Genomic DNA, 144,179 nt, shown 5'->3' on the forward strand with positions numbered 1-144,179 from the left:
TATTATTATTATTATTATTATTATTATTATTATTATTATTATTATTATTATTATTATTGCTGTTCTACATGTATTGATGATTTTCGATGGTATGATTTTATCCCGGAAGCTCCGCCTGGTGGCCATGAACATTAAGGCGTCAAGTTCTAAGGATCTGACACCGAGGTTAGCCGACTCCAGTCCCGTTGGTAAAAGAACTTTAGCCGGCAGGGTATCAAAAATGGTGGTATACAATTTCTAATAACTAGATTGCGTGCCAAAAACCTGGTTTTAAGTCCAAACCACTTTACAGTGTATGTGTTGAGTATGTGCATATGACACTGTTAATGGTGATTCGTCTGGCCAATGGAGACATTAAGCCCTGAGCAGAACCTTGCTGTTACTCGGCAGGAGTTGGCTACGTTCCGACACCGTTTTCACACTTTCCCAACCTCTTTATCGTTATTATCTCACTCCCAGAGGCGCAGGTTGCCCATGGATGTCAAATAGAAAGACCTTCACCAGTTGAGCCGAACATGTCCTCGGACACTTCCTGCACTGAAAACCTTATGACATATAAATACATATAATTAATTAGTTAAATAAATAATAAATAAGTAAGTAAATACGTACCTCGTAAATGTGCTGGAAAAAATTGAATGTGGTAAGTAGGTTATCGAAAAGCTCCACTTTCCTTGCTATTTTTAAGAAAGTAAACATATTTATAATCTCGACATAGTATGAAATCTATGCTTGATTGATTGATTGATTGATTGATTGATTGATTGATTCATTGATTGATTGATTGATTGATTGATTGATTGAGTAATTTAAAACTTTAAGTTCTTTGAAAACATTTAAGGAACGTCTAGGTAAACAATCGATAGGTAATCTGCCACCTGGGCGACAGTCCTAAATGCAGACCATTGATGATTAATACTGGTATTTTTAAAACTCTGATCTTCCGTAGATAATTAATTTATTGAATCTATAGCGCAGTTATCTAAGTGCTCGACTTATGTGTCCATGTAGTGTAATTGAGTTATGGTGCTGTTCACTGACTTATTTAATTAAGCGGTTTTTTAATTTAATTTTTACAATTTGCTTTACGAAGCACCGACACAGATAGGTCTTATAAGTAACGATGGGGTGCAAAAGGGCTTGGAGTGGGAAGGAAGTATCCGTAGCCTTAATTAAGGTACACATCGGGCAAGTTGGCCGTGCGGTTAGGGGCCCGCAGCTGTGATCTCACATCCGGGAGATAGTGGGTTCGAACCCCACTGTCGGCAGCCCTGAAGATGGTTTTCCATTTTCACACCAGGCAAATGCTGAGGCTGTACCTTAATTAAGGCCACGGCCGCTTCCTCCCCATTCCTAGGTCTTTCCTGTCCCATCGTCGCCATAATACCTATCTGTGTCGGTGCGACGTAAAGCAAAGATCAAGCAATAATTAAGGTACAGCCCTAGCAATTGTCTGGTGCAAAAATGGGTAACCATGGAAAACCATCATCAGGGCTGCTGAGAGTGGGGTTCGAACTCAGTATCTGCAAGCTAACAGTTGCGTGACCTAAACCGTGAAACCACTTGTTTGGTTTATTTAACAGTGCTTAAACGTTCCACTGAGGAAAAGTGGAGGTAGAACTCTGTATATGGTATATACATCACCGGTATGTATAGTCACTCAAAAAATGAATGAGTGCATTGTATTGTAAGTTCCTCGCATCTAGTATTTTTCACAATTAATTATGATCAACAAATAATTCACCTACCACTCTGATGGAAACCCTGTGGATTTCAAAATAAACATTATATCTACAGGTTCAACTGTTTTTGAGAAATGTGTATCTATGAGGAACTTACACAATACTGTGCATTTATTCCTTTCGTGAGCGATAGTACGGCAGGAGATGATTAGCGGCCAAGCTGCTGGTTTTCCACCCAAAGGGGCGTGGTTCGAATCCTAGTCATCCTGGATTTGAATTTTCGCCACAAATATTATGCATCAGGAAAATCATCCGACCTTAATATTCAAAAGGCGTAAACTATCTCCAACAACCCTGAAAGAACTGAATTATTTAAGTATGCCTTATACAATGAACTGTGTAGCCAGCAAAACTCACTAAGTTATTCATTCATCTTGTAACCTCTTTGGCAAGATTCACCGTCTGCTCTGTTACGACCTCTTCGCTTGAATTCGTCTGTAGTGGGGATACTTGTTGCTAGATATAGTTGTAGCATGTTGGGGGTCTTGAGGTTTAATTTGTAATTCCTGGGGTTATTTCGAGGATTTTGAACTTACAAAGTACAGTATATTGAATTCCAGTAGGGAGCTTGGAACACGATAAGTTGAAGTTCTAAACACACGTACTGTTAGACACGGAGATGTGTGGTAGCAACCAGCACTCATAGGAGGGAAGTAGCGAGGTAAACTTTGCTCTCACCCAGCTGCGGGAAGGGCCAATTCGTCTCTTTGGGCTGAAACTCTTTAAATATTAACCTCACTCTTATAGATGGCGTAGCAACAGAGGCGTCATGTGTCGCAATTTGTTTTAACAACTTTAAGGAGATAAATATTGTATTTGTTCTGCAGCTGCAGTAGGGGAGATCAGCAGTAAACTCTCGTCCCAGATATATTACCACATGGTTTGGTTTTTCGATGAGATTTTAAGTTCAGTATCTTGCAGGTGTTATTTATGAGTTTGAAGGAGCCCCGTATTACTACCCCCGGATGAACTTTACCTCACTTAAATCTCCAGCTTGTCTATGATTTGAAACTAGAATATCTTCTTAAGGCTGAGAGATAGTTCTGTGAGATTTCACAGTCAAAGAGCGTACAGTATATACAACTGAACTCTAAAAACGTGAACTTTTATAACATAAGGTATTCATTCAAATAATTGTACTGAATTATCACCAACGCCACGAAAATTATCTTAGTAAGGTTGTTAAAGTTTCGAGTGGTTTGTGAATAACAGGTAGATTTTAGTGTAATTAGATGACCCTTTGTATTGCGGTTTAACCGAATCTATGTGGCCGGTCTGGATGGGGAATATTTAAGTAAATATTATTCAGTTCAAGAATCCCCTGGAAGATATGTTAATAATTGACAATATGTAATGGTGTCTAATATTACTGAATGAGTGAATCAAAATAAACATCGTAAAACTAATAACACTTACTAATTAATGAGTGTAAACACACACAAACGTAATATTTTAATAACATCAAGTTTTATGGTAAACTCATAATATTACGTCAAGTGTCTTAAACAGAAACTAATTTAGTTAAGTGTCACATTAATTCATGTTAGCTACTTTCAATATTACTCGTAGATTATTATTATTATTATTATTATTATTATTATTATTATTATTATTATTATTATTATTATTATTATTATTATTATTATTATTATATGCCAGCGAGACCGTTACACTAAATGGGAAAGGTGAACTAGAAAACATTTTAAAAGAAGAAACATGAGGAAAATTCTAGGCCCCCGAAAAACAGAAGATGGATATAGACTGAGGTCACGCAAAGTGACAGAAGAGCTTTTCAACATTGCAGCAGACATCCGCAAAAGACGTATGAAATTTTATGGGCATGTCCGCAGACTGCCGGCAAGTAGACTGACACACAAGATTCTCACCTATATAGAACTTCTAAAAAATATTCCATGGGTACTGGAAGTGAAGAAGGATCTGGAAAAAGCCCAGATGAACGCAAATGACACCGTGGAGAGAAACCTTTATAGGAAAAAAAAATGGATGGAAAGTGCAACCAGAGAAAGAAATGAAAAAGAAGACTGGAGCAAAGTGAACAGAAGAACGAAAAAGGATCCACGGAGAAAGGATGAGAGGTGTTTGGCAACTCAGAAAACAGAACCGTTAGAGCTTATGCGTGGTCCATTGGGTCCATACGCACGTAATAATAATAATAATTGTACCGGGCGGTACACCTCCACGCCGCTAATTTAAAATTTGCGCCAGTTGAAACTCCTCTGCTGGAGGAAGTCTGAACTTTATATACGCTATTAATTCGCTACCTTCTCAAAAGATGTCACCACGTGGAAAATTTTGAGTTTTTGAATTGTGTCATTTTTGATGTGTTTTTGTTTTGCTTGAAGTAAGAAGTGTGAACTTTCTCTTCTAGAGGACACTACTGAAGATCAACAATAGTGCACCCTAGTGCGAAGTCAAAGAACTATTTTGTTGGAGAAATTTTTATTTCAAATGTTTGTCTTTGCTAATTTTTTTTTAGTTATTGTTTAAGTTGGCTGTATACCCCTCTCTTTCCCCTTGTTTTGCATTTAACCAATCCCGAATTTCTGTTATTAATTTCTGACCAATCGTAGGTATCTTCCCCCAACTTGAATATGTTGCTGTTTCCTACCCAATAAAAAGTTTGTGGGAGGGTGTTTTCATTCCCCTGACACCCAGAACCTTCCGCGAGAGGATATAAACTGCTGATTTTAGGGTCTCCGGGCCACTTCTGTTCCATCTTTCAGTGTATTAAGTACATAGCAGGAGGCGGGAAGCGCCTCTTTCCTCGGCAGCGGTCAACAACAAGGTAATGGCCGATTAATAACTTCTTTCTTTGCTTGCTCAGCAGTTTAACTCTCGGGGCGGGTTATAAGCGTTCCACCATGTAACCTTTTCCTAAATGTAACTACTCTCTTCATATATTCTCTTTTAAAGCTACATACTGGGATAGAGAGTGCTAACCCTCTCGAGCTGCCACTCATATTGTTTTGAGGTGAACTTATTTTTCTCAACCTATTCTCGTTAACGTTAAACAAATTGTTCTCTTCTTAAGTCACCTCTTTAGTATGGGATTAGCCCTGGTATTATCGGCCTTGTGCCAAGTAGGTCTTAATCAAAGTGTATTAGGAGTGCAAGTTCGCCTCCTCTCAAATTGTTACCTTAGAGGTCATTTAATTAACCTTCTTTTCATTTTATAGACCTCAGTAGATTGGGTATTTTACCCCTGTGTTTATGTCCGTTGAGGACAACTTGAAGGTGGAGTTTGGTGTGGCCTGGGAGAGGCTTAAATTTGAGAGCGAGTGCCTCTTTTGAAAATTGAGTGTTGTATGCCTCGTGGAGGCTTTTCAGTGTAATTTGGAGCTAGGGCTCCTAGGCATGAATGGGGTTTTCTGCCCCTCTGTTGAAACTTGTGTTTGGAGGTAAAACTGAGCTGATTGCCCAGGTATTGTGTTTTCAGGGCTCGAAGCCCAAATCCTGTAAATATTGTAACTACCCTTTGACTTGCTACTTTGTACCTGCCATGCTTGTTATTTCTTTGTTTTTGAAAAGAAAATATAACCTGGTTAAATTTTAAATTAATTTTACTTTAGTAGCTTGAGACCCGTTCACCACCCCGCACCTTCTTTCACGCATAACTACCACAAAAACACGGTAACAAGTGGTAGCAGAGCGTGGTTGAATGGGTCTCAATTTAGCCCCTTTTGACGGCTAAACATTGTTTTGTTCCGAACTCTAACTATTTTCCCAGTTGCTGGAATCTTTTGAGTTTTTCAAAATTGTTCTGTCACCATGCCCGGCCCTCGCGATGTTCTCCATCTTAACTATTTGCGCAAGGAGGAGTTGATCTATGAATTGACTATTAGAAATGTACAATCTGGAGGCACGGTTGCAGTAGACACAAACAAGCTTAGAGAGTCCCTAGATTTGCCCATTTCCATCCCCAATTTGGGAGAGAAAGAAATTGACGACTCTCTTTCCACGATCACGGAGAATATTACTGGGCTAGCTTCTGTAGTTAGTTTTTTTGATGAAAATGATCCTTCTCCTAATCAAATTAAGCGTGTGCAAGCTAGGCTGTTTCATTTTTCCAATAGAGTTAACGATCTGTTGTCTCTAAAGTTGAATGACGTTCAGAAGAAGGAAGCTAGTACGCTGCTTGAAAATATGTCTGAATTATCTAGCAAGGTCACTCAATTGTTAACAGGGGAGGTTCCTCCCAAAAGCGATCTACCCACCACAGTGAATGTAGGTAGCGAGGAAGAGCCTCATAAGGGAGAAGTTAATAGGAAAACCATCGCCGCTCAAACTATCTCTGCCCCATTGGACAACGAATCTGAACGCCGTGCATCGTTGAGTAACATCCGTTCTGAATTAACTTCCTTGCCATTGAAACCTTTACCTACTATGTCACCCGGGTTTAGCAGCTTGCCTCACCCATTGGCAATGTTGCTCAGAGGTATCTCTAAGTTTTCGGTTAATACCACCAGTGAAGTAATTTCATTTTTAAGATTTCTGGTTGAATTTCAGGATCATGCCCTTGTGTTTTCTCTTTCTCCATGTCAAATTTTGCAAATTATCTATCCTTATGCAATTGGTATTCTTTCTGACAAATTAATAAGAGCCATAGCCGAACAGTCATCTATTGAAGATTTTCATGCACACTTGCTTGCAAATTTTATTCCCGCCCGCGCGAGGTCTTCTCTGATTCAGAAGTACTATTATCGTGTACAGCGATTGGATGAGAACTTGGCTGATTTCATACAAGACATTAAGTTTTATACTAGGGTGTTTGCTCTTCACTTCCCTGAGGATCAAATTGTACAAGCTATTGTGGAAGGTATTTCACCATCTTATAGGTCATACTTGTGTTTCGCGGCGTGCCCGCAAACTTTCTCTGAACTTGAAGCGTTGGCCGTCTCAGCGGAAGGAGTTAGGTACGCCGATTCTTTGCGTGTGGCAAAAGAACCCCCTCCTTCGTTTAGTAATACTCGGCCTCCACCTCGCCGACCAGTCACACCCCGTAAATGTTATGCTTGCGGGTCGCCTGACCATCTTCGCAATAAATGTCCATTGGTCAAAACTAGTAGGGCAAATAATGGAGCTGGTTCAGCACAAGGCTGTTTTAAATGTGGGGCTTTCTCACATATCGCCAAGAATTGCCCAAACTCGAATAGCACCCCCTCCTGCTCAACTTCTGGTGCAAATTCTACCTATGCCAATAATAAAAAGTGACTAGTGGCTTCGGCTGAGTCGACTAATCCATCTTCCCGAGACTCAGCCCCTGGTAAACAGGTTGTAAATTCAGGGAACGAGCAATTTTCAAATTTATCTTTTGAAGGTCCCAAAGAGTGTCTTAGGAGTGCGGCGGATTTCCCCGCACCTGTTCCTTTTCTTAAGATTGAGTTAAATAACGAGCCTATTACAGCTCTCTTAGATTCAGGCAGTGTTTGTTCGATTATTTCGGCTGAATGGTATTCTAAATTGAAATCTGTTTGTAAACTACCTGACTATGTCTCATCTCCTGTTCAATATGTTTCGGCTAATTCATCCCCATTAGAAATTCTAGGTTCCTTATTGGTCAAAATTCGTATTTTTAAATTCACTTGGAAAGTTAAATTGTTTGTGGCCAAGCTCTTGTCTTGCCCCATTATATTGGGAGCGGACTTTATTTTTCACACTGGTCTTGTGCTCGATCTTCAGAGTAGGTCTTGCACTTTCAAATTTGCCTCTAATTGTAGCATCCCTTTATTAAAGTGTAATTCTGCATCATGTTCTTCTATTTCGCCTACCCAGGATGAGATGTTGTTAGACCTTAGACATCTACCTGAGGAGCAGGCTGATAGTATTCGTAAGCTGTGTCAGTGTGTAATAATAATAATAATTGTACCGGGCGGTACACCTCCACGCCGCTAATTTAAAATTTGCGCCAGTTGAAACTCCTCTGCTGGAGGAAGTCTGAACTTTATATACGCTATTAATTCGCTACCTTCTCAAAAGATGTCACCACGTGGAAAATTTTGAGTTTTTGAACTGTGTCATTTTTGATGTGTTTTTGTTTTGCTTGAAGTAAGAAGTGTGAACTTTCTCTTCTAGAGGACACTACTGAAGATCAACAATAGTGCACCCTAGTGCGAAGTCAAAGAACTATTTTGTTGGAGAAATTTTTATTTCAAATGTTTGTCTTTGCTAATTTTTTTTTCAGTTATTGTTTAAGTTGGCTGTATACCCCTCTCTTTCCCCTTGTTTTGCATTTAACCAATCCCGAATTTCTGTTATTAATTTCTGACCAATCGTAGGTATCTTCCCCCAACTTGAATATGTTGCTGTTTCCTACCCAATAAAAAGTTTGTGGGAGGGTGTTTTCATTCCCCTGACACCTAGAACCTTCCGCGAGAGGATATAAACTGCTGATTTTAGGGTCTCCGGGCCACTTCTGTTCCATCTTTCAGTGTATTAAGTACATAGCAGGAGGCGGGAAGCGCCTCTTTCCTCGGCAGCGGTCAACAACAAGGTAATGGCCGATTAATAACTTCTTTCTTTGCTTGCTCAGCAGTTTAACTCTCGGGGCGGGTTATAAGCGTTCCACCATGTAACCTTTTCCTAAATGTAACTACTCTTTTCATATATTCTCTTTTAAAGCTACATACTGGGATAGAGAGTGCTAACCCTCTCGAGCTGCCACTCATATTGTTTTGAGGTGAACTTATTTTTCTCAACCTATTCTCGTTAACGTTAAACAAATTGTTCTCTTCTTAAGTCACCTCTTTAGTATGGGATTAGCCCTGGTATTATCGGCCTTGTGCCAAGTAGGTCTTAATCAAAGTGTATTAGGAGTGCAAGTTCGCCTCCTCTCAAATTGTTACCTTAGAGGTCATTTAATTAACCTTCTTTTCATTTTATAGACCTCAGTAGATTGGGTATTTTACCCCTGTGTTTATGTCCGTTGAGGACAACTTGAAGGTGGAGTTTGGTGTGGCCTGGGAGAGGCTTAAATTTGAGAGCGAGTGCCTCTTTTGAAAATTGAGTGTTGTATGCCTCGTGGAGGCTTTTCAGTGTAATTTGGAGCTAGGGCTCCTAGGCATGAATGGGGTTTTCTGCCCCTCTGTTGAAACTTGTGTTTGGAGGTAAAACTGAGCTGATTGCCCAGGTATTGTGTTTTCAGGGCTCGAAGCCCAAATCCTGTAAATATTGTAACTACCCTTTGACTTGCTACTTTGTACCTTCCATGCTTGTTATTTCTTTGTTTTTGAAAAGAAAATATAACCTGGTTAAATTTTAAATTAATTTTACTTTAGTAGCTTGAGACCCGTTCACCACCCCTTACCTTCTTTCACGCATAACTACCACAAAAACACGGTAATAATAATAATAATAATAATAATAATAATAATAATAATAATAATAATAATAATAATAATAATAATTGTTCCGGGGATTCTGTGGAACGCAGAAGTGAAAGAAGGTGCGGGCTGAATGGGTGGATAGAGAAATGACCAAATTTTAATTTAAAACTCTAAAATTTAAAATTTTATTTCTTTGGATATTTTTTTCAGATTTGAAACTTTGTTAAACAATAACAAATAACAATAGGACCAAGGTTAGCACGTGAGCTCTAGAAACAATTTTAGAAAAGTCTACAACAATTTACAAAATTAGCTTGAAGCTCCCAAGTTACATATTATATATGACCACCACCGCTCCCTTCAATAAACCGTCAAGGAGACTGAGCTCCACAATTAACTACATTTACACGGAGCATCATTGATTCACATAATTAAGTGGGAGACTATTCTCCAAAATATACAAGTTTCAAGCCTCTCCAAGGTACAATCTAACTTTTACAAAACAAACCGTATTCACTGTCTTATCCGTCCAACAGTCTAAGTCAGAAATTAAATAAGAGAAGTTAACTTTAACAGAGGCAATAAGTGCCCATTCTACATGGCCTTAGTATAAGAAAAGGTTTCAGCTACTGGTCGAAAATCAAAACGTTAGGATGCGGACCCTTGCCCTCCTTTGAAATTCACAAGAACCTAACTAAAAACCCTATATGGGCTTGTGACCCGATATTACAGAGGCCAAGCCTATGCTACGGACGTGACTAGATGGAGAGAAAATTTCAAGTTACAAAATTAAGAGATAGAGTTTATTTACGAAATCATTGTCACCTCAAACCAAGTTGAAGGGGAATAAAGGAGGGTTCCCACTCTTTATTCCCTAAGTTAGATTAAGGTCTTTAGATTTGTTGAAAAGTTACATGTAAGGATCACATTAAAATTTGATTCAGAAACCTTCCCCTCCAGTTAGCTGTCTGAAACCATTACATAATTAAAAGATGTCTGCCATTACCTTGAGCTGCTGGACCTTCCGGAGATGGACGAGTCAGGCTCTCCCCTGACTCCTCTATGAACACAATCTAGTGCTGGACTGGAGCGATTAAAAACAACATGGCCCAAAAGGTCCCAGCTTTTATAGCAGAGAGGAAGGTCCCAGATTTCTCTGGGCTGAAGCCCTGGACGCACCCACAAATATCACTGGATAATCAAATAAATATAAAGAATTCCTGATTGGCCAAACATGTAGAAATAGAAGGAAGAGATAGCAGTATTAATAACGTAAGAACACAAAAAGGAATTTACAGCACTTCAGTGCTGAAAACCTCAAGATTACACATTTATTAGAAAATTAATTGCTCATCCTCTCACCAGAGAGAGCCCATCAATCGACACTAGAGTCATCTGAACATTAACGTACAAACTTTTTCCACTAGAAGTTCCATAGTTCATATCACAGATGGCCTTTTAAAAGGCGCTTGTTTTAAATGTACGGAGTTGGTGTACCTAAACCCCGTAAATTCTTTCCACATTTGACACAGTTTTGAAATTTTACATGTTTGAAAATTTTGAATTCCAGATAAGTAAGGCAGACAAATTTCACCAGCTATTTTGAGGAGAATAATTCTTGTAGTGAGTAATGTCCAAGTTTGACGGTAACAGCGGCCGCCAGTGCCGATGCCAGGGCGGGGTCCCTCGAACCCCGAAGTACCCTCAGGTATGTCTCTCCCGCTACCTTGAGAGGGGTAGCCATGGTGATGGTCGCCACGGACGAACTATTGAAGTTATGCCCGAACATGAATTGGGCGGTTGTGAACCGCACCGTAGTCCTTGTCACTAATGATGGTGCTCAAGTTTGCTGTCGTTAAGGAGACAGGACCAGAGCGGGGTGGGCCCTTACCCCGTGTCAGCATCTTTCGCCAGTTGTTGTGACACGGCCTCAGATGACAGTTAGGGCTCTGAAACAATAATATTCTGGGCGACAGTGACTGTTCATTTTATTTTTGTTTGGTGGTGCAGTTAAGCCGGGTGGCGTCTAGGACGGGTGTGTGGAATCCAGGCACAGGCTTGGAGGCAGGGGCAAGGTAATGGCAGACGGGAAACGGAAGAAAAAATAAAATCGTTCTAGAGGGGAAGGTTTGTATAAAAAATGCCACAGCAAAAAAAGAATACCTTAGGTATATTTTTACATATTTAACAGGGCAGAAAGCCTACTCCTTCAATTTACATACAAAAAGTTTAGATTTTAAGCTGTTAAGGAAATAAATATAATTGCATTCTCAATGCCATGACTTGGTGGCCTGCACTAAAACAACGGAGATATAAAACGGGTTTTACTTGGGACAACTGAACCCTAAAAATCCTCTCATTGTCTGGATTGCTCAACAAGAGGGCGACCGGCGTTAAGAAATCCAGAATAATGCACAGTCCATGAAATCTGAGGGCAAGCTTGCCTACAGGACAACATTTTTCACCATGACCTGATCCCCAACCTTTAAGTTGGTGGGTCTCCGTCCACGATCATATCTTTCTTTCACATTCTCATGAAAAGCTTTCAAGTTACGTTTGGTCTTCTTCCACAAGTCCCTTATATTATCGGGATCTATTGTCTCCGGCAATATCCCATTGATGGAACATAGATTAGACAACGGCGTGTTGGGAACAAACTTGAACATGAGAGGTGCAGAAGTATACTTGTGTGATTCGCGAACAGACGAGTTGAACACGAAATATAACCAATGCAGTGAAGTATCCGACCTAGAATGGTCTTCATGATGAAAAGCGATCAGAGCCGATCGAAGATTACGGTTAACACGCTCGGCAAGAGATTGTTGGGCGTAATAGGCCGATGTGGTTACGTGTGAGATAAATAAGTCAAAAAAAATTTGCGGAATAAATTAGAGGTGAATGCCTTGGCATTATCAAAGAATATATATTGACAAGGTCCAAAAGAAGAAAAGAATAGTATTAAGACAAGAAATGGTAGACTGAGTGGTGGCCAGTCTAGTCGGAAATAGCCATGAAAACTTAGAAAAATGATCTACACATGCAAGAATTAATTTGTTCCCTCCCCCCTTACAATGAGGGAAGTGTCCGACGTAATATATGTATAAGCGTTCCATAGAGCGAGATGCTTCGTGAGATGACAATAACCCTTGCTTAGTTGACAACGTGGGCTTGCTAAGCATACACGATTTACAAGCTTGAACCATTTCCCGAATTTCGCCATCCATACTCTTCCAGATGAACATATCTCTTATACTTTATCTAGTTTTGAAGATGTCTAAATGTCTCCCTAATGGGGTGTCATGATACTACTTGAAGAACATGGGCACAAGAACAGCTGTAACTACAACTTTCACCTTCTGATCACGCCTCGAAGGGAAACACAGAACTCCATTCCTCAGAACATAAGGGCCATTGTATTTCCAGAAGAAATGTTTCCATAATAGGAGCCAGCGTTATGTCCTCCCGTTGATATTTTTCAATGTCACGAAACAACATGGCGGCTTCAGTCAAAATAGCACCTAAGCACCCACACAAGAAGGTATGGAAATAGAAGGTGAAGTACTTTCCTCGTGCTCAATGGAATCAAAGTCACCAGAAAACATGCGGCTTAACCCACCTGCGACCACATTCTCTGACCCAGAATGTGTCGCACGTCAAATTGGAAAGCCGGAATACCGGTAGCCCAACTTAAGGTCTTCGAACGCAGCTTGCTGCGATGGCCCGCATTCGAACTTCACACCTTTTCCTACGAAGTAGGTTTAGGGGCGCCGCCCTATTAGCAAAGTTGGGAATAAATTTCCTGAAGAAATGCACCATGCCAACGAACCTAGCAATTCCTTTAATATCTTTAGGAGGCTTAAAGTTACGCATTGCCTGCGTTCTAGAAAGGTCGATTGAAACTCAATCGGGCGGCACAATATGTCCTAAGAAGTGCATAGATGGCTTAGCAAAAGCTGTATTAGATAATTTTACTGTCAATCCAGCCTGACGAAGGCGATTTAGGACTTCCTTAAGATGTTCTAAGTGTTCTTCAGAAATTTTAGAAAACACCACGACATCGTCAAGGTAATGGTAAACATATTCGAATTTGATGTCGCAGAAGACCCTATCCAGCAGTCTGGTAACAAATACCGCGCCCGTGGGGAGCACGAAAGGCACGCGATTGTGTCCGTACAAGTTCCAATCTGTACCGAAAGCCGTCAGATATTTTGATTCTTCCGCCTGAGGAATCTGATTATACGCTTGGTAATGATCTAGAATGGTGAAGAACTTAACCTTACGAAAGCATGAGAAACATGAATGAAGATCAGGAAGTGGCACTGATTGTAATACGACCTTACGGTTTAACGCCCTGTAATCAATAACAGGTATGAAACCACCTTGTTGTTTCGGTACAAGAAAAATAGGCGAGGAATACGCCGACTTTGAATGTCGAATAATGCCAGCCTTCAATGTTTGATCAATAATCTCCTTAAGAGCCTTCATCTTATGTGGTGATAGTATATATGGAGGAAACCTAACCGGGATCGAATCAGTTACCTCAATCTTGTATTCGATTAGGTCAGTAATACCGAGAGTTTCCGAAATTACACTGGAAAAGATTGACATAATTTACGAATACTATCAGCCTGGTCCTCATGTAGATGCCTAAGGTCTAACGACATCTCACTCTGGTTGGCGAAATTGACGAAGGTGAAGCAGAATTACATTTTAAAGAGGAATATGTAAATTACTCTCAAACTTGAATGTGCAAGACTTGCTCTGAAGGTCGAGCCCAAGACCAGAATGCGGTATAAAATCTTCCCCCAGTATCACAGGGCATGACAACTGTTTGGCAACATTCAACTTAGTTTTCTAGGTAAATTTAGAAATGTTATTTATTCCCTATAAACAATTATAACATTTGCATACAATCTTATTTTTGATGTTACATTGTTCCCTAAATAATTTGCATATATTAAGAACAGTAATGGGCCGATTTTACTACCGTGTGGAATTCCCTTTCAAACTTTCTCTTCCTGTGATACATGATTTCCTACTTTGAATGTTTGAACCCTTGAAAATAGAAATGTTCTTATCCAGCATATAACCCTTATGTCCAACCTATTTCCTCCAGTTTCTTTAATAATATTCTATGTTCCACTCTGTCAAATGCCTCGGAAAGGTCTATGGCTACGCAATCCAACTGGCCTCTTGAATCCAATTGATCTGATATGTCCTGCTGAAATCCCACCAGTTGTGCCTCACAAGAAAATTTCATTCTAAATCCATACTCGTTCCGCATGAACCAATTTTTATCTTCACATACCCTCTAATATATTTTGCTATTAAACTCTCCAGTATTTTACAAATTATACTGGTCATGTTGACTGGTCTGTAGTTCTCAGGTTTCCTTTTATCACCCTTTCCTTTATAAATTGGTATTATTATAGATTCCTTCCACCTGAGAATTCACGATATCCGTTCTAAGTTTAAGGGAGAAGGATTTTGATTTGTACATGCTTTTACATAGGTGGTAGGCGCTTTCCAATTTGATGCATCTGCTGTACGTGGCCTGATCTTCATTCACGTCTGGGGTTATCCATTATCCTAGGTATTTGGGGGATTTATCCCCTTGTACTGCTTTGTCCCCCAGTGGGGTTGATTTGGGTGCATATCTGATGTTGCTGAGACAGTGTTTTGTTGACGGCGATCTTCAACCCTACTTTAGCTGTTATATGGTCGAGAGAGGATAGTTGATGGATAGCTTCCTCCACACTGAATGCCAGGAGTGTATGGTCTTCTACGAAGGCTAGACAGTTGACTGTTAACTTGTTTTTCTTATAGCCTATTCTCAATCCAGAGTCAACCTTTAGCATTTTCGTCCACTCACGAATGACTTTTTTGAGTAGGTAGTTAAAGAGGATTGGAGATAGGCCATCCCCTTGTTTAACACCTGTTCTAATCTCAAAGCTCTGGGACAGATCCCCTCTGAATTTGATTCTAGCTGTAGTGTTGGTAATAACAATAATGGCGTATGGCCTCCGGGGAGGCCTGGTGCAGGTCTTTTTCTAGTAGACGGCGTATTAGGAGACCTGCATGTCTGTGAAGGTGAGGGCGCTACCTAGGATGATTTCTAATGTTGAATACGCCACACACGCCCAGCCCCTGAGCCACTGGAATTAACCAATTAAGGTTAAAAACACCGACCCGCCGAGAATCGAACCCAGGACCCTCTGAACCGAAGGCCAGTACGTTGACCATTCAGCCAACGAGTCGGACAGTATTGTTGGTAGGAGTTGCTTCCACAAGATTAAATACTCCCCTCTTCAACCCTTCTTAAAAATACGCCGCTTCTATTGAAATATGCAGGAAACCACACACACAAAAAAGGAATTCGCTGATTTTTTTGCAAGAAATCCGTAACGGCGACTACCAGATTCAAGGTTTTCTTATTTAGTCTCAATTCAGCAAGTGTCTGGAAGGGTGACTCACTATCTGCTGAATCGTAGGCCTTCTGGAAGTCGACAAATCTTGCCACATAGAGTGAGGCGCTAAGGTTCTTGTAAGTGATGATGGTTTTTAGGTTCAGGATCTGTTCGGTGCATTACCTTGACTTTCGAAATCCAGCCTGGTATTCTCCGATGCAGGAGTGTAGTTGAGCCTGTACTCTTGTGAGTAATACTTTGGAGAGTATCCTGTGCATCACTGATGCAAGGGAATTCCCTCTTTAGTTGTTGAGATCTGATTAGTAGCCTTTTCTGTGCACCGGGTGTATGATACCTAAGGACCGGTCGCTAGGTAATTCTTATGTAACCCAGATATTAGATATGATTTCATGGATACTTTGGATTGACTCCTCATCAGCATATATCCAGAGCTCTGCTATGATTCCATCCTCGTCCGCTACTTTGTTACATTTCAATTCTGAAATGATTTTCTGGATCTCCTCCTTTGTTGGGGTGAGAGAGTCCGGCTTAGTAACATTCTGAGGTTCGAAATGCAGTTCCTCCTTGGGTTCCTTGGAATTTAGAAGGTCGTTGAAATACTCTGCTCGATCTGTGGTTCAGTAATTGTTAGTTTGGTTCCTTAGAAATTTGAACGTATCCCAACGGCTCCTATACGGAACCAGATTAGGGCGCAATTGTTGAAATTCTGACAGAATTCCTCGCCTTGAGCAATAGAAGTTTTCTCGATCAGATAATTTTACTTGTAGAATCCTCCACAAAATGCATTGAAGCGTGATTTTTTGACTTTTTGAGTGTTCCTCTTGCTGCTTTAAGAGTATCGTAATCACTACGATCACGGATATTTTTTGTTTTGCGTTGATTATAATATGATAACACCTGTATACTGTACACTCCTACAAAGCCAAGAATAAGTTCTAACATTCCCGTAAAGGCACGTCTGCGTTAATTATGCAGTTGTTAGGAGCTTTTGGATAGGCTTCGACAACTTCCATACAACTTAGGCCTATTATACAACCACAGGTATAGAGGTAGCGTGCATGAGTTAGGGTGTGTACATCCTGGTGGATGATGATACCAATTTCATCATTGTTGTTCACACCCCTTCCTGATTTTTCACCATGCTCATGATGTCTAGTATATCCTCCATGTTGTTGTAGTAGAGGATAGCTAAGTCTAGGAGAATATGTCTATGAATACATGTTAACATGACTTACTTACTTCCTCTTCATGGATTAGGCTAATAGCCTGTTCCGACCTCAGATTTCATTCCATCTCTTCATAGGACGACCAATATCTCTTCTTCCTGTAGGATGGTATTCCAGGGCAAGTTTTGGGATTCTGTCGTTATCCATCCTCAGAACGTGGTTTTTCCAATTTATCCTGTTTTGGAATATTCTTTCATTCATTGAGAATATATTTAATTTTTGTCTTATCTCTTCATTTCGTATTTTATCTTTTAGGGAGTATCCTTTCACTGATCTTAGGAATCTCATTTCAGATGATTGTATTTTATTCCTGTAGCTTATTTTATCTTCCCATGTCTCACTTCCATATAGCAAAGTTGGTACAGCCATAGTTTTATAGAATTTAAGTTGAGTATCTTCTCTTACTTTTCCTTTCAGTGTTCGGCGAATTGTCCCACACATATATTGAAATCGATGAAGCTTCTTCTTCACCTCGTCATCATCATTAAAAGATATTTCACAACCAAGGTATTTAAAATTTGTGACTTGTTCTACTGGTTGATTGTCTATTACTATCTTCGCTCTGATAGGATATTTCCCTTGCCACGCCATAACTTTGGTTTTTGTTCTGGATAGCCGAAGATTGTAACTTTTACAAATGGTGTTTAACTGATGTATTGATTTCTGGAGTTTATCTTCATCATCCTGCAGGATAAATTGATAATCTGCAAAGAGCATAGTATTTATGTATGTGTTTGTGTTCAATTTTATTCCAGAGTGCACAATTCGTTTCCAATTTCTGATTACTTCATCTATATATATATTGAATAGTGTTAGAGAGAGGCTGAATCCCTGACGTACACCTTGATTAATTAATATTTCTTCCGTTAGTTTGTATCCTAAATCTAACACAATTCTCGTCCTTTTGTACAGACTTTGGATAACTTGAATAAGATGTTTAGGGTATCCATTTTTTACCATTATATTCCATAACTGTTCTCTATTTACCCTATCAAAAGCCTTTTCATAGTCGACAAAAGCGACATAAGTATTCAAGTTAAATTCTCTTCTCTTCTCCAGTATCTGTTTGAGGCTAAATATATTATCTGTACACGATCTGCCTTTCCTAAATCCACATTGTTCTTCCAATAAGAGATTGTGTGCAATGATTTTAAGTCTATTATTTATTATTTTAGCATATATTTTATAGCCAACATTTGATAAACTTATTCCTCGATAGTTACTGCAAAAACTTCGATTTCCTTTCTTGAAAAGTGATATTATTTTAGCTTTTCTCAATTCTTCGGGTATATTTCTTCTTTTCCAACAAAGATTAAATAAATGTAACATTCTAAATTTAAGAATGATCCCACCATATTTGAACAACTCCATATTTATGTTGTCTAACCCTGGTGCTTTTCTATTTTTGAAAGATTTCAGAACAGTATTAAGTTCTTCTATATCTATTAGGTCAATTCCTTCAATGTCGATATCTATATCTTGATCTTCCTGACTGTCTCCATACTCTCCGTTATACCACGATTCTTTGTAGTGCTGTATCCACGATTCTTCTTCGATTACATTTATATTAGCAGTTTCTCTTTCATCACTGTTGAGGTGATTCATTAACTGATATGCCATCTCTTGCCTACCATGGATATCATCCTCTATTGAGTTTATTAACCTATCCCATGATTCTTCTCATAAGCAAGTGACATGATTTATCGATGTACATGCTGTTTTATAGATGTGTTTTATATTGGGTTAAGGTGAAGTTTGTTAGCCACGTACGTTTGACGATCTAAATTAATGAGCTGATTGTGTTTGTTCAAAAACCGAAGGGTAGCTGAAGTAGGGGACTGCCTGTAGGGGTGAAGTATAGTGGGGAATTCGAGGGCACTGGGAGCGCTACGTTCTAAGCGTTGCCGGTGTGGTTTTGAGCCACCCTGTATACGTACTGGTACGCTGGATTAGTGAAAGCAATTGCTAGAACGAACAGCTGGGACCGGGAGAGTTGGCCGTGCGATTAGGGGAGTGGCTTTAAAACCCGCTGTCGGCAGACCTGAAGATGGACTTCGGTGGTTTCCCATTTTCACACCATGAAATTGCTGGGATGTACCTTAGTTAAGGCCACGGCCGCTTCCTTCCCGGTCCTAGGCATTTCCTATCCCATCGTCGCCATAAGACCTATCTGTGTCAGTGCGACGAAAAGAAAATTTAAAACAAACAATAAAAAGTTGGGAGCAATCGCAGAAGAGTGTCCTTAATGCGGAGATAATGGATAACATAGAAAATAAGTACATTGGATGACGGTGAACATCCAGTTTGTCGAAGACAATGAAGGAGAGTAGGACTCGTAGGAGGCTAATTAAGTGACGGTAGCTAAATTCGATCCCAGATGAGAGCCACGATAGAGTATTTTGGAGCCGATAAATGGGGCCTAACAATGTATAACAGAAAATGATGTATTGCGGTCATTGACTAGGGATCGTAAGAGATAAAGGGAGGGAGATTAGTTGCTTCTCACGAGAGTTAATCAGTCCAATTTTTCATGTTACTCACCTAAACGACCGGGCGAGTTGGCCGTGCGGTTAAGAGCGCGCGGCTCTGAGCTTGCATCCGGGAGATAGTGGGTTCGATTCCCACTGTTGGCAGCCTTGAAGATGGTTTTCCGTGGTTTCTCACTTTCACACCAGGCAATTGCTGCGGCTGTACCTTAATAGAGGCCACGGCCGCTTCCTTCCAACTCCTAGGCCTTTCCTATCTCATCGTCGCCATAAGACCTATCTGTGTCGATGCGACATAAAGCCACTAGCAAAAAAGTAAACCTCACGTAAACTACGGGAAATGATTATTTCTCCAATGTTAATAAAATTCATATGTGGACAATTATATTGAAATGCACACATTTAATAAGATGCGTTTGTTAAGAATATCGCATGGTCAACACCCGTTGGGGGTAACGCTAGAAGAGGAGAGAGTTCGCGAAACTTACCAGAATATAGCGCTTACCGTGAGTATAAAAATTTATCGGATTTTTTTTTTTTTTTGGCAAGACGTTCCTTCCCCAGTCATGAAACTGCCAACTGGTATTCAGTGAAAAGGAGTCGTGAGATCACCAAACCAAAAAACCGTGTTTATTATTCGTACTTGCCACCATTTAGCCTCGAGGATCTACATTTCACAACAGCAGTAATTATGCCTGCGTGTCGGTAGTAAAAAGCATAAGTACTTGCTGAAGCGTGAGGAAAGTGGCAGTCTTCTGGTCTGCAGAGAACAGGTCGAGGTTGCCCTGGACTTTGAATTCAGGAAATTGGACTTAGAATGCGCTTAGAGATGTGAGATGGAGAGTCAAAATGTTAGTCTTCCAAACGTGAGTGAAGTATTAGAAGAACTTAGAATAACTACAAGTTTTCACATTTCGACATCAGGACTTAAAACTTGTTCTGTATTAAAGCAAAGGCTTGATAGATCGTCGTTGGAAATTATGTTGAAGACATAACAGATGTTGCCATACTTGGTAATTCTTGGAGAATTAGTGATTGTTCTACCGGTATATCCTCTCGAGAATGAAATAATAATTAATCCCTCAGCATACAAGTGATATCCTTATTAGACGCATTAGATTCGCCTAGCTGTGAGCTTGCATTCGCGAGTTGGTGTGTTCGAATCCCACCGTCGGCAGTCCTGAAGATGTTTTTCTGTGATTTACCATTTTCGCACCGGATAAATGCTGGGATTATATCTTAATTAAAGCCAAGGTCGCAACCTTATCAATCCCAGCCCTTTCACATCCTTGCGTCGCCGAAAACCTTGGATGTCTTAGTGCAACGTTACACCACTAGCATCATCATCATCATCATCATCATCATCTGTTTACCCTCCAGGTTCGGTTTTTCCCTCGGACTTAGCGAGGGATCCCACCTCTACCGCCTCAAGGGCAGTGTCCTGGAGCTTCAGACTCTTGGTCGGGGGATACAACTGGGGAGTATGACCAGTACCTCGTCCAGGCGGCCTCACCTGCTATGCTGAACAGGGGCCTTGTGGAGGGATGGGAATATTGGAAGGGATAGGCAAGGAAGAGGGAAGGAAGCGGCCGTGGCCTTAAGTTAGGTACCATCCCGGCATTCGCCTGGAGGAGAAGTGGGAAACCACGGAAAACCACTTCCAGGATGGCTGAGGTGGGAATCGAACCCACCTCTACTCAGTTGACCTTCCGAGGCTGAGTGGACCCCGTTCCAGCCCTCGTACCACTTTTCAAATTTCGTGGCAGAGCCGGAAATCGAACCCGGGCCTCCGGGGGTGGCAGTTAATCACGCTAACCACTACACCACAGAGGCGGACTAAACCACTAGCAAACAAATTAAATCTGTTGTTTCAAACAAAATTTCACCTCACCCTTGCTGATAAAGCGGTGTTATTTTTTAATTGAACTGTTGTAAATATAGTAAAGGGAGGATGACTAAATGCTCTTAACTTCTAAATTTTGAATTTCGTTTTCGGCCTTACATGTTTACTTCCTTTTAGTCACCCTGTAGCATGTGATTAGCCCCTGTTTCTTTGGGCCTTAAGCCCACTTAGGTTTTTCTTCGTAGTACATTTCTTGGAGTGACAAGTTTCCGTCTATATTAACTTTTTTAAGACCGGCATTTTTTAACATTTCCATTCTTGTTTTTTGTGGCCGCGTAAGTATGGGTCATATGCCCCTGCACGCACTTGTCTGTTGAACGTAACCTTCACCTTAAATCATTTGTGATATTTTCCTATGAAAAATTTATATTGCCCAAGATGGGCGTACTTGGTGGTATGTGTCACCGGATGATGACTGTAATTAATAATGAACCGAGGAACTGTCCCTCCCTTTTCATCTAAAAATTCCATTTAAATAATGGTTAACCTATTTATAAATACGAATTTTTACTCCGCTGATTGTACAGGTAAATAGCTATGATGATCCTCTAGTATATTAGAGAAGAGATGGGAATTCCTTCCCTGATGTTGTACGTACCGGAAGCTATACGGTTATGATAGAACCTATTTGAAGCTATACACTAATTTGTGTACCTGTTCAGAGCTTACGAGTTCTTTTTCCACTTTCAGAGTCGAAGATCTCCAGTTGCATTGTTAGCTATCAGTTTGTTGAGCTCCTATGCTCTTTGTTGATTGTTGTTTATGGTTAAACAATTATTTTAAAATAAATCAGTACGAAACAAATAACATTACTCGAAACTTTTTAAGGTAACTTGCACTCTAACTTGCGCACTGTCCAGCCATTCACTCCACACGCTTCCGTACCTCTGGTGACCATGGATATCCCACGAAAAGAACTTAAAAATCAAGAGCAATTAGTGATGAAAATGCCCAATAATCACTTAAAACCCTGAATTTGAATACATTTTTTGTCTCTACATTACGCATATTTTTTCCAAGTTGAGCGTATTTCAGGTCATCATGGGTGATTTTGCATTATTTGCCTTTGCTGTTATCATGTTGGTCACCATGGAGATCTATTTAGTTTCTTGTAATGAAAATCCACGTTTGAGATTATTAATCATGCAAATGAGATATGATGTTTAAATATGAGGTAATGGAACAGTTATTCTATGACATAACTAGATTTAACAGGTTGTAAACAATTCCACACTTCATAGTGTATTATTGTTAGAAAATTTTCTTATATGAAAAATTCTATATTGTAAAATTCTTTATTTATCTCTCTTTCTTAATCTGTTTAACCTCCAGGGTCGGTTTTTCCCTCAGACTCAACGAGAGATCCACCTCTACCACCTAAAGTTCAGTGTCATGGAGGGTGAGACATTGGGTCGGGGAAAACTGGGGAGGAGGACTAGTACCTCGTCCAGGCGGCCTCACATGCTTTGCAGAATAGGGGCCTTAGTGGGTGATGGGAAGATTGGGCGGAATAGGCAAGGAAGAGTGAAGGAAGCGGCCGTGAAGTTAAGTTAGGTACCATCCCGGCAATTGGCTGGAGGAGAAGTGGAAAACCACGGAGAAACACTTCCAGGATGGCTGAGGTGGGAATCGAACCCGGGCCTCTGGGGGTGGCAGCTAATCACACTAACCACTACACTACAGGGACTTATTTACTATTCTTACTATTATTTACTATTCTTACTCATAAGTGGACTTCAAATATTCCGTACCATCTATTTCCTTGACCTCCTTTATTTAAAGGAGTGAAAAGTCATATTTTATCAATCTGTGCTATAAGCAAACATTCATGTCATTAATACAGTGTGATTCAGCAGCCCCATTCAATACCGTTTGCTGCAGCCCAACTAACGTGCACGTGGTTATATGCGTGCTATTCCCCTGCAGTTCAGTGAGCACATTTTGCACACGATTCTGGACCCTAGCGAAATGTTATATCATCAGTTTGCAAAACTTGACACTTTGAAATCATGTAGCAACGTCCTTTTACCATGTAACTATGTTAATAAGTCGTGCCTCGTGACCGGATGTAACTGCGTGGGGAATCAATGCATAAAACTAGGCAAAAGTGCAATAATTGATGTCTTAAACACCGAACTGGATGGCGTATGTATTCTGCTCTCGTCGTACTATCAGCATGCTTCCGGCAGTGTAGCGTAGCGTAGCGGATGTGGCAAGGCGTTCGCGTAACAATCGGCGGAATGTACCAGCGGGATTCGAATCCCGCATCGTTCAAATCTTTTTGCATCTGTATGATGTTTGAATAAGCCTCCGTGGCTCAAGCGGCAGTGCGCCAGCCTCTCACCGGTGGGTTCCGTGGTTCAAATCCCGGTCACTCCTTGTGCGATTTGTGCTGGACAAAGCGGAGGCGGGACAGGCTTTCCTCCATCTACTCCGGTTTTTCCAGTCAGATTTCATTCCAGCAACACTCTCCAATATCATTTCATTTCATCTGTCATTCAAAATCATTGCCCGAGAGGAGTGCGACAGGCTTTGGGCAGCTGGCAAAAATTCCTACCCTCGCCGCTAGATGGGGCTTCATTCATTCCATGTCTGACCCGGTCGAATGACTGGAAATACGCCGTGGATTTTCATGATGTTCGAATACGTAAACACAGGCCCACGTTTGCAACATTTAAACACTAGAACGACGCTCTTATTCATATTGTGCCCTGCGCATACTCTGCTGGTTAGGGCCTGTATGTACTGTAATCTCTGCTGTCATTCGGCATGTTTTCCACAGAAGAATACGTGGACGTGCTTCTCATTTATGGGGAGGCAAGACCAAACGCGTGCGAGGCACTACGTCTGTACCAGGAACGGTATTCCGACAGGCGACACCCGGCTGCTACGACATTCCGCAGTATTGAAAGACGCCTAAGAACAACAAGCGTGATATCGAACCAGCAACCAGTCCGTGATAGGCCCGTTATATCCGGTGAAACAGAAGAGGCCGTTATGGAGGCAGCTCGTAATAATCTACAGATCAATACAAGGGCGACTGCCCGACAGGTGAACACCAACCGGTCGTCCGTCTGGCAAATACTGCAGTAACATTTATTTCAACCACACCATCTTGAGCTACACCAAGAGCTCAATGGGCGGGATTTCGAAGTTCGAATAAAGTTTTGTCGGTGGCTATTAGGCAGGCTGGGCAATGATGCAGCATTCGCATCGCATATCCTGTTCTCGGACGAATAGCACTTCCACAATAATGGGAACGTCAATCGCCACAACATGCACTATTGGAGTCCAGACAATCCTCACTTGGTGCGACAGACGGCCATCAAGTTCGATGGGGAGTGAATGTTTGGTGTGGAATCATGGGGGATCGCCTGATTGGACCTTATTTCTTTGAAGGCCATTGGTTGGGCCCACGCTACCTGCACGTTCAGCGTCAAGAACTCCCACTACTGCTGGAGGATGTGTGCACTATCGTTTGACTATGTTGTTGCAATAGAATGGAGCACCACCACATTCGACTCTGCCGGTTCGTCACCATCTGAACGAGAACTACAAGGGAAATGGATAGTACGAGGAGGCCCCGTTCCTTGGGCCACCAGATCACCGGATTTAATGACGTTAGACTTTTTCTTGTGGGGACATTTGGTGAACGTCGTTTACACTCAAGAGCCGGAAAACTCGACCAGCTCCGGCAACTCATCACGGACGCTTGCAGAGCACCCGGAATGCTTCAGCGCGCAAGACGATCTATTGGACACCGGGCTCGAATGTGCATAAACCAAAACGGTCATCACATCGAGTATTTGCTGCGATAAAAAGTGTCAGGACAGTTGTGTTCCAGTCCGCCTCTGTTCTGTAGTGGTTATTGTAATTAGCTGCCGCCCCCGGAGGCCCGGGTTCGATTCCCGGCTCTGCCACGAAATTTTTAAAGTGGCACGAGGACTGGAACGGGGTCCATTCGGCCTCGGGAAGTCAAATGAGTTGAGGGGTGTTCGATTACCTGCTCAGCCATCCTCGAAGTGGTTTCCCACTTCTCTCCAAGCAAATGCCTAAGGCCACGGCCGATTCTTTCCCTCTTCCTTCTCTATCCCTTCCTATATTCCCATCCCCTGACAAGGCCCTTATTCAGCATAGCAAGTGAGGCCGCCTGAGCGAGGTACTGGTCATTCTCGCCAGTTGTATCTCCAGACCTAAAGTCCCTCGCTGAGTCCGAGGAAAAAACCAACCCTGGACGATAAGCAGATTAAGAAAGAAAGAAAGAAAGAAAGAAAGAAAGAAAGTTGTGTTTCTATTATTCCCGGTCTGTATGTGTCCGGCCTGCGAACTGATCGGCTCTTCTTAGGGTCACAAACACATTCATTCCCACACAATTTGAATGAAAGCGGGTATTGAACTTACATTGCGTGCGGTACGTTTTAAACAAATATTTAAAAAAGGATTATTCCTCGCCCCGTACTCGAACCTCCCACTTGGCATCCCAGCCCGCTCCGCCACGCCTTTACTAACTACGCTATGGCTTACTGAACAGGTTATAGCAAGTATTAGGTTTACTGCGGTCACAGTATCAATTTAGTGTTTCGCCGGACTGTCAGGTTCGTATATGATCTAGAAGGCACACGCATGCCTTTCAGTGTTTAATACGAGTATAACATTACGGCGTCCTATCATGGTGAGGTGGTAAATACCAAGCTATCCGGTTGTGTTGTCTGAGCATACCGGCAGGACAGATGTTTTCAGGATGAAATGAATATTGTGGGTTGCATAAAACTACATTGGAAGGGTGGCTGAATCACGCTGTATAATTCCTTGTACAAAGTTGCCCTCCAGGATTTATTTTAGTGTATTTGAATAAATTAGTTTTTCTTCAATGCATCGTTCTTCTTCTTCTTCTTAATCTGTTTACCCTCCAGGGTCGGTTTTTCCCTCGGACTCAGAGAGGGTTCCCACCTCTACCGCCTCAAGGGCAGTGTCCTGGATTTTCAGACTTTGGGTCGGGGATACAACTGGGGAGAATGACCAGTACCTCGCCCAGGCGGCCTCACCTGCTATGCTGAACAGGGGTCTTGTGGAGGGGTGGGAAGATTGGATGGGATAGGCAAGGAAGAGGGAAGGAAGCGGCCGTGGCCTTAAGTAAGGTGCCATCCCTTCATTTGCCTGGAGAAGTGGGAAACCACGGAAAACCACTTCCAGGATGGCTGAGGTGGGAATCGAACTCAACTCTACTCAGTTGACCTCCCGAGGCTGAGTGTATCCCGTTCCAGCCCTCATATCACTTTTCAAATTTCGTGGCAGAGCCGGAAATCGAACCCGGACCTCCAGGGGTGGCAGCTAATCACGCTAACCACTACACCACGGAGGCGGACCAATACATCGTTTTATTTCAAAACTTCGTTTTACATCATCGTACACCCTGACATAAAATTTTGAAGAAGTGGTCTTGTTCCTGAGGTAAGAAGATAATAGGTAGGCCTAAATAATTAGCTCTACTGACTGGAGAAGCCTACCTTCAAAATGTACTGTTTCTATACATCGAATTTTTAACAATGTAGGACTACTCTCTAATAATTCATTTATTCAGTCCTATTAATATTATGTGTAAAATTCTCTGATTACAAAGAATCTATTCAAGCGTAGCAGTTCCATTAACACCTCCGGTAACAAATTTTCCTATCCTTTGCTCTTCAGATCACTACCGGCAAGCGGCCAGGTTAGTTCTCTCAGAACAATAAGACTACCTTTTCAAAATCCAGTACATTATTGTCCTCATCTTATTCATTCATCTCCTTCACCTGCATAACCAATTTGTTACCCAGAATGATTCAATCCACCCTCATCTACCGATCCGACTTCTTTCTTCTTTTCGCTGCCGCTTCCAAACTTAAGTACTCCACAACCCCCACCTCGCATATGCTGTCTCGTTTATTCAATCCATTGCTATCGATTGCAATTCTCCCTCTCTCCAGACATCATTCTCTCTCACTTTCTCTTTTGTCCGGGCCGTCTGCCTTTGTTCCCCTTGTATTTCGTCAGCCGAATGAAGCAGCAACTGTCACGCAGAAAATGGCGTCTCTTTATCTAACCTCAAGAAAAGAAGAAAACTGTTATTTCCTGCTCTTCACTCTCACCCCCACCTCCTTCCCCTACCCATTCCTCTCGTTCCCGGAGGCTGGCAAAATGGGAAAGAGCGATTGTAACCACGTGTAAAGTGGTGTTGGACGACGAGAAGCAGGCCTGTCATGTCTTTTCTGTTCGGACAGGTTGTTAAACATTTCCGACAACATTGTCTGAGTGATTTCTGATTCATCTCGGCAAAAGGACGTTTCCTAGATGCACTGGTGGACTTGAAACCAACGATAAGCAACTTGCTTCTGTCAATGAGACCTGCTCCAACCTAAAACGTGTGAGGCTGCACATATTCTTACTCTCAAGTGGGCTTTAAATAATCCGTATTATCTATGATAAAAAGGAAGCCAAATGTATATCAGTACATTCCTGAAACTCCGCCTGCGGCTTTCTGTCACTTGTCACAGACCAGAGCAAAATATAACTTTCACTGACGTCTCAGTCTGTATGGAAGCTGCTAATATATGGGTGGTGTTGAGTAATGCTATTCAAAACACGATTATTGCGTCAGGGAGCTATAATAGGTGCTGATCGTAGGGCCAGTCATGCTGCAATAGCACTTCATGGTCACTGAGAAATTCAAGGGTAAACTACCTCACTCCCCATCTTGGCTAGTAAGCCTCATTATGGCGCCACCACTGATTTTTTGGTGGTGCAATTTGAGTATTAAACCAGCATCAAGGATGATGACTTTACGGGTTCTGAAACGTCCCTATCTACATCTTTGAAATTTATAGAATTTTTGGAATCTCTTTTAAGTTCATGGAACTAGAACTGAGTGACGTTTTTGGCTTGAATATGATTTATAATTTCGTTTTTCTTAAAGCCATTTTTGGAAGGAACACGTTTTGTGTAAATCTCTCTAATCTAGACAATGAAAAACATAATTTAATACTATTTTGATTCAGTAGATTTTTATAACTATTGTGTAAAGAAGTTGTAACAGAATTCGAACTGGGCTGTGTCGGGGTCACGGTCGAATACTTTGACGTAAGGAATCTGTCGCGTGATGGATACTATCGAAATAAAGTATCAAATCGGTATCGGTTTGCAATGTTTTAATATCATATGCAGAAAAGCACCTACTCGTATTCAAAGCCATGAATTCCAAATAATTTTCCAACAGTGGGGCAGCAGATGTGCTGGGTCTCCTGTAGCGCGATGCTCAGTAACCTTAAGCTTGAGACGCTCCTGATGGACCTAAGCCTTTTGACGCAAAACATTGAGGAGTTTGGATGTTTTGGATCTCTGAGAAGATACTTTATTCTTTCGAATGCGTTTTAGATCATTTCAGAACTATTTACTGTCCACATATCGCGCCATTTTACAAAAGAAGAAAACTAATCACACAACAATTTTCTCAAATGTTCACTCATTGATTTTATTTTTGACGTACACCAGTGGAGCCCAAACAACACCTCACATGACATGCTACCACACCCCCGAGTCCAGAACTACGCTAATTATTAACAGTGCGTCACAGCGATTTTAGCACCTAAAGATGACAACAGAATTACATCACCTGATGACGTCATACCGAAATAGGACTCCTTTTTACTAAATACTATGGTTATCTTTCCTTAAAATGAGATATTTACCACCGCCCAGAGATTGTTTTGATTTGACAATTTTCATGCTTTTGTAACGATCACTAGCCCGAGTACGTTTCCAAAATCATTCACCTATTGTACGTCAAAATGTAAATATTATCCGTTCAGTAGTTCATTCGATTGAATACGTATTGTACGGAAAACGTGAAATCCTATAAATTACGATCGTATTTCCTTATGAACCATTCATAAATTGAAGCACTTCAATTGCTGACGAATAATTTCAACGACAATAGTACCAACGTAAAGAATGAATTTTCTCTACAAATCTGTGGAAACCGAAACCTCTGTATCAATTGATTTCAAAAATGTTTTCAGTAAGAACCACGTGAAAATAATTATAATAACTTTTAACTACAATTTGATAAACGTTCGAAACTTGATTGTAGAAAGAATTTCTTACCTTTTGATAAACCAAACCCATCACAAAATTTCAAATTAAATTGTAGGGCGAAAATCTGTGTATACATACTCTATTTTCAGAATTCCATAGAATTATAACGTCAAATTTCCGTGGCCAAAGTGAGAGCTTTTTGTGAGATTTGTAAAAAATGCTTCTGGAATAATTTCATAGCTCGCCGGTTGTCTGGAAAATAATTATTGTATCAGTAGTCAAAGTTGCGTTGTAGAGCTCGATTTAAATCACGTTTGATATGGGATTCTTCAGGCATATTCCTACGGCGTAGTGCCATTTTATAATTTATTACGATATTTTTCATCTCTGGAATAGTAGCGGGTATGTAACCTTTTACCATATGCACGGTCATATGGGGACCAATTGACCTATCATTACTGAAATAGAACAAGATTGCACTGAACGTTATTTTCATAAAAGCTGAAGAGTATTTTGGCAGAAAGTTCATACGGGAGATCCAAACTCTAACGCAAATAATGCTACTATTATTGAAAAAATCATACTTCAGTAAATTCAGTTATTGGTTAGTCAGAAGAGTATATGTTTCTCGCCGGAAACCTGGGGACCGAACTACATGCCCAATTTACTAAATTTCTTTAAATTCAGTATACATCATGGCTTTATAATGGTGTCTCATGACACGCATCCGACTCGTTGGCTGAATGGTCAGCGTACTGGCCTTCGGTTCAGAGGGTCCCGGGTTCGATTCCCGGCCGGGTCGGGGATTTTAACCTTCATTGGTTAATTCTAATGGCCCGGGGGCTGGGTGTTTGTGTTGTCTCCAACATCCCTGCAACTCACACACCACACATAACACTATCCTCCACCACAATAACACGCAGTTACCTACACATGGCAGATGCCGCCCACCCTCATCGGAGGGTCTGCCTAACAAGTGCTGCACTCGGGTAGAAATAGCCACACGAAATTATTAATGACACGCATCTCATTAAATCTATAAAGAGGTACGTAGGACTAAAATATCAAAAATCATTGTTCTGCTTTTCATCATATATACCCAGAGAAGCGAGGATTAGAGATTTTGGGCATTTCATTTTGAATATTTCTGGTCTAGTTAGCCTATAGTTAGCTCCAGAATCGCAAAGGTCTGAAGTTATCGGCCGCGTTCTTAACAAAAGTACAGCCCCAACTTTTTCACAGTGTGAAAATGGGAAACCACGGAAAGCCATATTCACGGCTCCCGACAGTGGGATTCGAACCAACCATTTCCCGAATGCAAGATCACAGCTGCGCGGCCAACTCACTTGGTATGGTTAGCTCTCTGTTCCGGTAACTATATACATCCTTCATATTTATTTCATATTTTATTCTTCGGGATGATAGCTCTAGTGTGTAGTCGTGTGCAGTGTTGCCAACGTAGCGGATTTTCCGCTAAATTAGGCGGAATTAGGAGACTGTCAGCGGAGAAATATATTATTTAGCGGACAGCAGATTTTTGGCGGAATTCTAGATTTATTATAGCGGAATTTAGTGTTTTGTCCATTTTATGTTTTTTTAAAAATTTGTACTTCAGTCTATCTCCAAGCTATTCCGTATTTCTTATCAGGAGCTACCAGTCACATGATAAAAACATGTTATTTGATGTTATAAATCAAGGTATCATAAACTTGTATTGCGTGGGGAAAGGGTACTTTTCTCTTAGTTGACGAATGACGACAGATAATGAAACTGTGAGAGAGTAGCATTTATATTTATGCTATGAAGGAAGACCGTTTAATGAACTGGTCTGTTCTGTGTGTGGCCCTTGGGGTAGAGGATTCACCTAGTTTGCACCCGGCAGTAAAACGCCTACAAGTTTTAGCTTGCCGCCTCGCAGGCAAGGGGTTAATTCCAGTGAAAATCTCAGATCAGGTGAGTGCAGACATTTATTATTATTATTATTATTATTATTACTATTATTATTTCTCATTTTATTGCTCATTATTTGAGATCGGATTTCTTGGCGGAATTTTAGCGGATTTTTAGTAGTATTTAGCGGATCTTGAAAATATAAGTTGGCAACAATGGTCATGTGTGCCATGTGTGTATCAACTGGACACGCTTTTGTGAAACTATATCTCAAAGTATTCAAAATATTCTCTATCTATCCAACTAATTGTCGTGAGACACGTTCACCCTCCTTCTTATCCTCAAAAAACATTAAATACTCGCTTAATTTGCAGGACACAAAGGGTATGCCTATGAAGCAAGTGCAACGACAGCTGATACAGTTACAACGGAAACATTAACAAAGGACGTAACTGAAGAGAAGTAAAATGATAACTAAGACGTCGGGGAAATGCGGAGGAGTAGGAGAAGGAAGATGTAGAAGAATTGTTATATTTCGTTCAGAGTGAGTATCTGTAAGTTGTTGGAGTTGTGAATTTGTTCTAAGAGGACGATAGGCATGAAGTAGCAACGCGAATCTATTTTTTTTTTTTTTGCTAGTTGCTTTACGTCGCGCCGACACAGATAGGTCTTATGGCGACGATGGGACAGGAAAGGCCTAGGAATGGGAAGGAAGCGGCCGTGGCCTTAATTAAGGTACAGCCCCAGCATTTGCCTGGTGTGAAAACGGGAAACCGCGGAAAACCATCTTCAGGGCTGCCGACAGTGGGGTACGAACCAAATCTAATTATTAACCCACGAGTTAATTATTACTTTTAAGAATCTTTATCAAGAAAGCAGCTGAAAGCTAATGAAAGTGACTTAGTATTATGCATTAAATGATTAAATAACACCTAAATTTGTATGTTTACTCCGATAAACTGTAAATTTAGAGTCTACTTCATTTTCAAGTAGTGAGGGAGTGACGACTACACTATAATCATTGCCTAGCAACGTAAGCTACACACCTTAGTTATTATTCAACACTTGATTCATTAATGCATTAACCGAATTTTAATGTAATTATATCCATATGCACGGTTATTCGCTACCTAACAGTTCCACCATCAGCTACTGAGGAATCCAGGACATAAGGAGAAAGGTAAACTAGGGTAATGAAGAGTAAAGTACTTCCCTATTGTTTTCCTCATTGAGCCTGAATGTACTGTTACATATCAGTTTGACAAGCCCACTACAATATGTACACAAACAGATTCTGTAGGTGACAACATTCTCTACAGGCACTGGCTAAGTAAGACTACTAGCGTCGCTCAAATCATCACCACTCTACTACTACAACTACTAGTACTACACTTTTTACCACTACTATGTCTTCTAAGACATTAAGATAGTCGGACTGACCATCGGAGGATTTGGCACTAAAACATTAAGATTCCCTATCATATGCCGTGATTTCGCGATCCGCAACTGTCCTCACGGGATCAGCCGTCACCTCGTGTAGGCAATTCCTTAGAAAGTGGTATAATTTTAGAGTGATCATTTCCCCATACCCTTCTCAAAATATGTACATAGGTGTACGTATTACATAGCCTACGCGTTTTGGCAAGCTTTTACTCGCAAATAAATCTTGTGATCAAGGAAGCATTAAACTAATACAACGGTCAAGTTCAAGATGGGACACATTATTGCTATTGCAGCAGTTCCTACTCGTGGATTAATAATTGACCTTACTATTAGAACCGAGGCTTCTAGGACTAACCAGTGGGTGATATTTGTAGAAAAGCGTGACGCCTACGTATTCACAATTCCACGGTATCAAGAGAAGTATAACGTCTATAGAAGTAGTGGGTCTTGTGGCTGAAACTAAAGGCATAATTACAGCCTGATTTGCTCAGTTTCGTTTTATTTCCATTTTTTACAATTTTGGAATCTTCCGTGGCCTTGTTAAGGTACAGCCCCAGCATTTGCCTGGTGTGAAAATGGGAAAACACGGAGAACCATCTTTAGGTCTGCCGACAGTGTGGTTCGAACCCACTATCTCCCGAATACTGGATACTGGCCGCACTTAAGCGACTGCAGCTATCGAGCTCGGTGTGACCTCAATTAAAGCTGATGGGAAACCACGGTAAACCCTCATTAGGGCTGTCGATATTGGGGTTCGAACCCACTATCTCACAAACCGCTCAGCCATTTGCTTTGTTTGCACAGTTCTATAAACTGCTCAGACTGAATAGTGACCTTGGCGACTTCAAAGGGTTAAATTGCTGTTCTGAATCATTTGTATAAGAGTTATGAGTTGCATGCGGAACAGTTGACTGTTCTCGAACACATCTCTCCCACACAATCTCGGTTATAAGACGTATTTTATGTTTTGAATGCTTTGTCTACGGGACAGCCGTTGGTTAAATGAATCTGCGAGTGATTTCATATTGCAAGTTTAAATAAAAATGTTACAAGAAAAAGTGATTAAAGAATCTTGATCTGCTGTATTACACGATATGTAAAAGTTATATAGATGACTGAATAATTTTTTTACCCCATTACCCTATCCTAAGCTCGTGAGCGCCTTGACAGGATGCTTCAACAGGCTATATAAAATCCCATGTTAAAATTTGCAGAACATGTGCTATAGGCACATACTTATTTGGCCTGTCTCATGGATTATTTTTGAAAGTCTCTCTGTTTACTGTTAGGAGGTATTGCATGATGTAGAAGTTCCTCCCCATTTTACTGCTTTGATAAAAGGCTTATATGAAAACAACAGCACCTAAATCAAGCTGGACTGTGGCTTATAAGAGGCCTTCAGAGTGTCGAAAGGAATGAGAAAAGGTAGTATCCTGTCCTCCTTGTTGTTCAACATATACGGGGAATATATAATGCGAAATGCTCTGGACAGCTGGCTTGGTGCAGTGTCAGTTGGAGGAAGGATGTTTGCTGATGATGCTATTCTATTGGCAAGTAACGGAGATGAACTTGCTGAATTGTTGCAGCTGGTAGAAAATGAGTCTTCAGTTTAGATTCGAAGCAGTCGCAGCAAATCCAAGGTGATAGTTGTTGATAGAGGAAAGGAGCTGTAATTTAGTGGTCTTCTAGTAGGCCTAGATGTTGTTAATGAATTCGTTTCCTTGCTGAACAACACCGAAAGCTGCTGGTAAATGATGCTACGAATACTTTGGACGGCGAAAAGATCTAACTCCTCTTACAATCTAAGAGCTCCGGATCCCGAAGTGAATTTCAGCCGGTTTAAAGCCACGTGCAGATTTAGCAACAGCACCCCGCAAAGGCCTTCTGAATTCGCCCTGCAAAGTTATCTGATTGGCTAACTTCAGCTGCTGATAAAATGACAACTGAACGATATGTCGAATTATACGTTCAAATTATTCATAAGTGTGACCAACCCTCTAACGCTTGTTTATCCAGTTTACGTTGTTTGCGACCATCCTGTATATACACTCATCTTCATTAAAACAGAACACCTTGAAAGACTAGAGATATCATCACAATGTGCTTCAAAAAGCAACTTTTACTTGGCTACTTCACCTTTCTTTGTATGCCTAGGCTATCCTTCAAGCTACAGATATACATTAATTTTTTTTTTTTTTTTTTTGCTTTTACTAGGTACATCAAGAATTATTATCGTCGTCATCGTCATTCACCCGAGTCGCAGTTTGCAATCTTCGTCTACGTTGAACGTGCACATCTTAAGGTATGTTAAGATCATTAGCATGTTCTACAGGAACGATTAGCATTTCAGTCACCTAGGTGCCTAGTAGGCACTGGGTACACCATGGGTAATGATAACTTGTTCCATGCGTGATAGCATCGACGCGTATTACGAGCGAATGGCGTCCTGGGATATAGCCATCCATGCTGTATTCACCTGGTTCCACAGTTAATCTTCGGTGGTTGGCATTGCGTGATAGCGCCGCACCCGTCGTTTCACCACATCCCACACATTTTCGATTGGCGACAAGTTCCGGTGATCGGGAGGGCCAGGGCAACAGTCTGCCAACCTGTGACAACAAGAAGGTACGTGTTCGTGTAGCAACATGTGGTTGCGCATTGCCCTGCTGAAATATGGCGTCTAGCGTGTCGTGCAGGAACAGTATGGCTACGGGTCACAGGTTGTCATTTAAGTAGGTCAAACCTGTCGCAGTGCCCTGGACACACACCAAATGTGATTTTTGGTTGTACCCAATAACACCCCACAGAATAAGGCCTTGAGTTGGCGCTGTATGTCTTGTGAGAATGCACTTAATGTGATGCCTCTCCCCCTGTCTGCGGCGAACCAAAATGCGGCCATCATTTTCAAACAAACAGAATTTGGATTCGTCCAAAAACACTATATGCTGCCATTCCTGTCCCTAGTGACGTCGTTCCATACACCATTGCAGTCTACCATGTGTATGCACATTAGTCCAAGGTAGGCGGAGAAGTGGACGGCGCGCCGGTAACCCGGATCGTAATAAACGGTGACGTACTGTCACTCCTGACAGTGTACGGCGTGTTACACTGTTCCACTGTTGCACCAGAGCTGAGGAGGACGCAGATCTGTCCTGCAATGTCATTCGAATGAGGTGTCGATCTTCTCGGGGGTGGTAAGGGTTGTACGACCAGACCCATCTCGTCGTGTTCTACGGCCTTCTGTGAACCATTCTGTACAGATCCGTTGCACTGCCGACACACTTTGTCCCACACGAGCAGCAATTTTCCGGATGTATGCATCACGTTCTCCCATACCAATAATGCGCCCTCTTTCAAACTCACTCATTTGACGGTACGGTTCTCAAATACGTCTGCGAGGCATCCTGAGTGTCTGCTCAAGTCACACTTATGCATTACTTTTGGTTTATAACAACGACGAAAGCCTCAGACACATTTTACCAGTCGGTGGCGGTGCGCCGAGATATCGATGTGGACCTTGAACCTGAGGGCTGACAAGGTTCAAATGCTACTCATTTATTCAGAACATACCAATACACATGTCCTGTCAATATGAAATTCCTATCTCTAATCTGTCAAGGTGTTCTGTTTTTCGTGAACATGAGTGTACTTACCTGAACTTACTAATTTACTTTAACCGACGCGAACTTTCTTTGACCGGTCAAGTATGCAGCCTACGTGACACAAACGTTGTGCACGCTGCTTACAGCACGAAGTATTTCATTGCTTGGAGATTTGCTTTTTAACAAGGACTCTAGACTAAAATTGGAGGGACACTTCTCATCCTAAGTAATGTCGTCATAGGAACTCCTCGCTTTCAAGGTCTATGATTACACGTATTACATCAAGTCCGGGTCCTCAGCTTTTGTAGTGCCTATGTAATGTTCAATCCTTTTGCCTTCCAATCTCCCTCCCGAAGCCCACCTCTTCTCTCATCCTTGAGAATATTCATTATACTGGGGAAGAGGCGGCTTAAATTAATCTAAAACTTGGTTTAATCGCTTATTTTCATGTTTGAAGAAATTTGTGGTCGAGATAATGAGAATTTTAGAAGCCGACAAGATGAAACAAATTCTCGAAAATGAAATCTGTATTTCACTTCTGTAATATGTTGGCAAGGATTCGCGCGGCTATTGAACGCTAAACGTCTCGGTGGGTAAGAGAGCGAGAGAAAGAGTGTGGCACAAATTATTCGGATTTACACCTCACTAGCTATCTACATACTGCTTCCGCAGGCTACAACGCATGGGTTGTTTCTAGTGACACTGAATAAGAAAACATTTAATCTATTTTAAGTATCTACCATTCTTTCTTAATCTGTTTACCCTCGAGGGTTGGTTTTCCCTCGGACTCAGTGAGGGGTCCCCACCTCTACAGCCTCAAGGGCATTGTTCTGGAGTGTGAGACATTGGGTCGGGGGATACAACTGGGGAGGATGACCAGTACCTCGCCCAGGCGGCCGCACCTGATATGCTGAACAGGGGCCTTGCGGGGGGATGGGAAGATTGGAAGGGATAGATAAGGAAGAGGCAGGAAGCCCCCGTGGCCTTAAATTACGTACCATCCCGGCATTTGCCTGGAGGAGAAGTGGGAAACCTCGGAAAACCACTTTCAGGATGGCTGATGTGGGAATCGAACCCACCTCTACTCAGTTGACCTCCCGAGGCTGAGTGGACCCCGTTCCAGCCCTCGTACCACTTTTCAAATTTCGTGGCAGAGCCGGCAATTGAACCCGGACCTCCGGAGGTGGCAGCTAATCACACTAACCACTACACCAGAGAGGCAGACTTAAACATCTACATTTGATTTGTAATGTGGTTTTCTGTAGTCATGTCATAGTTTGTGAACACTATGCAAAGGGTGAGTAGTTTAGGATAGAGACCTCCTAGTTAGTTAACAGTGAACAAAGGTTACGTGGTCCAGTAGGTTGAGTGGTTGTCCGGCCGTGCGGTGTAGAGCTCAACGCGTCCGCCTGCCACCCGGCTGCCCCGGTTTCGATTCCCGGTTGGGTCAGGGGTTTTTAATTGTAAATGATTAATATCCCTGGTCTGCGGACTGGGTGTTTGTGTCATCCTTAACGTTCCTTTCCTCACATTAAACTTCCGCAATTTGCCAATACACGCAGGTTCATAACATATGGTGCAAGTAGAGGCAAAATATTTTCTAGGTCGACGCCCCGAGAAAATAGATTTTTATTTTTAAAATAAGGTAGAGTGGTTTAGGATAATAACATTATACTGTAGTTCGTTCGTGGATTTTGGTCTTCATTCTTACATTAGCTGACACACTTTAGACTTTCGTGGGGATTAACCGTTTGACTGGTCCGTCAGAGACGATGCTATTTACCGCAGCAGACTGCGTGCGTGGAGCGTTGAAACGGCGAATCCATTTACTGTGAGGTCGTTTAGGTACCATCCTAAAGCGAGATGTACTGGATCCGTTTCCTGCTGTACATACACCAGTATGACCACCAATAAAGAACAGCTCTCGTACAGACTCCTTAATTTCACTGCTCAAAGTATGTGTGTGTAATTTCCTTGTTTTTGTACCAGTACTGTGAATATAATGTTGATTCTGGTGTAAGAATGTGATGGCGTTATCTTAAAGCATACCTCACCCAAAGTACTGACCCTTGAACGCGTGTGAACACTGTTTCAGGAACATTACCTACGACGAGCGTTGCGCCAGAGGCTACTACACCATCTGCAGACGCCTCACATCATTTTACAGGTGGCTAGTGATGGGGTTGGGATGTGCTCTATTATCCCCACACTTCCTCGGCATAAACTTATGTGATATTCATTTGATACTGAAGATGAGGGAACCGCTGTTCCCAGAGTTCTGCAGGCGATACACCGCTCCATTTGCACCATCGAGAGAACAAGCACTGCTACACGGATATTATGACTTCCACATCTCTGGCAACGGGTTCTTCACCAGTGTTGAAAGGTCTATAAATAAAAAAATGCGTAAATTGTATGTAAAAATATTGGGAGTTTTTATGAAAATTTCGGTGTATTCTCTAGGTCCGCCTCTGTGGTGTAGTGATTAGAATGATTAGCTGCCACCCCCGGAGGCACGGGTTCGATTTCCGGTTCTGCCACGAAATTTGAAAAGTAGTACGAGGACTGGAACGGGGTCCACTCAGCCTCGGGAAGTCAACTGAGTAAAGGTGGGTTCGATTCCCACCTCAGCCATCCTGGAAGAGGTTTCGCGTGGTTTCCCACTTCTCCTTCAGGTAAATGCCGGGGTGGTACCTAACTTAGGCCACGGCCGCTTCCTTCCCTCTTCCTTGTCTACCCCTTCCAATCTTCCCAACCCCCCGCAAGGGCCCTGTTCAGCATAGAAGATACTGGTCATCCTTCCCAGTTGTATCCCCCGACTTATAGTCTGAATTTCCAGGACACTTCCCTTGTGACGGTAGAGGTGGGATCCCTCGCTGAGTCCAAGGGAAAAACCGACACTAGAGGGTAAACAGATAAAGAAGAAGAAGAAGTTCCTCGAGCACCGAAATGTTGTAATATGCCTAAATTACAGAATACAAAAGTCATGTTGTTAAGAAAAAATATACAATTCCACACACCCGTGTTCTCTGGCCACTCTATACTTCTTCTTCTTCTACTTCTCTTTTTCCCCACCATTTCTGTAGATGTAGTTATTCACGAGGCGTAGAAAAAGTGTGTCAGTTTTGAAGTCGTAGCAGGATACAGATTTTGTGTTATACATGCAGGTCGGGGATTTACCTTCGAATGATGCAGCCAAGCGTGAGTTTTGAGCTGAATAAGAGAGGAGAGATCACGTAATGTTTGCTGCTGTGGTGTAGTGGTTAGTGTGATTAGCTGCCACCCCCGGAGGGCACGGTTCGAAATTTGAAAATTTGAAAAAATCGTACGAGAGCTGGAACGGGGTCCATTCAGCCTCGGGAGTTCAACTGAGTAGAGGTGGGTTCGATTCCCACCTCAGCCATCCTGGAAATGGTTTTCAGTGATTTTCCACTTCTCCTACAGACAAATGCCTGGATGGTACCTAACATAAGGCCACGACCGCTTCCTTTTCTCTTTTTCGTCTATCCCTTCCTATATTCCCATCTCCCCGCAAGGCCCCTGTTCAGCATAGCAAGTGAGGTCGCCTGGGCGAGGTTCTGGTCATCCTCCGCAGTTGTATCCCTCGACCAAATGTCTCACACTCCAGGACACTGCCCTTGAGGCGGTAGAGGTGGGATCCCTCACTGAGTCCAAAGGAAAAACGTAATTCGAGTATAAAATGAATCACCTAACGAGTGATGTTATCGATAAAACGTCGCACAGTTATACGAGAAAAGAGATTTTTGGCACAAATAGCCTATATTATGTACCATTAATCATTATTATTAACTTCCCTTAAATTTGGATTAGAAGAAATTCGGGAGATTTTTGTTATTTCGGGTTTTCTGGTGTGTTGCAAAAAAATCGGGAGATCTCCTCATTTCGGAAGACCTGCCAGTACTGTTCTTCAAAATGATGTAGTCTACAAAGAGGGATTGTAGACGTGTATCGGCTGCAAACAATTCTATAGTTTCCATTGATAAAGGAACAGCCCTCGTATATTCCGTCCATTCCCAAGGCTATGTTGTTATTTCCTCTAAATCCTCCTGGCTTCTTATTCTTCCTCTCTTAACCGAGCAAGTGGTCACGCGGCTATCAGCTTGTATTCAGGAGATAGTAGGTTTGAATCCCATTGTCGGCAGCCGTGAAGATGTTTTTCCGTGGTTTCCCATTTTCACACGAGGCAAATGCTTTTATTGTACCATAATTAAGGCCATGGCCGCTTCCTTCTCACTCCAAGCCCATCGTCGGCATAAGACCAGTCTGTGTCAGTGCGACGTAAAGCAAATTGTAAAAAAAGAAGAAGAAAAAGCCTTCAACCGAGCAAGCTTTTCCATTATTTGACCAAAATAATGATAAAAGTAACATATTTTGAACAGTTCGTAACTATAGCTTAGTGAGCGAATTACCAAATAACAACATTTTATGCTGCTGGCAATTTTTAACATAATTGGAGGAATTCATATGAAAAAGATTTAGTAAAGTGGTCCTCTTAATCTATTTCTAGCAGATCATTACACATGAGTATGTGTGTGTGTGGAACATTTTAAAACAGTTGCTTTCCTTGGAGAGGCACAGGCATTGTACAGCGATTTCTACTTTTGCAGCCCGGTATCTCCTGGCCAATTATAGCAACAAGGATAATAGAAAGGCACTCAGTGAGACTCGTACAATCACTGCAACAGGGGTTGCCGAGGAAAATGCGACTTATTATTGTACCGGTGTTTTAAAACCTGACCCGCTCCATCGTCTGGGTCAGGCAGAAAAGAATTCAGACTATACACAAACATATTTAAATGGTGTCGGAAAACTATAAACATTTCTTTAAGTTTGCTCACATACATACCACCATAGTTTACATCAGTACAAAACCAAATCAAACCCCATGGCACTACAGCCCTTGAAGGGCCTTGGCCTACCAAGCGAGCGCTACTCAGCCCGAAGGCTTGAAGATTACAAGGTGTCGTGTGGTCAGCACGACAGATCCTATCGGGCGTTATTCTTGGCTTTCTAGACCGGGGCCGCTATCTCACCGTCAGATAGCTCCTCAATTCTAATCACGCAGGCTGAGTGGACCTCGAACCAGCCCTCAGGTCCAAGTAAAAATTCCTAACCCAGTTGGGAATCGAACCCGGGGACTGCGAGCAAGAGGCAGGCACTCTACCCCTACATCACGGGGCCGGCTTAAAGTAGTACAGGTAAATCTAAGTTGAATATGGTTAAGTATAAGAGCTCTAACTTCACCATTTTATAAAGACACAAATCAAATAAATATACACATACATTAATACATTTTCATTATAGACTCTTATGCTTTTCATTGCTGAGTTTCAATCCTCTGTGAGTGAACTAGGCGCTTCAACAACTCTCTACGTGACCTAGCACCCCGGTCTCTTCTATTTTTGTAGCTACTCCGTTATCATCATTGGTTTCTTTCGTGTGAAGCGCATAGAGCAGCAAGCTTCATCCAACTACTCCTGTTCGAAGCGGCGTTCTCAAAATCGTTCCATGCGATGTTAACTATTCGTAGATTTCTTCGAGCGTTTGGAGCCATGTTTTGCGTTATCTTCCCGGCTTCCACCTGCCTCCTACTCCTTACCTAGAAATAATTAAAAACTGAGTATAATCATTGTCGTCTGGATATCACTCTGCTTTGCTTGCCCTGAATGGCCAAGGACATTCTTCTTCCAGGTAATTAATCCTCCTACATTTGTCTGACGTGACTTCACCATCGAAGGTAGATAGCCACAGCTTCATCCAGCAAGTTCATTCTTTCATTAGTCTTTTACCTCTTAACTGCGACTGTCTTCCTACTATTGTCTAACTTGTTATTACTAGCGATCATTCTCGCTACATTCAGGTCTGTTACTTCCAGCTTATGAAAAATATATCCTAGACCCACTACCGTACAGTAAAGTAAGTCTGGAAACAGACCGATATGAAGATAATTTCGTCTGAGAGCTCACTTCATTCATACGGGATACTGCTCATAGCAACTCTGAGTTCCAAACATTCACTTTGCCACAACTTTATTTGATTTCACTTACTTTACTACGAGCCTTGACGAATACTCATCCAGCATACTCAAAATAATCGTACAGTTCCAGTTTCGTTTTACATACCTGACATTTAGTCCTCATAAGTTTCACCTAAGTTAAAGCATCGAAATTGATAGCAATGATGAAAAGGATAACACCATCGAGAACTTTTGGACGCTGCAGGATCAAGCATGCATACAGGCAGACAGGCAGCAGAAATAAAAGAAATAACAACTAAAACACGAGCTACAAAAATCTTTCAATTAAACTCTACCAAAAGAATTGCACATATTTGGCTGTGCTATTTTTGCGCAGGTCAGGTGTAATGGACATGTAACATGTCTGTGGACAGTGCTTGTGTATCTGTGGGAATGTTCCAGCAATGAAGGTAATTCATGTCACTGCCAATGGCATTGGTCGTAAGCGTCATTCTTTCCTCATGAGGGGTGTGTATGAGTCATTCAGATAGACAGTAAAGCTATAAATTTCAACATCCAATGACCTCATAATTCACGTCCATCGCCAAGCCAACATGACGAGCATAGCCATAAATGAGTAATTCCGTAGTCGTCGGGTCGTGAGTTCGTGTTGGTCGGTCACTCAACAAGTGCTCGTTTTGGCTGACAGATTGATGGCAGAACAAGAACGTACGCGATCGCTCCACGAGATGAACAAGCAATACATTACGGAGTACATTCAGTGCCGTTCCTTAGGGTCACTCGTTACAGGTTGTATTAGATGACGATCAGAAGTACTAAACATGAAATTCATAACAATCAACATCCCTATTGAGACTATACAACTACATTCATCCGTACGTTGACGCTCTTTAATATAACGGGAGCTACATTTGTCTTCATGTAACTCAATATTTCTCAATATAATTCAATAGAAGCAATGCCATATAAAAATACTCCAGTAATAAGTTTAGAAATGACGTTACTCGATAATAACCCAAATGAAATCTCCCATTTTTATAATATCTCAGCTTCTCTCACTAAGTTACACCAGTTATTATTATGTGATGTTAGAGATAAATAGTCCGGCTCAATGGATAAATGGTGAGCTTGCTGGCCTTTGGTCACTGGGGTCCTGGGTTCGATCCCGGTAGGGTCGGGAATTTTAACCATAATTGGTTAATTCCGCTGACACTGGGGCTGGGTGTATGTGTCGTCTTCATCGTCATTTCATCCTCATCACGACGCGCAGGTCGCCTATGGGTGTCAAATCAAAAGACCTGCACCTGGCGAGCCGAACTTGTCCTCGGACACTCCCGGCACTAAAAACCATCGCCATTTCATTTTTTTCAGAGGTAAATTATAAGTATCCGTTGATAAAGTCTAATATTTCTCAGTTATGCAATTGTTTCTTCACCATGTTTGTATACCACTGGCGAGTAGTAGATGGAATATGTTTGTTTTTATTTTAAACGTACAATATTGTAATTGGAAGTCATGACCTGCTATGATCCCAATAAATAAATTGGTTATAAACAAATACAAACTGCAATGATTAGACTTTAGTTTGTGTCTTTAATTTCCTCTTTCTTTCAGTTAAATTATGATTTTTAACTGACGAGGGAACACATACATGTGTTTCAGTCGGATTCGGTTGAAATTTGGTAGGAATATTCGTGGGAGGCAGTAGAATGCTAAGGTGAAAACTGCATGTCCCCAGCGCAAGTTTAAACGCTAAAATAGAACAAATAAATAGTCGTAAAGTTAGAAGTGCCGCGGGAGTATCCGGGTTTGGCGGAGAGGTAGGGAGGAGCAAAGCAGCGGACGTGAGCCAACCGGGCTGTGTCGAGCTGCGCCAGCAGCCGGGCAGCGTATAGTTAGCGCGTTCCCCTTAACTTCCCGATTAGATGTACAAAACGTAAATATGAAAATAGCTCATGAAACAAGTGTATAAAGGACGATGTTTGAACAACGATGCTAATAAGGTTTGAAGAATTCACGCCCGAGTTCTTGTTACTCGTTGTAATTAGTACAATAGTGATTGTTTACAAAAAAGTGTACAAGGCACAGATACTGTGTGCATCATGCACATCTTACAGCGCTGTCGCTTTCACAAGTATTACATTGATTATAGGAAGGCTCTTCTTTGAAACAATAATCGACTGGATTAACAAATTGTAAAGGTTTCTTGTTAACATAGCCACATTTGTACCAACTGTACTGCCACATGCTACGAAAACGCGGAGAGGAGAACTGGTTGCACTTGCACTTTTAAAATGTTCTTCCTTAAATGTACCTTGATGTCTAACGAGTTTAACCAAATTAAATCGTACAAAATACGTATAAATTGCTTCCAAATGCGGCAGCCCAAATCATCTAAGGGCCGGATAAGTCCAGTGGCTCCTTTCGGAATTGTTTGGACATTAATGATTTTCTTACTCCCTATTTTAGCATTTAAAATATTTTCTTCTTTCTGTCCGGTCCTGGAATCGAGAACTAAAACACTGTATTCTGGTACTAGCTCACAATAAACATCCCGTAACCATTTCTGTACAAGTTCTTTGGTCAGTTTTCCAGACTTTGAAGACAAAGTGTACACATTTGGTGCGGTAAATAGCTTTTGTTTTCTATATTAGGACCAAATTTGTCATTTTTTTCTTTCAACACCACTAGCAACTTCGGCAGTTGTTGTCCATCTGCCTAAATTATTGGCTGTATTGTGTAGCTATGAGTTAGTGAATTCATAGATTGTGCTTCCGCTTATACGACCTTTTCTCCTCGTTCATTATGGGTCCTGCCAGAATGGAACTCTTCATGAAAACCAGACTGATCAGTATCAAACACGCACTCTGGGCCGTGACTTTCTATTAATTGCGACACTTCTTCAACAAACAGTGTCGCGTTTCGATTAGTATCTTCTTGTTCAAATTGATACTTTTTAGATACGAATTTGCAAATTTTTCTTGATCCAATTTTGAATTTCTTTTCAAAACTCATTACCCAGGAATGAGACGCTCGAAACTTGTCGTAGTTAACTAGGCGAGCGTACTTTAAGGCCCATTTTTTAATATTTATATCGTGAACAATTTTGTTTCGTTGTCTACTTTCTATGAACTTTTGATAAATCTTCTTCGTAACAAATTTATTTTTTTCTCCCATTGTGCCACCGTTTTCCAGTTGTTGCTCCCACCTGTAAAGCTCTTGCCGGAACTTTAATTTACAAAACCTGTGTTTCACTGATGCGAAGCTCCTCTGTTTCCCACCTTTGTTTCGCCAATATTCGACGACCTTCTTATAAGTTATTGGCATTAGGCATCGTTCAGCCGTTGTTGTGGATGCAGGGTTAGGAGCAACATTTTTGGAGACGAGGTCAAATAACGGTGTTTCAATATTGTCTTCCTCGAAATCAAACTCATCATCTGACATATCCAATGTGCCATCCAGTTCCACTGTCATATCGGTATCCAAAACCCTGTCGGCAATTAGACGTGTAAAAAGGAGACAAGAACGCAATTCCTGTGAACGCTTATTTTTCTCGTAAAAGTAAATATCTATAAATACATTGATCTACTTACGATATAATTCCAATCCCAAATTCCTTTCATCTTCAGAAAATAGGGTGTCTTTTTTGTCACACTCTGCAAAACAATTCTGAAGGCACACTACTACATTCCCCGGATTGAATGACTTCTGTAGTGGGCGTTTTTTGTATCTAGGTTAAAAAATAAATTATTACCATACATGGTTAAAGTAAATATAGAGTCACCTTTCATAAAAATGACTATAAGAACGTCAGATTTTACCTGTCACTGTAAGAACGTTGTCTCATCGAACGACTAATCGGTGTGCACCTCTTGATCTGCTTTGACGTTTCTAATCGGGAAGATACGAGGTATGTGCGAAGTGCGGTGTGGTAAAGAAGAGTGGCCGGGAGGGTTGGGGTGGGTGGTCATTCATTCGACTCGAGCGAGCAGCCCGACTATACGCTGCTCACTTCCGCTGCTTCGCTCCTCCCTCTCCGCCACACCCAGATACTCCCGTGGCACTTCTAATTTTACGACTATTTATTTGTTCTATTTTGGCGTTCAAACTTGCGCTGGGAACATGCAGTTTTCATCTTAGCATTCTACTGCCTCCCACAAATATTCCTACCAAATTTCAACCGAATCCGAGTGAAACACGTGTATGTGTTCCCTCGTGAGTTACTTTCGGAGTGATAATTATGGGGAAATTGCTTTAACAATCGTCTCTGTTGACATTCCACAAGAATTATATCAAATGTAGAACGTAACTGGTTTAACCGTGAAGGATATGAGTTCAATTTTTGTCAGGTAGTCGAGAAATTAAAAGTTAGACACTTCTGGTAAGAAGTTTTGTTGGAGGGTTAATAGCTCTATTTTCTGTTAGATTTTCCATATCATGGTAATCGAGGAAGGACAATTTTGTACCTTTCCAGTGACGAATAAACTGAATATTTTTCCATCAGTCACCCGCAGCTGCTTTCAAACATTACCAATAACATGGAACGGCGTACACTGACGACAGTTTCAAGCCATGAAAATACAGAATACCAGACTCTAATATTTCTCTGAATGAGGTACTTGTAAACGAACTGAAAGAGCTGGACAGATATAAATTGTCTTTGGACAAACCATCACAATTTGTAGAAAATGAAGTTCAGTAGCTTTGTCACAGACTTAAAGTAAACCCGCGAAGTTCTAATGAATGTCAACGTGGATTGAGCCGCGTGAATCTCATTGTACAGTATCTCCAATCAGAATACTGTTTTGATTTCACACTGTTTTTCTTTTATGTTTTTGAAACTTAATGTACCATCTTAAGGGACTGGGATCCAATGTCATATGTAATATCTTGATTAAGGACACATCGTTCAGCAGAAGACTTAGGAGCTCGGTTTCGAGTGAGACCAAGGAATCAAAGGAGTGTGAGGACAGTCCATATTCTGACACGCACTAAACAAAAAGCGCAGAAATGAACATTAAATTGAATGCGACGGCTTATCCTTAAAATGTGTAAGAATAGGGAATATATACGAAAGAAGTAATGAATTAGATATGGTCAGGCTCCATTCGTACTTGTCTTTGTTCACTCACTTTTATTCTGCATAGAATACACAATTACTAAACGTAGCGTTTACTAACATTGCCATGCCGAAGAATATGCTAAATGTCTCCATATCTCCGCGAATGTTTGAATCTCAGTTGAGTGTTCCAACAGTGAAGATGGTTCGAGACGGAACCGAGTGGGAGGTCTTGGATTCGAACTCTTCATGTGGAAGGCTGCAATGAACGTCCTGAAAGATCGGGCAGGTCCCACAACATATGCTGCGTATTATTATAGCGTCCGTGATAAACGATACGGAGGGATCAAGAACCTGATATTTTAATAAATTCATGTACGTGTTAGTAAAATAACTTTACACGGCGTGAAATTCTGTTGCCACTGTCAAAATATCACTTTTGGTATACAGTGTTTCATGTGGCTTTATAAAATAGAACTGTAGGTATATTTCTATTATGCATAGGCAAGACCATTTTACGTCATCATTAGCTGACTGCTCCTAATAGCTGTCCAGCTCCATGGCTAAATGGTTATCATGCTGGTCTTTGGTTACAGGGGTCCCGGGTTCGATTGCCAGCAGGGTCGGTAATTTTAACCATAACTGGTTAATTTCGCTGGCACGGTGGCTGGGTGTGTGAGTCGTATTCATCATAATTTCATCCTCATCACGACGCGCAAGTCGCCTACGGGAGTCAAATCACTAGACCTGCATCTGGCATGCTGACCTTGTCCTCGGACACTCCCTTTCCTAATAGCTCACCTGTTCTTCATGCACCATGATTTTTCATTCCTCTAAGTTTATCAACCTTAACACTACACATGAGTATCAAACGATTGCTTTTAGGTTGCGGATTTTGCTATATGATACAACATGGAAATTTATTGTCTGGAATGAGTATTGAGTGATTGCTTTCAGACGTATTTCCTGAAGTCTGTTTATTTCAACCTATACAGACTTCGTATTAGTCGTAAATTCGATTACTGTATTTCCCTGAATTGTATGTACCATGGTATATAGTTCCTGTACGTGATATAATATTGTATTTTCTTACCGCAACAGTTCATATGTATTATTTTATTACCTCGATATTCATCATCATCATCATCATCTGTTTACCCTCCAGGTTCGGTTTTTCCCTCGGACTCAGCGAGGGATCCCACCTCTACCGCCTCAAGGGCAGTGTCCTGGAGCTTCAGACTCTTGGTCGTGGGATACAACTGGGGAGAATGACCAGTACCTCGCCCAGGCGGCCTCACCTGCTATGCTGAACAGGGGCCTTGCGGGGGATGGGGAAGATTGGAAGGGATAGACAAGGAAGAGGGAAGGAAGCGGCCGTGGCCTTAAGTTAGGTACCACCCCGGCATTTGCCTGGAGGAGAAGTGGGAAACCACGGAAAACCACTTCCAGGATGGCTGAGGTGGGAATCGAACCCACCTCTACTCAGTTGACCTCCCGAGGCTGAGTGGACCCCGTTCCAGCCCTCGTACCACTTTTCAAATTTCGTGGCAGAGCCGGGAATCGAACCCGGACCTCCGGGGGTGGCAGCTAATCACGCTAACCACTACACCACAGAGGCGGCTTATCTCGATATTAATTAATTAATAACATGACACGTTGCGGACGGTACTCGCGGGAAACTGCTAGTTACGTATAATACTACCGTTAATTTTTTGTCAAAATGATTATGATTATTTAATTCAGGATATATAGTTCACTTAATCTTCATTTAAATCTAATTGGTCCAACCGAAACAGTTCCCTGGTGAGAAATTCCAAAAATTAACGGATTTGTTTGCCATGCCATGATGTATATCTCACTACCATGAGATTTCCGTCTTGGTTGAAAAATCTTTGCACCTAGCCGCTTGTGTTATGACATAATACATCTAAATGATTTTTTTCAACTTTAGAAGTAATTAAATCACTGAACGGAGATGAAATATAAAATGAAATAATAATATAAATAATATAAAATTAGTAGGTATGTTTAATTGAAAAGATTTCTGTGATCATTGGCAAAGTGATATTCACTATGTTATGAGCACCTTTTATCACTTTCATAAAAAACAGACTACCCATGTGCTTTTAAGGTTTCCGAAGCTTTTTCATGTATTTTAATAATGGATCGCAGGTCTCTGTTTTTGATTCGTTCTTAAGTAATTAAATTACTAAATAGTATTTTTACCGGTTTTATTTGACACCAAATTTCTGGGGACAATATAGTATATTTTTATTTATTTTTTATTTATTAAAACATTTTTTTTTCAATGGCGAAGTTGGGGCTCGATGCCCTCTCTTCCACTTAACCACATACTAATCAAATCATAAATAAAATTATGAGATATTTAAAATAGTTAAGACCAAACAAAAGATTAATAGAATTGAGAACAAATTTAAATACATTACTAAGTTAATAATAAAACTAATTAATAGTAAGAACTCTTAATAATGACTAATCCTCAGGCGCGCACACATTCATACTTCAGCCATTCAGTTAGCTGTTCTCAGCAGGTAGTCTCGGCAGGTGACCTTAAACCTTTTGTAAAGAGCTATTTTCTCTGACCTGAGCTGGCAGGGAATTCCATAATCTGGCGCCGGTCACTACAAACGATCTATTAATTTTATTTGTGCGGTGCACTGGAATAGAAAGAGTGGATCTGGAACGTGTATTTAAGTCGTGAAATGATGATAAAAAGGTGGATTTAGAAGAAATATACAGTGGCTGATTTTCCGCTTGACTTTTTGTCGTGTGAAATAAGACAGACTGCCAGAACGCTCGAATTTTATTGAGGTCTTGTTTCACATAAATCCAGAGGACTATCTCTCCTTCACTGAATGTATTCTCTGTTTCATAAACATTATAAATAAAGAATAAAGTCCTTGACTGAATCATCAACGTAGTTGCCTTTGCTTCGGAGGGTCTAGGGTGCTATTTCCGACGAGTTCAGCCACATCTAATTAATCCTTTAGCTCGCAGACGAGGTTTTCGTGTCTGTCCGAACACACACACACACACACACACACACACACACACACACACACACACACACACACACACACACACACGCGCGCGCGCGCGCGCACACACCTCTTCATATTCGCACTACGCACCACATTATGATCCTCCATATGAGCATGCAACAGTGAATATATTCCCCTATATAGGGTTGGTGACGGTAAGGCCACCAAGGCGAATAGATATTGTGTCTACCCCAAGTAACTGAGAGCGTTTGAGTTAACGGGACATACATAGAAAGAAACAGATGAAAAGAAGAGAAAGAGAGAAGGAAGGAAGAAATTGTGCACAAAAGTGGTCATATGAGCATGTTGCTAAATTTACGTTAATATTTTAATATTTATCAGCTATAGTTTACTGTGATAAATGCGTTTAAGAATTAATATTGTTTAAAACAAGAAATCTTCTAAAGCAATACATGCCAACTAACAACCAAACTGTGCCATCTCACTCCGTAAAACGGTCTGATACATAGCGACACACTGCGAGGGCGCGACGAACTAAAACGGCGCGCTGCAGTCTTCTTACTGTTTTCATCTCGAGCGAGGCCCAGGCTTTCAGTTCGTTCTTTATCGAGGTTTAAACCTGATTAGCGGTGTGCATAGGGATTACTTACCACCCAGTGCTTACCAGAGAGAAGCAGTCGAAATTTATAGACTCAGTGGTTCAGAGAGACGAGCAGCTCCCAGAGGCTCGATAAGCCTCTACCTGAATGGTGTTCCCAATCCACAGCAGGCGGTATTGGTGGAAGTCCTTTCATTAATGTGCCTGTAGTTTCGTCATACGATGGTAATGGAGCGTGCATTCTCCAACACCAGAGAGGTTTGATTCTTTATAAAGAAATACAGAAGAGATTAGGACCGTAAAATTCTAAGGATAAAGTATAGGAACCACTCCTTTGAAAATAATATATGTGCCCTTGTTTTGTAGCCGAATAAGCATACATGATAGGAACAAGTACCTCCTATGCTAACGGCCACAGGATCGATCTCATTCGCCATAATAATCTTTTCGAAACATAATTCCACATTGCGGTGTGGAAGGAGTAAATATAAACCTTCCGTCAAATATTGATCGCTCTAAGGGATTCAACTTCAGTTATCACTCCAACATATGTAACTTTAGTAAGATATTAATTAAATTAATTAAATTATTCTAAGACAGCCTTGTTGACATAACAACTACCCGGGAGGGGGGAAGCTGAATGGGGGAAGTGAAGCAGCAATCTGACCAATAGCAGCACATCAAACTCAAAATGAATTCGACTGCCGGCCACGGAAAGGAAGGGGTTGGGGCTTAAGAAGTAAGAGAAATATACAGTAAGTCAAAAAATAATCAGAATACAAATATTTTACCATGTTTGTTCTAAGGTTACTTCAATAAAATATAAGTTATATCACTCTAAGAGATAAGATTAGATGTTGACCACTATATGGGATAAGATTTTGATAATTCTACAAGATGTAACTTCAGCACTGTATTGATCAACCTAAGAGATGTACCTTCATTAACATAGTGAATACTCCCACAGGTGCTACTTCATTAAGATGTATATCACTCTAATAGATGCAACTTCAGTAAGATATTGACCACTCTAAGAGATGCAACTTCAGTAAAGAAAAGCTAATCATTCTAACAGATACAACATGAATAAAATACTGACCACTCGAGAGATGCAATTCAATAAAATGTTGATCACTCTAACAAATGCAACTTCAGTTAGATATTAATAACCCTAGAGAAGGGAGTTTCAGTAAGATACTGAATACTCCAACAGGTGTAAGTTCAGTAAGATGTAAATTACTCTAAGAGATGTAACTTCCAATGAAGTATTGACCACACTAACAGTTGCTACTTCAAGAAGATACCGACTACTCTAACAGATGCAACTTCAACAAGATATTTTACTCTAAGGGTGTTGGTTCCAACAATTATTCTAGTCGACGAACATAACACAATGTACACATAGAAGAAGATATTGTTTACGAGTAAATAGCTTAAATGCTATTCTAATGTTTCAATAAAGCCTGGTAATCGGAAATGTCGGTGAAATGTAACAACCATACAATACATAAACGATTAACCATTTAATTTAATTAGAATATTTTAAATTGTCCTGGTTCTCATGTCTTATGGCTGTTGAGTGAAACTCGGGGCCATGGGGCTCTCCGGAAGTGGGAAATTCGTTTCTAATTCTTCTGTTTCATTGAAAAAGAATCATACCCACGCCCTTCCTGATAAAATGAGCGCGCCTTTACTGCCTCGGCAATAATAATAAATAATAATAATAATAATAATAATAATAATAATAATAATAATAATAATAATAATAATAATAATAATAATAATACCGGGCGAGTTGGCCGTGTAGTTAGGAGCGCGCAGCTGTGAGCTCACATCCGGGAGATAGTGGGTTCGAACCTCACTGTCGGCAGCCCTGAAGATGGTTTTCCGTGGTTTCCCATTTTCACACCAGGCAAATGCTGGGGCTGTACCTTAATTAAGGCCACGGCCGCTTCCTTCCCATTCCTAGGCCTTTCCTTTCACATCGTCGCCATAAGACCTATCTGGGTGCGACGTAAAGCAACTAGCAAAAAAAAAAAAAAAAAATGATAACAATGTTACTATATATATACAAAAGTAAACACATTGCGTGATTATTTGGCACCGAAATGCATTTGTACACAATACTGCATATATATGTATGTTCGTTTGTAACTTATGTTATTATGAATCTGGGTAATCTGGAAATGTTTAAAGAAGTATGCATTGTTGATTTATGATTTGATTTTATTTCGCGAATACTATTTGAAATCTGTGAGCATGAAACTGCATTGTTGTGTGTTTTCCTTCCTGCCCATCTGTTTCTGTTCCAACATCATACCTAAACATCTAAATCAAATCTACATTGTATCGCCTAGAAACTACGGAGGTTGTGGGGCACTGGCGCCAAGCCGTATTTTACGCGCTACAGTAATGGATCATCTGCTAAGAATTCAGCGGTAATTTCTCTGGATCCCCAGTTAATGTATCAAGTAGTTGTATTAGTTCCACGATGATATTATCTTGGCTTTTGTGTAATATCTGTACTAAGAGACAAGATCTGCACCATTTATTTTCTGAGAGAGAGGGAGAGAGAGAGAGAGGGAGATCAGTTGTTTAATATATAGAATGCAATCACTTGACAATATATACGTCGTCCAGAACCATGCTGAGGTCACTTTATTTCTTATAGCGAAGGGAAGGAAACTAGCTACTGTTACGGGTTCGACAGATGGTACTATTATGCTGCGTTCTACTAACATACAGCGTGCTCCGAATCTCAAAAACAGGTCGTCTTAGGGCCTTAAGTTGAGCTTTCCTGTGTATTTATACCCCCGATTTTTCATCAGTTCTGGCCTGTGTATGTGTCAAAAGAAATGGCACGTAGAATGTTAATGAATCCTATCTGTACCCTGAATCTGTACCAGTACGTGTATTTGTATCTGGTTTTCTTTTAGCATTACAGCGTTCACGGAATGAATTGCGAGGGCGTGATAGCCGAGTAGAATTCTCTTGACTTTTAACCAAGGTTACAGCTCTTCGAATCCCGGCCAGTGCATATAGGAACTTTAAAATGTTAGTTCTGTCCCAGTGGCTTGGTTTCCATGTACAATGTGAAGTTACTTGGTATGGTCACGATATCGACAGTCATTGTAAATTTCCAGGCTTCCTTAGAATGTCCGTTAGGAGCCTGTGATGATTGTGAAGAAAGACGTACGTTTTATGACAAGTAATGGAGAAAGTGGAAGATCGTAGGATCAAACCAAACCCCATGGCACTACAGTTCTTGAAGGACCTTGGCCTACCAAGCGACCGCTGCTCAGCCCGAATGCTTTCAGATTACGAGGTGTCGTGTGGTCAGCACGACGAATCCTCTCGGCCGTTATTCTTGGCTTTCTAGACAGGGGCCACTATCTCACCGTCAGATAGCTCCTCAATTCTATTTACGTAGGCTGAGTGGAACTCGAACCAACCCTCAGGTCCAGGTAAAAATCCCTGACCTGTCCGAGAATCGAACTCGGGGCCTCCGGGTAAGAGGCACGCACGCTACCCTTACACCACGCGGCTGGCAAGATCGTAGGATATTTCAAAGAAAACCACTATCCAGACCATAAGTTTAGTTTATCCTACAAGTATATTTTAACATTATACTACTACTAATAGTAATATAATAATCGAGTTTTAACATTTGTAATGGAAGAAACTAAAAAACGCAAACAGTGTCAAATGAGATGTATATACCAATATAACTTATCAGTTATTAATCTTTGCTTTCTTTCTTCCTTTTTCAATATCTAGAAAACATGAGCCTCAGTATGGTATTTTGGCTTATCGTTATTGATTCTTGGGTTAGCCGAAAAGTTAGTCATTAACATCTTGCAATGAGAAAAAAGGTCATTCGAGTTTACATTGTTCGTCACTCAAGTAGAAGGACATGATCTCTGGTTTATTTCAACATTTTGTATATCTTTCTGTTAATCAGGATTTTAAAAATATAATCATGTGACTGGTATTATTCAGGGAATTTAGTATTACGTTGTTCACTTCTTAAAAAGCACAAATCTTCTAGACAAGTAGCTGTGGTCGAGGAGTAGCCCGCTTACTCTGATACGTTTCTGTTCTATCACGATTCATTTGACCATACTCCCGTATTCTTGGAAATGTGGGAGCAGAGTATTGCTGGAAAATATGACCTACCGGTACTTACATAACGTTCCAACATTTTCGGAATGGATTCAGGGAGGTGATGTTTGTTTCCATTTTCCTTTTTCGTTCTGCTGAACATCTTCTAGATGACAGCCAAGTCCTCACATACAGCAGTGGAGTGTGGCGTCCTGTAAGATTAATAAAACGTGTGTCACTAAAAGAGAACTTTCAGTACGAGTCATTGAGATGAAGGCTCTACTGTGGATACTGCAATACTATCGTCTGCCGACAAATTTGGTTTATTCTTTCCATTCTTGTCTTCCCTATAATGCTCATAAGCTCTTTTATTCTTTCACAAGTTGCTTTACGTCGCACCGACACAGATAGGTCTTATGGAGACGATGGGACAGGAAATGGCTAGGAGTGGGAAGGAAGCCGGCGTGGCCTTAATTAAGGTACAGCCCCAGCATTTGCCTCGTGTGAAAATGGGAAACCACGGAAAACCATCGTCTAGGTTGCCGACAATGGGGTTTGAACGCATTATCTCTCGAATACTGGATACTGGCCGAACTTAAGCGACTGCAGCTATCGAGCTCGGTCCATAAGCTCTAATTAGTCTGCATGAATCTGGAATGTTAAATTGATCACACAAATACCTAACACCTTTCTCCAGATATAACATATTTATATAGACACAAATTTAATGAAACAATATCCGGAACTGTAGACATAAAATTTGAACCAATAAGTGTGGAAAAATAAATATGTATCAATTGAATGTTCATGAGAACATGAGTGCACCACAACTTTCTAATATATATGGAAATTTCCGGTACTCGTTTAGCAAATTTTTTGAACCACAGTACTTGTACTGAGTGGCGGTGAGTATGGGCCCAATCCAAACCCTGAGTGGGAGTATCCCGTCACGAATTTCTGTCTCTCTTTCATCGCATCTGGTCTTCGCGTTATTTAATCCAACCCTCAAAGACAACTTTATCTTGTGCTAAATACTTCAACTCTATGTAACTGTTATTATCCACATCTACTCTACTTTGTCATATTTGTGTTTTGACACTCTACAACCAGGTGAGTGAATATTGGATGTCCCTTCTTCTGTTGATCTTCTCATTTCTAATCTACCGGGCGAGTTGGCCGTGCAGTTAGGGGCGCGCAGCTGTGAGCTTGCATCCGGGAGATAGTGGGTTGGAACCACACTGTCGGTAGCCCTGAAGATGGTTTTCCGTGTTTTCCCATTTCACACCAGGCAAATTCTGGGGCTGTACCTTAATTAAGGCCACGACCACTTCCTTCCCATTCCTAAGCCTTTCCTATCCCATCGTCGCCGTAAGACCTATCTGTGTCGGTGCGATGAAACGCAAATACCATTTTTAACCTCACCTAGTCACCGTATTTGAAATATGTGTATGTTGTATGTTGGGTATTCACCGGATGACTGGTTTGATCCTCCACAGCTCCGCCAACAGCTGCCATAGATAGCTTAGGTGTCAATGAAGAGGCATACTAGGAAAATGAGGAGTGTGGTAGTTTTGCGTTGATTTCCTCACTGGGTCCAAAGTTTCTATTACATACCAGTCTGCCAAGCCCACTGAAATGCATGCACCAACCAACCCTATGAGCGATATTTTCACACCATTCATAACAGGGACTGGCTGTATAAGGAATGGCATTACTAGCATCTCTCACACATCGGTCCCTTTCATACTGTAAACACTACATCTTTCCAGTAAAAGCATATTTGAAATATATGTACTCCTGTACATATATAATAACCTTCCAATGAATGTTGGATCAAAGTTAAAGGAAATATTGGAAATTAATGGTAACGTAAAAATTAATGAAATCATACGTCCAGTTATTACAAATATCAGAAATTCAAATAACTCGCGCAACCAAATAAATAACAGACAATGGACTGAAGTAACCGGCAAAATAATAAGCTCAGAACCCCGTGATATCTCATTAAATTACGGTCGACGATAGGATGTTGTAGCACGAAATACAGAATTAAATAAACATCGCAGTTTCTTCAGGAAGAAGATAAATAAATGGCGAGAAACATCAATGGCAGAATGTGTGTATCAGAGACCGTGGAATGAGCCATACCTTATCTATCTAGTCCGATATAATTCGAGAATGGAGACTCGTGACGGAGTAGTCGACTGGTACATCAAACTATCATGTGACGGATTGTTAAATTAATTCCTTTGCTCATGTCAATGATTTTTAGGAGCACTCTGTATCAAAGAGGTTACGTTTTTAACGTCGAAAACATATGGGAAGCTACGTAACTTGGAAGAGTCTTTAAATGCAAACCGACTTTTAGTATTGCAGTCTAACGTTGGATTTTGTTTCTAAAAAACAACATTACAGTTTGCTGAAAGGATTCTGAAAGCATTAGAAGGGTTGCACACGATCTAGAAGGAAATCACATAAAAAGCTGAACTTAATTGCGAGATTGTCATTAGTAATAAGAATAATTCATTGTAAAGAGGAAATATATATATCTAAAATACTAAGGCAACTGTTGGCTGGTAATATTTAAATGCTATTCATGTGTGTAACGTTATACTAATAGCATGTTACAAGTTTCAGGTTTTACGATGTGGAATAACACTCAGGAAATCCATGAGATGTTCGTAAATCTCAGCATGTGGAACTAAATCAAAATGTTGTCTTGAAGAATTTGATGAGTGTTGGGATGGATACCAATGGATAAAAACTAAGACCGGAGAATAAGAGATGTCTTCTTCCTGAAGCCAACGGCCGATAAGTACTCAAAATAAATGTCTTATTTATCCTGCTATGTAGTTGCTTAAAGTAAAATAGTATAATTTCATGATGTCAAAAATGTGACATGCCAAGGTATACAACTTAAATTCAATCGTTTATTCGTCAATCATTACCTTACGATGGGTAGGAATATTGTGAGTTCTAATGTGAATAATTCTGAAAATTAAGATCTCCTGTACGCTGTATTAATCTAAGTGGCCACTATAAGTGTTATGCAGGTGAAATTCAGGGATGGATGACGCATGTGTTAAGGTAGTGTCATCGTAAGTGAATTTCAGTTTAATTTATGATTCGGATTTGTGTTTGAAAGGAATCGTGAAGTAATTATATGTGCGTGATTTAAAGTCATCTACGATCGTATTTTATGTTAGGCATAGTATTCGCGAGTGTGATAGTGATATTATCGCGTTGATATTTTAATGGTTGTATCAGGATGAATAGTTTTCGTAAGATAATGTGCCTGAGTATCTTTAATATGAAATGAGAATTCGTTGAGCATGACCTGTGTATAAAATGATAAGAGGTTTATTGTGACAGGGTCGTTGAATAATATGAATGGTTTGTGTGGTTCGTTGAAGAATGTTTCATTGGGGTTAAGTACACTTAAGAAAATGGAAATTTCAACACCATGAAGGCATTGGTCGTTTGTGTTGATTTTCAAGATATGGAACGATGCCATGTAGGTATGTAAACGATCAAAGTTTCAGACCCATTGGATTGTTGCTACAGGTCTCCTCACGTGATTGGTCGCGGAGGAATCAACTGCAGTATACGGACTCTGGTGTAGCGTAGTTGACTTGCAGTCTGTGCAGTGAAGTGTTCCCCAAAAAATATGCCTCGACGACAGAGAAGGGCACGCTATCAACAACTGTCGCCATTTGAGGGCTCGGATAATTGGGCTGTGTGAGGTTCGATTATCTTCCTGTCGCTGCACGTGTTGGCCGAGAGGCATCTACGGTACAACGTGTATGGCATCATGGTCAAATGAAGGTACCCACACTCGTAGACCTAGCACAGGCCCAGCGCGACAGACAACTGTGAGAGAGGATCGCCGCATCATTCGGATGGCCCGGATGCAACCCCATGCAACAGCAGTGCAAATTTGAGCAGCTGTGGCACCCCACGTTACACAATAAACAGTTGGTAATCGCATGCGTGCAGCTGGCTTACGAGCCCGTGTCCCTGCAGATGGTGTTCCATTGACCCCACAACAGCGACGTGTAAGGCTGGCCTGGTCGAGAAAGATCGACGTGGGTCGACGAATGGAATAGGGTCGTCTTTAGTGATGAATCGCGCTTCTGTCTTGCCCGCAGTGATCGCCGGAATCGTGTGCCCCGACGTACCGGGGAGAGGGGCCGCCAGACCTTATTGTCGAGAGGCACACAGGGCCAACACCAAGCATTATGGTCTGAGGAGATATTGGCTTTAATGTGAAATCACAATAAGTGCTTGTTGAGGGCACTATGACTGCTCGACAGTACGTTGATAGGGTACTCAATCCAGTGGTTGTCCCTATGATGGCGAACATTGCTAATGGGATGTTTCAGCAGGACAATGCCCGGGTTCACACTGCACGCATCCCCAGAGAAACTCTCCACGACATCACAACCTTAGAATGGCCCGCCAGATCCCCGGACCTCAGTCCTATTGAGTATGTGTGGAACATGATGGGTCGACAACTGTCCAACCGTCCTCAGCCACCCACAACTCTAGAAAAACTTACCCGTGCAGTGCAGCAAGCATGGGCAACAATTCCTCAGGAAGTGATCCAGGACCTTATTGACTCCATGCCTCGACGAATTCATCAACGTATTGCAGCTCGTAGTGGGCACATCCTGTATTGATTGTTGTCCAAACTTGCGGTCAGAGGAATCTGAAAGTATAATCATCGAATCACAAGCAAACACTCGTCCTCCATGTTCAATTGCAGCAATGTAGCCCCACTACTTCTGGGTGTTGTAATTTCCATTTTATTCAGTATATTTAATGGAATAATGCACGGTTGGAAGTCCCGGTGATATTTTGTTGTAGTGAAGCTTGATTTCGTCATACATATTGTGATCGTATCCAGGTCTCGGCTGACTGAATATGGGTCAGTGTGTTACTAGGGTTCGCTTTGTCGGCAACGGCACGTGTGGCCTTGGCCAGGTGATAGAGAACCTGTTTCTGACTTGAAGGGGGTAGCTGGCTGACTGGGAAAAAATAATAAAAATAAAAGCGGGCGAGAGATACAAATAACCAGAATATGTTCGTCTGCAATCACATCGATTTGTAATAAATGAAATATTTATAATATCTTTGGTGGCGTGATATGCATCATTAAGAAGGTACACATGAATCATATTTGACTGAACCGTGTTAATAATGTCACGTGTGAATTATAAAATTAATAACTGAATTCTTACTTGATTTCAACGGTATTTCGGCTAGGAATGGTGGTGAAATTATTTAATGAAACCCCAGAAGAATTCAGTACTTGAATTGACTTCACTTCCTGCAACGAGTGCCACGCAATGATATTTAAAGCAAGTCATAGGAGTACAAGCTCTCACATGCTCACATGTTCCTGGTCTACTCTCTGCAGTCACTTCGTGTACTTCGCTAGCGGATTTCAACGCAGAACGTCAGTGGATAGTGGACTCATTCCTGTGTTCGACGCTTTCTACAATAATGGAAATCTACGACCTGAGTTAGTGCAATAAACAGACGTCGAAATAGCAGATACATTTTTAAAGTACGTGTTATTTTCATCCTAAATTACATGTGTGCTCAGGATTTCTTTTAATACATTTGGTACGAATTTCAGCAACCTCACGAGTGTAAACGTGGAAGAGGACCTCTACGTTATCATCGGCAGAAGATGGAAGTTCGTGCCAGGGATTCCACACATTTCATCATGAAGTTCTAAGCTCATTGACCAGCGTCGGCAGCGGCGAAATGCAGGGACTTTCGCCTTAGAATAGGTGATTGAGGACCCGGACTTTGAGATGTGAAGACAACTAGATAAGTTAAGTCGACTACGTCTTATTTATATCTGTTCTATGTGGCTCTTTATTTCTACTCTTAATCTTTCCTTAGATTTGTTCTATAATATCTAGATGATTTATTTTTCACGGTATTTCACTGGTTATTTCTTAGATATGAGATAGGACTTGTAGCTTAATTTGCATACTTGCTTGGTTCATGACCACGTGCTGTCGAGTTTGAAGACGATGGATCAGTTGAAGTTATCCATGTGTTATCGGAACCATCCTTTCTCATTGTACGAATTTCATTATGATAGCGAGTTAATCTGTGTCAGATGAATTTATCGAGGTGATATTTTCTCAATATTTTTAACATTTTCATGGTAATTGGACTTTTACTCGTACCTTATATTTACGATAGCATGTCATCAGGATATTAATTCCGAATCGAGTGTATGAATTTATTTGGAGTACATGCATTGTGGTATATGATAACTAATGGATTAGTTAATCATCGAGACAAATTTAATGAGGATAAGACTTGTTTTGGGACGATGACAGGTCCTCATCATTTTCATGACTACACATGCGTGATAATGGGTTACGATGAGTTATGGTCGTCGTTATGATGTTGTACTGTACGTGTAATTTATGAGGAATTTGTACGTACGATATGAATCTTTGTGAAATTGAATTTTCACGTGTTAGTGTAGTAATATTTTTATACATGATGTTGATCATGATATAATGGAAATACGAAATATTCGAGATTATACGAGGTGTAGTTAATATAATCATGTCTTCTGATGATAAGGACAAGTCCATGTTGATCGATGTACTCCATAATTCAGGATAATATCCTAATAGGGTTCATGAAAGCCAGTAATTCTAAGTTTAAGGTACGTGTAAATTTACTGGAGGACCTTAGGTCTGGAGAATAGATCCTCAATTGAACATTCTAATAATGTTACAGTTCGGAACCAGGCATGCTCACTTTTCGATGTCTTATTTCGTACTGATGTGGAGACTTTATCTTTTTAACATGTTGGAACGAGTTAATAGGAGAGTGGTGAGATTGATTAACACCCGATGATGATGTGTAAATATTGTAGATATTTCTTTCTTTGGCATTTTTCAGTAGCTAGTAGTAGATTTGAGATTTCCTAGTGTTAAAACAGTTATTTTCTGTGCATTTGTGTTGTGGTGATGTGTTACACTTTGATGGTGTTAATTCATTATGTGGACAGGATTTCCACGTAGAGGATATATTTTTCCCTATTTATTGATTTTTCCGTAGGGTCGTAATGCTAATTTTTTTCATTTAATGACCAAGCGATAATAAGTTTTGTTATTAGTTCTCACGAAGAGATAAGTGGCAAGACGTGAACAGATATACTCGACTTCTCGAATTAACTTTTAGAAAACAAAGGCAAATTCAAATTTTCATTTAAATGATAACAAAATCTTTGATGAACAGAATTTCACTCATATTTTGTCAACTAATCTTGGATATTTTCCATTATACACTTTATTAAAATTAATGCATTTTTCCAGATTGTTCGAGGAATGCTACGCAAGACCTCATTTTTTAAAATTTTCTAAACTTTAAATTACTAAATGAATGTTTTCAAGCGAAGAAAAGCAATGTTATATTCAAACACTCTGTTAGAATGGTAGGAAAATTAAGTTGCGTGTACCATCCCATTTGTTTGTATTTTTTCTTGTCACATCAAGAGCAATGGTAATTAACGTAAAGTAGCGATCATTTTCATTATCATAGATGTCAGGATGGCTAATAATTTAATTTCGTTGAATAAAAGTGTGATATGTTCTCTATATTTAAAACATTCTTATTTTCACTTGCATATTTTTTTAAGTCAGCGGTCCTGTGAACTGAGCACCCCTGATGTGTCTCTTGTTCGCCGGCAGATCTAGTACGGGGACAATATGGAATTGATTGCACTAATGAGTATTGACTACTTAGGCATAAATGCGATATTGCGATAATGTTTTCGAGGTGTATTGAAGACGCTGGTAGGATGATCGTCGAAGATATCTTAATTTAAGATACAATATAGGTAGTTGTGCACAATATCGGAGGATGATAAGATCTTCATTAGTTGATGACACCATGCAGATGCGAGCCATGTCACAGATGGAAGGTGTAACCTTTACTTGTGAATAGTATGTAGATTGATTTTTCTTGCGAGTTAATTTCTTCTTATAGACTATAGAGTTGGTGCTTAGAGATGAAGTCGATTTTTCAGGATACCAGAGCTGCAGAGTTGTCGTAGATCTTGAGTCATTATTGTTGGTGATGATTGTTTTTTTCTGATATTTGTTACTTAGGTGCAGCTGCTGATGGAGCTCAGAGGAGATTGATTTCATTTTTATTGTCAAACATTAATGTTTTGAAGGATCACAACATTGTCTTACATCTATTTGATCATTTATTGACCTGAAAGATAGCAAGATGAACAGGTTATTGGTGCGTTCAAGTTGTTTAGCTAGATTTTTCAATGAATTAAATGACAATTTAAAAGTAATAGCGGGATATTAAGACATGCATTTTGAAGTCAGTGAATAGGTGTGCCAAGCAAACAAGATTTCATAATTTTAACTATAAACCAGAAGGCAGATATGATAAATGATGGACTTATCTGTTAAATTAAGCCTTCAGCAATGCGATTGTTGGTTTTTCTTTTGATTTTTGTGAATTTTAAAGATTATTATTATCACGACCAACATATTATGGTAAGAATACGATGATGTAGAGGAGCATACCAACAAGAGTCAGGGATTAGAATTGTTTTCTTTTAATTAATTTAATGTTCAATCTATATTAACGTCCATTTGTGTTGCTTTTCTTTCATTAATATTGTTATTGTTATTCGGGATATGTTTATTATTAAACGGAACATCCTTACACGAAAAGAAATATTTTCGGTTTTCTCATTTGATAGAATAAGGCAATATAATAGTGCTTTAGGCTAAGTTATTAATTCACAAACATCTCCATACGTCAGTCAGATCTGAGTGAAGTAGTCGGTGCACTGCGACCCAACTCAATGAACCTTCACGTCCGTTGAGTGGAATCTTTTGCAACTTTTGCATCTCCGCGTGACACCAGCCGAGGTATATAACATTTTCAATCAGAACCCAGGATTCAGAGATGCGCGAAACGTCACAATATATATAAAATCTCTGCAGTTTTCATTCAGATACTCGTCTCAAACACTCTTTTTCATTATTGTGTTAAAATTATTTATCGAATGATCTGCTTACTCGGACAGAATAATAGTTATAGAGAAGTCGTAAGAGTTTTAATGTCACCTCATAAGTTATATATAAATCTTGTAAATATATCTCTCCTTATCCCTTTGGTTGATTTCAACGTCGCACTAACTTGTGTAGTTTTACAGTGAAGTTTCCTATATATATATGAAGGGAAATAGGATGCTCGATAATATCTTGATCCTCTCGGGATAATTTTTCCTCTTTCCTATTCTTCGACATTTATTATTGCTTGTTGGTTCTTGCAGGATTGCTATCTAAGCATTTTTATACCTGTACTAGGTCTTTTCTGCTTATGTTCTGGAGATGTTTTCCGAACCAGGAACTGAATTCGGCGTCAAGATCTTTCCAGAAACGGATTAACCTCGTCCTTGGAACTGATCTGTTCTTATTCCTGGTATATGATGTACTACGAGATGATAATGACTTTTTGCGTTGCGTTTATTTTACGTCTAGGTTTCCTGACGTTGTCGTGTTTATTACACTATTCATCTTTTTGACCAGTGATCGTCTGGGTAGATTATTCCTCCTTTTGAAAAAGTCATGTATTCCGAAATCCGTTTAGTGGTGATGTTAGATGCTTAGTATTGTCGCTAAGGTCGTACCAACAAGCAGAAGGTTTTTAGCGATGCAAGGATTGGAAAAGGCTAGAATTTGGAAGGTAGTGACCGTGGCCCTACTTAAGGTACGGCCTCAGTATTTGTCTAGTGTAAAAATGGCAAACCACGAAAACCATCCTTGGGGCGCCGACGGTAGGATTTCAACCACCGTGACCCGCGCAGCCAACTCGCCCGGTGGTGACATTAGGACCTCGGAGGGCAATATTAGGGACAAACGTGCAAGACGTCATCTTGAACGTTCAGTACTTAATGATAATTCTTACCTCTTATAACCTAATGAACTACTACTACTGACTACACTAACTACTTTTGACGGTTTTCAGAGACGCCGAGTTGCCGGAATTTTGTCCCTCGGGAGTTCTTTTACGTGCCAGTAAATCTACCGACATGATGCCGACGTATTTCAGCACCTTCAAATACCACCGGACTGAGCCAGGATCGAACCTGCCAAGTTGGGGTCAGATGGCCAGCGCCTCAACCGTCTGAGGCACTCAACCAGCCCATCTTACAGCCTCTCATGCTCTTCAGCGTGGTGTCATCTATTCGTTAATTTTTGGCCAAAATATATTTTTTGCATGTACTTCACATTTCAGATTGTAAAATTTAATTTACGTCACACGGACAAAGGTAGGTCTCATGGTGACGATGCGATGGGACAGGAAAGGGCAAGGAGTGCGAAGTTGATCACTTGTGGCCTTGGTTGAGGTACAGCCCAGCATTTACATGATGTGGAAATGGTAAACAACGGAAAACCATCTTCAGGGTTACCGACAATCGGGTTCGAATCCACTTTCTCCAGAATTCAAAATGACAGCTATGTGATCCAAACCTCGCGCCATTCGCCTGGTAAACAGAATTTTATATTCACCTTAATAAAAAAGTAAGATATAAAAAATCACCGTCATTTTAATGTTCAACAGGTTTGTCCCTCCCAGTGATAAGGGCCAATATGTGGTTTCTCTGTTTCTGTTCCACACGGTCGTTGGCTTTGTTGGATATTAGATTTACGCTCTTCATTTCGTGGAGTAAATTATGGACTGTGACAGAAGGATGGAGATGTAGAATACAGATTACTCTGATACTTTCCATTAGGAGCATTACTGGTGTCTGAAAAAAAAATCAAAATACATTGATGACATTAATGACTACGCATACTAAGACGGGTTATTGAATGTAATTAAAGAATTTTTACCTTCAGTCTCTGAAATGGCAAGAACTACTACTGGTCAACAAATTATAAAAGAGGTATGGTCAACACCAGAGGCCGCAACAAGGTACGATATTTTCATAACATCCATCATAATGTTCGTCGGCGTTTGTCCCTCCTAATGGTAGGGTATAGTATCTGGATTCTCAGTTTCCATGTTTATTAAGAAGAAGAAGAAGAAGAAGAAGAAGAAGAAGAAGAAGATTCTGGAAGGTGGAGTGATTCCCATCAATCAAAAATCGTAGAACTTAAGGGATAAGGTGAATTATAACGTAGAAATGTTTAAAGAAGCATAAACAGACACCTAAGAATTAGTATTTCCGCTAGTCCGTTCGAGTGATATTCCGAAAGTTTAGCGCCTAGGATAAATCACATTACATACAACTCTCCAGTCTCATTACTAAACTATAATTTTCTAATTATTTAGTTATACACACTTGAATCTTCATTTCATACCTGTGCTCTGTATGCTAATTCTCGTTTTATCTTTCCTGAACATCGTGTTATATTTAGAAATATAAAGGATGTCGAGGACAGTCATATTTATACACTCCTCACAAAGTGATGGGACTAGCACAGCTGTGCTCCCACGAACTTGAATAAAACTTTATCGTCTATTTCTTGTTAATTCTAACAGCCGTTTCTTTTAAAACACTGCTGTGTGTGTCTGGGACGAGCTGTTCTATGTTTGGACAGTTCAGCTTCGTGTCTGTTGACGAGAGGATGTAGGAGTGCCTGGTATAGCATGATACGTCAAGGCTTACTTTAAACTAAAACCATGGATTAGGATTAATTAAGCCTTTGTGTTGGACACAGTATTTTTTACTAATGAGAGCACGCCTGAATGTCTCTAGAGACCCTACGCGTAATATTTCATAATATTTTTATCTCCGTTATCAAGATCAGGAACAAACATTCCCCGTTGCCGCATTCATTGTCGTAATCAAAGAATAGCATCGGAATGGCTATAACTGGGCTGAATAATTGTTGTGACTGTAGGCATAATTGTGGCGGATATTTTCGGTTACATTTTTCTTCTACAAAAATGCAATATTTTAGCTTGCTTGAAATCATGCTGTTCTTCTGTTATGGTTGAAAACAGGTAAAAAGTAGTCCCTGAAAGACAAAATTGTTTGACCAAAGTGACATCGATCACAAAGAAGAAACCAGCCAAAGGCACAGCATCCCTGATGGGCATTGGCCTTCCAAACAATCACTGCTCAGTTCAAAGGCCTACAGGTTACGAGGTGACGCGTGGTTAGCGAGACGAATACTATAGGGCGTTATTATTGGCTCTCTAGGCCGTAGCATCCATCCCACCTTCAGATAGTTACTCAGTTATTCTCGTGCAAGCTGAGTGGACCATGAACCAGTAATCATATCCCAGTAAAAATCCTTGACCTAGAATCAAACCCGAGATTCCAGGTGAGAGGTAGGCTCACTAACCCTAGACCGCGAGTTAGACACTCAATCGCAGATCATTACCAAAATTATAAGTATTGGAATACAAGTGGCGATAACGGAGATTTACGTACCTGAGTACACTATTCATGAAGCTCAAGATGGAGCCTTACACCAAGTAGATTATACATTAATCGTATATGTCGCCGGTGGTAAGGTCTAAGGCTAGCGGAACTTCTCGGGTTCGATTCCTTTCCAGGTCATGGATCTGAGGGCTGTTCCGAGGTCCACTTAGCCTGTGCGAGAACAACTGAGGACCTTTCAGGTGATGGGACAGATGCCCCGGTCTAGAGAGCTAAGAATACAGCCCTATATAAGTCGTCTCGCTGACCATGGGTCACCTCGTAATCTGTAGGCCCTAACAATGAGCAGTGGTCGCTTGGTCGCAAGGCCCATCAAGGCTGACGTGCCATACGATATGCTTCTTTGATTTATACAGTACCGGGCGAGTTGGCAGTGCGGTTAGGAGCGCGCAGCCGTGAGTTCGCATCCGGGAGATAGTGGGTTCGAACCCCATTATCGGCAGCCCTGAAGATGGTTTTGTGAGGTTTCCCATTTTCACACCAGGCTCGGGCTGTACCTTAATTAAGGCCACGGCCACTTCCTTCCCATTCCTAGGCCTTCCCTGTCCCATCGTCGCCATAAGACCTATCTGTGTCGGTGCGACGCAAAGCAAATATCGATTTATACAGTATTATCCTAATACCTGACAACGCTAATGGAATACAATATGTAAATATTACTTACATTTTGAAATGTACCAGTAGTGACTTGCGATGCGCTAATACGAACGTTGGCTACAATTCAACATCTCGTAAATCAGGAAAATGCGTCTAACGACCACCATTAAAAATATAGTCCTGTTATAGTGGCAGATATTCTTCTTCTTTTTCCTCTTCCATGTCTTTTCTCATCTACCTGGGGTCGGCACATTGAATGGATTCAGCCCATTTTTAAGGTCCGATGTCTCTCCTGACGCCGACCCTATGTGGAGAGATGTACTTATTCACTACTGCCTCTGTGGTGGTTTGAAATGATGGATGGATACGTTGTATGCAAATGAGGGTATGTATTAAGACGAACGCGCGCATCTAGCCCCGAGCTAGAGGAATTAATCAGATGAAGTTAAGATCTCCGACCCAGCTGGAAATTGGATCTGGGACTCACTGAATCGAAGGCCAGTACGCTGACCATTCAGCCAAGGAGTAAGACCATCTCAAAAAATGTTGACACCATTGAAAAGTCCATCTCCGTAGGGTAACGGCTAGCGCTACGTCTGCATCGGAGATCCTAGTTCGATTGCCACTATTGCTAAAAATGTAAAATTGGTAGGAGGCCTGGTATGAGGTTGGAAAGTTACATCCAGCTACACCACCTTAGGACAGGGTAATTAATTTACTTACCAAGGAAAAGTACTGAGATTTCGATTATGAACTCCTTGTTAACTTACATAAAAGCGAAAACTGGTTTTCGGTGTCTTAAATAGTTTGCGAGTTATTTAACTTTTACACTTTAGCTTACACTGTTTATCTATAAGCATAATTATGTTCTTGATATATATGTGCTGTCCGCCTCTGTGGTGTAGTGGTTAGTGTGATTAGTTGCCATCCCCCCCGAGGTCCGGGTTCGATTTCCAGCTCTGCCACGAAATTTGAAAAGTGGAACGGGGTCCATTCAGCCTCGGGAGGTCAGATGAGTAGAAGGGGTTCGATTCCCACCTCGGCCATCCTCGAAGTGATTTTCGGTGGTTTCCCATTTCTCCTTCAGGCAAATGCCGGGATGGTACCTAACTTAAGGCCACAGCTGCTTCCTTCCCTATTCCTTGTCTATCCCTTCCAATTTTCCCATCCCCTCACAAGGCTCTGGTTCAGCATAGCAGGTGAGGCCACCTGGGTGAGGTACTGGTCCTCCTTCCCCTTGCCCCGACCGAAAAGTCTCACGCTTCATGACACTGACTTTGAGGTAGTAGAGGTGGGATCCCTCGCTGGGTCCGAGGGAAAAGCCAACTCTGGAGTGTAAACAGTTTTAGAAAGTAGAAGAGCTAGAAATGATAATCATCTACCTTGTTCGGGATATCTGAATTTTCTTATCCGACTCCAAACTTCTTAAAATACACGCTATGATATCTTACATGTTTTAAGTCGGTGGTAAAAAGAAGTGTTGGTAATTTGAAGTAGCAGATGTATCTCTCTGCGCATTTGTTAGTTCTCGATACGAGCAGACCACCAGACGAGAATCATATTTCCCAGAACGTGAGTGGTGTGTTGAAGGATGGTTTTAGTTGGCAGCTAATAATACTCATTTATCTGACTGTAAATATCTGTTTTTCAGAGAGACGGCTGCGTTTCAATAGCATAACAATTTTAGATGTAGGTCACTGCATGGACAGAGACGATAAAGCAACTCTTTGTGTGAATATTGGCTTTCATTCTTTGGCAGCGCAATATATCCTTCTCACATGTTACATGGTTTACTGAACTTCATGAATATCTATGTATCCGAATGTTGCTATCTGCTGGAAGCATTGCTATCTGTATTACAATAGAATACTGTAGAATAGATGTGAAATTCACAATATATCTTTCAGAAAATCAGAAATACAGGAGCTAAAACCATAGCATTTGTAGTTCTCAAATTGAATACCCAAACCGCGCCACATGACATTCCAGAATATAATATATGCAATAATACTGTTGGCTACAGTACCGCTTAAGCGTGCCTTGTACCTCAGTGCATGTGCGGTGAGATGTCACAAAGAACAGTAGAGCTCCACTACGCATTATTATTATTATTATTACTATTATTATTATTATTATTATTATTAGAGCTGTCGATCGATTAAAATTTTTGATCGGTTAACCGAATGCCTTTAATCGATTAATCGGTCAATTAATTGAATTTTAATCGGGTTAGGACAGTAACCTTCACAGCTTTATTTAAACTTAAATTGTAGAATGTGGACTGCACACCAAAAATTGTCGTACTTTGCTCTCTCAATCCCTAGGTCCGGCTCCATGGCTAAATGGTTAGCGTGCTGGCCTTTGGTCACGGGGGTCCCGGGTTCGACAGGGTCGGGAATTTTAACCATAATTGGTTAATTCCGCTGGCACGGGGGCTGGGTGTATGTGTCGCCTTCATCATAATTTCATCCTCATCAGGACGCGCAGGCCGCTTACAGGAGTCAAATGAAAGACTTGCATCTGGCACTTCCGGCACTGAAAGCCATACGCCATTTCATTTCATTTCAACCGCTAGAACGATATTGCTTGCATTATCAGCGAAAACAGCTACAGCACGAACTGCATATTCAAACTTCTCTGCAGTTAGCGGCACTGTCGTTTTCTGTAACATGTTTAACGTGTTATGTGTTATGTTGAATTGCGATATTCCCTGTTTGAATCAATCCAGTGATCTAAACCGTAAGTATCTAGGGTTACATGTGGAGGACCAAAAATCCCCCTTCAAGTTAATAAATTCTGCTTGTTTCAGTTCGTCTAATAATTTTAATCGTTCTACGTCATACAACTTGTCATTTATTTATTTATTTATTTATTTATTTATTTTATTTATTTATTTTTTATTTATTTATTTATTTATTTATTTGATTTCTGTGCCTCTTCGGTGTTACGATAAACACTACGTGGCCTACTATCCTGCACTATCCACTTCAATAGTTTATTCGTAATTTCAGTTTCCATATTAGAGCACAGAGGCTTTACTATTAGGTGATCCAACTTTGACTAAGGAGATGAACTAATAGTGACATTGTTAGATACAGATACAATTTGGAAGGAATGAATATGAAGATGATATTGAAGACTATTTGTACTTCCAGCATAAACAACGATTTTCCGCATGTCGTACAAAACACTGTTCTTCTGTCTAGTACTTCACAACTTTTGTTTAAGTACAGAAATTTCACCAAGATTTCCTCGTAACGATTCATAAGCCATGTTTGTAACTGAAGTTCTCAAGCACTGAATGCGAATTCTGAATAACAACCACACACGAACTGAGGGCTAAGTTGTCACACTTTGTGCTGTGTCATTCTAGCAGTTGGCACTTGTCTCTTTGCACATTGCCTGAACATTACAAGTAATAAATCTCATTGTAGACCGTATTGGACATCAGATATGAACATTAAAACAGGAATAATAGTTAACACCACCTTTCCAATACTTATCTTTCCTATATTTAGGAAATAAACATTACAACAGGCGTTGTAAGATGGGACATGTTTCGCTTAACAGTCGTAAGCATCATCAGCCGAAAATAATCTTAGCCTAAAGTTAGGTCAGGGGCCTGAACCTAGTGTCCTTAACATATATGGCACCCTAAGAATCAACATTTATAGTTATAAAATGAAAATAGGCTTAAAACTAGTGTGAAAAAACATGGAATGTTACAACATGGCTAAGAGAAAAAAACACAATCGAGCTGAGACAGAGGATAAGAACAGAAAGTAGGCTACAATACAGAGCTGGTAGTGAAATAATTAAAATCATTAGGATATCATTGTTACCAGACAGTCAATCAGAATGTTCAAACACAAAAACAAGCGTGAAAATATATAAGAGTGTTCATCATGGCTATTTTCATTTTATAAATATAAATGTTGATTCTTAGGGTGCCATATATGTTAAGGACACTAGGTTCAGGGCCCTGACCTAACTTTAGGCTAAGATTATTTTCGGCTGAAGATGCTTACGACTGTTAAGCGAAACATGTCCCATCTTACAACGCCTGTTGTAATGTTTATTTCCTAAATATAGGAAAGATAAGTATTGGAAAGGTGGTGTTAACTATTATTCTTGTTTTAATATTCAATGCCTGAACATTCCTGAAAATATCTTAATGACAGTCTCTTCAAGTACCTTCCCACCATCTATCAATATTATGCCGCCAGACTGTGTTTTGTAAAGTTCCGCAGTACACTACAAGAGTCTGACCCGTATTTTGTTACCATTAAGTTAGTTTATAAAGGCAAAGGTCATAAGCCTCGTTTTACTAGAAAGCAATTAAGGAGGTATGATTGCTTTTACCTTTCTGAAGGAAAGATATGAACACGAGCTTAGTTTAAAGATCAGCTGAGGCTTGCACACCAAAAGGCAAACAACAACACAATATACAAGTTTTGTTGCCACAAGTCTCTTGGTCTCAACCGGACGCGACTTCACAACATCGCTAACTTCGCAATACCAGGTTCAATAACCATACTCAGCAATAATCTATATAGCATCTCACGAGCTGTACATCATGCTATGTTCCAAAATTATTTCTGAGCCTTATGATTGTTGCTATTTCTATCTGGCACATTCTAGCGAATTCAACAATGACTTGGAAGACACAGTTATTTTGTAGTTGATATGCTTTTTCATTGTGGCAGTCTCCTCATGGCGAAGCCACACTAAAATTTTAATCGGTTCGATTAACTGGCTAAAGCTCATTGATCGTTTAATCGGCTTTTTAGATTAATCGGTTAATCGGTTCTATAAATCGATTATATCGACGGCTCTATTATTATTATTATTATTATTATTATTATTATTATTATTATTATTATTATTGCTAGGGGCTTTACGTCGCACCGACACAGATAGGTCTTATGGCGACGATGGGATAGGAAAGGCCTAGGAGTTGGAAGGAAGCGGCCGTGGCCTTAATTAAGGTACAGCCCCAGCATTTGCCTGGTGTGAAAATGGGAAACCACGGAAAATCATCTTCAGGGCTGCCGATAGTGGGATTCGAACCTACTATCTCCCGGATGCAAGCTCACAGCCACGCGCCTCTACGCGCACGGCCAACTCGCCCAGTATTGTTATTATTATTATTATTATTATTATTATTACAACTAATATTTTTACTAGATTTGACAGTGTATTTAGTGTACTAGCCTAGTTGTTGATTTCTACCCTACATCTTGCCAGAAATTTAAGAATGGCGGGAGGGCTGGTATGTGGTTGAAATGGTACATGCAGCTCACCTCCATTGGGGGGTGTGCCTGAAAAGAGCTGCACCACCTCGGGATGAGGACATGAGTTTACTACTACTTACCCTACATCTGAGATTTTGTGAATCATGGGTAAAAATTCACCTGACCGGGCGAGTTGGCCGTACGGATAGGGCCGAGCAGTGTGAGCTTTGCATCCGGGAGATAGTGGGTTCGAACCACACTGTCGGCAGCCCTGAAGAATGTTTTTGGTGGGTTCCCATTTTCACAGCACAAAAATGCTGGGGCTGTACCTTAATTAAGGCCATGACCACTTCCTTCCCACTACTGGGCATTTCCTACACCATCGTCGCCACAAGACCTATCTGTGCCAGTGCGACATAAATCAAATTGTAAAAAAAAATCACCTGGAAAATATTAGTCATGAATGGCATCCGACCTGAAGCCCACAGTCAAATTCCTAAATTACGAAAGCGGCACCAAGGTCTTCAGTAATATCTAGGATGAGATGAAGAAAATTATTAATAATATTATTAATACTTTTAATTTACCATTATTATTATTAGTATTATTACCTCATATGGCTAGCACTGCGAGAGCATGGCATACTGGGTTCAGCTGTTTTGTGTAGATGCCGCCGCAGGAGCATAACCGTCAGTGTTCATCAAGGTTTTGCGCTGTCACCGCTCTTGTTCATTCTAGTGATGGACACTGTAACAGCAGACCTGCGCCGTTCTTTACCATGGACGCTTCTCTACGCAGACGATGTCATGCTGATCTCTGAGTCCCAGGTTGAATCTGCAATGTCAAATTCAAGAATGGAGCGATCGACTGGCGCAATACGGCCTGCACCTAAATAAAAGAGAAGATTAAATTATGATTCACAAGCAATCGGAACCATTCAGGTAGACGGTGAGAACTTGCCGCGAGTGATAAGATTCAAGTATCTTGTCTCCGCGATCACTGATGATGGCCTCCTTGTCGAAGAGGTCAATGTAATGATATCCGCAACCTGGATGAAATGGAGAACAACAACCGGAGTCACTTGCGACCGCAGGATGAAAGATAATCTCAAATTAAAAATCTATCTTACTGACATCCGACCCGTTGCATTGTATGGTTGCGAATGTTGGCCGACTACGACTGAGGCAGAGCGTCGACTGGACGCCATGGGGACGAAGATGCTGAGGTGGACAGCTGGAATCACTAAACTGGATCGCATTTCCAACGAATCCATCAGGGAGAGATTTGGCATTGCACCGATCCAAGAGAAAATGCGCGAGAGTCATCTACGATGGTTTGGACATGTACTAAGGGCAGACGCTAACACAACCGCGAAGACGTGTTGCATGATAGAAGTCGCCGGTAGTAGATCGAAAGGACGACCAGTACCCTGACATGGCCCAGGACAGAACCATCAGAAACAGTATGACAATGTCATACACCTGTCAGTGTCAAATATTACGTACACATGTTATGTGGACCTCTTAGACTGATTCTGATGGTTCGGTCAGTTCTGCTTCGAACGCTAGGGCTGAGCCACGTCCGGGGAGCCATCTGGTGGCGAATGAACGTACCATTTCCACTTGTATTATAACGTCTAAATTTAAAAAGTCATTGTTTAAGAAACCTTTCTCGTGGACAGTCGAGATTTTCTTGTGAGGACGCAGAGCACAGTTCACTGCGAAACATAAGAATTCCGCCTTATTTCCTTGACACGGGATAAGCCCAAAAGCCTATACAGTATCATGTCTATAAGCATTGTTGTTGTTTCGTTATGCCTATTCGTAGAGCGCGTTGGAACTTGTTCATTTGCTTGATGACTTTCGCCTTCCTATTCTTTTAAAATCTCTTCATGAACCCATCGTGTTGCCTCTTCCGTTCATCTGACACTTTGTACCAGTCCTGCTGCTAGTTTTGACCAAAAATGTGTGTTTATTTACTGAGATCCTGAAGACTTGGCGATTTTCATGATGTATTCCCGATGTTCAATTCATTCAGGTCTCCTCTTGTTTCCTCCAGCCAATTTATTCTCCTATTTTGGGAATTATTTACATTGAATAAACTTATTGTTAGTCTATTATTATCCATCCAAAAATGTGTCCGGAAATTCTCAAACGTCTCCTCCGTACAGTATTGATGAAACTGTCTGTGTAACTATAGAGATCTGCAGTTCGCCTTTTGATCCAAATTCCCTTTTTCTTGTATGGAGTCGACAATTTTACGTTCTTGTTTTTCAATACCTGAAATTTTAGAATGACCTCCTAAAGTTAACGTTTCTGATGCATTACGGTAGAATAACTGTTTTGTAATGTTTTAATTTAGCATTACGAGCCCGTACTCGTCCATTGTAGTGATCCCATGTCAGTCTAAATGCCCTCTGAAGTTTCGAGGCCGCTCCTGCGTTGGCCAAACTGTGTAATTCCGAAGGAAGAATTATTTCTCGAAGGTATTTAAAATAAGATACCTGTAAAATTGTTCCATATGCCGTTTCAATTTGATATTTCTTGCATTTTTGCTGAAAATTCTGCATATACTTGATTTTCTCGAATGATACCTGAAGGCCTGCCTGTGATGCTATTCTGTGTAATGTCTCGATAGCATACCTAATTTCTTCCTTGTTCTTAGTGAAGACAGCTAGGTCTTCTGCCAAATCCAAGCATTTCACTTTAATTTTGTTACCACCAGTCCCGATGGTTATGCCTGTGATGTCCTTTTCCCTCTCCCTGATGATCTAAAACAACGTTAAACAGAAGAGGAGGGAGTCCATCTCCTTGACGAACACTTCTATGTACTTCAAAAGGGGCAGAAATTTCCCCGCAAAATATCACGTTAGATGTTGTGTTTGTGAGGGTCTGACGAATTAGTTGTCTGGTCTTCTTATCCACTTGAAGTTCTTCTAGCGTGTCGAACAAGGTCTGTCTGTCCACAGAGTCATACGCCTTCTTCAGGTCCACGAAAGTGACTATCGTGTTGTTGCTTCTGCGGATCTTAAGAATCATTTACAGATTCCATATCTGTTCAGTACACGAACGTGCTTTTCTAATTACCGCTTGATATTCCCCAATCAAACGATCTGTTTGTTTCTCTAGTCGGTTTAGGAAGGCTTTAGATAGAACTTTATAAGCAACGGATGCAAAGGATGAATGAACGTGCACTTCCACTCTACGGGATCGCTTCTGTTTTCCAGATTTCTGTTAGGAGTGCGTGAATTCTTCTAGTAAGCTCTTCTCCTCCAAGTTTCAACATCTCTGAAGTAATGCCATCTTCTCCCGGTGCTTTGTTATTCTTAAGAGGTCGAATGGTCTCTGCTGTTTCTTCCAGTGTCGGTGAATGTGAATCTGGGTTTGCCGTGGGCTTTTCAAAGTGCAATTTCTCTTTTGGTGGGTCACAATTGAGTAGATCTTGGAAGTAATTTGCTAGGATCTTGCAATTTCCTTTGATGTTTATCTCTAGTGTGCCATTTGATCTACGGATACATATGTTTGGAGGCTGAAAACTGGATAGACTCTCACGGAATGTCTTATATAAAAAGGTGTTTTTGATGAAATCCTGTTCTATGTCTACGAGTTCCTTCCTGTCGTATGCGCGCTTTTCTTTGCGAATTATCTTGGCTGTCAATTTCTTAGTCTTAATGAACGTCCCCCATCGTTCAGTCGTCTGGTGTCCGTTCCATTTTTTCCAGGCTTTGATTCTGCAGGCCTATTCAATTGCTTTATCATAGGCTGTATTCCACAATCTGCGTTTCCGTTTCCTCGTGGGGGGGGGGGTGTCCTAGCTTCTGTGCTGATGTTAGAATTGTATATCGCAAGTCAGGCCAATCTTCTTCTTCTTCTTTTATGCCCTGAATAAATAGGCTACATTTGAGTTTTGTTTCAGGTATTAAGGATCCACTCATGGTACTCTATGAAATGTAGGTTTGGATCTATTAGGTTGGAATTTCACTTTAGGTTAGGTAGTAAATGAAATGTATGGCTTTTAGTGCCGGGATATCCCAGGACGGGTTCGGCTCGCCAGGTGCAGGTCTTTACATTTGACTCCCGTAGGCGACCTGCGCATCGCGATGAGGATGAAGTGGTGATGAAGACAACACAAACACCCAGCCCCCGTGCCACTGGAATTAACCAATTAAGGTTAAAATCCCCGACCCGGCCGGGAATCGAACCGGGGACCCTCTTAACCGAAGGCCAGTACGCTGACCGTTCAGCCAACGAGTCGGACAGGTTAGGTAGTGATCAGAATCAACCACTCCCTTACGTAGTGGATTTCACAAATGTTCTGTTTGGAGGCTGCTACATGGTCGATCTGGTATTCCCCTAATAAGGGGTTTGGTGATTCCCGTGTTTTATTCTTGTATGGAGGCCTGGAGAAATATGTAGGCATGAGTCGCAAATTAAAAGATTTACAAAAAACTATTAGGCGCTCACCACAGTTCTTCTTCTTCTTATTATTATTATTATTAATACTTACAGACAGGGAAGCGTATTTAACTAACCACTTATGTTACATACTGAACCCTGGTTTCTTTAGGTTATGAGATATCCATTGAGGGCTTAACTTATTTATTTTTAATTTCATATACATTAATATTCTTGTTATAATTCATGGACTGATAGTGGAAATGTCTCAATTCAGAAGCGAATTTTTACGGATACATTAGGTATCTGTCTTCCGTGGAATATAATGAATTTTAATTGGGTGGATGTAGGAGGTACTGCGGGTCAGAAAGACAGCATATATGCTTCCTGGAAAATCCCTTCTCTTAATCACTCTTCTTGTTTCGCAGTATGATAATACAATTTCAGTACCATTTTAACATGCCTCCGATTAAGTACTCGGGGAACATAAAATGAAGATGTTAGGTTCAAGAAATAAGGAAACAAATATTTAATAATAATAATAATAATAATAATAATAATAATAATAATAATAATAATAATAATAATAAATATTTCTTATGGCTACTATTACAGCCTCGTGCAGCCCTTGTAGAGTAGACCCTAAAGAGAGGGTGCATGGCGTCTGTTGTGGTAGATAAACCGAGTGCTCGTGCAGAGAAACGTGTAGTGTGTTGTGTGCGGGTTGAAGGAAATTTAGGGTCAACACAAACATCCAGGTTCCGAGCCGCAGCGCAGGAACTAACCGAACGCAGTTTAAACTCCCACGAGTCGTACCGGAACCCCACAATTCCAAGATAAGAACAGTGGCCGTTAAAGCACGGAGCTTGCCTATAGTACTGACTTTATATTTATGTATTCATAAGTGTTTTATACATATAATAAATTCAGTGAAATTCAAAAATTCTAAAAGCAATAAATGTACCATTAACACCGTGCCACTTAAATAAGAGTTTCCACGCAGGAGATCACATAGCGTCTGCTTTCTTGCGAGATCTTTCTTCAGTACGAACTATTAAATACAATTAATTTCACAATGTTCAAAGGCATGTTTGCAAGATAATGGTTAGTAATGAAACTTGTTAAGGAAACTAAATAGTGTTCGTTTCAGATACCTCTTCGATGAGTATATCAGTTATCCATTACCTTAACGAATCGACTTTGATATTGATATCACCCATTCCTTTAAGCCTGTCCAAAAGAGAGAAGAACAACAGAAAAAGAAGAACGGCTGTAGATGAAAGATATACCGTAGAACTTTAGCCAATGTTGGCGTTCAGAAATATGCGCAGGCTAGTAAAAGCTTTCCCGAACATGCAAACGCTTACAAATAGTAAATCAATTTACGATTGTAATGCCAGTTGATGTGTCTAAGGGACATCTTTGACCTAATGGTTTGAAAACCACTCGCGCATCTGTTGCATATTTTCTGAAAATTCGAGCTTAAAAAGCTGGATGTGAGGTTTATGCGCCAAGTTGATACAACGAAATTGATTGGAATTAAAATAAAGTGTATTCACTCGGATGCTTTTACTTATACGATTAAGGCAGGCAGAGAACTACGCTACTTTACTACAAAGTGACTTATGATACAAGTGTTGAATGAATGAATGAATAAATACATAAGTAAATAAATAAATAAATAAATAAATTACAATGAAATTTACCAGAACGTAGAAAACATATCAGAAACGATAAGAAAAAGGAGAATGCTATTTCTTGGACACATTTACAGAATGGATGACAATAGACTAACTAAACTAATCTTCAAGTACCTTTGGGAAAAGAAATCAACTACCACCTGGATTCAAGAAGTCAAGAAAGACCTGCAAAGGAACAACATACGTTAAGAAGAATTATTGGAAAGAAAGATTTTTAGGAAGGAAGTCTTACAAATGGAAGGATTCCAAGGGAGGAAGGAAAAGAAAACAGGCACAAAGTGGACTGAAGACAGGAAAAGGAAACACAGTGAAACAATGAAAGAATACTGGAAGAAAAGGAAAGAACAACTAAGGAGGAAGAATTGAAATTGTAACGTGGTCCTTAGAAGGCCGGAACGCGACAAGAAGAGGAAGAAGAAGAATAAATAAATAAATAAATAAATAAATAAATAAATAAATAAATAAATAGAATGCCCTCCTCTCACAATCACGGATCCCCGACATCTGGAGATGGATTATTCGCTTATTGTAACATATTAGGTGCAATTAGTTTTTGCTTATAATTCAAAATACTAAAGATATTTCAATTAACATATTACAAGTAATATTTTACACGTCTTGCTTACGGTTTACAGAAAGTGGCGGAAGAGATTTGAAGGAACCACTCTGACAAATATAAGCTAATTTCTAAGAGAAATAAAATACTTCTGAATCTTCACTTCGGGAGAAAGTATTTAGAAACAAGTTGATTCTTCCTCCTCAACCTTTTCTTACTGCACATATTGCAGAAGTTGATGCGATGGTATTGTTTATTATTATAATAATCATGATTCTTTGGAGAGTTTAAATGAAGAGCTTGATCACTAAAGGAGCCCACGACGCGGTTCCGTTCACGTAGCTATGGACTTGCATTCGATAGATAATGGGTTCAAATATCACCATTAGCATCCCTAAACATAATTGTCCAACTTATGGCCACGGCTGACACCTTTTTAATCCTAGCTCTCTCCCATTATTGTATATACGTAAACCTTCGATGTGTTAGAGCGACGTTAGACCACGAACCTCAGAAATAAGGGAAAAGATACTAGGATTTATCAAGTACAAGAATTGTGAAAATATAATTTTGTACTTCGACATGATCGGAAACGCAGCTTTCATAACATATTACTTGATTTATAACGGTGGGCAATAACTCGTCTAGAAACTGTGGGGCTACAATTTAACGACGTTCTCGAAATTGAAAACTGTAAATGATTTAAAACAAGTAAGGCTGAAGTAGATGACTACATTAATAAAAAAACTGGAAAGAGTGCTGATATCAAATGTAAATTTTTCCAGATTTTACGGACATGAAAGACAATTTACGGATGCAAACATAAGAAAACAACAAGAGTTCTCTTGACCTCTCACACTTTAATTCTCCAAATTACACGCGGTGGCCCTGTTGAACCGAGCAACTAACTGGAAGTTTGGTTATTCAACCCCAGAGGGAAACTGGGTCGGTGAGCAGACACATTTTGTAGGTCAGTGGAAGGCAATGGGAAACCATGGAAATCATCCTTGGAAGTTCACGACAACGCACCACTATGTAAATGAAAGTCACAGCTATGATTGAACCTGCCAAAAGGCAGAACAACTTATGATGATGGCAGAAATTTTACCCCGTCGGAATTCTTTTATAAATTCACCCGTACAGCACCATGTGACGTCAAGCGGAGTTTCTCCAGGTGATGAAACATATCACATAACGAACGAAGAGGGTTTGTGCTCAACAACAATATTTGAATCTGCAAGTGATCATCCAAAGTAGTTTGAGTGGCGGAGAGAAGTGATGCCAGTCTGGTTGTTGAATTTCAATCTTAACGGCTTCAGCACTGCAAACAATTCTCTGCTCATTTATCTTTATCCTTAGTTCACAAGGTACATAAACAACAGATCCAGGAAATGAAGTGATAAGAATTTGGTAACTGATGTGTAGAAATGAGTCAAATGTTACAGGGGAAAGAAACTCGTTTGCACTTAAAGGTACGTCCACACCAAGATATTTTCGTTAACTTTGTTAATAAACATTGTTAATGAACAATGTTAATGAACATTTCTGTCTGTTAATAAACAAAATAGCGTGTTCATTAACTTTTCGAGCATGTTGATAAACAAAATTTCTTTAACTTTTGTGAATGAAACTTTTCATTAACTTTTCGTGTTTTCGTTAACATTTCGGTTCGCACATGCGCAAAGACGTAATTGAAACACGCAAACTCGTAGCGCGCAATACGATACTTTTTTGTTTCTCGAAATCGACTATCGAACCGCAAGCAACTCGTATATTGCGCGGAATTACGAAATACCAGGAAGTATATGACAATATTATTTTGTTGAAATGGAGTGGTCAAATGAAAAGGTCTTGGCGCTCATTGAATCCTACCAGAATTATCCTGTTTTGTGGGACAGTCGGCATCCAAACCACAAGGACAGGAATGCTCGAAAGGATAGTTACTCGGAACTGGCCTCTGAGTTTAATTGCACTCAACATGATATTGAGCATAAAATTAACAAACTCAGAGGTCAGTTCCACAGAGAATTTTTGAAAGTCAAGAAAAGTAAAAAAAGTGGGAGCAGTCCAGATTGTGTTTATACACCAAAATGGTTTGCATATAAGAGCATGCTAGCGTTTATGGTAAGGGAAGAAGATAGCGAGACCACAATAAGCAATTTACAAGTAGAGGTAAGTAAACATGTAGGCTATTTATTATTTTACACATATATAATTCTTAACATTGAGATTATCCATACATAAATAATGTACATTACTGTCAGGGGACTCAATATGTAGGTGACCCCTTGGTTTGAAAAGAGTTAACAACATAGTAATAGTAGCATACTAATTTTTCTATTAGCATGTAAGAGTCAAATAAAAATTGATGTATCATAAGAACAGTATTGTGTTTACATTCTTATACTAATGAGCTATGTAAACAAATATACCATAGAAGAATAACAATCCCATTGCACTAACCAAAACAGATTTATGCACATTGGTCTTGCCATGGCACACTTCCTTCCTCACTCAAAAAGTAATTTGTAAATTCAAGGCGCACTTTCTTAGCATCTTGTGCTGGCCTGCCTTGTCCTTCCTGTATAGGTTGCAGTTCAAATTCATCCAGTCTCCATAAACCTGGAGTGACTGTCCCATTTTCAGTATCTTCACTATCAAATGAACCTGGAGGAGTGTATGTATTTCTTGCAGCTTTATTTCTGCGCAAAAAGTTGTGAAGTACAATACATGCAGTCACAATAATTCTAGCTTTAGCTGGAACAAGCATTAGTGGTTTTCTGAATACTCTGAATTTTGCTGTCATTATTCCAAACACATTTTCAACCACCCGCCGAGCCCTGCTAAGCCGATAGTTGTAGATCCTTTCAGGTGATCCCCTCTCAAAACTACCATGGAATGGTTTCATGATATTCATGCACAATGGGAATGCTTCATCGGCTACAAATACATATGGAGTATCAGTCTCTCTCCCAGGAAGTGGGCAGGGTTTTGGAATATCTAATAGGTCATTCGTAATTGCTGGATATAGACTAGAATTCACATACACTCCACCATCTGATAGTCTTCCATTAGATCCCACATCAAAATAGGTAAACATATAATTTGCATCCACTGCAGCCAAAAGGACTATGCTGTGGGTGCCTTTGTAGTTGTAATAGTGGCTACCACTATTTGGAGGGGATTGTAGTACCACATGTTTTCCATCTATTGCCCCAATACAGTGACTGAAATTCCATACTCCAGAAAATCCTCTCTCTATTCTTAACCAGTCTGTGTCAACTTGTGGAATCTGAAATGAGCAAAGAAATAAAGGTTTCATAGTACCTTAACTTACACTCAAAAATTATGGTTGAGTGCCCTTTTAATAATTTAATTTAAGACCAAAGAAAATAGTATGCCTACGAAAATGTCAAGAACCAATCATGTTTCAACATTTATTATAACAAAACTTGTAACATTTCAGATTGATGATACACAAGTGGACTTCGACCCTGATGATGTATGCAGTGTGAGCACTGAAAGTCAGTTTCCTCTACTGATGGAAATGGAGGGGAGTACTCAAGGGAGCAGTACCTCCTCACAACAAATTCAACCCAAAAGAAAAAGGAAAAGAACTGGTAAAAGCACAGATGATATCATAGCGGAGGCATACAGTGCATTTCAGCAAGTGACACAAGCGCCAGTGACACCAGAGGATGAATTTGATGTTTATGGACGTTTCATTGGCAATGAACTGCGCCAATTTAAAAACAATCATCTTCTGGCAAGAGTGAAGTTTGAAATGCATAATATAATATTTAAAGCATCAATGGAACAATTTCCTAATGAAGGTGGTGAAGCTATAGTTTTAGAAATTCCAAGCGAATAAACTTCATAATGTGCATAATTTGAAGTATTTTTTATGCTATATTCTAATTGTATATTTAATTGTAATTATTCTGCTATGTTTTAATGTATTTCTATTCTTGTTATGTTGTATTTTTTAAAAATTTTGTATTGTAATCCTGTACCATAACGTGTAACATTTCACATCAAACACACATGTAGTAACATGTTATAACACGTCAAAATCATCCTCTGGTGTCACTGGTGCTTGTGCCACTTGATGAAATGCACTGTAAGCCTCTGATTTTATATCATCAGTGCTTTTACCAGTCCTTTTCCTTTTTTCTTTTGGGTTGAATTTATTGTGAGGTATCGTCAGGGTCGAAGTCCACTTGTGCATCATCAATGTGAAATGTTACATGTCTTGGTGTAGTATAGGGTGGGGTTGAGTGGGACTGCGAGTGTGGGTGAGTGTGAGTGAGTGAGTGAGTGAGTGGGGGCAAGTGTGGGATTGAGAGTACGAGTTTGGAAGTGTATGTACGGGTGTAATGTAAGTTTTAATGTATTCTTAATTTTGTATTCTTGTAGCTATGTTCTAAGGTACCGTAGTTTTATTTTTGTATTGTAATTTTTAGGAATGTTTTAATGTACTTTGAATATATATGGTGAATGAAACTTATTTTTAAAGTGGATTGTGGTAAATATAGTTAAGTAAAGTTAAGTAATTTCCATTTTTGCTCCTCATTGAATAACCTAACCTTCCATAACCACTTGTGTATAATCAAATAATACTAGCCTAAATAGATTACATAAATATCATCTTTGTTTCTTACCTTTACCAATTCCTTGAGATTTTTGTATAAAGCTTCACACACCTCAGGCACAAGAACTGAAATTGCTTGTTTTGATACTCTAGATAAATACATAAGTGAAGTGTAGGAGTCACCAGTTGCTAGGAATCTTAAAGTTATACCAAGCTTATCATTAATGGAGATGGCATTCCGATAATTTGTATCATTTCTTGCAATTTCAGGCCCAATTACTGTCAACAAGAACTGAAAGTCATGTGGAGACATTCTCAGAAAATTCTGAAAGCCTGCTGCATCATGAATTAAAAGTTCTGACATAAGTGTCCTCTCCAAACTTAATTCTGAACGCTTTTCCAATATTTTTCTTTGCCACACTTTGCGTCTGCGCTTTTCTCTAATTGCACTCATTAAAATAATGAAAGATGCAGCTGTAAGTATTTTCTTCTTCCTGACCCTATCCATTGTAACCTCACAAACAGATATTTTGGTTTGGACACAATGTTAAAGAAGTTTGTTAACAAATGTTTATTTGGTGTGGACACAATGTTAAAGAAGTTTGTAACAAAAGTTTATTAACATCTTCAGAAATGTTTTCGTTAACATTGTTTATTAACTTTGTTTCGTTAACATTGTTTATTAACTTTGGTGTGGACTAGCCATAACAATTAAATCGCAGAACTTTTCCTGCCTGCAGTTCAGAATCTTAGTCTCCGCAACATTGTAAGTTTGACTTCGGCAGGTGTAGTCCAACTTTTGAAGATCAGAAGAAAGTCTATTCATACGACGTCAGCTTGAAGATGATCACCGGGCTTATTTGATAAAACTAATTAAAATTTTTCCATACGTTATCTGAGGAGAGTTCCTATTTGTAATTCGTTCTGTAAGGAAATGAACGAAGCATCCAAATTAACACTCAGACCGCCTAGAAGACGTTAAAACAAAATCCCCGTTAACGCTAGCAATACTATAATAATAATAATAATAATAATAATAATAATTGTTACCGTGTTTTAGCGGTAGTTATGCGTAAAAGAAGGTGCGGGTGTGAATGGGTTTCAAGCTACGAAATTATAGTGCATGTAAAATTAATTTAAAATTTAACAAGGTTATATTTTCTTTTCAAAAACAAAGCAATAACAGACATGGCAGGTACAATGTAGCAAAACAAGGGGAGTTACAATATTTACAGGTTTTGGGGCTTCACGCCCTGACTTCAGCGATCAGCTCAGTTTTACCACAAACACAAGTTTTAACAGAGGGGCAGAAAACCCCATTCATCCCTAGGAGCCCCTGGCTCCGAATTACACAGAAAAGCCTCCACGAGGCATATGACACTCCATTTTCAAAAGAGCGATCCGCTCTTAAAATTTAAGCCTCTCAAAGGCCAAACCAAACTCTACCTTCAAGCTGTCCTCTAAGGACGTATTCACAGGGGTAAAATACCCAACCTACAGAGGTCTATTACATGAAAAGAAGGTTGATTACATGACCTCTAAAATAACAATTTGAGAGGAGGCGATCTTGCACTCCTAATACACTTTGTTTTTTTTAAAACCTAATCTGGCTCTGGGCCGCTAACGCAAGGGCTAATCCCATACTACAGAGGTGACTTAGAGAAGAACACTTTACATTACATAAACGAAGAATAGTTTGAGAAAATAAGTTCACCTCAAAACAAATGTGAGTGGGAGCTCGAGAGGGTTAGCACTCTCTATCCCAATATGTAGCCTTACAAGAAAAAGATGAAAAGAGTAATTACATTTTAGGAAAAGGTTACATGATGGAAATGCTTCGAACCCGCCGCGAGTGTTAAACTGCCGACCTAGCAAGAAAAGAAGTTATTAATAGGCCATTACCTGGTGTTGAACGGCTGAAGAAGAGAGAGGCGCTTCCCGCCTCCTGCTATGTACTTAATACACTGAAAGATGGAACAGAAGTGGCCCGGAGACCCCAAAATCAGCAGTTTATATCCTCTCACGGAAGATTCTAGGCGTTAGGGGAAAGAAAACACCCTCCCACAAAAATTTTATTGGCTAGGGAAAAGAAACCCCTACATAGAGGAAGAAGAAACACATTATTGGTGGAAAATTAATTAAAGAAATTCGGGATTGGCCAGATCCAAAATAAGGGGAAAACGAGGGGTATACAGCCAACTTAAACAATGACAGAAAGAAATTTAACCAAGAACAAACTCTTGAAATAAAAATTTCTCCAACAAAATAGTTCTTTGACTCCGCACTAGGTCGCACTATTGATGATCTTCAGTAGTGTCCTCTAGAAGAGAAAGTTCACACTTCTTACTTCAAGCGAAACAAAAACACATAAAAAATGACACAGTTCACAAACTCAAAAATTTCCAGGTAGTGACATCTTCTGAGAAATTAGTAGATTAATAGTGTAGATAAAGTTCAGACTTCCTCCAGAAGAGGAGTTTCAACGGGCGCAACTTTTAAATAAACAGAGTAGAGGTGTACCGCCCGGTACAGACCTCCCCCCCCAAAAGTTCCTCCAGGGGTGACACATGAAATCAGTTTGAAACAAAGTCCAAGTAATGATGTTGATACGAAGATAGATAGCAGAGGCATTTACAAGATTTCTTAATTCAGTTTCAAAATATTGTTGTTGCAGGTGAATGAAAGTCTTTATGTTTGTAGAATTTGAATTTCTGAAGATAAACTTTTAATACTTGAAAGTGATGAAAAATTTGGCAATGTCCACCAATTATTGTTGTTGAATTCCCAAGTGTAGTTATTGCTTATGGTGATTGTCCATGTAGTTGATGTAGATTGAGTCGGATGGCCAGACCGGCCGTTGCAGCTTGCGTCCAACGGAGGCCGCTCGGACCCCTCAAGTACCCTGAGATACCGCTCGCCCGCACTATGAGGGGAGCAGAGGTGTTGAAGTAAGCCGCGCCCGCGGTGAACAGATACAGGCTGCGGGCATGTAGCCGGTCGTGCGCCGCACATCAGCCTTGGCCGGGAGGAGAGTTCCGGCTCGCCGTGCACATGTCGTCCTCGCTGGAGAGGAGGGGGCCCATCCCCCTCCCCAGTCGCTGTACGGCGCTGCGCGGCTACGGGGGTGCTGAAACATTAAAGCTAGGCGGCAGAATTGTGTTGGACTATCATCTTCTTTGAGGGTACAGGCTTGTGGAGAGGTTGAGGGGCCAGCGGCGTGTAGATATCCATGGCATTTACTATTATGAAGCCACTGTGTAGAGTGGAGCAGGAGACGGGAGCGTGGTAATGGCCGTGGCAAAGACAGGATGGCAGTTTAATGGGTCGGGGCAGGTTTCACAAACATGCTTACATAAGAAACAAAATCCTATAGAAGGGGCAGAATGCCTTAAAAGAGAAACTCAAAAAAAAAATATAACCTTCATATCCTTTCAAAATAATATGAAGCAAGTTAACACAGAAATTACACCGGTTTCACCTGGGACAGGTGCACCCTAAATATCCTCTCGGTGGCTGGATTACTTAGCAATAAGGTAACCGGCGTAAGAAAATCGAGAATGATACAAGGCCCATGAAATCTGGGGGCAAGCTTGCCCGCGGGAACAAAATTTTTGACCATAACCTGGTCACCTACCTTCAAAGTGGTGGGTCTCCGTCCACGATCATACCTTTCCCTAACCTTTTCATGAGATACTTTAAGATTAGCTTTAGCCTTCTTCCAAAGATCTTTAATGTTGTCCGGATCTATTGTCTCGGGCAGAATGTCATTCAGAGACCAGAGGTTAGAGAGCGGCGAGTTGGGAACAAACTTGAACATTAAAGAAGCTGGAGTAAATTTGTGTGATTCATGAACCGCCGAATTCAAAGCAAAAGCTAACCAATGCAGGGACGTGTCCCACCTAGAATGATCTTCATGATGATAGGCAATAAGTGCGGACCTGAGATTACGGTTAACCCGTTCAGCCAGAGATGGTTGAGGGTAATAAGCAGAAGTAGTTACATGAGAGATTGATAAGTCAAAACAAAATTTACGAAATAAATTAGATGTAAAAGCCTTAGCATTATCAGATACAATATATTGGCACGGACCAAAAGAAGCAAAAATAGAATTTAGGCAAGTAATGGTGGACTGAGCGGTAGCCAGCTTAGTCGGAAATAACCAAGAAAATCTAGTAAAGCCATCTACGCACACAAAGATGAACTTGTTAGCATTACCCTTTGACTGGGGGAAGGGTCCTACATAATCGATATACAGGCGTTCCATGGGGCGCGACGCTTGATGCGAAGACAACAGGCCTACCTTGATGGACATGGTGGGTTTACTAAGCAAACAAGATTTACAAGCTTTTACAAGTTCACGGATTTCACCGTCCATACCTTTCCAAATGAACATTTCACGAATTTTTTCACGGGTTTTAAAGATTCCAAGATGCCCTCCTAATGGGGTCTCATGATAATACTTGAAGATCATAGGCACAAGAACAGCTGGAACGACAACTTTCATCATCTTGTCATGCCTCGAAGGGCAACATAAAACACCATTCCTCAGAACATAAGGGACCGCATGTTCCCCAGAAGAAAGGGTTTCCATTATCGGAGCCAGCGTCGGATCTTCACGTTGGTATTTCTCAATATCCCTAAAAAGCATGGGAGCATCTGTTAAGATGGCATTAACACCCGATAGTATGGACTCGGAAGGTGATGAACTGTCGACCGGTTCGTGGGTCTCGACGTCGTTAGAAAACATACGGCTGAGTCCATCAGCAACAACATTTTCAGTACCTCTGATATGTCGTACATCGAATTGGAAGGCAGAAATACGGATGGCCCAACGGGCTATACGACCTGTACGACGCGGCCTACCTAAGACCCAGCTTAAGGCTTGATTATCTGTCTCCAGATCGAATTTGACGTGTTCCAGATAGAGACGGAACTTTTCTAAGGCGAATAAGACTGCCAAACCTTCAAGCTCATATATGGAGTACTTTGCTTCTTGAGCTGACAATGTCCTAGACGCATAGGCGATGGGTCGCCTCCCTAGTTCAGTCTCTTGAAGAAGAACTGCAGCTACTGCTGACGACGATGCGTCGGTTTGGACGATGAATTTCTTCGAGAAATCAGGCATAGCAAGTACAGGGGCATTACAGAGAGCTAATTTTAGATCTTCAAAAGCGGCTTGTTGAGAAGGTCCCCACTCGAATTTGATGCCTTTCCTACGAAGAAGGTTTAAGGGCGCCGCTCTATTAGCAAAGTTAGGAATGAACTTCCTGAAGAAATTCACCATACCAATGAACCTGGCGAGACCTTTGATGTCCTTGGGAGGTTTAAAATCACGGATGGCCTGTGTTCTAGAATGATCGACTGCTACACCATCAGGTGACACAATATGCCCTAGGAATGACATAGAGGGCTTAGCAAAGGCAACCTTGGACAACTTAACAGTTAACCCAGCCTTACGAAGGCGATTGAGAACTTCTCGCAGATGATCTAGATGTTCTTCAAAGGTTTCGGAAAATACGACGACATCATCCAAGTAGTGATATAAGTACTCAAATTTGATGTCGGAAAAGACCCTATCTAGTAGCCTAGTGAGCACAGCTGCCCCCGTGGGGAGCCCGAAAGGCACGCGGTTGTATTCGTATAAATTCCAGTCCGTGGCAAACGCTGTAAGATGTTTAGACTCTTCGGCTAGGGGAATTTGATTATAGGCCTGATTTAAGTCCAAGATGGTGAAGAACTTGGCCTTACGAAACCATGAAAAACAAGAATGAAGGTCGGGAAGGGGCACAGATTGCAACACCACCTTCCGATTGAGAGCCCTGTAATCAATGACAGGCCTGAAGCCTCCTTGGGGTTTCGGGACTAGAAAAATAGGCGAAGAATACGCTGACTTAGAGGGCCTAATAATACCATCCTTCAACATCTGATCGATGATTTCTTTCAGAGCCTTCATTTTAGGTGGAGATAGCCTATACGGTGGAAAACGGACAGGAATCGAATCCGTGACCTCAATTTTGTATTCAATAAGGTCAGTAACACCAAGAGTATCAGAGAACACCTCGGGAAACGACTGACACAATTTGCGAATACTATCAGCCTGCTCCTCAGGTAGATGTCTAAGGTCTAACAACATCTCATCCTGGGTAGGCGAAATAGATGAACATGATGCAGAATTACACTTTAATAGAGGGATTTTACAATTAGAGGCAAATTTGAATGTGCACGACTTACTCTGAAGATCGAGCACCAGACCAGTGTGAGACATGAAGTCCGCTCCCAGTATAATGGGGCAAGACAAATGCTTGGCCACAAACAATTTGATTTTCCATGTAAATTTAAAAACACGAATTTTGACATGTAAGGAACCTAGAATTTCTAATGGAGATGAATTAGCCGAAACATATTTAACAGGAGATGAGTCATAGTCAGGGAGTTTACAAACAGATTTCAATTTAGAATACCAATCAGCCGAAATAATGGAACAAACGCTGCCTGAATCTAAGAGAGCTGTTATAGGCTCGTTATTCAACTCAATCCTAAGAAAAGGAACAGGTGCGGGGGTATCCGCCGCAATCCTGAGACACTCTCTGGGGCATTCAAAAAAAGAATTTGAAGATTGCTCATTCCCTGAATTCTCGACCCTTTTGCCCGGGGCTGAGCCTTGGAAAGCAGAATTAGTCGACTCAGCCGAAGCCGCTAGTCACTTTTTATTATTGGCATGGGTGGAATTTGCACCAGAGCAGGAGGGGGTGCTATTTGAGTTTGGGCAATTCTTGGCGATATGTGAGAAAGCCCCACATTTAAAGCAGCCTTGTGATGAACCAGCTCCATTCCTAGTCCCACTTGGCTTGATCAGTGGACACTTGTTGCGCAGATGGTCAGGCGCCCCGCAAGCATAACATTTACGGAGATTGACTGGTCGGCGAGGTGGAGGCCGAGTGTTACTAAAGGAAGGCGGGGGTTCTTTCGCGACACGCAAAGAATCGGCGTATCTAACTCCTTCCGCTGAGACGGCCAATGCTTCAAGTTCAGAGAAGGTTTGCGGACACGCCGCGAAACACAAATATGACCTGTAGGATGGTGAAATACCTTCTACAATAGCCTGCACAATCTGATCTTCAGGAAAGTGCAGAGCAAACACCCTAGTGTAGAATTTGATATCTTGTATGAAATCAGCCAAGTTTTCATCCAAGCGCTGTACACGGTAATAGTATTTCTGAATCAGGGAGGACCTGGCCCTAGCCGGGATGAAGTTAGCTAGCAAATGGGCATGGAAATCCTCAATAGATGATTGCTCGGCAATGGCTCTTACGATTTTATCAGAGAGAATACCAATAGCATACGGATAGATAATTTGCAAAATTTGACATGGCGAAAGAGAAAAAACAAGAGCATGATCCTGAAATTCCACTAGAAATCTTAAAAATGAAATTACATCACTGGTGGTGTTGACGGAAAACTTAGAGATACCTCTAAGCAACATTGCCAATGGATGAGGCAAGCTACTGAACCCCGGTGACATAGTCGTTAAAGGTTTCAATGGCAAAGAAGTTAATTCAGAGCGGATGTTACCCAATGACGCACGGCGTTCAGATTCGTTGTTCGATGGGGCAGAGATAGTTTGAGCAGCAACGGTTATCCTATTGACTTCTCCCTGAGGAGGCTCTTCATCACTACCTACGTTCACTGTGGCGGGTTGATCAGTTTTGGGAGGAACTTCGCCGGTTAGCAATTGAGTAACCTTATTAGACAATTCAGAAATAGTTTCAAGGAGCGTATTAGCGTCCTTCCTCTGAACGTCATTCACCTTTAGAGACAACAGATCATTAACTCTATTTGCAAAGTGATACAGCCTGCCTTGCACACGCTTAATTTGATTAGGAGACGGATCGTTTTCATCAAAAAAGCTGACTACAGATGCTAGCCCAGTAATTTTCTCGACGATCGTGGAAAGAGAATCATCAATTTCTTTCTCTCCCAAATTGGGGATGGAAATGGGCAAATCAAGGGACTCTCTAAGCTTGTTGGTGTCGATTGCAACCGTGCCTCCAGATTGCACATTTCTGATAGTTAACTCGTATATCAACTCCTCTTTGCGCAAATAGTTAAGGAGGAGAACATCGCGAGGGCCGGGCATGATGACAGAACAATTTTGAAAAACTCAAAAAATTCCAGCAACTGAGACAATTGTTAGAGTTCGAGTCAAAGCAATGTTTAGCCGTCAAAAGGGGCTAAATTGAGACCCATTCAACCACGCTCTGCTACCACTTGTTACCGTGTTTTAGCGGTAGTTATGCGTAAAAGAAGGTGCGGGTGTGAATGGGTTTCAAGCTACGAAATTATAGTGCATGTAAAATTAATTTAAAATTTAACAAGGTTATATTTTCTTTTCAAAAACAAAGCAATAACAGACATGGCAGGTACAATGTAGCAAAACAAGGGGAGTTACAATATTTACAGGTTTTGGGGCTTCACGCCCTGACTTCAGCGATCAGCTCAGTTTTACCACAAACACAAGTTTTAACAGAGGGGCAGAAAACCCCATTCATCCCTAGGAGCCCCTGGCTCCGAATTACACAGAAAAGCCTCCACGAGGCATATGACACTCCATTTTCAAAAGAGCGATCCGCTCTTAAAATTTAAGCCTCTCAAAGGCCAAACCAAACTCTACCTTCAAGCTGTCCTCTAAGGACGTATTCACAGGGGTAAAATACCCAACCTACAGAGGTCTATTACATGAAAAGAAGGTTGATTACATGACATCTAAAATAACAATTTGAGAGGAGGCGATCTTGCACTCCTAATACACTTTGTTTTTTTTAAAACCTAATCTGGCTCTGGGCCGCTAACGCAAGGGCTAATCCCATACTACAGAGGTGACTTAGAGAAGAACACTTTACATTACATAAACGAAGAATAGTTTGAGAAAATAAGTTCACCTCAAAACAAATGTGAGTGGGAGCTCGAGAGGGTTAGCACTCTCTATCCCAATATGTAGCCTTACAAGAAAAAGATGAAAAGAGTAATTACATTTTAGGAAAAGGTTACATGATGGAAATGCTTCGAACCCGCCGCGAGTGTTAAACTGCCGACCTAGCAAGAAAAGAAGTTATTAATAGGCCATTACCTGGTGTTGAACGGCTGAAGAAGAGAGAGGCGCTTCCCGCCTCCTGCTATGTACTTAATACACTGAAAGATGGAACAGAAGTGGCCCGGAGACCCCAAAATCAGCAGTTTATATCCTCTCACGGAAGATTCTAGGCGTTAGGGGAAAGAAAACACCCTCCCACAAAAATTTTATTGGCTAGGGAAAAGAAACCCCTACATAGAGGAAGAAGAAACACATTATTGGTGGAAAATTAATTAAAGAAATTCGGGATTGGCCAGATCCAAAATAAGGGGAAAACGAGGGGTATACAGCCAACTTAAACAATGACAGAAAGAAATTTAACCAAGAACAAACTCTTGAAATAAAAATTTCTCCAACAAAATAGTTCTTTGACTCCGCACTAGGTCGCACTATTGATGATCTTCAGTAGTGTCCTCTAGAAGAGAAAGTTCACACTTCTTACTTCAAGCGAAACAAAAACACATCAAAAATGACACAGTTCACAAACTCAAAAATTTCCAGGTAGTGACATCTTCTGAGAAATTAGTAGATTAATAGTGTAGATAAAGTTCAGACTTCCTCCAGAAGAGGAGTTTCAACGGGCGCAACTTTTAAATAAACAGAGTAGAGGTGTACCGCCCGGTACAATAATAATAATAATAATAATAATAATAATAATAATAATAATAATAATAATAATAATAATAATAATAATAATAATAATAATAATAATAATAATAATAATAATTGTACCGGGCGGTACACCTCTACGACGCAAGTTCAAATCTTGCGCCAATTGAAACTCCTCTACAGGAGAAACCCTGAACTGTAACAACTGAATCAACTCTCCTGTTTATCAGAAGATGTCTCTAGGTGTTTTTGATTTGCTTTTGTTGATCAAGAAGTGTGGACATTCTTTAACAGATGTCTCTACTAAAAACTATGATTATGCACTCTGGTGCGAAGGAATGAACTTTCTTGGAGAAATTTTGTATTCATAAGTTTTGTCTTTACTAAATGTTGTTCTTTTATTTGAGGATTGGCAATATTAAGCTTCCTTTCCGCCTGTTTTGAATTTAACAAATCCTAAATTTCTGTAATTAATTTCCCACCAATAAGGTGTTTCTTCATCGCTTTGTGTATACCTTTTTGCTGTTAGCCAATAAAACTTTGTGGGCGGGTCTTAATCATTCATGAAAGGTCTCGAATTTTCCGCGAGGATATAAAATCTGCTGATTTTCTTGTCTCCGGGCCACTTCAACAACATCTCGCTTAATGTATAGAAGCATAGCAGGGGGCGGGTAGCGCCTCTTTCTTCGGGCAGCAGCTCTTCAACAAGGTAATGGCCCATTAACATCTTTCTTTCCTCTTTGCTAGCTCAGCAGTTTCACTCGCGGGGAAGGTTCGAAACCTTTAATATGTGATCAACCTTTTTAAAATGTAAATCCCATTTTAGTCTATGTAAAAACTACTAAACTGTAAAGCGGGGATAGGGAGTGCCTTACCCTATTGAGCTCCCCTTCATTTTGAAGTTGAGGTGACTACGTTTTCATAACCGTTTCGTCTCTTCCTTAATGTATTAAAGTTTTCTCATACGAGTCACCTCCCTAGCTTGGGATTAGCCCCTGTGTAATCGGCCGAGCGCCACTTGGGTTTTAAAACATGTATTTAGGAGTGCAAATTCACGCCTCCATCCCTTTTGCGTTTTAGGCCATTTAAATTAACCTAGTATTTGCCCACTAAGGCCCAGTAGATTGGGTACGAGATACCCCTGTTTCTTTATAAGTTATGCCTTGATGGCAGTTTGTGTAATAGTCTGTTATTGCCTTTATACGCTCGAAAGATCGAGAGCGGGTCAGCTCTTTATGGTGTTGTGGTAAAAGTGCCTTAGAGAGGCTTGAGATGTGAAGTTGGGAGCAAGTGCTCCATGTAATGAGGGGTTTTCTGCCCTTTGGTAATGTGTGGTTGTGAGCTGAGAGCTCAGATTTTGGGGCTCGTAGCCCAGAATTTGTAAAGTTGCATTGTACCTGATTGTTCTTTGTTATTTCACTTAGTGAAAATTAATAATGTTGTTATCTGTTGAAAATACAGTATAACCTTTATTTAAATTTTAAAATTCATCTTTCGGACTTGTAGTTAGACCCATTCCAGCCCGCACCTTCTTTCACCTATGCCTTCCACGGATAACTCCGTAACAACAACAACAAGAACAATAATAATAATAATAATAATAATAATAATACAAAGATCAGACACTATAATACAGTAATCAAGCCCGAAGTCTTACATGCCAGTGAGACTAAATGGGAAAGGTTTCCTAGAAAACATTTTAAAAGTAGAAAGAAGAATCCTGAGGAAAATTCTCTGGCCCACGAAAAACAGAAGATGGATATAGACTGAGGTCACGCAAAGTGACAGAAGAGCTTTCCAACATTGCAGCAGACATCCGCAAAAGACTTTTGAAATTTTATGGGCACGTTCGCAGACTGCCGGCAAGTAGACTGACACACAAGATTCTCACTTACATAGAACATCTAAAAATATTCCTTGGGTACTGGAAGTGAAGAAGGATCTGGTAAAAGCCCATATGAACTCAACTAACACCGCGGACAGAAACCTCTACAGGAAAAAGTTAATGAATGGAAAGTGCAACCAGAGAAGGAAGTGAAAAAGAAGGCTGGAGCAAAGTGGACAGAAGAACGAAAAATGATCCACGGAGAAAGGATGAGAGCTGTTAGGCAATTCAGAAAACAGAATCGTTAGAACTTTGCGTGATCCATTGGGTCCATACGCACATAATAATAATAATAATAATAATAATAATAATAATAATAATAATAATAATAATAATAATAATAATAATACAACCATGCATTCGATTGGTGTTACTTTCCATACAACACCCTAAAGGACAATCTCACTTTCGTTCAGCTTAGTGTTCCAGATGAATGTAGTGTAAACGTGATCTACATTTGAAATAGGAATAAACACCACATAGAAGCTCGAGGATTTTAGATTTCAAACTGAAGGGAGGCGTAAATGGGCTCCACCAGCATAGCTATGAACTGGAGCTGAAGAATCGTGTGCACATCCAGGGTATAGAATGACAGAAAAACTGGATCCAACTCTTGTAACATTGAGCTGGGTCTAATGTAGATCAATTAGATTCTGCGGTTTGTAGCGAGCGATAGCCTGGTATAAGTTACAGCCTATATGCGTATTGTGGACGTGGGAGTAGTTTCAAACAACGTGAGAGAGGGCCAGAGCATAAAATCCCCTGATCCTGTAACAACATGTGTTTTCGGAAGTGTCTATGAGACTGGATCCGCCCAATGCACTGTGACAATGATGTGACGGTTGTTCCACAGACCGTGTAATGGAACCAATGGTGCAGTGCTACGTGACGAAATTAGCACCTACATCTGCTGTAACCCGATCATTTCTCTTCGGCAGAGTCCATAAATATACCATTAATACAATCGCATACATACGAACAGATAAACGTTTAGTGTTTCAAGTGAAGTGTTCAACTACCGAGGGATGTTTAGAGACCGGCGGACTGCCAGATCTTTCTTGATTGACAAGGAACTTTCACGAAATGTCTGACAGATCTCGGTATAATCTATTTTAATATTATATATAGAGAATATTTGTATATATAAAGAAGCTAATCTTGCGATGCATTCAATCAATCAATACTAATCTGCTTTTATGGCATTCGCTCAGGTGTCACTTTCCCTATCTGTTGTTTTCCTAAGCCTTTTCTTAAATGATTTCAAAGAAATTGAAAATTTATTGAACATCTCCCTTAGTAAGTTATTCCAATCCTTAAATCCCCTTTCTCTAAATGAATTCAAGTGACTTCAGCAATTCTTTCGCTATTATAAAGCTTATTTCCTCCAGATTATTGTAGGCTAAATGTAATTATCCTAGATTATCATGGAAGTAGATAGTCGCAAATAAATAGAGTAATCGGCGAAAATTATGCGGGAACGGTGTTGTGTTGTCACACTAAAGAGCCAGTCCGGAAACGCTGTCTAAACTGTTCTATAAAAATGGAGCCTAGCAATTGAGGCGTTGACACCGGAAAGGTAGTAAAATAAATCGAAATTTAGTTTTTTCATGGAGAACGTTTTAAACGCGCATGCCAGTGGTGTGGAAAAGGTATCAAGTCAACTGGCACTGTAGATTAATTTCTACGATTGGTGCAAGACGAAACCTGTGTTACGTTCACGAAGTTTGGCACGGAGAAGGCAGTAAGTCAGCCCGTGTCTCTGGTGAAATTAGGTACAACCTTTGCAATTTGTTGAAATTCAACTGCGTGTTCTTTATAGTGACACTTCAATTGCCTGAATGCCTCCGAAACCTATTATATTGAAAGTGGTAAGTCGTTATTGCCAGCATCTTGACACGACGTTCATACCAGTTCATTGGTTTCAAATATAGGTACTACGTATGGCCAACGATGGTTCCGGAAGAATATGCCGACATAATCAGAGAGGCTAAACAATTTCGACCATTTCATGTAATCATGATGACTCTTGGGGATTTTCTTGACTTCGCCATGAAAAGCAAGATATTGTCGCTGCCGGGACAAAACTTCCTATGTGAAATATTTTGGCTTAGAACTTTGGGCGGTAAGGTTCTGTCATCTAAGGTGCAATATTGTGTGAATATTATCAAGGCATTCTCTCTCTTCATAACGTCTGTGCTGCGGGTCAGTATATCTCCAAAAAATATATATATATTTTTTTTTTTTTTGCTAGGGGCTTTACGTCGCACCGACACAGATAGGTCTTATGTCGACGATGGGATAGGAAAGGCCTAGGAGTTGGAAGGAAGCGGCCGTGGCCTTAATTAAGGTACAGCCCCAGCATTTGCCTGGTGTGAAAATGGGAAACCACGGAAAACCATCTTCAGGGCTGCCGATAGTGGGATTCGAACCTACTATCTACCGGATGCAAGCTCACAGCCGCGCGCCTCTACGCGCACGGCCAACTCGCCCGGTTCCAAAAAATATTATCACATAGGAGGTTTTGTTCCGGCAACGACGATATATTTAAATACTCAACGCCTTAGTATTAACATCGCGATCTGGATAAAGATTTCAAGAGTCGAACTTCCCTCAGTCAAGACGAAGCTATCATTCAACGAGTTAGAACCTGGAGGGAGCACAATATCTTCATACGAAGACGGTCGTATCACATGATTCACAACATAGAGAACTTACGACCACTTGGAAGGAGACTAGCCATCAGCAAACCGAAGAAAGTACTTATAGGATATGCTGGATTTCTTGGATGTAAAATATCATTTTTATCGTGAAATTTCCACTTTAAACATACACGTAAGTTGACAAACTGATTTCACAACATATTTTATCGTATGATGTGTGCCTGAATCATAGTTAACACAAATTTGTGTGTTAAACTGATAAATGGATTATTCCTGGATATTACATATTTTATTTTGAGTAACATCTGTTTCATAATGTTGGAAGAACTATTTTTCCTTCTCCTGTAAAATTCACCTTTTATGACTTGTGATTCAATTGACTTAGAATTCAAGTTTGTACAAAAAGTTCCTAGGCCTATGCATTTTCTTAATATCTGGATCATTTCTCCATTAAAAATGCATTTTTGTGTTTTGGAGCATGTTTTATTCGATAAAAGCGAAAATAATAAGCAAACTGTTAATCGTATAAAAAAGGAACATGCATACAAAATTTTGAATTACATTTCCTACAAAAGCATTTTCATCGCAACTCTCACCTGTTTTCCAGATAATTACGTATTAAAGCAAATTAGGCACACAATTCGGAGGGCTTGTACGTCAAGCGTGGTACATCTGTATGAAGTGAGATGAGCATTTTTATTGGAATCCATTATTGATGCTGTCCAAAAATCGTCATGCCCTTTCATACTGTGAGTGTAACTTTGTCAAAATGGATGGCGGGGGAAGAGGAGGGAAGGTGAATACAAATATGGAGCATATCAAAGGAAATGTAGGTCATGGGTTCTTAACATATAATATAATATTATAGATGTGCAAATGATGTTCCCTGGCTAATTGTGCAGAGGCCGATCGGAGATAAGGTAACTTATTATTGGACTCTTCCGTATTGTTATCAACAATGTTCAGATCTCATTTATAAATCTGACTTCAATGTAGACGGAGCCGCAGATCTTCTATCTATACTCGCCATTCTTACATATTTACATATAAAACAGACTATGTATTTGTTAAGCGTAATGGGTAATCTCAGAAACTAATGGGCTGATTTTGAAATTATTTTGTTTCACCAGTTTTGAAGGATAATATCATTCCGGATAACATAGGCTGTATATCATCCCAGAATATCAGAGGGTTCCCGAGACAACCGTGACTTAAGGAAAAATTGTAGCAATAAAAAATCTGAAAATCTGTACGTTTGCAAGTCTGTGTTCTTTCATTAAAATCTACATGACTAATGAAGCTCAAATTTGGTACGCTTATATCCGATACCTTTGCATAACGCACAGGTTGCTTACCATCACGCTATCTTTTAAGTGGGCTATGTAGTGAAAGATAACATGCAACAAGTCAGAGGACAACGTACGTTTGGGACCCTTAACGGTTAGTCCTATTGAACAAAAGAGCGCAGCCAGAAAGAAAGTTTATATGAATTTTCTTCGTATGTCTAATAATACATACGGTATTTATGTATATCTATGTATACACCACAACTTGTATATCTATACCAATACTAATCAATACTAATATAATCTAAACGATTGCAATTTATTTGTATGATACATATTTGCAAGGTGTTCTTCAATTACGAGAAGGTCTGCTAGGTGGTATTATCTTAAAAAAATACATGAATTTGTACGATGTATTTCAAAAGTCGAAAACACTCGACGTTAGCCCCTGAATGGCGTACTACGGCTTCATGACCGAACCCTTACGGAGCCAGCCGAAGATTTCCGAACGGCGTACTCCGGTTTTGAGTTGGGAATTCAAACAAACTGTTGAAATCTGTGGAACGAACATCTCAACTGAACTGAACTAGTAGTGAACTACGAATATGTGCGATGATAACCGGGCAATGACGATTTCATGTTGATATCCGAGCGGGAAAGTGTATTTGTATTTACGAGTAGTTATCTTTCAAGGAAAATTAGGCTTATGTGTATTTTATGATACCTACTTGTGGATATTTGTGTTCAGTTGATATCTTCTACTTGCGGGCAGTAGTTATTTTCTCTCATTTCATGTGTACTCTACGTGTGAATTTTATGTATTACGAATGGTTTACTCCCGTATAGTGTCTAGTTACGTGCCTGGTGTTTATTAGGTATAAGTGTAGTGTTTATTTAGTTTTCTTGAGTGTAGGCAATTATGTAGCGTTATAATGAATCATATCAAGCAATATTCGTGTTCTGGATGTGGTAAAAGCTATAAACACAATACAAATATTAGTACACATTCAATACCTTATCACAAGACATTCTCAACACACGAGTCACATTTATATACAGATATGCTCATAAAATAAAAATGTTACATTAATGTTGTTTAATACGGTGTTTTCAGCATTGCTATGCGACTAAATGCACATTAATGTGTTTACAAAAGTGTTATACCATAAAAGTCACGTACGTTAAGTCTTTACTTTTTAATGATTTTTGTTCGTGGCGTCGATCTCTGTAGTTCTTTTGTCACTACTTTCACCATTTGAGAGGAACCTGCGTGTAAGTTGAATTGTGGAAGTATAGAGTGTTGAATGTGTGGAAAGGAACGTTAAGGACGACACAAACAGCAGGCCAGGGACATTAATCATTTACAATTTAGAACCCCAGACCCGGCCGGGAATCGGACGCGTTGCCCCTTACACCGCGGGGCCGGACTACGTTAAGTCTACTGACTAACCTTTAAGTAACATCTAATACTACTTCAGCTGAAAGGCATATTTTCTACTCAGGAATCATGATATTAAGTGAAGCGAGAATACAATTAATAATTGTCTTGCAGCCCTTTCCTTATTAATGATGAAATACGTGTTCAACGGTGTGCAGCTGCTTTAGATAAAAGTAAACATACAGAAATGTTCTTCAGATCTGTTAGTAGGTTCTCAACTATTTCATGAATGAAGCCAGGGTACGCCGTTCGGAAATCTTCGGCGTGCTCCGTAAGGGTTCGGCCGTGAATCCCTATTACACTCGTCAGAGGCTAACGTCGTGTGTCGAAAATTAAGGAGAAACGTCAGGAAGAAATGCACTAATTGAATACCTTATTATGCATACTGAGCCTGAGTGGATAAAATGTGATATTCAGGCGCAGTCTTCAAAAAGGAACATCGGAATTTTCCGGGTTAATACTACTGGTATAGTCACAGGCGGGGTGGATTTGTGCGTCGAGCTCCAACGTCATTTTAAATATCCTCATCCAGTGTCAGATGGTCTGACCGAGCGAGAGGTTGCGCGTTTTTTGTCACTTAGCTGTCAGCTTACATTCTGGAGGTAGTGGGTTCCAACCCCACTGTCGGCAGCTCTGAAGATGTTTTCCCATTGTCACACCAGTTAAATGGCGGGGCTGTACCTTAATCAAGGCCGCGGTTGTTTCCTTCTTACTCCTAGTCCTTTACTGTCCCGTCACCACCATAAGACCTATCTGTGTTCGTGCAACGTAAAGAAAATTGTAAAGTCAGATGGTTTTGTGTCGAGTTAACACTGATGTATGCACAAAGACGCACACACGCGATGCTGTCAGTTGTGTACACTAATCATATTTACAAACTGTTTACATATATCGCACACACATAAATAAACCACCATTTTGAACAGCTCCTACTACCAAAAATAAGAAGAAGAGACTGCAAAAGTTGCATGTCAACTACCAACCCAACAAAACCAATTTACATACGCGACTTCAAACACCCAGCTCTTACGACTTCCACACAAGTCTCATCAAATCTACTCAACTTTCACTCACGAGACAGCCTCTTATGTATATTGCCTTGACAGGCTTTCAGAAGGATATGACATAACATGCTTTTCTCGTAAATTCGAGATCTCCAATAGCCTAACTACAATGTAAAGAAGTTTCTGTAACGATGTAGTGCCAAAGATACGTTATTCTGGATATTACACTGTGTTGCACAATGTTACATTGTATTCTACATCATATATACAGGTAATAATAAATTATATACTATTAAATGTGTTCTTACATTAAATAAACTCATATTAATATATATACAGTAGATGTTTCATGACATAACCTCACATATAATACGATCGTCCGTACATAACAAATGTACGTAAATAATGATAATACTAGTAAATGGATGTAAACAGTTCGTAGCCATACCTCACGAGTCATAATAATAATAAATAACCATAAAATAATAACAATCAATACTTGCATTATTTGCCCATGGGTTAAATAATTTTTTTCCAAGTTATATTAGTCTTTTAAGAGCCTCCGTGGCTCAGACGGCAGCGCGTTGACCTCTCACCGCTGGATACCGTGCTTCAAATCCCGGTCATTCCATGTGAGATTTGTGCTGTACAAAGCGGAGGCGGGACAGGTTTTTCTCCGGGTATTCCGGTTTTCCCTCTCATCTTTCATTCCAGTAACACTCACCTTTTTCATTTCATAGCATCTATCAGTCATTAATAAATCACTTTGGGAGTGGCGACCCCATCGTACTAATAGCCTATATATGTTTCATTCATTACATCCCTGACTCGGTCAATGGCTGGAAAACAGGTTGTAGGTTTTCATTTTCATTAGTCTTTTACACGTGCGTCAACACTTGGAGCCGAATACGGCAAGAAGAATATACAGATAAAATTGGAAAATACTATTAAATCAATAAATGATGGACTTCTACTCTTTCACTATATTAAGGGGAGTTGGACTGTCCTAACATGCCCCGGTTAAAATTCCAGTTTTTTATGTCCCTGTAGCTATGACAACTCTGTAGGAGATCTTTGAAATATTTAGGTTATGAACTAGTTCAGAATGTTCTAAGTTAACATGCAAGCATTACTCAGAACAGTTTTGCTAGTGGTTTACAAGTGTTACAAACACATCGCAGGCTTCCGACGACGCTATGATGGGAAAGGGCTAGGGCAGGAAAGGTAGCAGCCATCGCTTTATTAAGATACAGCCCAAGGATTTGCCTGGTGTAAAAATAGTAAACCACGGAAACCATCTTCAGAGCTGCCGACAGAGGGATTCGAACATTACTCAGAACAATTTCAAGAAACTATTCTTAACAATATTTTACTGGAACACATAAATGCAAGTTCTGTACACTAACAACAACATCTACAGATTACGTTACAGGACACATACCAACGAATGGTTAAGGACCTCATAATACAAATGTGAAATATGTAATAGCGTCTCTCATCGAACGAATGTAATACGTATGTCCAGAACTCGCAGTCCCTAGTCTTGACAGACAACTTCTAGAATCGGTTCCGAACTGGCTCAGAATTTAGTTGGAACAGAGTGAATTCGGAACTCTCAGTCAGAGCCAGTTCTGGACTTGTGTTGGAACAGCATCTATGCTACTGGACATGCGTTGGCAGTTCTAGAATGGGTTTTGCACTTGTTGGAACAAATCTCTTATATCTCTATATATCTCTATATTAAGTTTAGTGAACTAGCATTGAGTGGTGTATAGTGTTTTAAATAGCATATGCGATTTCCTATTGTATATAGCACATTTTTTCAATATCCTTTACGTCACACCGACACATATAAGTCTTTTGGCGACGATGGGATAGGAAAGGGATAGGAGTTGGAAAGAAGCGTCCATGGGCTCAATTAAGGTACAGCCCCAGCATTTGCCTGGTGTGCAAATGGGAAACCACGGAAAACAATTTTCAGGGCTGCCGACAGTGGGGTTCGAACCCACTATCTCCCGGATGTAATCTCACAGCTGCGCGCCCCTAACCCCGCGGCACTAGTATTTTGTTAGAAGATTCTATGCTATATATAGAAGAGCCTGATTACGATAGTAAGAAAGATTTTGCCACGATTTTATTTAGAATAATTGGATTTACTTTAATTATTTTAAGGGAATCACATGAAAATTGTATTTATGTTTTACTATAACTTCGTCAGCCGGCCCCGCGGCCTAGGGGTAGCACGCCTCCTTCTCATCCGGAGTCCTCAGTTCGATATAGGGCCAGGTCAGGGATTTTTACCTGGATATGAGTGCTGGCTCGAGGTCCGCTTACCTACGTCATCACAGTTGAGTAGCTTTCTGATAGTGTGATAGCGGGCCCGGTCTAGAACGCCAAAAGTAACGGCCGAGACGATTCGTCAGGTCGACCACGCGTTACCTCGTAATTTACAGGTCTTCGGGGTAAGCAGCTGTCGCTTGGTAGCTGCAGACCTATTAGGGCTTTAGTGCAATGAGGTTTTGTTTTGTAACTTAGTGAACTTCAAAACGTTTAGGAACGGATTCCTTAAGAAATGATTGAATGACTGAATGATTGAATTATTTTGCACCACGAAAATCGGAAAATATAGAATTATTTTGAATTTTAATGTTTTAATTCCCTTTAAGTTGTTGTAAATGGAGTAACAAAACAATAGACACTTGTCGATGAAATGAAAAAGTAACAGTGTTGCAAAATGTCCAAATGCTAACCACCAAAGACCCCCAAAACGAACCTGCTTACCTTTACTATTAAATGGAATAGATTTTTAAGACAAAAGCTTCGACCTACAGAGGTAAGATACAATTGCTGGGATATTAGGGCAATGCATCTGTGAAAATCCTAAAATCTACAGTTTTCACCCTATCACCTTAGAATTTTGATAATTTAATGTCAGTATCAGCATAATGCAACATACAAAGTTTCAAGTTTCTATCAACAACAGTTTTGAAATATTCATAAATTTATCAATAATTTTAAACAATTTTCGATGTATTTATAGAATGCTCCTCATGCCAAACGGCTCAACAGATCTGGCGTAAAATTTAATCTTGGTTTTAAAAGACTAATATAAATGAAGTGATGTGTGGGTTTTGACAAATTTTAATTACACTGAAAGGCACAAATTATTTCACATATGCTTAACTTTTTCAATATATTTTATGATGATCATGATGAGCAAAAACTAGATTGCCACTGAACTATTCCATGTATTTTAAAATTTGCACATCAGTTTGTTATTATGTTGCATCTGAAACTATCCTGAAAGTTTCAAGTAGATTGATTGAAAACTGTGGCATGAGGAGCATTTTGAATCTTGAAAAGTGCTGGAAAATAAATTCTGAGGAAAAAGTGATTGAAATTTTAGAAATGAACAATAGTCCAGTACCTAAATCTAGTTGACGTAAAACTCCCCAGCACCATATGATGGACCCTCTGCTGCCTTCTTCCTGGCCTCACAAGCAGTTTTGAGAGTTTTAGTTTCCTTCGGGCTGTTGTGAACCCTTGTCACCCAGACACTCCACTGTGGTCAATTCTACGCTTGTCCCTCATTACACTAATTTTCTGTCCTGAGCTGCTAACTTTAACACCCCTAACACTAGCTTTTAGTTTCTCACTTGCTTCACAACCAATGTTGAATTCAGCAATTGCTGATGTTACAGCAATCTCCAGTTCTTCATTTGACATAAACACTTACTTCGGACACTTAGCCCAAATTACATTATGTATTCCCCGGGCACAATATTTGGTGCGGAGATTTTAACTTCCCCTACTTGATCTTGTAAACTAGTACTTACATTCTTATTCCTGCTGGAAATGACATTTTTTCACTTTAACACTTTATTAGGACGTTTCTTCCGGCGGCGACAAGTCTCAATTCTTCTGCCCATTATGTACACTGATAATTACACAACCTCACAAATCCCAACCTAAAAAAACTAAGTTGCTTGCACTAAGTAGATCCTGTTGTTGTTTATGGATCATTTATAATACACTTATTACAAATATAACATTTAAGAAATTACAGAAAAGCAGAGTGGGCCTAAAACACGAATGATAAACTCAAAACGTGAGATCACAACTATTTGTTTACATTCACACATGGACAAGCTCCATCACTGAAATAAGCGCCAATTCCACTCGATATATCGATAGTCCATCTGAATAGCCAACATAAAGACCCACAGGAACAAAATTTCTTACATTCAACCCGCGCGCTCAATTCAAAATCTTCGAAAAACAAAACGGAGGATATTCATGAGTATAGTGTCGATGGGCGGCAACGCCCACTTGCGCCAGGTCATTTAAATGGCCGCTCAGGGCTTTAAATGGTTGATATTTAAATAAAACAAAGCTCAGAAAGAAAGTGAAAGGTATAAACATTATGAGAACGTAAAAAACTAAAACAGTTTTTTTCCACAATTTTCACCAAATTTCACCGATACATTGCCTTAGTTGAAGGGTAGCTATTAGGTGGTGGATACGTGAAACGTAAGTCGAGGGAAAAATTATTATTATTATGCATTAAAATTGGCAGGTGAAAACTCAGACCTTATAGCTATTTGTTAATAGAACATGTTGATGACACTGATTTCATTGACATAAACTTGTAGACTGAATATTAAAGTCAAAATATTGATGTGGAAATAATATACGAGTACAAAATGAGACGTTCACAATGAGGTCAGCTCACAACGTTCACAATGATTTGAGACTAGATATTAAGTTTCTTGAATTGCTCAAGGGAAGTAGAAGAATAATTTTTGAGCAGAAAGCAGTGAACATAAACTTGCAAGCTTAGAAGATATATCGCCAATTGCTGTGTAGATAACAGTGGATAAATAAATCATATTTACTGGATAGGGGCTGGCAAAAGTCCGTGACAAAGGCGGCCAGTGTTTTTTTAAATCACTCGATTATAAACAACAAGGGTGCGAGTTTTATGTGCTGGCGCCATGCAGGGGCGGATATGATAGAAGGAAAAGGGAAGAGCAGACATGTTAGTTTCACTTTCTCGCTTTGATGAGAGGAACGTATCTGCTGCAATTTCTCTCGTATCACTTGAAGTACATATAGGCACCAGTCACGCAGAATAACATACTGGTTCGAATTCCATTGTTACTCCTCTTCTGAAATTACACTCCATCTTTCAGGTAGGGAACATATCCTCTCCAGTTCCTCGGCTAACGCATCCAAAATAGGCGTGTCGATAATGGCCGTATAACAGATCTATCATGGCCACCAATGAGTCAGCTGTATAGTGCAGGTAATTAGGCATATTTTGTTAGGATTCATCATAGGGGAGCCGGCCCCGTGGTGTAGGGGTAGCGTGCCTGCCTCTCACCCGGAGGCTCCGGGTTCGGTTCCCGGCCAGGTCAGGGATTTTTACCTGGACTTGAGGGCTGGTTCGAGGTTCACCCAGCCTACATGATTAGAATTGAGTAGCTATCTAATGGTGAGATGGCGGAACCAGTCTAGAAAGCCAGGAATAACGACCGAGAGGAATCGTCGTTCTGACCACACGACACCTCGTAATCTGCTGGCCTTCGGGCTGAGCAGCGGTCGCTGGGTAGGCCAAGGCCCTTCAAGGGCTGTAGTGCCATGGGGTTTGTTTGTTTGTTTGTTTCACCACAGGGAAATTGGAAGTGAAACATCTGTTGATCTGGATAGACGAATTGCATGGAACTTAAAATTTATGATACAATCTAGCGATTTATTTTTAGGAAAATTCATCACATGTCCATAAAATTTGTGCAAAGTTTCACTTCTGTTAAACAAATGAAACATGCGTTTTCAGATCATGATATTCACTATGTGAAAGATATCACATAACTTGGTGCCAGATTATGAGTTAGAATATAATGCGTACGGTGGCTATAACAGCTCGATTAGCGCTCCGGGCGTAGGCAAGCAACACTACGGCCGCCATGATATAAATGTATCAGCTAACGACAACAGCTGTCTGGAGCTATTTGAGTAATTTTGCACGTGTGTCAAGTTAATTGTTAATAGGCTTTATTTTGTAGTTTGGCTTTATTTAAAGTAGTATGAATATGTCCACATTCTGTTTATCATGCCTTGTTCGAGCAAAACAAACAGTGTATCTTATTCAAGCTAAGATCATTTCTTTTCTAAAGAAGGCTACGTATATTGAAAATCATCTTAATTTTCGCTACTGTAAAGTACAAATTATCGACACAGGTACTCACTAGAAGACAAATTGCTGATTAGGGAGTGTGTGAATCATATGAAGAGAGACCATTGTGTGTGTGTGTATCCAACCCTTTTCCCATTTCTCTACAGGGTCGGGTATTTATTTAATGATTAGGGACGTAAACTGCCCAATGCATTACCTACAATTGAAAAATGCTATTCTCATTCATACGTAAGAGGGGAGGAAACAGAAGTAACCCCAATGCAGAGCAATTCAGGTCAGCATACTGGAAGTGTTTACTGGGACAGATTTACCCATCGACAGGACGTGATGCTTCTCTTATCTACGTAGTAAGGTAAAACATTAAATGGCGTATGGCTTTTAGTGCCAGGGGTGTCCGAGAACATGTTCATCTCGCCAGGTGCAGGTCTTTTGATTTGACTCCCGCAGGTGACCTGCTCATCGTGATGAGGATGAAATGATGATGAAGACGAAACGTACATCCAGCCCCCGTGCCAGCGAAGTTAATCAATGATGGTTAAAATTCCCAACCTTGCCGGAAATCGAACCCGGGATCCCTGTGACCAAAGGCCAGCACGCTAACCATTTAGCCCTGAAGCCGGACTGTTGCTGTGCTACAAATTACGAGTCATTCACCAAGTATTCTGAAAATGATGTTGAGTACATAGCAGGCAATGTCATCCTTGAGGTGATAAATAAAAATTATATGTCACGTCTGTTTGAAGGTTATGATTGCTCAGCATTCCGAAGAGAAGAAAGAACTTATTGCCTAGAAAGATATAAAATATAGTCTCTTTATCCGGCTCATGATATCGTGAAATTGTCACGTGGCCGAAAATGTGTTCAGAAAAAATCACATCGCGAAGATGTAACACAAACCTTAAGTTACAGACTTAAGTTCTATCGTCACATGCAGGGTAGTTGTTTTACAGTAACGATGATTTATTTACTGCTGCCGAGTTCCGTGAGGAAACTCATTACGCCAGCATGAAAAAACTTCTCGTATACCAGCATTTTAAATTAGACTGCACCACAGGTACAGAGCTATTACGCAGGAACTGAAAGGAGTAACCATATGACAGATGTACGCAAACTTAATACTTTTCAAGGGACAATGAATCACAGCTAGAAAATACGTATCGGTTCATGTGAATGAGAGAGCTGTTTCGAATCGAAAAATGTGACTATTAATAGATCAATATAAAACTCAATTTCATCTTCTTCTCTTCTTTACCCTCCAGGGTCGGTTTTTCTCTCGGACTCAGCGAGGGATCTCCCCTCTACCGCCTCGAGGGGAGTGCCCTGGAGCTTCAGACTCTGCGGAAACAACTGGGGAGGATGATCAGTACCTCGCCCAGGCGGCCTCACCTGCTATGCTGAACAGGGGCCTTGCGGGGGGATGGGAAGATAGGCCGTGGCATTAAATTAGGTACCATCCTGGCATTTGCCTGGAGAAGTGGGAAACCACGGAAAATCACTTACAGGATGGTTGAAGTGGGAATCGAACCCACCTCTACTCAGTTGACCTCCCGTGGCTGAGTGTATCCCGTTCCAGCACTCGTACCACTTTTCAAATTTCGAGGCAGAACCGGGAATCGAACTCGGGACTCCGGTGTGGCAGCTAATCGCACTAACCACTATACCACGGAGGCAGACTAAAATTCAATTTCCTCAGTGTATTTTTTTCAGTCTGTATCGTAGAAATGTTACGTAGAAAGGTATGATAATTCATCAAAATATGTTTAATGTTCTTGGCTGTTGAGATACGCATCCTACTCCGTAATTTTGTACCGTAGGCCTACACTCTTCTGCATCTTTCTGATAAAAATGATTTAATCATTTTCATCAATATATCGCTTCAAGGAAAAGCAAATTGTTACGTATTTTGTTTCTTCTATTTTATGTTATGAGTTTCAGTACATTGCGCTTCTGTAGGGAACCTCTGCTTAAAGAAAACTTATACGCATAAAATAGTTACGTATTCCATCCGATGGTTCCATCAACTGAAATCATCTCCTACTGTTATAACTAATGAATATAATCTGTTTGAAAATATGTCATTTTTCCACTCTGTTCCGCACTCACACAGCGCTCCGCCTAATGAGCTACATTTAAAACATGGCGATGGCCATTTCACTTTCTTAAAAAATGGCAGCGTGATAGCCACTCGTGTATTATATTCTAGCTCGTTGGTGCCAGCAAAGAAAGAACTCTATCACAGAATGTAGTGTAATGTGAACTACGGTAAATAATGCAATATTGTATCTTTTGTTAGGAGTATTTTATTCACACCTTCGTAATCATTTTTAACATTCAGGCGCCATGACCAGACGTCATAGTGATTAAAGAGGTACAGTGATAAACCAAGATCAAATAAAATATTATCACACCTGAACTCATATTCTGCACATATGCTGTTCTATCTAAATACAGCTCTTCTCGCCTAACATACGAACTGGCTGGTGAATCATTCATCACAGAATACTTACGAATAGAACAGAATCTACCGTCGACAGAACAGTGTCCGCAACTACTTCTTGAGCTCCATATAAATAAGAATGAAATTCGGTCGATTTCTACGGCATTGACCCCATGATGTTGTCAGAATAGAATCCACATGTTACAAGGTACTCCACACGGTCACGAGATTTGCAGTACATGGTTTCCACCATAAGGTCTGTATGACAAGAGTATTTCACTCTCCAGGTCCTTAGTGGATTTGTGAACTATGCCATAGATAATGTGATAGATATTACACTTTTATGTGTCCCAAGAGACAAAAATGCTCGATTGCCCTCTCCAGTGAATGATTTTTATTGTCATGCCAATTAATTAATTAATTAATGTTCTTTATATAATGGCCTTTGGCCGCAATAAATCTCTTATTAAACTGTTTGCCACCTTGGGCCATGTATACCCGGCAAGTAGGGTCATATTTACATTCCCTTTGGTCTCTTTGGAAAGATGATTTAAATGTAAAAATCTGATATATCGATGGCTTTCTTTAAAAACCTCGTAAGTCCGAATACTCTTGCTATCCATTATATTCCTTAAGACTGGTCACGCCTCCCAGTCTCATATTTATATGCAGTCCAAAAGAATAATTTTCGTTATGGTCATTTTCCTCTGCCAATTTGTAAAGAAAAATGAACCTGAAATACATTATACTGTAGGAGTGTGTAAATTTGCCATGCAATCAACATCCCTACAATACGGTACGGTAAGGTCCATTTTCCTTTAGACATTAGCAAAGGAAAATCAACGCAGCGAAAATTATTCTGATGGACTGCATACAAATATATGATCGGGAGGCGTAACCAGTCTTAAGGAATATAATGGGTAAGAAGAAGATTTGGACATACGAGGTTTTAAAAGAAAGCCATCGATATACATAAAATGGGTCATACATGTTCTATGATTTATTGTCGCTCTCATCAAAAATGTACCAATACAACAACTTTTATATTTCCTAAAGACAAATCATTAATGGTAAAACAGATCACGAGTACTGACCGTGGTCGTTGTTTTGTGCTTGGTAATACTTCGATGTGTTCTAGATATATTTATACCAGGTTTATTACCAAGGACGACGAAAGTCGCCTTTCTATTGTGACAAGGAAATGATTTGTAGGCCTATTTCATTCTATTGATTAAAGAAGGGCCTGAAGAGTCTGTTGTCAATATTTATGTCCCTGTGCTGCAATGTTTTCATACTGTTCCTGGAGCTGATTAATGCCAATTATTAACATGAATTTATACAGTTATAGAATGAAAGGCAGTTTAGAAATTCAGATAACTGAGAAAAATGTGTCTAATCTTGATGATGAGTGCCTGTGTGATGTTGTTGTGTTGAATGTAGTCATATAGACGTGGGGTAAGTTGGAAGCTTTTTCTTTAATATCTTTTACACTGTTATGATTTACTGAAAAATGTTAATGAAGCGATACGCACACATATTCAAAGGTTCTTCCGAGAGCCGCACAAAGGCTTGATTCCCTGGAGGAACTCTCCGTATATGCCATCTCAAAATTGAAGGCATTAGCAGATCAAAATGCGAAATGTTACACAAGTGAGCACGAAGTAGATGTTGTCGCATTGCAGGAGACGCATGTGGGCAACGCAGACCAGCTCAGACATGTGGTTCAATCCCAGGATATATCATGATGGGTGCCACTTATCACAACTATGGCACAGCCAACAATGTCCGAAAGTCAATACCTAATGCCCAGCTCATTGAAATAAGCTGTCACAATGACTCCTCATCAATAGCAATCAAAATGGGCAACTTCAGTACAACAAACATTTACAAGTCACCAAATGCGTCATGGCCTCATGGTTTCCTGCCAGCCGCCTCACATCCAGCAAACATCATCGGAGATTTCAACAGTAATCATACCAACTGGGGATACAGACAGGATAATTCACATGGTACTGAAGTAATCAAATGAGCCGAAGTACACAATCTGCTCCTCGTGTATGATTCTAAAGACAAACGCACATTTCGTTCAACGAGATGGAAATGTGAAAAAATCCAGACCTGAGCTTTGTCACGACTGACGATACAGGGTTACCTCTACCGACCACCAAATACATTGTTGATAACCTTCCACACAGTCAACATCGTCCCATCATCCTAAAAGTAGGAATGCAGATACCAATCACTGGAAATTCACAAAGCCAACTGGCACCAATTTTCTCAAGATCTAGAGCAATATCAAATGGATCGCTCGCACCCCTGGTAACTACCAGAAGTTCGTCAGGATGGTAATCTCAACGGCCAAAAAACACATACCCAGAGGCATTCCAAAACAGTGCATATCATGTTAGAGTGACACTACTGAGATTCTGTATCAATAATTACTACAGAGTGGTCAGACAGAAGTCGTATATGATCTCATTAGCAGTCTGGATAAGGACAGAAGGGAAAGATGGACTAAAACGTTCGAGGAACTAGACTTTAAGCATTAAAGTAAAAAAAGCATGCAGCCTTCTAAAGAAATTAGTAGGCCACTCTCAGAAACCATAAACATCTCAAGAAGTCAAACAGGGCAGAGTAGCAGACCGAATCACTCAGATGTCTAGGACTAAAAGAGACAAAGCGCACTTCAAAACAATCAGAAGGGACCTGGGAAAACTAAGAAAATCATGCTCTTCTATACTGGAGCTAGCATCGCCATTCACCGCAGATGAAGTCACAATAGGCCTTCAAAGCTGCAAAATGGGAAAATCACCAGGCTTTGACAACAGCCATAATGAGTTCCTAGTTCACTGTGGTAAAAACACTAGGAAATGACTTGATGACTTCTTTCCATCCATCCAACGCACAAGACACCTGCTACCGGAGTTCAAGAGATCAAAGATCATTGCTTTCTTGAAACCTGGAAAACCTCACAATGCTTCCGAATGGTATAGACCCATAGCATTATTAAGCTCAACCTACAAGCTATTGCAAAGGCTGATCTACAAAATAATCAGTCCAGCCATTTTCAAGATCCTCCCCGCAAAACAAGCTGGCTTCAGACCGGAACGAATTTGCGAAGACCAAGTACTTGCTATGACGACATTCATTGCAGCTGGATTTGAAGAGAAGATAAAGACCGGTGCGGTGTTCGTAGATCTCACGGCTGCTCTTGTCACTGTATGGAGGGGCGGGTTAATGTACAAATTCCTGAAAACCTTACAGTGTAAAAACACTACAAATATTATCAATTGCATGCTTTGAGATAGAATAATTCAAACGGTCATGGACAATACCCTGAGCAAACCAAGAAGACTAAATAATGGACTCCCTCCAGGTTCCATATTAGAACCGTTGTTATTCAGTGTTTATCTCGCAACCATTCCAGAAACGGTATCAAGACAATAAGCCTATGCTGGTGATATTCGTATATGTACACAAATAGATGTAGCCTTCCTTAGGAAATCCCTGACAGATAACACACACCTCTCCCCTTTCCACCGCCTGCAGCTCAATTACCGCTCTGTTAAAAGAGGCCAAGGAGTTACTCTTGTCCCTCCCTTCGCTAGAACAACCTCATATTTAAATGGGTTTTACTCAAGGGCTGCTCGTACGTGGAACCTTATACCATCTGAGGTAAAGCTACTTCCTCTTCCTCACTTCCTCCGCGAAGTAAAGAAAATGTATATGTAAATACAAACCTATATGTGATGTATATAACTTGTATAAATTAGAATTGCAAGAAGGATGGGTGCAAGTACAGGTGTATGTGGGCGAATGTGTATGCGTGCCCGTGTGTGAGTGGTTGTGAATGAGTGTGTATACAGGGGTCTGAGTGAGAGTATAAATGGCTGGGTGTTCTTACTCTAATATTTTCAGGATAAATCAAGATAATTATTATTCTAAGGGTACAGTGTTTGTAGTGTAAATATGTAATTTTAAAATTGTCTACATAAGTTTGTATGTAAATATTCAGTAGAGTTTATGTACACATGTGGAGATGGAGGCACTTCCGTGTATGTGGGGCTTGCCCTTTCTCCATCTACCACCCCTAAATTGTACATGTACAATTTAAGGAAAATAAATAATAATAATAATAACCACGCAACACACAACATTCCACAGCCTTGAGGACATGCCAACGAAAGATCTCTGCTTACTGGAAAATTTCTTTCAAACGTGGCGCCTGACGCCTAGCACAACCAAAACAGAAACATCTTGATTTCATCGGAGTAACATATTGGCTTGAAAGTGACTCACCATGACAGCATTTTACCGTACAACCAAAACCTAAAATATCTGGGTGTAACACTGGACCGGACACAGTCATACAGTAAACATCTCTGCTACCTTGTAGCCATACAAAGTACAAGAAACATCTTATCTAAACTATCTGGCAGCACATGGGAATGTACAGCGGTAACCTTGCGTACTTCTGCCTTAAGTCTGGTTTATACAACAGCTGAATACTGCTTTTATGTATGGCGGAATAGCGCCAAGAAAATTGACACCGTCCTGAATGTAGATTATCAGCGGTGTCATCAAAACTGCCCCACTGCATTGGCTTCCAGTCCTTAGCAACATCCTTCCTCCTGATCTACCCCGCATGAACAATCTCTTCCGAGAAGCAAGTAAAATACAGGCCAAAAAATCACTTGCAATTCATCAAGACATCCAAAGAATCGCTTCAACCCGACTGAAATCCAGACACCCTTCTCTGATGCTGGCTCAAAATCTGATGAAAGAAAACCACTGTGAACCGCGAACTTGGAATGAAGAATGGACTGCTAAGACCCCCGACGAATGGAAATCGACCCTACGCAGCCCCCGCCCGGGCTTCATCCTCCGCGGTGTGATTGGGTCCCACTAACTGGAGTGCGCACTGGGCATGGAAGAAGCGGCTCTGCGATGCCTTCATGGGGCTTGCAACCCTATTCAAGCTGTGACTGTCTTGAAGAACTTCAGACAATACGACACATCACCTTCAGATGCCCACATAGAGCCTTCCGAGGAACTATCGACGACATCCTGACAGCTTCAACAACGGCTATTCAATGGCTGTTACAACTGGACATCCTAGTTTAGTTTTCATTTTTCATTTGTTAATTTATGTATTTACTTATGATTTACATCAATTTTGTATTTTTGTACTTTTTCTTTCTATTTTTCTGTATTGTACATATCTCTCTCAATTTCTACTTTATGTTTTAGCTTGACATTTGATATTTATTCTATTTTGTAAATTATATGTTGCTTTCACATGTTACTCAATTTGTGCGTGGCTTAACTTGTACCATAAGCTAAGTAAGTAAATGTTTGTGATTTTCAGTTTTACTGTTTTTAGGGTTAGGTACATAGGTCGAACATGTGACTGCGTTTTAATACTTCTTTAGACGATATAGAAATATTATTCCATGGTTCTTAAATTTGGAAACGCGGTTTATGTTCAATGTTACCGTTATTCATTAGGGATTCATTATAAAGGATCTTCCAAATACCAATTATCGCGACTGTAACACTTCAGTTTTTGAGATATATGTATCCTCACAAAAGGAATACAACCCCTTTTTCACCCGCCCCCACAAATTGATTTTCTCCCCCAAATAGTGTGTTTCCTTTGTTTTAAAGGAGATCCGTATATCAATTTTCACGTCTGAAGAATCTTTAGTTTTTTGAGTATAAGTATCCTCATAAAAATAATTCAACTACTGTTTCAATTCTTTCACCCCCTTAAGTGGATATTCCAAAAACAAAAGAATACACGTTTCTTTACTTTTAAAAGATTCCGAATACCAATTTTCACGTCTGCGACACCTTCACATTTTGAGATATGTCTCCTCATACAAATAATTCAACTGATGTTTCATTTATTTCACCTCCCTTACGTGGATTTTCCGAAAAAATACATCTTTCTTTATTTTTAAAAATTAAAGATATTAATTTTCAGTCTGTAACATATTAAGTTTATGAGATGTTCTGTAGATATCATTTTAAGAATTCACCCTCTTTTTCAGTTCCCCTTAAATGGATTGTCCGAAAATAAATTATTTTTCTTTACTTTTACGGAAATTCAAAATAACAACTTTCACGTGTGTAATTGATGTTTCTGAGATATACTGTAGATATCGTGTTTATAAAAATTCTCCCCGATTTGTCACTCCTGTTCATCCCCCAGTAATTGGATTTTCAAAAAATGCGTGTTTTTTTAATTTTTAGAGAGATTCCAAATAGCAATTTTCATGTCTGTAACATCTTTACTTTTGAGATATAAGTAACTTCATAAAAGGCATTCAACATCTTTTCCACCTGTTTCCACCCCCCCCTCATGGGATTTTCCGAAAATAAAAAATACGTGTTTATTTATTTTCAAAGGAGGTTGTAAATACCCATTTTTAAGTCTTTAAATGTTCAAGTTTTTGAGGCATAGATATATATGCTAATTTAAACAATTCACCCCCCTTATCACTCCCTTACCGACGGAATATCCAAAAATCCTCCCTTCATGGGCATCTACACTCTAATATAAATGTATCCCCAAAATTTCATTCCTTTATGGCCAGTAGTTTTGGCTGAGTGATGATGAATCAGTCAGCCAATCATTCAGTCAGGGCATGATATTTTATATAGATATTACAAAGGTCCTAAACCCAGGAGACCGGGAGAGTTGGCCGTGCGCGTAGAGGCGCGCGGCTGTGAGCTTGCATCCGGGAGATAGTAGGTTCGAATCCCACTATCGGCAGCCCTGAAGATGGTTTTCAGTGGTTTCCCATTTTCACACCAGGCAAATACTGTAGCTGTACCTTAATTAAGGCTACGGCCGTTTCCTTCCAACTCCTAGGCCTTTCCTATCCCGTCGTTGCCATAAGACCTATCTGTGTCGGTGCGACGTAAAGTCACTAGCAAAAAAAAAAAAAAAAAAAAAAAAAAAACTCCCAGGAGTCTATTTAACAAGGTTCACAATAACGTCCACAACTGATGCATAGTTAACAGGAGCAGAAGGCACACGTTACACGGCCGCGAAAATAGAGGAGAAGGACCTAGAAAATTTAAATATAACGAAAGGCCGAAAACCAAAAATGAATGGAGGCAAAACCAATCACTCCTGAGAAAATTCACGCATTAGCTAATTGGGCATAAGGCCCGACGAAGCAGAGACTAATCCATACTGCATGGAGACAAAGTTAAGGAAAAAATGTTAAAAGACGAAAGGGAGAAACTAAATTTAACGGCTGGAGAAAATTTAGTCACCAAATTTTAAATGGAGAGGAAGTTTAACGAGGGAACATCACTCGTGCTTCCTTATACTTTACATCCCATTAGGGCAAAACTCGAATTCCGAAGACCGAGAATTAAAGTTAACCGGAGAAAATCCTACGTTTAAAATTTTAAGGTGAACAGAAACTAAAAATGACATTCTAAATCGGCTCGTAGAAATTTTTCCTAAATACAGTACACATGCAGATCAATAAAATAGTTGTTATTCTGCCTACCTTACTACTGCTTTTCTCACGCTATCCGGACCCTCACCTCCATAATTCCTCTTTCAGAGGGTCTCTCCTCTCAATCGCAAAGTACAAGCTTCATTGCCGCCAGACAAGACCAAAAATACAGAAAAACTCGCCCTTTAAAAGCTACAGAGTCGAACATACCAGAAGGAAAAGAAAGAGGAGGTGTGATTGGATGATAGGATTCAGGAGAGAAGCAATGTGATTGGAGAACCACTTTACTAGCAGAGACGGCAACTTACAACCAAAAGAATACCAGTTACATGTTAAACATTACAGCAAAAACTGTCTTCGTGATGTCCGGCTCCATGGCTAAAAGGTTAGCGTGCTGGCCTTTGGCCACAAGGGCCCTGGGTTCAATTCCCGGCAGGGCCGGAAATTTTAACCATGATTGGTTAATTCCGCTGACACTGGGGCTGGGTGTATGAGTCGTCTTCATCATCATTTCATCCTCATCTCGACGCGCAGGTCGCCTACGGGAGTCAAATAAAAAACCTGCATCTGGTGAGCCGAACTTGCACTCGGACACTCCCGGCACTAAAAGCCATTCGCCATTTCATTTCATTTCATTTCATTTCATTTCATTTCATTTCATTTCATTTCTTCGTGATAGTTAAAGTCTTCGAATACGACGCTGCGCTCGCCAATCACCAGTAGAGACACCTGTTCCACGGAGTTTGCATTTTCCATAAAAAATTTCAACATTTTTGAAGTAGGCTGCACTACAGTAGAACTGGCGGGCGAGTTGAATAGATGGAGAAGCCTAACTCACGGTTCAATTATTATTATTACTATTATTATTATTATTATTATTATTATTATTAATTATTATTTCCATGGCTCTCAGAATTCTAATTTGTTACATTAATGAAATTGCACCGTTAAATAATTATCAAGCACAGTTACACTTACAGAAAACAATATGCTATGTTCTAAATTCTTGTTGAAATATCGTTGATGAACTTCTGCACAAATTTCTGCAGATGTTGATAACTGCATATTTCTCTCCAATGATCCTTAGTATTATTCTTGGTTTTTACCAGTGCTCTGTTATATTAGTTGGGATTACTATCCAAGCCAAGAGAAGCTCTACTGACCTTTGCACTTTCTTTCTTTGTTATAGATTCTCATACACCTACTCAGCACTTGCTTCAAAACGCTGCAGGTTTCTAAAACCGGCACCTCCTTCTCCATTTTAATGTAATTGTATTTCTTTGATATTATTATTATTATTATTATTGTTGTTATTATTATTATTATTATTATTATTATTATTATTATTATTTTCACAACGTTTTGACCAACTAAGGAGCACGACTGAACTTATTCAGCAGATGAGTTTGCTTTCTTCAATTCCCATAATCTCTTCGTCCTTTCACTGTGTTTTCTTTTCCGTTCTTCCGTCCGTGTATTGGTGGTTATCATCTTAGGATTTCGGAAAAAGGACGGTTGTTCACCAAAGTTCTAAAGCAAGACCTATCCCATATAATTTCACCTGTTATGCTGATTTCTTGGAGGTCTTTTTCGATTTCGATGATCCATAATTTTTGACTTTTAGAGAGGAGGTATAATTAATTAGTATAATAATTAGGTATAATAATTAGTATGTCATTCATGGTTCATTATTTCAATATAGTCATAAAATTTCAAGCGACCTTTCCTAACGGTGTCTGATATTTTCTCAGAACGCTGGTATCATTCAAGAGAACTCCTTTTCATCCACACTCCTTCTATTCATACTAGGCCAAAGATTTTCCTGGTGATTTTCCTTTCTTGTTTTTCTAAATTTTTAGTCATTGGTCTGCCTCCGGTGGTCAAGGTTTCTGACGTGTGTAATGTTTCAGGCTTAGTTACAGTGCTATACAATTATAATTTAGCCCTCCGAGATATTTTTTGTTGTTGTACGTGTTCCATGTGATTGTATACGGTTTTTTAATTTAAAAGCCCTCTTTCTGACTGTTCACGGTTTAATCCGGATGGTTGAATGATTTCCCCTAAGTATTTGAAATGATTTATCTGAGGGATTTGGCCAAAATAAGTTAGCAGACGTTGTTTGTCTATATACCGCGGACATCCTTCCAAGCATTGGGTTTTCTATATGAGATTTAGAGTCCAGTTTTAGATGCAATTGCATGAAGATTTTCCAGGGACTGAATTACTTCTTGCGTATGGTTTGACGGAATTAGCGAAGCATCGGCGAAGACCAAACATTCGATAAGAATGTTATATTTAACTTGCTTGTCGATATTAATCCCTTATCTTTCCTTTTCCCAGGTTCAGACTACTTTCTTTAGGACAAGATTGAACAGTAATGCGTAATGTCTGAGCCCTGTAATAATATCAAAAGGTTAAGAAATTTCACCTAGTAACTTCAATTTCGATGTGGTGTCATTCATTGTCTGATCAATTTTCTTGTTTTCTTATCTACTCTAAATTTTTCTTGCACATCAAAAAGTGTTTGTCTATCTAAAGAATCAAATACGGTTTTGAAATCTACAAAAATTGTCACAATTTGTCTGGTTTTACGTATTTCATATTTAAAATCTGTTCTACACATGATCTCCCTTTTCTTAAACCTGCTTTATATTCGCCTATTAAGTAGTATGTTTGCTTCTCAAGTCTTGTGAGTAATGCTATTAGTAGGCATCTAGTAACAGTAATATCCCTCTGTAGTTATTGACATGAGATTTATCACCTTTCTTATGCAAGGGGTGTACTAAGGTACACTTCCACTGATCAGGAACTTTTTCTGTAATCCAGGTATCTTCAGTAATGGTGTAAATTTGCTGACCTACGCTATCACTACCTATTTTTCATATTTCAACTGTTACACTATCTTCTCCTGGTGCGTTATTATCTTTTAGTTCAAGCGAGGAAGTGGCCGTGCGGTTAGGGTCGGGCAGATGTGTGAGCTTGCGTTCGGGAGATAGTGGTTTCGAACCCCACTGTCAGCAGCCCTGAAGATGGTTTTCCGTGGTTTCCCAATTTCACACCTTCATTAAGGCCACGTCAGCTTCCTTCCCACTCCTGGCCATTTTCTATCCCATCGTCGACATAAGACCCATCTGTGTTGGTGCGACGTAAAGCAGATTGTAATTATATATATTTTAGTTCACTGATTATTTGTTTGATTTCTTCTAACGTGGGTGTTTCTGAGTCCGGATTAGGTTGATGTTTTTTTTAAAAAACAAAGCTCTGGTGAGGGGCTCACAATTTAACAGACCTTTTTATCAATTTGCAATTATCTTTATTACATGTACCAAGGGTCCTATCTGGAATTTCGAAACAAAGACTATGTGCCGTATATTCTGACAATTCTTCTCTAAATGTTTCATACAATTACCGTCTATTATTTTGATTGAAATCCTGTTCAATTTCCATGAATTTCTTTTAACGTAATTGCGTTTTTTCCGAACTGATGGTTTAAAAACCTGTTGTTGAATGTTGAGGAATTGATCATATTTTTGTTTGGTTTTATGTGAATTCAAATTTTGGCAGGCTTTAATTCTAAGTTCAGTTGCTTTGTCAAAGGCCTCATTCCACCATTTATGCTTGCGTTTCCTTGGAGGTAAGCCAAAAGCAGCTCGATTTGTTCTGGGTGATTTCCGACAAAAGAGTAGCGTTGCAAAAATATTGCAAAGTTTGGGTTGGAAAGAATTGAGAGAAAGAAGAAGAGCTGCTCGACTAAGTGGTATGTTCCGAGCTGTCACCAGAGAGATGGCGTGGAGTGATATTAGTAGACGAATAAGTTTGAGTGGCGTTTATAAAAGTAGGAAAGATCACAATATGAAGATGAAGTTGGAATTCAAGAGGACAAACTGGGGCAAATATTCATTTATAGGAAGGGGAGTTAGGGATTGGAATAACTTACCAAGGGAGACGTTCAGTAAATTTCCAATTTCTCTGAAATCATTTAGGAAACGGCTAGGAAAGCAACAGATAGGGAATCTGCCACCGGGGCGACTGCCCTAAATGCAGATCAGTATTCATTGATTGATTGATTGATTGATTTATTGACTGATTGATTGATTGATTAATTTATTGATTGATTGATTGATTGATTGATTGATTGATTGATTGATTGATTGATTGATTGATAGATAATGGTTTGGGAAGCCTTTGTCTTATTATCTTTTTCAGTTCCATCTAATCAAGAAGGATTTCAGTCTGAATCATCTCCCAAGTGTTTCATTGTTCTGGTCTTGAGTCTGTTTGGTTGAAATTTGACTTTGACTATTATTATTATTATTATTATTATTATTATTATTATTATTATTATTATTATTATTATTATTATTATTATTATTATTTATTATTATTATTAACTTGTGACATGAGATGTATGGTGCTTTTGATCCATAAGTTTGGAGTTATCGTCTTACCGTGGAACTTCATTATATTTCAAATTTAGCGGAGTTCATACGGCCGTGTTTATATGCTACATAAAGGTCAACAGTTTTACATTCCTATTACTATTACTGTCTATACGTTTGCATTATGAATGTACTCTGCTACAGTGTAACGTATGTTGCTGCGGATAATGTGTATTTATGAAACACATATGTTCAATTCTCAGTCTCCGTATTTATTATTTTAGCCTGTGTAAACGATCACTATATTAAATATTCCGTATACAGTTTTCAATATGATATGTTCTTTACAGCTATAGAACGCATATGAGGTACATGTAATTCATAAACGTATATTCGCAAAGCAATAACTACATATGCTCAAGAAATGTAAACAGCATATTCTCTGATATTACTTCCATAATTTTCTATCATAGGATTGGAGTAATAATAATAATAATAATAATAATAATAATAATAATAATAATAATAATAATAATAATAATAATAATAATAATAATAATAATAATAATATTTGTACCGGGCGGTACACCTCCACGCCGCTAATTTAAAATGTGCGCCAATTGAAACTCCTCTGCTGGAGGAAGTCTGAACTTTATCGACGGTATTAATTTTCAAGTTTCTCAGAAGATGTCACTACGTGGAAAGTTTGGAGTTTTTGAACTGTGCCACTTTTGATGTATTTTTGTTTTACCGGTAGTAAGAGGTGTGAACTTTCTCTTCTAGAGGACACTACTGAAAAACTACAATGGTGCACCCTAGTGCGACGAGAAAGAACTATTTTTGGAGAAATTTTTATTTCAAAAGTTTGTTTCTTGTTAAATTTCTTTCTGTTATTGTTTAAGTTGGCTGTATACCCCTCTCTTTCCCCTTGTTTTGTATTTAGCCAATCCCGAATTTCTTTTATTAATTTCTGACCAATCTGATGTATCTTCCCCCAACTTGAATATGTTGCTGTACCCTACCCAATAAAGTGATTGTGGGCGGGTGTTTTCTTCCCTAAAACGCCTCGAACTTTCCGCGAGAGTATATAAATTGCTGATTTTTGGGTCTCTGCGCCACTTCTGTTCCATCTTTCTGTGTGTAAAGTACATAGCAGGGGGCGGGAAGCGCCTCTTTCTCCGGCAGCGGTCAACAACTAGGTAATGGCCGATTAATAATTTCTTTCTTTGCTAGCTCAGCAGTTTAACTCTCGGGGCGGGTCCGAAGTTTTTCCATAATGTAACCTTCCTTAAAATGTAAAGACACTTGGTATCTATTCTATCTTTAAACTGCATATCGGGATAAAGAGTGCTTAACCCTCTCGAGCTCCCACTCATATTGTTTTGAGGTGAACCTATTTTTTTTCTCAACCTATTCTTCTTTAACGTAATGTAAATTGTTTCCTTCTTAAGTCACCTCTTTAGTATGGGATTAGCCCTTGTATTAACGGCCTAGTGCCAAGTAGGTTTTAAACAAAGCGTATTAGGAGCACAAGTTCGCCTCCCCTCAAATTGTTATTTTAGAGGTCATGTAATTAATCTTTTCTCACTTAATAGACCTCAGTAGGTTGGGTATTTTACCCCTGTGTCTATGTCCAGAGAGGACAACTTGAAGGTGGAGTTTGGTGTGGCCTTTGAGAGGCTTAAAGTTTGAGAGCGAGCGGCTCTTTCTTGAAAATTGAGTGTTGTATGCCTCGAGGAGGCTTTTCTGTGTAATTTGGAGCAAGTGCTCCTGAGCATGAATGGGGTTTTCTGCCCCTCTGTTAATACTTATTTTGAAGTAAGGTTGGGCTGATTGCCCAAGCATTGTGAAGTCGGGCCGCGAAGCCCAAATCCAGTAAATATTGTAACTACATTTTGTTGACTTGCTACTCTGTACCTGTCTTTTGTGTTATTTCTGAATTTTAAAAAAAAGAATATAACCTTGTTAAATTTTACAGTAACTTTAATTTCGTAGTTTGAAACCCGTTCACACCCGCACTTTCTTTCACCTCTAACTACCGCAAAAACACGGTAACAAGTGGTAGCAGAGCGTGGTTGAATGGGTCTCAATTTAGCCCCTTTTGACGGCTAAACATTGTTTGTTCCGAACTCTAACAATTTTCTCAGTTTCTGGAATTTTCTGATTTTTTCAAAATTGTTCTGTCATTATGCCCAGCCCTCGCGATGTTCTCCATCTTAACTATTTGCGCAAGGAGGAGTTGATCTATGAGTTAACTATCAGAAATGTGCAATCTGGAGGCACCGTTGCGATAGACACCAACAAGCTTAGAGAGTCCCTTGATTTGCCCATTTCCATCCCCAATTTGGGAGAGAAGGAAATTGACGACTCTCTTTCCACGATCACCGAGAATACTACTGGGCTAGCATCGGTAGTTAGTTTTTTTGACGAAAATGATCCTTCTCCTAATCAAATTAAGCGTGTGCAAGCCAGGCTATATCATTTTTCAAATAGAGTTAACGATCTGTTGTCTCTGAAGTTGAATGACGTTCAGAGGAAGGAAGCTAGTACGTTGCTTGAAAGTATTTCTGAATTATCTAGCAAGGTCACTCAATTGTTAACTGGGGAAGTTCCTCCCAAAATTGATCAACCCACCACGATGAATGTAGGTAGCGAGGAAGAGCCTCCTAAGGGAGAAGCCAATAGGATAACCGTTGCTGCTCAAACTATCTCTGCCCCATTGGACAACGAGTCTGAACGCCGTGCATCGTTGAATAATATACGTTCGGAATTAACTTCCTTGCCATTGAAACCTTTACCTACTATGTCACCCGGGTTTAGCAGCTTGCCTCATCCATTGGCAATGTTGCTCAGAGGTATCTCTAAGTTTTCCGTTAATACCACCAGTGACGTAATTTCATTTTTAAGATTTTTAGTTGAATTTCAGGATCATGCCCTTGTGTTTTCTCTTTCCCCATGTCAGATTTTGCAAATCATCTATCCCTATGCAACTGGTATTCTCTCAGACAAAATAGTAAGAGCCATTGCCGAGCAATTATCTATTGAGGATTTCCACGCCCATTTGCTAGCTAACTTCATCCCGGCTAGGGCCAGGTCCTCCCTTATTCAGAAGTACTATTATCGTGTACAGCGTTTGGATGAAAACTTAGCAGACTTCATCCAAGATATTAAATTCTATACTAGGGTGTTTGCCTTTCATTTTCCTGAAGATCAAATTGTACAGGCTATTGTAGAAGGAATTTCACCATCCTATAGGTCATATTTGTGTTTCGCGGCGTGCCCGCAAACCTTCTCTGAACTTGAAGCATTGGCCGTCTCAGCGGAAGGAGTTAGATACGCCGATTCTTTGCGTGTCGCGAAAGAACCCCCTCCTTCTTTTAGTAATCTTTGGCCTCCACCTCGCCGACCAGTCACATCCCGTAAATGTTATGCTTGCGGGTCGCCTGACCATCTTCGCAATAAGTGTCCACTGACCAAGTCTAGTGGGACAAGGAATGGAACTGGTTCATCACAAGGCTGTTTTAAATGTGGGGCTTTCTCACATATCGCCAAAAATTGTCCCAATTCGAATAGCACCTCCTCCTGCTGAACTTCAGGTGCAACTTCAAACAATATTAAAAAATGACTAGTGACTTCGGCTGAGTCGACTAATCCCTCTTCCCGAGGCTCAGCCCCTGGTAAACAGGTCGAAAATTCAGGAAATGTTCTATCTTCAAATTCATCTTTCGAATGCCCCAAAGAGTGTCTTAGGATTGCGGCGGATACCCCCGCACCTGTTCCTTTTCTTAAGATTGAGTTAAATAACGAGCCTATAACAGCTCTATTAGATTCAGGCAGTGTTTGTTCAATTATTTCGGACCAATGGTATTCAAAATTGAAATCTGTTTGTAAACTACCTGACTATGTCTCATCTCCTGTTCAATATGTTTCGGCTAATTCATCTCCATTGGAAATCCTAGGTTCTGTAAATGTCAAAATTCGTATTTTTAAATTTACATGGAAAATCAAATTGTTTGTGGCTAAGCACTTGTCTTGCCCCATTATATTGGGAACTGACTTCATTTCTCACACTGGTCTTGTGCTCGATCTTCAGAGTAAGTCGTGCACATTCAAATTTGCGTCCAATTGCAAAATTCCCTTCTTAAAGTGTAATTCTGTATCATGTTCATCTATTTCGCCTACCCAGGATGAGATGTTGTTAGACCTTAGACATCTACCTGAGGAGCAGGCTGATAGTATTCGTAAATTATGTCAGTCATTTCCAGAGGTGTTCTCTGATACTCTTGGTGTTACTGACCTTATTGAATACAAAATTGAGGTCACGGATTCAATTCCTGTCCGTTTTCCACCTTATAGGCTATCTCCACCTAAAATGAAGGTTCTGAAAGAAATCATCGATCAGATGTTGAAGGATGGTATTATTAGGCCCTCTAAGTCGGCATATTCGTCACCTATTTTTCTAGTCCCGAAACCCCAAGGGGGCTTCAGGCCTGTCATTGATTATAGGGCTCTCAATCGGAAGGTGGTGTTACAATCTGTGCCCCTTCCCGACCTTCATTCTTGTTTTTCGTGGTTCCGTAAGGCCAAGTTCTTTACTATCTTGGACTTGAATCAGGCCTATAATCAAATTCCCCTTGCCGAAGAGTCTAAACATCTTACAGCGTTTGCCACGGACTGGAACTTATAAGAATACAACCGCGTGCCTTTCGGGCTCCCCGCGGGAGCAGCTGTACTCACTAGGCTGCTAGATAGGGTCTTCTCCGACATCAAATTTGAGTACTTGTATCACTACTTGGATGATGTCGTCGTATTTTCGGAGACCTTTGAAGAACATCTAGATCATCTGCGAGAAGTTCTCAATTGCCTTCGTAAGGCTGGGTTAACTGTCAAGTTGTCCAAGGTTGCCTTTGCTAAGCCCTCTATGTCATTCCTAGGGCATATTGTGTCACCTGATGGTGTTACAGTCGATCATTCTAGAACACAGGCCATCCGTGATTTTCAACCTCCTAAGGATATCAAAGGTATCGCCAGGTTCATTGGTATGGTGAAATTCTTCAGGAAGTTTATTCCTAACTTCGCTAATAGAGCGGCGCCCTTAAACCTTCTTCGTAGGGAAGGCATCAAATTCGAGTGGGGACCTTCTCAACAAGCCGCTTTTGAAGATCTTAAATTAGCTCTCTGTAATGCCCCTGTACTTGCTATGCCTGATTTCTCGAAGAAATTCATCGTCCAAACCGACGCGTCGTCGTCAGCAGTAGCTGCAGTCCTTCTTCAAGAGACTGAACTAGGGAGGCGACCCATCGCCTATGCATCTAGGACCTTGTCGGCTCAAGAAGCCAAGTATTCCATCTATGAGCTCGAAGGTTTGGCAGTCTTATTCGCCTTAGAGAAGTTCCGTCTCTATTTGGAACATGTCAAATTCGACCTGGAGACAGATAATCAAGCCTTAAGCTGGGTCTTAGGTAGGCCGCGTCGTACTGGTCGTATAGCCCGTTGGGCCATCCGAATTTCTGCCTTCCAATTCGATGTCCGGCATATCAGAGGTACCGAAAATGTTGTTGCTGATGGACTCAGCCGTATGTTTTCCAACGACGTCGAGACCCACGAACCGGTCGACAGTTCATCACCTCCCGAGTCCATACTATCTGAGGTTAATGCATCTTAACAGATGCTCCCATGCTCTTTAGTGATATCGAGAAATACCAACGTGAAGATCCGACGCTGGCTCCGATAATGGAAACCATTTCTTCTGGGGAACATGTTGTCCCTTATGTTCTGAGGAATGGTGTTCTATGTTGCCCTTCGAGGCATGATAAGATGATGAAGTTTGTCGTTCCAGCTGTTCTTGTGCCTATGATCTTCAAATACTATCATGAGACCCCATTAGGGGGGCATCTTGGAATCTTTAAAACTCGTGAAAAGATTCGTGAAAGGTTCATCTGGAAGGGTATGGACGGTGAAATCCGTGAACTAGTAAAAGCTTGTAAATCTTGTTTGCTTAGTAAACCAACCATGTGCACCAAGGTAGGCCTTTTGTCTTCGCATCAAGCGTCGCGCCCCATGGAACGCCTGTATATTGATTATGTAGGACCCTTCCCCCAGTCAAAGGGAAACGCCAACAAGTTCATCTTTGTATGCGTAGATGGTTTTACAAGATTTTCCTGGTTATTTCCGACTAAGCTGGCTACCGCTCAGTCCACCATTACTTGCCTAAATTCTATTTTTGCCTCTTTTGGTCCGTGCCAATATATTGTGTCTGATAATGCTAAGGCGTTTACATCAAATCTTTTTCGTAAATTCTGTTTTGACTTGTCCATCTCTCATGTAACTACTTCTGCTTATTACCCTCAACCATCTCTGGCTGAACGGGTTAACCGTAATCTCAGGTCCGCGCTTATTGCCTATCATCATGAAGATCATTCCAGGTGGGACACGTCCCTGCATTGGTTATCTTTTGCTTTGAATTCGACGGTTCATGAATCACATAAATTTACTCCAGCCTCTTTGATGTTCAAGTTTGTTCCCAACACGCCGCTCTCTAACCTCTGGTCTCTGAGTGACATTCTACCTGAGACAATAGATCCGGACAACATTAAAGATCTTTGGAAGAAGGCTAAAGCCAATCTTAAAGTGTCTCATGAAAAGGTTAGGGAAAGGTATGATCTTGGACGGAGACCCACCCATTTGAAGGTAGGTGACCAAGTAATGGTCAAGAATTTTGTTCCCGCGGGCAAGCTTGCCCCCAGATTCCATGGGCCGTGTGTCATTCTCGATTTCCTTACGCCGGTTACGTTGTTATTAAGCAATCCAGCCACCGAGAGGATATTTAGGGTTCACTTGTCGCAGGTGAAACCTGTATAATTTCTGTGCTAACTTGCCTCATATTATCTTGAAAGGAATATGAAGGTTATATTTTTTTTTGAGTTTCACTTTTAAGGCTTTCTGCCCCTTCTATAATATTTTGTTTCATATGTAAGCATTTTTGTGAAACCTGCCCCGAACCGTTAAACTGCCATCCTGTCCTTCCCACGGCCATTACCACGCTCCCGTCTCCTGCTCCACTACACACAGTGGCTGGCTTAGATGAAATGCCATGGATATCTGCACGCCGCTGGCCCCTCAACCTCTCCACAAGCCTGTGCCCTCAAAAAAAAGATGATGGTCCAACAAAATTCTGCCGCCTAGCTTTAATGTTTCAGTGCCCCTGCAGCCGCGCGGCGCTGTACCGCTACTGGAATCGAGGAAGGGCCCCCTCTCTTCCAGCGAGGTCGACCAGTGTACGGCGAGCCGGAGCCCTCCTCCCGGCCAAGGCTGATGTGCGGCGCACGACCTGCTACTTGCCCGCAGCCTGTATATGTTCACCGCGGGCGCGGCGTGCTTCAACACCACTGCTCCCCTCATAGTGCGGGCGAGCGGTATCTCAGGGTACTTGAGGGGTCCGAGCGGCCGCCTTTGGACGCAAGCTGCAACGGCCGGTCTGGCCATCCAACTTAATCAACATCAACTATATGGACATTCCAGATCAACTTTACTACCTTTTCTTGGGTATTCTACTGCAATATTTGGTGGACTTAGAAAATTTTCCTCAACTTTAAAAACTAAAGTTTTCCTTCTGAATTCAACTTCTACAAACATAAAGTCTTTACTTCACCAGTTACAACAAAAATTTTGAAACTGAATCAAACCACATTAAGAAAATCTTATAAATACTTCGGCAATTAATCTCCATATCAACATCAAAACTTGGACCTTGTTTCCAAACAAATTGCATGTGTCACCCCTGGAGGAACTTTTGGGGGGGGGGGGAGGTCTGTACCGGGCGGTACACCTCCACGCCGCTAATTTAAAATGTGCGCCAATTGAAACTCCTCTGCTGGAGGAAGTCTGAACTTTATCGACGGTATTAATTTTCAAGTTTCTCAGAAGATGTCACTACGTGGAAAGTTTGGAGTTTTTGAACTGTGCCACTTTTGATGTATTTTTGTTTTACCGGTAGTAAGAAGTGTGAACTTTCTCTCCTAGAGGACACTACTGAAAAACTACAATGGTGCACCCTAGTGCGACGTGAAAGAACTATTTTTGGAGAAATTTTTATTTCAAAAGTTTGTTTCTTGTTAAATTTCTTTCTGTTATTGTTTAAGTTGGCTGTATACCCCTCTCTTTCCCCTTGTTTTGTATTTAGCCAATCCCGAATTTCTTTTATTAATTTCTGACCAATCTGATGTATCTTCCCCCAACTTGAATATGTTGCTGTACCCTACCCAATAAAGTGATTGTGGGTGGGTGTTTTCTTCCCTAAAACGCCTCGAACTTTCCGCGAGAGTATATAAACTGCTGATTTTTGGGTCTCTGCGCCACTTCTGTTCCATCTTTCTGTGTGTAAAGTACATAGCAGGAGGCGGGAAGCGCCTCTTTCTCCGGCAGCGGTCAACAACTAGGTAATGGCCGATTAATAATTTCTTTCTTTGCTAGCTCAGCAGTTTAACTCTCGGGGCGGGTCCGAAGTTTTTCCATAATGTAACCTTCCTTAAAATGTAAAGACACTTGGTATCTATTCTATCTTTAAACTGCATATCGGGATAAAGAGTGCTTAACCCTCTCGAGCTCCCACTCATATTGTTTTGAGGTGAGCCTATTTTTTTTCTCAACCTATTCTTCTTTAACGTAATGTAAATTGTTTCCTTCTTAAGTCACCTCTTTAGTATGGGATTAGCCCTTGTATTAACGGCCTAGTGCCAAGTAGGTTTTAAACAAAGCGTATTAGGAGCGCAAGTTCGCCTCCCCTCAAATTGTTATTTTAGAGGTCATGTAATTAATCTTTTCTCACTTAATAGACCTCAGTAGGTTGGGTATTTTACCCCTGTGTCTATGTCCAGAGAGGACAACTTGAAGGTGGAGTTTGGTGTGGCCTTTGAGAGGCTTAAAGTTTGAGAGCGAGCGGCTCTTTCTTGAAAATTGAGTGTTGTATGCCTCGAGGAGGCTTTTCTGTGTAATTTGGAGCAAGTGCTCCTGAGCATGAATGGGGTTTTCTGCCCCTCTGTTAATACTTATTTTGAAGTAAGGTTGGGCTGATTGCCCAAGCATTGTGAAGTCGGGGCGCGAAGCCCAAATCCAGTAAATATTGTAACTACATTTTGTTGACTTGCTACTCTGTACCTGTCTTTTGTGTTATTTCTGAATTTAAAAAAAAGAATATAACCTTGTTAAATTTTACAGTAACTTTAATTTCGTAGTTTGAGACCCGTTCACACCCGCATCTTCTTTCACCTCTAACTACCGCAAAAACACGATAACAATATTAATAATAATAATAATAATAATAATAATAATAATAATAATAATAATAATAATAATAATAATAATAATAATAATAATAATAATAATAATAATCTATATAAATGAAGATGTAGGAGTCTACTGTCTGTAATTTCGTTTGTTTTGCCAATTTTTCAGATATTTATCCGTTTTAGGTCAACTCAAGACCGAATCGGTGGTTTTTATTTTTCGTGTCTGTTTGTTCCACCATCACGTCGAAACGGCTGGATAGATCTCAACCAAACTTCATACTTAGATTATACTCATCCCGGGGAAGGTTTCGATATGTATATCATTTTAACATCTTTGAACAGACGGGGGTTTATAGGAAAACCAGAACGGTTTTCCTCTGCTTTCTCTTATACTATTGATTTTCTGTAAACTCCGTGGACCGTATGTGAAACGTATCGTCATTATAAACAACTTTCGTTATGTTCATAATTTACCTTACTCTTCAAATGATGGATAAATTTACTATTTTCTGCGGGTATCATGCTCTGCATTGAGTGACCGACAGACCGACAACGAACCAATAGGTTACTATGGCATGTCTCTGATAGCATGCCAGCAGGGAAGTAACGTTTGCCATTTTCGTCATAATTCCTGTAAATTCGTGGTTGTTCCTTGAGTAGAAAGCAATCGGACATTCTGCGGGATATTGGTACAATATCGTTGGAAGTTATAACCGTCCTCGAATAGCTTAAGTAATAACACCATTAGTCATCTTCTTATCTGTTTACCTAAAAATTCCTGCCCCTAAATTTCTCCTCTGTTACCGCTTTCTTATATCCATAACTCATACCAGCATAATTTATTAAGGGGCTTTTCATTTTCCAATACATTCACTTGGAATTTACATATTTTTAATCATCCCGCTGTCCTCATTTATAATCCTACTAGCAAGATACCCGTGCTTCGCTACGGTATTATACTGAAATTTATAATTGAATGCTTAACGTTTTACATACAATCCGCCGAAATTCGTGATCTTACTCGTTTTCTGAGAGAATCCACCTAAAATTCGTGATCTGACTCGTTTTCTGAGAGATTACGGCAAAGTTCCTCCCATTTTTCAATCTTTCTTTCCAGCAATCGATTTCGTACTTCCCGGGCTAGGTCCAGGTACTCCACCCGGTTAGTTGGGTCCCTAAATCTTTGCCATCTTTTCCTTTAAGCATTTTTAATGTGGATCAAATCCTTGAGGAGATCCTGCGTGGTGTCTTCTTGGGTGCCTTGGCGGTACTGAACCCGCGGCCGGACTGCATTCGTAGTCATTACCCGTCCAGGACACGTTTCCAGCGCGGTCCGCACATTTTGCTATTTGTTTCACGGACACAGATAGGTCTTATAGCAACGATGGGACAGGAAAGATCTATTCTCTTGCAGGGCTTTGGCTACACAGGCTTTAAACTCTCCGGAATAACATTTCCTAGTGAGAAAACCATTACATAACTTATCCGTAAGTTTACCGTTCTCTAGAACTGTACCTGGTTCCTTATCTCTAAGCGAGGTGAACAGTCCCGTCAACTCTTCTTCTCTTTCCTGCTCGACCAGAAGATAACGAAGTCTATCTCTTTCTTCTGTATTATCAGTCATCGAGCCAACACAAATCAAAACATCCTTCAGCTCAAAAGAGACAGTATTTTCCTCCTTAGGGAGATACCTGCTGAGAAAGTCAGCCATAACATTACCTTTACCTTTAATATGACGTATTTAAAATCATATTCACTTATGGCTAAAATTCAACGAGTCATACGATTACTAGTTAGTTTATAAGTATTTAAGAAGATGGTCAGTCCATATCTCGAATTTATTACCTAAAACATACATTCTAAACCTACTTAATAAATACATGATTGCAAGAAATTCAATCTCAATAATCGTATATCTCTTTTCTGCCATACTGAGCCCACGACTTGCCTAGGAAACGATGCCTAAATTGCCGTATCATCTTTCTGACATAAACATCCAGCAACTCCCTTCTCTGAACCATCAGTCATACTTGCATTCTTTATGATTATATAAGACATGTTTGCAAAATTAAGCCCAACGTGTAGGATTCCAGCAAGATATAGCAGATATCCTGGATTCAGGAGGTCAATTGGACTGTATTGCGATTGACTTTTCTAAGGCATTTGATAGGGTAGATCATGGGAGACTACTGGCAAAAGTGAGTGCAATTGGACTTGACAAAAGAGTGACTGAATGGGTGGCTCTGTTTCTAGAAAATATAACTCAGAGAATTAGAGTGGGTGAAGCTTTATCTGTCCCTGTAAAAATTAAGAGGGGAATTTCTCAAGGCAGTATTATTGGACCTTTATATTTTCTTATATATATCAATGATATGGGTAAAGAAGTGGAATCAGAGATAAGGCTTTTCGCAGATCATGTTATTCTGTACAGAGTAATCAATAAGTAACAAGATTGTGAGCAACTGCAAAATGACCTCGATAATGTTGTGAGATGGACAGTAGGTAATGGTATGATGATAAACGGGGAAAAAGTCAGGTTGTGAGTTTCACAAATAGGAAAAGTCCTCTCAGTTTTAATTACTGCGTTGATGGGGTGAAAGTTCCCTTTGGGGATCATTGTAAATACCTAGGTATAAATATAAGGAAAGATCTTCATTGGGGTAATTACATAAATATGATTGTAAATAAAGAGTACAGATCTCTGCACATGGTTATGAGAGTATTTAGGGGTTGTAGTAGGTGTAAAGGAGAGAGCATATTTGTCTCTGGTGTGACCTCAACTTGAGTATGGTTTCAGTGTATGGGACCCTTACCAGGATTACTTGATTCAGGAACTGGAAAAAATCCAAATAAAAGCAGCTCGATTTGTTCTGGGCGATTTCCGACAAAAGAGTAGCGTTACAAAAATGTTGCAAAATTTGGGCTGGGAAGACTTGGGAGAAAGGAGACGAGCTGCTCGACTAAGTGGTATGTTCTGAGCTGTCAGTGGAGAGATGGCGTGGGAGGGCATCAGCAGACGAATAAGTTTGGATGGTATCCTTAAAAGTAGGAAAGATCACAATATGCAGTTGGAATTAAAGAGGACAAATTGGGGCAAATATTCGTTCATAGGAAGGGGAGTTAGGGATTGGAATAAATTACCAAGGGAGACGTTCAATTAATTTCCAAATTCTTTTCAATCATTTAAGAAAAGGCTAGGAAAACAACAGATGGGGAATCTGCCACCTGGGCGACTGCCCTAAATGCAGACCAGTAGTGATTGACTGATGAGAATAAATTCACGATCTGGCACTGGATATTTCAACATAACTGCTTCATTAAATCCGCCCTTCAACTCCTGAAAAGCCTCATCATGTTCTTTCCTCCACTTTTACTTCGCACCTCCTTTCAATAGCTCACAAAACGGCTCTAACAGCGCAGAATATCTACCCACAAAACGTCGAAAGTAATTACACATTCCCAGAAAAGATTTTAATTGTTTCACATTAGGTGGAGTAGGAGTGTTGTTTATCTGGTCTAATATCGTCTGTTCCGGTTTTACCCCCTGTTCAGATACAGTGTGTCCCAAAATGTAATCTGTTGTGAACACAATGTCGATTTACCCAGTTTTAATGTAAATCCCCCTTCCCTGATTTTATGTAGAACGATCTGTAAGTGTTTCATGTGTTCCTCAAACGTGTGGGATGCAATTACAATGTCGTCTGTGTGCATGATCACAAAACTAGCCGTGTCCCTCCCTAATACTTTACTCATGGTCCTAATTAACGCTGCGGAAGAAGTACGGGTCTCAAAAGGTACCCTGCCGAACTGATACAAGCAATTCTTTTACGCAAAAGCAGCAAGAGGACGGTCGCATTCTCTAAGTGGAATATGCCAGAAAGATGACGACAAATAAAAAGTGGAAAACCATTTTCTACCTTCAAATCGTTGAATAAGTTCCTCTACCGTCTCCACCCTTTGCTGATCGGCTTCAATTGACATATTAATTAATCTGGCATCAATGCAAAGGCGTACCGTGTTATCTGTCTTAGGTATGATTACAAGTGCATTCAAATTAGGACCACATGACTGTTCAATTATGTTATAATCTAGCATAATGTCAATTTGCTCTACAACACAGCTAGCGTATTTCAACGGAATGGGATATTTCGGTCCTACAAAAGTTGAGTTATCATGAACATTAAATTTGTGTTCGTAAAGATGTGTTCTACCAGGCCGGACACTAAAAACATCACGATGTGATATCAACAATTCACACAATTCGTCCTTCTGACTTTCCGCTAAATTACATTTCTCCACTGTCTCGTACAATTCATCTCTAGAATCTCTCTGTATAGGCACATGGCAAACATCAATACTTTTCCTCATATTAGGAACTTCATTAGACCCTTCACAACATCATATAGTAACCTGACTTTCCTACTACTCTTTTCCCAAATAAGACTGACATTACCTAGATCAAAATTCAATTTAGCCTTGTGACACGTTAACCAGTCGGTACCTAAAATAACAGCATAAACTAAATTAGGTACAACTAAACATGGTTGGAAAATACATTCTCCACTTATGATAATGGGGACAGCTATTTATTTATTCACCCTTTGAGACTTCTTTCCAACGGCTGTTACGATGAACGTATTACTCACTGGAATTTCCGCTACATCATACTTTCCTCTCAATACTTCCTCATACAGCTTGGAATTTACTCATGACTTCTCACTTCCAGAGTCCAACAAAATCTTAACCATCCTGCCCCATATTATCAGTTCAACCGTCGGTGTAACAGTAATTAAATTATCCTCATTACATAATATTAGATCACTTAACAAATCTTGCCTTATATCTAAATTTAAATTACACTTACAAAATTTATTTTCTGCGATTAAGCCGTCGCTTAAAACATTTGAATTATTGCTACTTAGGTCACAATAATTTTCACTTACAACTATAGGCTTGTTGACATTAACTGACTTATCTACCTTATACGTGAACTCACCATTTCCGGACTGTCTCAGTGACCTGTTTATACAGCCCTTTGCGCGTTTAAATTCCTTGGTTCGGTTACGACTTGTTGGTTACACACCTCAGTCAGCGTCCCCTGTTGCCTATTACCTCTAGCTTCATTATTATTATTATTATTATTATCATTATTATTATCATTATTATTATTATTATTATTATTGTTATTATTATGGCCTGTATTCTCCCGCCTCCCAGTTTATGGTTGATTTCCATAATCACGCCTCCCAGTCCTGAAATGTTCCGAACTATTTTGATAATTTCTCTCCCTGTGGAAATTATTATTAGGTCTCTCCTGATATTCTCTTTTGTAGTTACGATTATTCATAGGCCTGTGCTGATTATTAGATTGGTTACCCCTTCCTTCAACATTCCTATTTTGTATCCTACTATTGTTCAGGCTACTACCTAAAGCATCAAAACTTTCTAACAAAATTTCCATTTCCTTAATCGTCTCCACTCTTTGCATACAAACAGTTTCTCTTATTCTATCGGGATAGTGCTTTGCCATAAGTCTAACTATATCAACCTCAGGTCCAATACATTCTAAATTTCTCCACACCAAAACATGAGCCAAAAATATTCTGTCATTCTAACGGCCTAACCTGAAACCAAGACTTAGTCTCTCCTACGAAAGCATTAGATAAGATCTCCAATACATTTTCCCAGCTAATAATATTGTTCCTTAATTGAACAGCAAATTTCTTCTCTAATACTCTCATAAATTCCATCGGGTTGAATTATTTCCCAGAAAACTTAGGTATATCATGATCTCTAGTGATTAAACCATTATGTACAATTATTTCACGTACATTTTTACTATCACGCTCTTCTTGCTGGAGTACCTTCTGTTTCTTCCACTGTTTCCTCAGCCTTTTCTTGAATTTTTCTTAATTCCTCCTGCAACTTTTCTTCCGATTCTCTCACCTTCTGTGATGATGATTTCTGCTCACTCCCTAGATCACCTACTTCTCCAAGTTTCCTTTCCACATGTTCCACCCTACTAATACATTTCCTAGTTTCTTGCCCCACTGTATTGCTTACCTTTCCAAACCTTTCTTCCACTAACTCTTTAATTTCCCCTTATTAGACTCGATCTTGGCACCTAATTCATCAATATTATCCCCTTGTTTGATGCATGTCTCACTAACTTGCTCAATTTCCGTATGGAGATTGCTCCGACCCAATTCCATCTCAGCTCTGATATCACTACACTCCCTGTTTACCTTACTTTCTAAATTATTAATTTGCTTACTTATTTCTAACACGTTATGATCTATCTTATCGCTGACATCATCAATCTTCTTATTAATACTATTAACCTGAGCTTCATTTTTCTCACTCATAGCGTTATTCGGAGATGCAATTTTCACACTAATAACCGCTTCAATTTTCTCACTCATAATATTATTTGAGATTCAATTTTCTCACTAATGACCGCTTAAATTTTCTCACTCATAATATTATCCTGAGATTCAATTTCCTCACTAATGACCACTTCAATTTTCTCACTCATAATATTACTCTAATCTCAGAATTTTCTTACTAATGACATTATTCTGCTCAGTTATTTTGGACACCAGCAAATTAAATAAACCAAGGTCAATCCCCCTTTGCTTTGACCTTGCTTGACAGCGTTTTCCTCAGTTTCTACTATTTTCTGGCTTTCAGCAGGTTTCACCTTAGTCACCAAATCCCTATTCATGTTTACACCTTGGATTTCCTTGGACACAATAACTTCAGCCTCATCACCTGACTGTATGTTGCTATCCTTGTCCATCTTCTGTCTCTTACTAACTTTTCGCGATCTCAAAGCTATTTCCCCTTGCACTTCCTCTGACATTACCCCTTAAACACAAAATTCAACAAAATGACCTTCCTAATATTACTCTGTGAATTTAACATGTGTGTACTCCTTAAATAAGTGATCCATGTATATTGCCATCCAGAATCACTTTTTCTCAACCTTTCAAGCTCCTCGTTCAGTCGACACGTTGTGACTACTCCTACAACTTCTCTTACACCTTAATCTCCTTCACACAATATAGATTACATTTGTTGGGCGCCATTTGCTGTAAGAAACAACGAAATTCGGGGAGCATGCCTCTTATCTCAATTATCTCAAGGCGTGAGGTGATAAACTCACACATCTGGCAATATACAGGAAAGTGGATCAGGGCAATTGCAGATTAGAGTTGCATTTCCACAACTGAGGATTGTACTTGGAAAAAGAAAAAACATTATTAAAAGAAACTGAATTTATGATTATACGTTACGTCACAATAAACTTGCATTCCTGTACTTTAATTTAACACAAAAAATATACTCAGTGATATTTGCTGTTAGAGAAGCAGAAAATTTTAAATAAAACAAGCTATTGGCATGAACTTGAAGTGAAATATGATATCGCTACTGATTACATTCTTCTTCATGTTATTAAAGAATAACTTGTCTGATGCTGTAATTACCTGATGTCTGCACACACCACTGTTGAACTTGAAATTCTTGGAAAACCACTGAGTTGATGTCAAAAGTCGTCTGCTGTGAAATTATCTTCTTATGTAACCTGGAGTTGACCTACATTTCCTTCCCGAGTGTAGTGACCTCCAATACGGTTACGTCCACTCAATAGATTGTAAGAAATTGGAAAATATTATTGAACACCTGTAATATCCAGGCATACTATCTAGTTTCACACGTCCTGATAGCTATATAGAGAGTAGTGAAGTCCATCCTCACAAGTAGATGGTATTTTACTATCAGCACAGTACCAGTCTCTACTCAGATCAAACCACCACTCGTAGACCTCTTCAAACACCTCTTAGCTCTGACCACCACACTTAGAACACTTAGGCCGCTTCTTAGCTCTCACCACCACTCTTAGCCGGGCCAACTATACTTACCTCTACTTTTATAAGCTCGTAATGACGACACATCTTCCTACTATCTGGTCATCCCTTCCAACTCAACATACGGTAGCTGGCGAATACAGACACTCGGTCAAAATCACGTGCCGACGCACGGATGTCATCAGTCATGTGTCGTACTAGCTTGCCCACGCGGACTACCGATGACTACCCTGCATGTGTCAGCGGAAAACCTACTTGTTCAATACAGTCTCGGTTAAACATAGCCTCGATTGCAAAATAATATGCCAGCTCATCTGGCCACGGTTACTAGTTACAGTATGACTATCTAAAACCAACAAATTTCACTTCTTAATATACAGAATAATTACAAATAAAATTCACTTAACCTATGATTAAATTACATAATATGCGTGATACCTAATTATATAACAGAATAAATGATGAAAAACAATATGTAATCTAATGAATAGGGACAATTAATAATAATAATAATAATAATAATAATAATAATAATAATAATAATAATAATAATAATAATAATAATAATAATAATAATAATAATAAAAATGATGAATGAAATCTGTAACACTGTTGTACGGTTACAAGGTATCTAAGCTTCTATGATTGTACTTGCTCAGGGCTTCGCGCTCATTTACTGTAAGGTATACGTATGATCATTGAGTATGTGAGTTACCACCTCCCTCCGACGTGCTTTGGTGTAAAGTATTCAGAGCTTCAATAAGATTAATTAAATTTTCAACCATTTTTGATCCGTATCGAAGCACGTGTGCTGCTGCTAATAAGTGTAAATAAATAAATAAATAAATGAATAAATAAATAAATAAATAAATAAATAAATAAATAAATAAATAAATAAATAAATAAATAAATAAATAAATAAATAAATAAACAAATAAATAAATAAATAAATAAATAAATAAATAAATAAATAAATAAACTGTTGTGTGTCTACGACTTAATTTGTTACGGATATAAATATAAACTTCTACTTGCTGGGGTATGGGTAGTGCTGAGTAATGACATTCTGAGCATGGCTAGTGCATTCTAGTGTTATGAAAGGTGCTGCTCGTAGGGTCAGCCGTGATACAATAGTACATTCTAACCCAGTGAGGAAAGCAATGGCAAACTACCTCACTCCTCATCTTGCCTAGTACGCCTCATGTTGGTGCTGCCATTGGTTTTTGGGGTTTCCTTATAACCGAATAACCTTTGGTGGTGCTATTGGAGGATCCAACCAGCCTCTGGGCTGATGACCTAACAGACAGACTCTGTCTTAGATCAAACAAAGTTTTAATATCGTCAATAGGGTTGTAATTTGATACTTATTTAACTTCCGGGTATAACAAGACGTGTTTTATAGCCAGTGACCTTATGCCTCCTGTATGATTGCCACCTTACTTGTTCTTTACCCCTGTGGGTGGGAGTGGTACAATACATCCACGGTATCCCCCTGCCTGTCGTAATAGGTGGCTGAATGGTGGTCCAGGCGTTCCGAAATTTCGAGTGTATGTTGTGATCACGGTTACACTAACTGAGTCTGGCATTGCTTCCTCTCCGATCTCCACTGGTCAACACTAGTTCTTTTCCGCCCCCGAGGATATTAGGTTTCCGAGGTTCTCCTGTTCACGCGGCCCATCCCTTTGTTTGTTGATACTGTAGGACCTCTTCCATTTACTTCTGATTAATGTTAATAGATGATGATTGTTTAGCTGTACTTCCCCGTAAAAAACCCTTCACCAGCACCACTTACCTGCTCATTCCTTGTATTGATAACTTTTTAAATTACAGACTATTTCGTGAACACTCTCCACAGTCACTCATTTGAGTTATATAAAGTAACTTTTTAGAATACGATCCCCTTTTTTGAGGAACATATGTAGGGTATTAATAGAAATTCTGTGGTAATAACCATTCATTCAGCTCAACATCCAGAAAATGGCGTAGTATTGTTATTCAGGAAAGGAGTAAGGAAGAAATGAAAGGCTCTTTTATCTGTCTATAATGAGAAAGTGCTTGTATTTAATTTATTCGAATCACCTCTTTTTCAGCCAATGAAGACTGTTTTCCTCTCTCAAAGCTATTGAACTGGAAATTGTCTCGTGATGGGAACGGAAGGGCTGAACATTCTCCAACGAGAGAATGGGGCCCTTAGCCTTTTAGCGCTTTATCTTAAGGAATGTTACGGTTCGTTTCTTACTCCTCCATTACTTGTGGAATTTTGTAATATCTACTTACCAGATCGAAACTCGTTCATTGATGGAATGTGACTGAGAATGCTTATACAGTAGAATATAACAAATTAATTTCAATGTCTTTCAAGATAAGGAATTGATTACCCTATTTTCTTCTCTGCCCTAAAGTAAAGCCTAACGTGTATTCATTCTCTTAGCTACTGTATTTTTCATGTGTTATGTGCTACACTGGAGGAAGAACAAGATTCTTCTTTAACTTTGATAGAAAATGCCTGTTGAAGATCAATCGTTAATCGGCGAAGCTGCATGAAATTGCGAAACAATTCCAATATCGTGTGGAGGGGTCCATTTCCTCTTACGCTTCTCCGCCACCATTCTATCTCTCTCTATCCTACTGAGAATGCGTGCAAAGGACTTAAGTCGTGGCTAACAAAGAGGGAAAGTGAGGGAAATGCGGGAGAAGGTTGCACTGTGGCTTATTCCTCTCCCTCTGTCTGTGTATTGCGTGCGCTAGTCCAACTTGGATCTGTGTGATTACATCAGTACCTATATATGGAGGGAGAATCTGAGATCAAACGTCACGGATAGGTTCAATACTGAGATGTAATTATTGACTGAGTGACGGGGATAGCTTCTGTCAAGGGCGCTGCAATTCCATAAGCATGTTAGGGACATGGCACTAGAAGGATCAAATATTGAATATACAATAATATACAGTATCAAACAAAACTCAATTAAATAAAGGTTTACATAATTCAATCATTGAAATATCAGATAGAACTGGTAACAGAGAGAGCTTCTAATTTCGCGCCTGAAGATCGAAGACGACATTCTCAAAATATGCCCTGTGGATTTCTAGGTAGGTGGAAACAATTTTTAAAACATCTCCAGTTCAAAAACAAAATCAAAACCTATCGCAATATTACGTGAGACATTTTCTGCTGACGAAAGAATGTTTATTTGTGGCAGGATTAACTATCGCATGGTCAGATAAACGAAATTTAAAGACAGTTTAGCGCACTGGGGACACAGAAATTTCGAATGAAAACTAAGTTCACATTTTGTAGCGAAGTGAGAGCGTGGTGGTGATTGATTTAAGGGCGATTGCAATGAGATAATTTGTACCTCTCAAACTCTGATTTTGTGAGAAAGGGAAAGAGTTCCGTCTCTTTGAAGGTAAATGAAGAATATGATATAGTAAGTTTACGTACATCATCGGACGAGTTGGCCGTGCTGTTAGAGTCGCGCAGCTGTGAGCTTGCATCCGGGAGATAGTGGCTTCGAATCCCACTGTCGGTAGCCCTGAAGATGGTTTTCCGTGGTTTCCCATTTTCACACCAGGAAAATGCTGGAGCTGTACCTTAATTAAGGCCACGACCGCTTCCTTTCTTATCCCATCGTCGCCATAAGACCTATCTGTGTCGGTGCGACGTAAAGCACATAGCTAGTTTACGTACTTCATGAAAATCTAATACCTTGAAAGTCAGAAGAGGACAAGAGTTGATCAAGGGATTGCAAGTATATTTACAATATCTTGTATTTAGGCCTACTCTACAAACTGCAGAATAGCGCAGATTGTTAGGCAGCTCTCGACTCTTTTATCCTGGGATAAATATCTAGCATATTCCGAGTTGGGAACATGAATAATAATAATAATAATAATAATAATAATAATAATAATAATAATAATAATAATAATAATAATAATAATAATAATAATAATAATAATCTTATTTGCACATCTAAAGCACCCATCCGTCACGCATGTAAATAACATTTTTTTTTTTTGCTAGGGGCTTTACTTCGCACCGACACAGATAGGTCTTATGGCGACGATG

Source organism: Anabrus simplex, chromosome 1 (genome assembly GCF_040414725.1).
Source record: "Anabrus simplex isolate iqAnaSimp1 chromosome 1, ASM4041472v1, whole genome shotgun sequence".
Taxonomy (NCBI): Eukaryota; Metazoa; Arthropoda; class Insecta; order Orthoptera; family Tettigoniidae; genus Anabrus; species Anabrus simplex.